The following is a 118511-nucleotide window of genomic DNA, read 5'->3' as shown; positions in this document are numbered from 1 at the left end:
GACCCCCCCCCCCGCCCCCCCCCCCCCCCCCCCCCCCCCCCGCCCCCCCCCCCCCCCCCCCCCCCCCCCCCCCCCCCAGTTGCCGTTATATAAATCATATCTCAAAACTCTACAAAAATCCATCCATGATGGGAGAGGACTATTATGCAGCACTCATAAATGGCAGCAGCCTTTTCAGATATGGTTAATACCTAAGCATAGCATTCTACATAAAAATTAGTATGATTTCTTAAAGGAGGATTACCTTTAAACCGCATGGTAGGTAACACTCGAGTATTCACTAATAGTTTAAATATACCCCTAACTTCTTAACCATCTTGCATCCGAACTGTTTACTTCTTACAGCTTAGTTAGTGCCCCCCTACGTTTACACAACTCTTTGTCTATCATTTAGGGGGTTAAGGAGAACGTAAAACATAGAGCTACATGGTATCTTTTACACGTGTACTTAAAGTAACTAGGTTTGCAATGATGAAAACCCTTGGTATTTAGCATGCTAAATATCTATTAAGCAAAGAGCAAATGTTTTCTTCTCAAGCCTTACTCACTCTAGATCACCGACATGATCTTCTGGGAATTAGCGACACGCCTTTAGCTAAATTTGAGCTCATAATAAAACTAGAGTCTTTAGAGAAGTAAATACTAAACGAATTGGACCATAACTACTCGACCAATGCCTTCCAAAACTCTCAACACATCTATTACGACCAGCCGCACACTATCTATCCTATGCAGTTAGTTGCAGAAAACCATTCCGTGCTAAGACACGCGGTCGACTTCAATATCACCCTGTGCCTGTACAGTTTAACATGCCATATGATTGTGGCATCATGCTACTGTAAGTATGCATACCTCTACGCACCTACGCTGGGGAGATTGGTTACTCCTCACCTTGACAACCCCCCGCTTCTTGGCCGCTAGCAAGGTCGACGATATCGTTAGCCTTTGCCGCTTTTACTATTCGAATGGTGAAAATGGGACTATGTGCTCTAGATCGGTGGATTGGATAAGAGTAACTAATATATATATATATAACTCGACTAGTTACCTATCGGCAAGTTGCAATATTCACAAAAGGGATAGCTGCGAGGCTGCGAGGATGCGAGGATGCGAGCAAGGAGTGGGAAGACAACTCTACTAATGCACAAGAAACCACAGAGCTTTGCAGGACTATATTTCTGTTATGGCCAGAAGCTATTTGTCCCAGAAGTTTTAGTAGCGCGGGGATCTAACGGATATAATGGACAGTAGGATGGAGACTGTGCAATATAAATGCGAAGGCACTGTAGATTAAGTTGTTAACTACGCGTACAAGCAGTTTCTATTTTATCAGTCATAATAGAGGCTAGTCTTAAAATTTCAGGGCACAATGCCTATTTCTAGCCAACACCACCTTTATTAACAACCCTACCTCTGGGGGTAGTGCTGCATCTAGAACGAATGCTTCCTCGTAGATCACCGGTGAGCTAGGATCGATACCAAGGCTGCACATTTGCACACTTACACATTTGGCTAATATCTAATAGCTCACATGATATCTTTACAAGGACACGAAAGAAAAAAAAATCCATCTGATTTCAGCCTTTCATGGACCCCGATCATACATTTCTAAGGCGCCTTGATTACAGACGTCGGACGGCTGGGAGAAGACGGGCTGACCGAGAGGCGGTTGCATTCCGAGTCTTCCGGCCATCTAGATACTATTAGACCCATCCGCGACCGGATGTCGTATAGAACATAAACGGCCGTTATGCGATATCTTAACGTGAAGTGGGCTGACCATGTCTGTTCCGATGGCGGACGAATCACGGTACGCTCGGCTATTCGACCTTAGGTCTTATTGGAAGTATGCATGGTGGCGCCTCGATTGTCACACTACCTGATAGGTAGACTTCCCATGTCTCAAATAAGGGCAGAACAATAGTATGGCTTAGATATTCTACCCCTTACTCCAATTCGAGCAAGCAGCTATATATTAGGTAACTTAGGTAAATATGCTGGATTGGAGATTAGATCGCCATTGAGAGGTTTTGTTGTCTTGTAAGAGCTCAGAGCCTGGGGTACTTTATCCTGTTGTGTTCAGCAAGGCCACGAGAGACCGATCACTAGTTTGACCATCGGCTGACATGCAGATAGACTAGACGAGGATACTCGCATTTTGCATATTCGCACATGAACGTATGCTGTACGCGACATATGTACTTGCTGCTACCCCAGACCGATCTGCAACGAAATTTCGTGTATCTAAGAAGGGGGCACGGGGTTTCCCAAGGAAGCGATAAGAGATCCCTACATAGTACATACATACATGATTAGAACATGCGGAGATAGGCTCGTGCGGAGGACGTCGTTGACGTTAATTGAGCTCTTTGGGGGTAAGACAAGGCCTGACTGAATCAAGGTCTGGGTGCCTCTAATTCTTGACCTTGTTCCCGGTCCTGCGGATTCACCGCTGCTTTACTAGCCGTGTACGTACATCGAAAGACCAAACCTGTCGCTTCACTTGTAATCGAACCATGGTCAATGATGCTTTGATCTAATCTGCATTATATGAAGGCATATCGTATGATGGGGAATGTCTTATTAGAATTGAGTCGTGCAAGACGAGTAATGAATCGAGTTCATTCTGTAGCCCTGCTTGGCCGCATCCCCCGGATGGTCACCTGGTCGCGATCCTCTGCGGAGCATTTTCTCCTAGATATGTTGGTATTGGTACCTATGCGACTGGTATTGGAAGCTCGACGAATCATAATAATGAATGCAATGAATTCCATCTTGTAAAGAAGCCGGAGCCGAAAGCAGGAGCGTATCCGGAGACGGTCATACCACCGAGGGTTCGCCAAAAGGATCTCGGTGTGTCTACTACATATTCTAAGGATCGAATGAGATGAAAGAATTGGCCTAGGATAAGAGTTTACGAAATATATACTATAGTGTGCGAGGCCTCACTGGCTCATCAGCATCGCTTGGTATTTTGCAGGCAGGCATTCTTCTCAGCAGGTTGATTGCATCTGACGACTTAAGCACGTCGGACACAACACTGTGCGAGCGACGACGAAGCCATGTTATTTCTGTCGTGACGCCGTCACACAAGATCAGATCTCCTTCTCCAGCTGCGATCAAACGTCATGATTATCAAGTATTACACCGGGTTGATGGGCACGGGGTACATATCGATATTTTATAAGTTCAATTAGCCAATGCAAGTTCAATCCGGACGGACGCACGGTCATGTCGGATTTGGAGGCCGGAGCTTCGCATATCTTCTCGGAACCAAGGAGTTGGGAAACGCGACAGAGCCTGTCCATCTCGTTCCATCTCGTTCCGACCTACCGGTGCCTCTATTCCAGATGTCTCCGTTTCCGGACCACCTATTATTAGATTCCGCGGTGTTGCTAAGGTGTCGAGCAGGCATGGTCCCGGTATGCTTCGGGCAACTACGTAGCTTCACGATGTACGTGAGATTAAATTCCGATCAAGCTAGCCCTTATTCCCCGCGAGACTGGGTTCGTTTCCCTAGTATTATTGCTTATTAGTATCCAACGCTTAAATAAGCTCACCTATTTGGGATGGAACGGATCTTAGCCCGTATTAATATGAGACAAAACCTTAGGCACCTCGATCTTGTTACTTAGATTATCGATCCCTAGCAAAAAGCCCGATGCCGTGTACGACCAAACTAGACGTGCGACGGTTGGGACCCATTGTGATATTTTAAGGAGATACGTACCGGGATAAGGGACGATCAATTTCGTCTTGTATGTTGAGGGTTACCTAGATTTTTAATAATGTGTTGTACATAGTATACATGCCGGAAAATGGAAGTAAGAAAATATATATTCAGCATCTTTCTTGCACACTACTGGGCTTTAGGATAATTAATTAGCTACGCCCTTTTGTGAATCATTAAGCACCCAACTACGTGGTATAGGGTCTTCGACTAATAGCCTTCGTCTACATAGCTAGCCCTTGGACCTGGAGACCAAGAGTATAGCATGCTTAGACATTGGCTCGTCTGATTGCTAGTGGATATTGGTGTCAATTTACGTAAGGAGTTGCAGGATACTATCTCTCGCCAAACTGGCCAAGGCTATTAGGCCAAAAAGGGCCTGTTGCTATAGCTTTCTAGCAAAATATACTATGTAGGATTGAAGGAAGTTGGGAATAGCCTCAGTAAAAAAGCCTGAGCAAGGGTGAGCAACATTTTTTCAGGCTACCTCAATGTAGTCTTCTGACCGAAGGTAGATTAGGTACAATACATTAACCTAGGTTAGGTATGTACTACATAGGTAGACAGTGCTAAAAGTGAGACCCGCCGATCGACATGGGCATATGAGGTATGTAGGCTCGCTTGTCTCATTGGAGCATGGGACCCCGTCACTGCCTATGTAGCTTGGAAACTAAAAGATTACAACTTTGGTTGAGAGACCCGTGCTTTGTCGGCACTCCTTCGAATAATCTTGGCCCCTTACCTATGTACCTATGTAGTGTAGAATGGCCCAACTTTTGGCATCTAGAAGGTCGAGTTTGCTAACTTGCAAAATGGCATTGGATATATGCTATCCCTTCTGAAATGCCGATTGTAGTCTAATGGAATTAGAATACGTACGATGCTATCTATCAACGTAGCCACAAGGTAGTAGAACCTACGACAGGACCGGGCTAGATTTCACAAACAAGTATCTTGTCTGACCTCACACAGCATATGTATTATGCATCTAACTAGTTAGCATGTATCATATAGTTCTCGGGTTGTAGTAAATTGATCAAGCTGATGAGATGTTATTCCCAATCAATAACTCAATACTCACGCTACAGTAGTTCGTAATCTAACTATCAGCTCTAGTTAGTTAAATGAAATTCGATGATTGGTAACGTCTATCGTAGCATGCGATGACGTGTTACCACATATAGTACAATCACATCATGGATGCACAACATATAGCATCGTCTTGATGAATATACTATAGGTACTAATAGATGGGTGTATCAAAAGACCCACCGGATGCATGTTTCCCATGGAATCGGCAAGCGTATCAATCAGAGCTCAAGCCCGCCCTAACCCTCAGTATAATCTTTCGGGCCTACTTGTGCGCGCAGACGACACACCCATCATGCCCATGGGGAAAACACAGCATGAAATCGAGATATTCCCGTTCCCCCAGATCTTTCTCTCCCCCCAGATAACCCACACAAAGACAACAAAGCGACCCACGATGCTGAACTTAAGAGGTAGCTTGGGAAGTCATCCTAGTTGTTAGCTGTGGGACTGGGTGGGTTTGCTCTCTACATACCCCTCTACCAATATTCCTAGTAAGCGCTAGGTATTATACCATGTAGGATTTGAAGGCGTCGATGTTGCGGTGTATCTCCTGCCGTGGCGGCGTCTTACTCGCACGAAAACGTATACCCTCGTCGTCTACGGATCCGTAGCTTGGGCTGATATACATTTACTTGGGACTTCTAATAGTCACATGGCCTCCGTCGTAGGTATTGTTGCATGGGCTGTCAGCCTTACACAGCCAGAAGCGGATAATGTTTATGGAGCAGTGAGGAGAAAATCATTACTCCCTTTAGTTGGGCGAGAGAGGCTCTATTCGATAGGTCTCCGTTTTGTTTCGGCCCGCTTTGTAACTGCGGGCCAATATCAACTTTGAGTCTGGCGCCGTAGCACTTCAACCTGCCGGCCTGCCGCAGAAAGCGCCACGAATGCCGCGAATCCTCACGATCGTTTCTTGTCAGGGCCCGAATGCTACCTGGTCCGGTTTCCCCTGGACGGTGTGACAGCGAGCTGCCCATCTAAGATTACCGACCTATCTACATCAAGATGCAGCTATCACCGACTTCTCCTCTTAACCCCATCTGGAAATTTGTCCTAAGAGCTTCTGTCTTGGGCCTTTTTGAGTTTGAGGCTTTTATTTATAACTAACTTCATATATACTCCCGCAAGCCCCTCTCACCAAACTAGATTCGTGTTATATTAGCCACACCCCCCTGAGCTCCAATGATTTATCAGTCTTTGGTACTCGCGGCGCCGAGAGGAATCACGTTGGTCCGCTCCATTCACTCATCCGACCCATTAGTCTCCGCTATTGCTGCCACCTTACCCTTACCCTGTCCATTCGTAGTATAAGACGCGGTATTTGGTATTGTTGGCCGTGGTATGTCGTCATCGCTCAGGCTCTTGCTGGCCTGGGGCTAGATTGCAGCACGCTAGAGCAGTAAGAAGAAATCTCGCAGTTATCCCCACGATGAATACCGCCGTTCTGGTGAGGATGTTGCGACATAATGAGGGGGATATGTGCGGACTAACTATAGGTCGACGGGTACCTTTGCTTCTTCCATATTATCCTTCCACTACCGACATGCGGTTCTCGCCAAGATCCGAACGCGATTGGATACCTGTCATATTGGCCGCTGATCATTGCGAGCTTGAAGGAAAAGCGAGGAGCACATGAGAGCCTATAGGTTTGGGGCCTACTATGCGGTGATAAGTAGAAGGTCTATTTAAGTTATCGGATCTAGTCGTGCTATTTTACGAGCTACCTACCACTAGAATATAGGATGGGCGCACAGCATGATGAAGGTTCATGGCTCCCCGGCGGTGTTGGTAGTCGGATCGAGCTCCTCCGCGGGCTTTTGGAACGATCACGGCACGAGACGACGATGATCGAGATGCCATTTCTCTAATCAAATTATATGGTATGAATTGGGTACGTGGAAAGAATGGAAAATAGCGAGTGATCCAATAAAACCGAATCAAAAGTTCTGATTGGCTAGTGACCGAAATCTAAGGATCGCCGCGGGGATTGGTGCTCGTTCATGAAGATGGAAATAGTCTTGTATCTTGTATATGATCAACGTTGAGCCTCTCTCCACTTAGGTTTTATTTTGACAGCACGCTGGAGAAAAGATAGGTTGGGAATCAACAACCTGCTTTATAAGAGTAGCAAATAAAAACATATACGGTACGGGTATGGATCTTTACATAGAAGCCCAACCAACTTAAATGACAGCATCGTCGAATGATTCGATGTAATGTAAAGGAGAAATCATCCGATGATCCATAAAAGCCCCGTGTATCTACAATTTATCTCGTCGCGCAGTATAAACAAGCCTCATCGAATAGAGCGTTAGGTATTAAACGTCTGACATGTCATGAGTTAATTGGTATAAAAAGTCCAAAATTTCGACAACGACGACAACAAAGGCTGTGAGAATTTTTCGTCGCCTTTCAGAATAAACAAAAGCCCATGCCTCGTTTTGCTAGCTGAGGTGCCAAGAGTAGCGAATACTACGTACTGTAGTACTGTGGTGATCGACAATGCTGCAGGCCCTTAGCCGAGAGGACATGAAGGATGGAACATAACGCGGTCTTTACTATAAGCACGGTATTACTTACACTGTCTCATTTATCAAATCAAGTTCGGGTATTATTATTCTTAGGATGTTCTCATAGTATTTCCTGTTGCTTACATATCTATCAAATTGAGAGACAATTCATCAGCCTTGCCATCGCTCTTCTGCGATGCTTCTCACCAGTCAAAAAGTTTTACTAGCTAATACGTATTGCAACTATGTTGCCTCGATAATCTTCGAGTGGCGAAATCTTGTGAAATCTCCAAATTCTACGTAATCGTTACGCTGCGAAGCAGGCAGCGGAGAACGCAAACGTACACACCACTCTGGAGTGAATAGAAATACGTCTGCAGTAACAGCATAAAAGACTCACCTCGATCCGTATCAGGCGAGAGAACAGGATCTGTCAGTGGGGTAGTTCACACCTCTTCTGATATGCTAATTGGCATATCTCACGAATAGAGCTCTGTGGTGTGTAGTGTAGTAGCTGGCTAAGGTATGAAGATAGAACGACGCAAGATAGGGTTGCTTCTAATGCATATTGCGGTCTAATACGGTAAGCAGACACGCCGATCGTGGCGCTAAGGAAATGAGACCGCCGGACGAATTATTGCGCGACTGCATAGTCAGTATAGTACGGTTTGAGCATGAAGGACTCTGATCAAATCCCTTCAAGGGTTCCTCAGGCCCTACAAGGGGAAAACGGGACTAACAGGATATAGGAACGTATGCCGTTGTGGGAATGTAAATAATATAAAATGTGTATCAGAAAAAAAGTAGGATTGTCTCATTGAGGGTGATTTGCATGGCGAAGAACCGTAAAGGAGGGCCGTTGTCGGAGCCCTTATCTCATATTGATCTCTTGCCTTATCTAGAAGGCTGCTCCCTTAAATTCATGTATTGGTACAAGACTAGGCGCATCCTTTCGACGACAATCGAGAATGCCTTAAAGGCTCGGTGCGTCTCATACGATGGTAAATATAATACGAAGGTGCCCAGCCGCAAACAAGTAAGGAGAGAAAGTGTATGGAAAGGGAAAAAAAAGGTTGTCTGGAATAGTCGGCACGCGAAAGAGCGTTTCCAAGCCTTTAAAGGATGTCGAATCGCGAGGTCTAGACTAAAACTGTGGCTGGGCCATGTAGATCAGATTGTGATCTGGGACGATGATCGTGTAACCCGGCATGTCAGAAGCCTAGGCCAGGCCTAGCTCGGCCATATCGGGAGTACCACCAAGTCAACGCCTCAGGAACGTTGGCTTACAGGGATGGGAGACGGGGGGGGGGGGAAGATATCATAAATAAATAATTTTCATCTTCGTTTTCGATATCGCCATAAATTTGCGAAGTAACGTAGGTGACTTCTCGCTCATGCCAATAAATAGTCTAATTCTCCATCCCCATTATAATCTAACCTAGGTACTCCATTAAGTATCCCGACCTTTTCTTTCAACGTAGTGTATGGAGGAGTATGGACTCTTTCGAATATGGGGATGGAGAGAAAAAGTTTTTCACTCTAAGAGCTTTACTATGTAGAATCGCTTATGAATGGTTAGAACCCCACCACTAGGGATCTCTCTCCCCGAGTTCTACCTAAGCGTAGCGCTTGTTCAGCTCCTTTGAGTACCCCGGCAGCCAAGTTCATCGGGAACAAGGTCTAGGTGTGAAGCTTTGACCAAAATGTGGTCTGTCTATGAGAACAGGGATAGGAAACGTACATACATCAGCTATATACATATCGTAGTTCGGTAGAGCTAGGATTAGATTGCTAGTTAGCGAATCAAAAGACGTTACGCTAACATTGGATCCGTCTCGACATGCTTTGTACATAGTGTATTTCTCTTACCGACATTGAAGGACAAGATAACGAAGCGCCCAGGAGGATAGCCATCTTGGTAAAACAGATGCGACTGTATGCAGAGCAACGCCAGCGCCGCGTAACCGCTAACACGCGAGAGACGTAATAGCGAAATTGCAAAGTCGCCTTCTAGAGTTTAGTCTTTCAAGAGTACTAACCTAGGCTACTGCGCCGCACGTCAAAGGGTTAAGCGAGAGAGGCTCTGCTGTGTAAGGGGTACCTAGATCATTCCCACTGCTTAATACTAAATAAAAACCCTTGAAATTAGGATACCTATAGCTCTTATCTTTTCGGAGGCAGGGCACAATATGAGGAAACGGGATCCGAGCCCGCCGACGGCCCCTTTTTAAGATGTCTTGAGATGCAGATGGCGACAACCGGATATGTATGAGTAACATGATGAACAGGATGGCGGGTCTCGCTATTGGTGATGAAATGTTGCCAATGTATGAGGCGAAGCCTTATACCTGCAGGTCTCCCGCCGAGCCAGCCGTGCTACTACTCAATAGAGCCATATGCTTAGTATATATATACATATATACCTATATATAGGTAGGTAGGTAGGTATTTATCGTTATCATTTTATCTTATTATCTTATTTCGACAATTGATTTCTTCTCTTTCTCTGTTCCTTTTTCCCGTAGTGACCTAACTTTAGGTACCTGTTATGTAACCCATGGGCCGTATTTCGAGCAACACGACCGAACGCAGGGACTTTCAGCAAACATGTACCATACAGTACTGTTGGCTTTAACGAATTGATGGATAGTCAGCCTGGTGTAGTGTGATGCTATCAGGAATCGGGAATCGTCGAGAGCTGAACTCGTTAGTAGGTTTCGTGGTTGACAACGGGTTTCTTTGACTCTGACACTCTGACAGTTACCCCGGCTGAAGGTCTTATATTCGTTACTTACATTAGGTAGGTAATAAATACCCGATAGATAGGCGGGTAGTCTAATGTGATAGTAGTTCAAGCGTGAACCGACATTAGCAACCCGTTGTCATGTACGTCTAGTGTAACATACCATATACTATGCTACTGTGTAGGTAGGTATACAATATATAGGTAGGTACTTAATATATATGAAATATTTTCTGAATACGCTTCGTTACCTAATGCTTCCTGCTTCACGTGAGACACAATCTAGACAAGCCATCCGTGATGACACTGCATCAATGAAACGCAACTTGCGAAGATCGACAGCTAAGATAAGGTCTGTGAATCGGTGGCCGACTTCCAAGCGGGGCAGCAGTTTAGGAGCATGTAAAGATCACAGCACTACGCGTTCCTAGACTGTCTCCCTCCTTATCTCAGGGCTCAGCGATCTCGTTGGGACGGTTCGAGCCTGTAAGATAAACTATAACAGGAAAAAAGGCCGTGATAAGTGATGGGTGTGGGCGGGATAGCGACAGGGATGAGGACGTCGATGGGTAGTAAAATGACAAGCTTGATACATATCACAATACCTAGTAGTAAGTTTCCCGCGTCTACTCAAGGGGGGCATGTAGCATGTATGTAAGCGTTGAGGTCCTGAAGCTCTCATTAACCGGGTATTTCACTGCTCCATGGTCGTCTCCTCAATTGCCGCTTGCTTACTTTAGTAGTAGACCTTACCATGGGAATTTATCCTTTTGACGGCGGACAGCGGGCAGCGGGCAGCGGATGCAAAATCTAACGACATTAATTTCCTCGACACACAGACGACAAATCTCCGTGAAACAGCTTAGCCTCCGTCCAATGATATCGTCGCGGCACCGGGGTGTTTCTTCGTAAACGACGTATGTACATACGGCACAGTACCTAGTTGAGTACCTAGTTGAGCAAGTGGTTGAGGTTGAGAGGTTTGATTCCCAACTCGTGGCCGCCACACCACGTACTTTATTGTCTTATTCCCGGTAAGTATAGGTAGAGAAAGAGAGTAAAGTACTATGGTATGATGGGTAAGTAAAACCCCGGTCACAAGTCGCGCGTTAAAAAGTGGCTTATGTTATTGCTTTTTTATTTATTAGTTATAATTTAAGGTATACTTATAGTATATATACAGTAACAGACTAGTACTAATTTAGTATGGTAGCTTATCTAACCTTTTTTTTGGCGGTACCTGACAGTGTCGTTTTACTTTTGCCTGATACTATAGTAGAGAAAAGCAGAGAAAAGCATGAGACGACAACCCCGTTCTCTTCGATAATCTTCTTATTGATCAATTAAAGCAATTGATAATGAGGAAACACATAAATCGGCCGAGTATATTTATTGGCTTTGATCATTGCCATTTAATAAATAAGTTGCATGATCCTGCTGCAAGTCCCGACGCCATCTACGCCATCTACGCCTCTGCGCCTCTGCGCCTCTGTTCCAATGCGCTGATATTGGATACAGTTACCTACGCATTGCATCTGCGAAAACGGTTGGATTGGCCATTGACCATTGAATTTGCCCAATGCCCGAAACGCAGGAAAGTTGGTCAAGGATATATTTTTCTTACCTTCGTTTCTCAACTACGTCATTGTGAGACCTTACGCAATCTTCTAAATACAATACCTTTGGCCTCTTCTGGACCAGCTTTCTCTGGGCTGGCGCGAGAGATATCCCTGCTAGTTCCTACCTGGCCTTGGCGTGCAGGAGGCTCCACATACACACTTCACCTATCATCCTTGAAGTGTATGTAGACCCATACCATGCCCGGAAATATACGTATCTACTTCCATGTCATTAGTACCTAGGTAGTGGATGTCCCGCGGCTTAGACCGTGTAACCATACTGTACTACCTAATTTTTTTTTTTTTTTTTCTCTTTCTCTTTACCTAGGTACCTACGAATGATAAATTCTAGGTCGGATAGATAAGTATGTAGCGCTTCTTATCCGTCTTCTTTACTTCTCCCTCACACTCCCTTTCGAGTATGTACGTACATATGTAAGGTATGTATGCTTCCATTTCATGCAGATGGGCCCATCGTCGTTTGATACTATTTTCTAGATACGGGGCCCCATGCGTGGATGTGCGAATCCTAAATGCATTTCAACGACTATGTGACTATGTGTATGTGGGACTATATATATTGATGGCTCTGGTGCAGTAGTGCTGCTATGCCAATATGCTGGTATGTAATATGAATTTTTTTTCTTACTACCTAGGTAACAAGCTCGCAGAAGGACTCGTATCCGATCCAAGTAAGCTGCCGGCCCCCCGACGGCGAGGGCTAAAACCTTGGAAATACCCAGTTTACTAACCCCGTTAGTTATGTGACAAAACGTATTACATAGTATCATCAGTCAGTGTCAGTGTCAGTGTCAGTGTCAGCATAAGCCGCAAGGCCCTCTTTAAGATCCTCTTTATGATAGACGCCCTGCAGAACTTCCCAAAGCATACCATCATCGGGTTCTCAATTAATATTTTTTCCCTCTTCTTTTTTCTTCTTTCCCCCAGAAATCGTGTATTACGTGGGAGTGATGGAATTCTAGAAACACCCGTACAGCCGAGTCGAGGCGTTTCTCTGGTCGACGTGTGTTCATTGTATGGGGATCATGTGTTGAAACTGATGCAATTCTACCTAAGTACGATAACGACCCACGATTTTCTTTTTCCTTACTGCGGCTTATGGCTAGGACCAGCACAGTACGTGTACGACAAATCACTCTGTGGGCCAGAATAAATGTATTTTTAATGGTGTTATCAGTCCATTGGGTCCTTCTTCTTCGACTTTTTACTACCATTGGCTCAATACTGGGAACCCCTCCCCCCTGGGCCCCCCATGTTGTTCGTGGCCCATGCTCCTGCCATCGAAAAACATCAACTATCGCCCCATTATACTTTGTGGGCATAGCGGTGCATATGGATTGGATTGCATAGTAGGCGACAAAAGCTTGCTGGGGTTGTCTCAAGAGTAAAGTCCGGCTAACCCAGTGGATACCAGGATACTAAAGAGAAGGAGAAAAAAGAAAATAACAGCCACCGTGCCCGCCAAGTTAGCGCTGCTACTGTATGTATTGTTGCTGTTACCTATCGCTGCTCGTAGTTACCCCCCGTCGCCCCAACAGCAGCAGGTTAGTGGATTACTTTGTGGCCACCGGGGATGGGGAATCGAATACTATATGTAGTACATACCTTGTTTTAGTACATATGTCAACCTGAGCTAACATTTACCAACCCACAACTTCTCTCTCCGTTCGCCGCCGAGTTTTTGTTTCTTCTCTCACCACCTCCCTTCCTACTTCCTACAGTTCAAAGGCAGGCCTAGGATTGTAGATAGCTTCATCCACAATTCCTAAATCCTTCTCTATTGCCTTTCGATTATCGAACAAGAGAAGCTGAACAAGAAAAGAGCCTTTGCCCTAGCACTCCCGTGGATTTTGTGGAATCGGATTAGGACCACTGGACCACTGAACATCGAAGAAACCCGTCACAACCTTTCTGAGTCGATTCCGTCATATTTGCAACTCACAGTTGCAGTCTCGACCAGTTGAACCATCACACACATCCAGGAACCCGCCACAGAGTAAGAAAGTTGACAAGAGACATCACGGTACGTATTTGCTGGTCTGGATTTGGAGAGGGACAAAACCGATTAAACGTAACAAAGAACGATCCTCCAAGATTTACCCTTTCCATCCGATACCCACGCACGCACTAGACCACACCGATCACCAACAAAACGTCGTACGCAGCCTTTGTGACTGTCAATTCCTCTACGGCCTCGATCTTTTTGATTTTTCTGCTTCAAGGGATTTTTTTTTCTTTCCGCCGTCCAGGTCTCTATTTTATAACGACCATCCCACCTCGCCCGCTGAGACCGTTGTACAGCAGCTCAGTGTCCCTCTAGCGTCGGTTATCCTTAGTCGATAGGTTCTTGTTGAGTACGCCGGAGAAGAGTTTAGCATTGCTGCTGGAATATTGCCTTTGCATATTCTCTCTTCGCTTCAACGACTTAGCTTCTGTGGATTTTTCCATGGGCGTTTTGTAAGCAGTTCACTTTGCTTGCTTTGGTTCGTGTAAGTCACATTTCCATATATACCACCCAAAACATCCCCCCATTCCAATATATATAAGCATCTCAGCTTCATCATCAACCTCCCGGGACCACGTGCGGAGGTATGTTAATGTCTAGGGTCGGAGGGAAGATGGGTTAGGTATGTGAGATATCATTCCTAGGCGCTGTCACCTCTGACAACGCCATAAGCTTAAAGATGTCTCTCATTCCTTTCGGATCTCACTTCAATTATTATTTTCTTATGTGATGAATCTTGTTAAAAACACCCGATGCTACCCCAGATTATTTTTATTATCCGTGATATCTCTTTCTTTAGAAGACGCTTGCGAGTAAGAGTCAGATGTCACGATCCCAAATAGCACTTTTGATCATGGAAACTTGTACCGAATCTAAAAAAATGCTAACAGAACCTTCCTCCTTTCCAGGTTTTTGCGAGTGTCTAACCGGTCCTCCAAACTCAAAGGTCGCTGGACCTAATTCGTGGCTTGAGGTTTGGACGAGGAGACTATTCCCCTGTCTACCTCATTTGAGATTTCCCATTCCTAAATCCAACAGTACCGACCCTGCGGATTCCCACTCCTCTACACTCTTAATATTACCTTTCCAGCGACAGTGCGAATATTCGGGAATGCCTTACACGCCCCCATCCCACCGCTCTCCTGCCTCCTCAATCCCCCCTTCTCCTGACGTTAGTCGAAGATCATCCCTCACCCTGCAAAGTCCCGCATCACCGAGACCTACCTTACCCCGGTCTGCCTCTTATCTCACTAGGCACCGGAGGGCATCTTCGGTTGGCAGTGCAACTCCGATTGCATCATCCTCAGCCATAAATGGCCCCACTCCGGACACCAGCCCTCCGGGGACTTCGGATAACCTGAAGGGCATGGTAGCCTCCCGCGGGATTCCGGTCAGGCAGTCTCCGCCCCCGGTCGCTGATGTGCAGGCTATGCCCCCGGGGGCTATCATCTCGCCCCCAGAATCGGCCAGTGAGGATGAAGGAGCTACTGAATTGCAAAATCGGGGACGGGAGATTGAAAATATGAAGGAACTGAAGGAGGCCATCAGCTCGATATCGCAGCACCGCTCGACGTCGCCGATTAGATCTTCGCCTGGTGATCTTCTTTTGTCGCCGTCACAGGTTAAGGAACTAACCGGGGAATCGCGCCAGGCACTTCTCACAGCTACTCTGCCTGCCCTTAATACTGGACTTAGCACTGGAGCCCGTAAGATCTCTCACTCGAGATCGAACACGGATTCCCACATCTATATGTCCAAGTCAACAGAGGAGTCTATAAGTACGTCTGAGGAAGGCTCTGAGCAAGATGAACCGTTTAAGAAGCCGCAGATGGTACGAAAGAAGTCGGGAGAGTTAGTCCGACCGGCGTTACGGCCGCACAGAAGGCCGTCTAGCATGCCTGGAACGCCAACGTTTTCGAAAGCTGTTCACTTCGACTCGCATCTTGAACACGTACGCCACTTCTTGCAAGTTGACCGGCCACTCGCTGTTAGTGCCGGCACTTCTCCGGCGGATAACTACGAGAGCGACACCGAATACCCGTTCGGAGTCAGCGAGAAAAAGAGCCCGCGACCAGCATCGTTTGAGTGGGAGCTTGTCGTGCACAATTTTCCCGTAGAGACTCCGATACGCAAGACACTCCCTGTCCGGTTGGAAAGAGTATGGATGTCACCCGACCAGAAGTCTCTGATAGGATCGATTGCTGTAGCCAACCTGGCTTTTCATAAGTCGGTAGTATGCAGATTTACGTTTGACTACTGGAAAACGACTTCCGAAGTGGCCGCTGAGTTCCACCACGAGATTCGACCACGCGAAACTGAACCTGGTCACGATCGATTTCAGTTCAGTCTTAAATTGTCCGATTTCGCTAATCTCGAAGCTAAGACGTTGTTCTTCTGTATTAGATACATCGTCAACGGTATCGAATATTGGGATAGCAATGATGGCGTCAACTTCCAAGTTGATTTCCGTAAGAAGACGATTGCTGCAAATGGCAAGAAGGGCGGCCAGTCCGTATCTTCTCGCCCTGCCAACGGTCTACCACGTAGCACTCGCCGAGCTAATCCCTCGACAGCGGCTCGCCCGAGGTCTATGCCTGCTGGTGCGTTAGATGATTTCGGGCATGACGACGATGATGATGAGAAATTTCTTAATTTCGATAAACCCCTCCATGAAGTTCTTGGGGAGTCTGGGCCTGCCGGTCTGCGTCTTAAGGGTTCGAAATCCACGAGTAGTCTGCCTAGCGACAACTTGTCGACTCGGCTATCAGCTCCGAGTGGACAGGCTTTTGCCAATCGGTACGACTTCGGGGCTTCGCTCACTGCCGCCAAACAGGCGCACCGCGAATCTAGCCAACGGAATGATGGCTTGTACATGAAGCCCAATAAAAGAGCTTCGTTCAACGCCGTCCCCGCTGCCCAGACACCCAAGGCATCTCAGCCCAACCGAGCCCCGCCCGCGTCCTCATCTGCCCCATCGGGACCAAAGGTTTCCAACAACGGTTCTTCCTCGGCCAGCATAGCGTCGGCTTCGTACGAAGAGATCCTCAACAAATACTGCTTTGTACGTACACCTGGTAATATCCTGGCCTCGCATCGAAACGAGAACCACGCCCGAAGACATAAAGTTTCGTAACGTTTACACTAACCTTTCTGTTTCATGTAGTTCAACGGCTCAAAGCAATCCAGTCCTCAGATGAGAGATGGAACCTCGCGCAGTAGCCGGTATGACGGGATAGATGATTTATTAATTAATGGGTCTAACAGCACCGACTCGAGTTCGAATGGCAGCCCAAACATTGCTGATCAGTCGTCGTATCATCACCACAGCGCGATACATCATTCTCTACGACAGAGTCTTAACCCGTACTTCGGTACTGGATACATGTCTGCAGCTATTGGTGCTTCTCCGGCAGAATCTCCGCTGTCGCAACAGAGTCTTAGCACGACTAGTTCCAGTACACCTACGGGTAAGGCGACGTCCCCAGGTTCGATGACTGGCTTCCTCCCCCTTGCTGGTACGTCACCATTCAAGTTTCCCGCCGACCCAACTCCATTCCTCGCCCAGAGTGCCCAGAGCACCCAGACTTCCCAAGATCGTTTTCGATTTTTGTCAGACGCTCATACTGCGACAGCAATTAGAGGTTAAATGATTGCATCTGTATGGGACCGAGCATGGTCCCGTCGAAGGCAACCCCATCATGAGTCTTGGGAAGACTGCAAGTCTTCGCAGATATTTTCTCCTCGAATATCGATTTAGACGATCTTCGATGTTTCTGCTGGAACTAGAGATTGCAATTTCCCAGCGGCACTCGGATTCATATTGATAATAAGCAACGATCGTCTTGTCTTTTATATTCTTATATTACGACTTAACATTTTCTCGGTATATACGATGCATTTTCTTTTTAAGGGACGGCGTTTCAGGTCTAGCATCAAGGCGTTTGTGTGTATATGTGGCTTTTTATGATACCACCAAGTATACGGGGCGGTTGCAAAAAATGGCCACGTGCCTTTGGAAGCTGGCCGACGTTCACGACTGATGATTTTCGTCGTGGAACGTACGGCTATGATAGGAAAGAAGATTGGGACCTAATGCATAATTCTTCTATACCGCCATCTGACACTCGCACCGGTGTCATTCCCCCCTCAGCGGTAATGCGGAGAGAACCGATAAGGCCAAGAAGGTAAAGGAGAGGTGAAGTGGGCTTCTGAGAATGAAGCGGTGTCATCACGGCACATTAGGTCACGAATGAATTGACGTTTGCGACAGGGTAGGGGGGCTGTGGCTAGGGTTGGAATAAGGTATATTGCTATAAAACAGCAATTAAATACGTTAGATTTCGCGTTGTGAACCGTTGGTTTCCTAAGCGACGTCGTGTCGAGTGCGTCGTAGCTGTGGCGTATTAGTGTTCAGCTGTGCTCGAGCTAGGATATTCATCCTGTGGCGCGCATAGCTGTCGACGTCTTTAGCTATTGGATCGTACCGACTTGTACTATCTTAATAGGAAAAATGGGTTGGAGATGATGTTAGTTTGGGCTTTAGGGATGCTGGATTGGCTGTACAGATGAGTAAACGGATACACAAATAGGTTACGTGGGAGTACTCGGTTGGCTAGCCTGGCAGCCTAACAATTCGGGACAGATAAAAAATAGGATACCTCGGAATAGAATTTTGGCTACCTCGTTTCACTCTATTCCTTGTTTTATGTTGTATCGTGTAGTTCTAGATTGAGTCTATAATCCATCCTTCGTCGAAATCTAATATATTGTAAGATGCATTAGGTGGTGTTCCAAAGTTAGCTGGCGAATGCCTTTTTCTTATGTTACATCTTAGGCTTATGTTAGGTTGTCTGGGTCTGATGGAAAGATGAGTTTGGCCGTGTGAGAGAAAAGCTGTATGGCTTGATTATTCTCATCGAGATCAGTCCATATTAACTTCACCAGCATCCAAACTACCGAAGGTTGAGAGACCCCCATAGCAACGAAGGGAGAAAAATACGGCCGGCGGAATAATTTCTCAATAAGCTATAGATATCTGTACGTACAAGGTTCATAGCTAGGTAGTAATTATAGACATATGCTAACCTACATATCTACTCGCTCGGTACATACCCCTTTGGCGGGTGCTGCCCATCCGGAGTCTCTAAGCTCGAAGAATAGTACATCGGCGCTGAGTTCCCCTCCCACGCTTCCTTGATACCAGGTAGCACGGTGCGGTTGTGCAAGTCGCTCGCATCGACCAAGTTCGGCGCCGGGTATTGCTTGTTGCCGCCCTCGTCATTTAGCGGCCCCGCGTACGAATAGTTGAAGTACATGTCTGAAAGCGGGATATCACCGTTCCAGGAGCGTACGGTATCTCCTGTCTTATCGGCGACAAATTTGAATACGTTGGCGCCGACGTCGAATCGCCCGAGTGTGTGCAGATCCCAGTTTGCTTCAGCAGTCGCGATCTCGCTGTAGTGGTTGTAGTATGAGTCATCTGTGGTGCCAACTAAATCAGCAGGCACGGCGTCACCGATTAGGATGGCTAGGATACGGTTCTGGATCGAGTAGGTCTCGTTCTCGTCGAAAGTGATTACTACTAAGGTATTTTGCATGAAGCGCTTATCGGAGAGGAGGGGCTCCAGGAAGGTCCGGGTCCAGGTCCCAGAGACGGCCACGTCGGTATCGTGGCCATCGCTTGTCATGTTGGGAGTAATGAACATCCATTGCGGGAGAGTCTCGTTCTCGAGGTCTTGGTAAAATGCTATGAGGTCCATTAGTAAGTATATCCTCAAGAATCAGCATAAGGTAATCGTCGTGATCTCTAGGTAGGCTTTGAAGTAGTTGCAGGAAACCCCCCTAGAATAATAAAATACGTACTGGTCAGGTTCTTGATGACGGCCAGACGGTCGATCAGGCGAGCATTCGCATTGTAGCTGACGGCCGGGTTGTGCTTCCGAACGTAGTCGTTTTTGCCATTTTCCTGGTTGATATACGCGATGCCTTCGAAGCCGCTATACGGCATGTCTTCCTGGTACTCACCCCATGAGATACCTTTGTCCTCAAGGAGGTCGATAATGGTGGAAACATTCTTATCGACTTGCGTGAAGTCATCGTGCTGCATCCCGAAATAGTCACCGCCGATAGCAGCGATGTAGTTCGGCTGCGAGGGGTGCGTCACCGCGTGGTAGTTGGACAGTGTTATGCCTCGCTTGGCTAGCCACGCTAGGTTTGCTATTGATCGTTAAATTATCCTTTCTCGGATTTTATTCTTTCTTTGTGGCTGAGTGACTTACGATCGCCTAATGCCATGTCGTAGTCCGTATTCTCCAGCCATATGATGGCCAGTCGGTCAAAGGCCTTTCCCTTAACATTGCTAGTAGGGCTGAGGGTTTTCGCTGTAGCTCTAGCTTTCTCAACATCCCTGGTAGCTGTTGCAGTGTACGTATTTTCTACTTGAGCGGCGACGTTAGCCGCGAACATCGCAGCCGAGAGAATGAGAGGGTGCATGATGTCGAACTCACGCTGATCACGACACAGTGAGCATAGAGATCAAGCAAGCGGTCGAAAATTGCCAAACCCTTTCACCACGACACGGCGAGGTCGTTACCTTCGAATAAGAGATTAGAAGTGTCGTAGACACCGCCGCCGCGATGGGAAGTTTTGAACCAGTAGTGCGCCAGGTATTGCTTACACATGGGCGCGGGCCGTTATAACCATTGGCGGATACCAGCGTTTATGAGTGGAGAGACCAAGTTCCTTTCACCGGGGTAAGGTTACATTCGTCTTTTCTACTTTGGAAGGTGACCTGTAAGGTTACCTACAGAAAGCCTGAAATCCTCAGCTAGAAATAATAATCTACTGCATATACGCGGAGAAGCTATATTTGTAAGCCTCGGTTTACTTTTACCCAAGCGAGAAGTTCGAAGATTACGTTAACTAGATATCTTATATGTAGGTACATAGGTAGGTATGTATGAGTTCTGGTCTTCTGGGCACTTGATCACTAAAAATAGCCAGATCGGTAAGGGTCAGGCGACCATCATGATCAGTTGTCGATCTCTTCTAGAAGCCAGAAGTTCAGTGTCATTATGTATGTACCTATTCAATAAAGACAGGGATATGCTGAAGATCACTTCATATCGTGAGAGATTCCAGGACTATGTAAACCAAATGGCATAGACAAGCAGGCCGAGCACGTGGAGTCTTAAATGACCAAGCATTGGGTACGAACCCCCTGTCGTCTCCCCTTTCCCCCCCAAAACAAAGAAATACCTAGCTGACAATGCACTGGCACGTCACTAAACTGCCAATCCCCAGAGCTATACGTTTTGCTTACTCCCTTCTCAATGATTGGTCTCCCTTATCCTTACTTTCTGGACTGCAGCTAATTTCTAAACTTGGTAAATAGGTGTATGTAGCTCATATTGCAGAGGGCTTGAAAGTCAAGTAGACACGACTAATAGACACGACTAAGATCAAGTATTGTTCCAGCTAGTATCACTCCTCAAGTTACGCCTTCTATAGTTTAAATCAACATGCAACTTACCGATATTGAAGCATTCTTCGTCGGTTTAAGTCGCCAACGCCAACAGAGTCAAAAGACCCTACAGGCTTATTCCACCTTGGCCACAAATCCAAAAAAAAAAGAAAATTTATAAAAATATCATCGATATTCCGATAAGTGCTGAAACCATACGTGACGATTCTAGCCTTGAAATCCTCCAAACGGATTACCAGCGGAATTTATCTCTAGGTCGCCTTCCCGAGTTCCTCTCCCACTTTACTTTGGGGCTTGCAGATGGCCTCGCAGTTCTATTCCATTCGCGCTGACAACAGGATTATCGTCCCTAGGGCACATTAAGACAGTCATCTGCGCCGGGATGGCCGAAATCTGTGTTAGGTGTATCAGCATGGGCATCAGTGGATATCTTGCGGCGAAGAGGGAAACAACTACGAAGAGCCGAGACCATGGCGAAGGGTTCGAATTGGCTGGATGAGAGAGCATCCTAGAATATCTTGCACCCTTAGACCTCCCGCCTCATCTTCTCCAATACGTAAAGGCTCATATTGGCTATAATCCTGCTGTGTCGCGGCGGCGGCTGTGCCACTTAAGCCCGACTGCTGATGGTTTGACAAGTAAGACCAAGGGATTCCCGCCTGCGGTGGTCGGACTGTCAGTATCCGTCGGATACATGCTCGGTGGTCTGCTACCGCTGTTCCTCTACTTCTTCGTCAGTCAAGTAGCTGATGGTCTGCGTTGGAGCTTCGCTGTCTGCGTTTTGGCCTTGTTCGTCTTCGGGTTTGCTAAGGACTATCTTCTCCACAACGAATCCGTTGTAAGTAGTTGGTGATATAGAGGTACGAAAAAAGGCCCTGTCGTGTGGGAAAGGGTGAATGAAGGCTGTTAGGAAGGGATGCGGATAGTCGTTATGGGAGGTATTACCGCCACTGCAGCTGTTCTATGCGTCAAACTCTTCGAGGGTGTTTCACTGTAAACCATAGCACCCTCCTCCAGCACATCTTGTATAGCTCCAGGATCCAGTTGCGTTGTTATGCCCTTCCCTAAGTCGTCTAGTAAACAGCCCGAATTATAGGTAGTCATTTATTTCATTGAGAGTGAAGTGTCCCAAAGGATCTTATGGACCGTCACTCCCTTTTATGGTGAGACTGTCATGAGAATAACTGAGCCTTCGGGATGGAAGCCCTATTCGAGGAGAAAGTTGAAAGTTGAAACTTGAGGGTTGAAGAACTATTGCGTGACGCCTGGAGGAAATCCGCCGCGACCCATTATTGGCGGAGGTCCTCCTCGACCCGGTAACCCTTGACCCATCACCGGCGGAGGCCCGCCGCAGCCTGGTGGGAAATTCATACCTCGATGAGGCGGCCGCGGCACTTGTCCGATTCCAACTCCGGGCCGTTGTGCCGGCCATTGTCCTGCGACAGGTGGTGGCATTCCCGGCATTGGCCTTTCGGGCGCCGACGCTTGTTGGTTCCATTGGTCTTCAACTATCTCGCTTGCTGCCGACCCGACACTTGCGTCGTTCTGAGATGAAGTGTTTGAAGCTCCTGAACTGCTAGAGCTGCCTTTGCTTGTATAACTCGATCCATATCGCCGACTTGAACGTTTTGAGTTACGACCGTTAGGGCCGCCTAAAGGGATAGTAATTAGTTCTATCTATATGTTCATACATTAAAGACAGGCCCAACTCACCCTGCCGACAACAAAACCAAAAAATTAGTATTAATACTAATAATACTACGACACCACTGAGGATAGGACCGACATTTTGATTGCTCGTTGAACTTAAATTTGGCGCAGGGACAACGGTAGCCGGAGATTCGGTCGGGTCAGAGCCTGTTCCCAAAGTCCACGTCGTAACAAACGTTGAACCAGGCCAAACGACCGTCTGTGTGCGGACTAACATGTCTTCAGCTTGCCGCGGATCTTTCTTAACTGTGCTCCCCTGGTTTGCCATGACGTTTGACGTGGCCTTTCGTCAGTGTTCGAAACCCAGGCGATGATGTACTGGACCATATCTACGGATATAGGTTTAGAAGTACCGTCTCGTTTGGTGTAACTGAGCGTCGCGTTTGTCGTGAGGTACGAGACCGGGTTTGGTGTTGGCTAGTGGATCGTGCGATGCCATATCGTCAATGTGTTTTGATTTCCCGATACGCAGACATGTCTCGGGAGGCATCACGTAGCCTACAATCGGTGACTACTTGTCTCTGGCGTATTCGTACCTGATTACTAGCTCTGATAGAGTTGCGATCTCCTCTATCCATACTATTGAGGAGTCCGGAATAGTCTATTTTCCCACATTTATCGAGGAACAAGCTGCAACGTCCTGACGACCTCTTAAAGCCCCGTAGGCTCATTTATGCGTCTTCCAGAGCTACAACATTGCGTCCTTTTGCCGATATATGAGTTAATACAAGTGAACTGTAATATTCTACGACGGCAATGAAGAAATATGCCGCGAGGCGCTGCAAAGAACCGCATGTTGGCCTCCCCGGCCGCATAAGCTTCGCTTGCCAGCATGAGTCTGTTTGATTACCTCCAAGTGATCTTTCATAGGGATTCTAGGTCGTTCCGGCTTCGCGCCACCTTTTTGGCCCGATGCGACTTGCCGGCCGTCTCGAGACATAAGAACTCAGCTAATTTACCTCCGCATGATCCTGCAGGTAGCCAGATCTCGGGGACGCGAGCGCACCATGTCCCAGACCGATATTCGTTTAAGTCTACGAATTCTATCGCGAAGTACAGCAGCCGGCAGTTCAGAGCAGTAATCTCGTGTTATGAAAGCCTCGGCGCTCGTGCCCTGCGGGTTAGCCAGGTTATTGGCGAATGAGGGAACTGGTACTAGTCTTTTGCACGGCCTCTCGTCCCCCTAACAGAGCATCTGTGTAACTACCTATTGACAAAAGTTTCTCTATGCGATACCTATAACCTAGAGGCTTGTGAACGTTGCATTGCAGTCGGATATTTAAGCACCTTTTAGCTACAGACCCGATATCTCGATCAAACCATTTCTTAGCACCAGTTAGATTGCTCGGGGGTATCTACGAGTGCTTGGCTTTTATGATAACTGATAATAGAAATATAAGGCTGCCTAAGGAGGTGATCGCGAGACAATGTAAGCTAGAGAATTCTGATTATCGCGTTCGGCTCTCAACTTTAGACACATATCCCCATTCAAATTTTGGAAAGTTATATTATATGTGACTTGTACTTGCTTTGATAACTCTGCTCACCCTTATCATATACTAGAGATAGCTTTTATGTTAGAACATATCGGTGTTATTGGCGTCGTAAGGATTAGGTCGTAATATGAGTCTTTAGAGCTAAGCCAACAATCTAACCACGACCTGTTGTGCCATAGTGACGCCACACTTACCAGAATCCATGAAAGAATATGAGAATAGGAGTATTTGCTATTAACCCGTATTGTCAACTGGAAAGGTTTCATGGAAGTTTCTACCGACAATCTTACGTGCATAAGAATGGGCAGGCAGAAACATTATCTGAAAATAGATGCTGGAGTGTCGTTTCTCCCGATCCAATAACAGGCTAGTTGTACGGAACCCTTGGGTTACATCCTAAACAATTGGGCCTAGCATATCCTACGTGTTGGTAGATGATGAGAAGCTGCTTGGTCATGACAACGGCCGCATATATATGAATACAAAGAACATAAGTGGTCTTAATATCTCTAGAAAGTCTTCGTATAGTTTACTAAGGTTCGAGTGATTTCCTATGTAGGTCAGTTTACGCTCTAGAGACGGTATCCGTAGTATAATCAACTGTATATAATTAGCGTAGAATGATAGCTTATATTGAATGAATATTGATACTATTAACGTGACGGTAAGAATCCTATAGACGATGATGTTACCTATGCATTAGACACCCTTAAGTTCGTCGATCTAAACAGTGAAGCCTGGCTTTGAACACACCACCCTGGGCCAAAAATAGACGAGACTAGATCAAAGTATCTACTAAGAACATACCTTGTTGCTTACATCGCCCACCATGTACTTACTATTTACTCGACAGCTACTCTACAGCCAATAATTATCTAGGAATTTCACGGCCGGATGCCTTCAGAGTTCAGGTCATACATCTCGCAACAATGACACTTCTCAGGAGTAAAGTAAGTGTTCATCGCTACGACGCACCGCCGCCCCCAGCAGGGACCACTGTGGCCATTTCGTTTGATGCGGATAACCTTGTCATGGATGTGGCCGAAATGTGTTTCGATGACAGGATGTCCACACGAATAAACGACGTCGAATTTATAGCAGTGCTGACCGTTTCCGGCAGGAATCGTGAGGATTATACCGTCTGCTTGAAATTTGGAAGCCATGATGATATTTTGTGATGATACTCTTGTAATGAATACAGGAAGACCGACTTGACAATACGAACTATCAGACTTACTGGAGAAGCTTCTGGCCTGCAGATAGAAGATTCGGACTCAGCTAGGCTCATGTTTACAGTCTAATACGTTAATCTGAGACCTTAGTGCCAGCTGATGATGGATCGAGATAAATGGCTGCGGCTGATTTTATACTAGGAGTTTCGATCCTATGTAGCTTTTAAATAAATACCTGTTTAAGCCGGGGTCCATAAAACAAGGCCTGAATCTTTTATACAAAGTTTAATGAATATACATAATGAGATTCTTAAAGTAGTAAACATCAGTTGTCTTTGTGATATTGAGACAATGTGGTTTGTTGGCGAGCCGGGGTACCTAGACAGGTGAACAAAGAGTGATCAGGCTGAACGAAGGCGGGAATGTTAGCGATGTTATTGAAAAAAAAAAAAAGAAAAAAAAAAAAGTACCTAGGTACCTAGGTATAGGTGTATGTCGGATGTCGGGGATCTTGTAGGAGGTACCTAGCCTGAAAAAAGGTACATCGCAATGTACCTTTGTACGGCATCCCTGTCCAATTTGAATGCCATGTGGATTTGCTGCTTAGTCGCGATTTAGAACCAATTAAATTATCGCATCTTCAAACTTTAATTCCACTCGATCCAGGCAGCAGCGTTTTGAACCTTGCCTATCGCCGGTAACTTCTCAAAGTTGTTTGGATGTTTGGCATTCGCGGACTCACAGCCCTCCGACTCCAAACTTCCATCCATCCAGCAGCCAAACGTAAATACATAAGCATACCTAGCTACTTGAAGCAAGATTCGTCTAACCCAGGTTGAACTGGTCCTCATACCTTGCCTATCAATGGATCCGCATACACATGCGCCTAGGCACCGAAATTACTTTTACGCTGCGCTTCTTCGCGGGGCTCAAGGCAGCTGAATTACTTCTTCGTCTCGTCTGTCATACGACGGGGGAGCTTCCTGATGTTGGATGATGCGAGGAGTCTCGCCTTTGTATGCCTAGCCGTTTCTCGTTTCCACACACGCGGATGCGTACATGGGTACTAAGGCTCACTCACTCACTCCTATTTGGGGGTTTTGATGACGCTTCTCGTTTGAATCACCAGTTCAAGTAGTAGTGAGGTTCTCTCTCAATTCAGTTCACGCTGCTCTATCGAATAGATACCTACCTACCTACATACCTACCTAGGTACATATCTATACATGCGTACCCAATTAATTTTCTTCTACTGCCCAAGGCTTCTATATACCCGTAATTAACTAGACCCGTCAATGTCGTGCTGAGGGGAGACGACAAAAATTCGAACCGCTCAGGCTGACGTTATATTATCTACTATCTATCGACGAAATATATATTTCTATATGTCTACATCGTCGGTGCTACTCCGCGAAATAACTAACTTCAAACCCTGAGAGGTTCGAATTTGTTTACTATAGGTTGTTGTATTTACATCAATAATCAGTCACCATGGAGTCCTTTCTACCCCGCGGCGGCTTTCAGCTGCCTTTCCAACGTCGACTTAGTAGGCTCTATAATGACACCAAAAAGTCATCCGACTTCGTCAAGGAATCGGCCCCGAGTCCTGATGACCCCGATATAAAAGCTCTGCATCGCAAGCTGCGAATACAAAAGGACCGCCTGGTAAGCTGGGGCTTAGAATGGTCTGATCCGAACCAGACTGCAGAGATTGACGAATCACTATCTAAAGCGGGCTTGAGTGATCTCGTAGGTAGTATAATGGCTACTATCAAAGACATACTTGCGGAGGCCGAACCTCTGTGGCTTGCTTCGAGACAGGCTGTCGGAAGCGAGAAGAAATCGGAAAAGGGGATAGGCGACCGAAAGGTTCCTTTAGTAGTTTGGGATAAGGGGAGGTTTGAGGACCTTGTCAAGGATTTAACCGCATCTATCGATACACTCTGTGACCTTTCTCGGACGCGGTCTTCTGCGGCAGTATCGCGGGTTGCAGGTCAATTTAAACCTATCGCTTCGACCGAAGACCGAAGACCTTACAGTTCTACGAGGATTCAAACACCTCAACAAATTGATCTGCAAGCTCTCACAAACTTAAGATCGATGCAACCCGTGTCCGTCTCGGAGACGGAGACGGAGATGACACGAGATCGACCTCGAGAGATATTTTTTATGGGCAGGCAGGCCCACGGGGAACCGAGTCATCGACAGGGACCGCAGCCTTGGTCTCCCCTCCTCGTAGAATATGCACCATTCGATCCGATATACTCAGCGACCGGTATCATGCCCGACATGTCTCGGTTTGAGAAGCTAAGTGCCGGCCTCCAGACCGATTCTCAAAGGTCTCCTGGTTCCTGGATCGGTCTTCCTCTCCTTTTAGGATATCATGAGGATATGAGACAATCTAGACTAGCACTGATCTATCAGTTTCCACCTGGTTTCAATCCGGTGACTTTCGAAAACTTTACCCAGAATCCTCTCGATAACTTGTGTACGCTGAAGGAGCTTCTAAACCGACCAGATTTCGAACCGATGCTGGAGGCCAAGTTCCGTCTTGCCCATAATTTGGTCAATACGGTATTTGATATGCACGCGAGAGGTATTACTCACGGGAATCTTAGCGCGTCTGCCATATCTTTCTGCAATACTACCGGAAACGACCCTGATTTACCTATGGGCGAGGTGGATGTCAGGAGACCTCTCGTATCGTCTTTTGATATCTTTCCCGAGGAAGATGCACGTAATGCGCCCCCCTCTACCTTTTTATTACACCGTCATCCGCTCGATCCCCGAACAACCGCCCAATCACCCCTCTCTTCAAAGAGCGATACTAGGACGTTAGACCTATACTCGTTGGCCATGATGCTTGTATCTATCGGCCTCTGGACTCAACTCGAGAATCTCGTTCCGGATCAAGCGTCACCCAGCATATCAGAGTCCGTTCTGCGACAACTAGCGATACGTTGCGGTACACCGTATATGAAAGCTGTCCAGACATGTTGGAATGCGGTTGACCAAGAGCTTTCACATCCTGGCTCTACCGAAGAGATTTTAAGCCAAGTACAAATCAGAGCTAGCCGCTATCTAGAAGCTTGTTGCATATTAGACGGAATAAGTGGATTAGACGAGCGAATAAGCGAGGACTCTGATAGGTTTTCAGGAAGAGAAGGAATAGTGGCCGAGTCTCTGGCAGGACCGTCTTTTAGCTCTCAACCGACTCGCGGATCAAGTCCACAAGTACTATCAGAACTGGAGCGAACAGGAAGTGACATCAAACAAGCTCCCGAGCGTACGATGAGTCCTTCTCCTATAGTTAGAGTTATTATGCTAACATACCAGTAGACGAAAAGCCTCTTGAGAGTACATCAAACCATCCAAAGGACACGCGACTGAAACTTCGACTATATCCTCAAGTACCGCTATCAAGCGAAACGATTGAACAATGGCATAGCACCCTCATGCCTCAAATTAACCTAGCCTTACGGCACTTTTATCGCAAAAATCCAGAGTCTGTCGAGATTTCTTTGGAGTCTATTGGCGAGTCGCCCCAAAATACCAAGCCGACGGTATTAGTTATCTGCACTTCAGTGAGCAAGATCCGAGCTATATTAAAGAAGAAACTTGGCGTGTTTTTTGATGGGACGACAGAATTCGCGCTAAAAGTTTGCCGTGGATCTATGACACGTTCTAGGAAAGGACCCACGAGGAGTATGGCGAAGAGCCAGCATTCAATATCTCCTGATAGAAATGACGACGAAAGCGAAGGCGACGAAGATGACTCCGAAGTCGCTAATCCAGGATATCAAGAAAGACCGCAAAATGGTGCCAGCATTGGCGCGTGGGTAGGCGACAAGCACCTCCCCCCCGTCAGTTTCGGGGGCCTAATCATCGTCGATGATAAGCCATACGGGATGACAGTTCACCATATGTTAGATGGCCCGGACCCAACTGATCGGACCGACCCTAAGCGCGCCAACGCACCTCCTCGCAGCAATGCCACGGTATACCAATTAGAAGGCGGGTCATCCGTGGGAGATAGCAGCGACGAATTTGCAGGGGAGTTCTCGGATTCCGAATCAGAATTATCCCTCACCGACATTACTAGTGACGGCGAGGAAAGCGATGAGGAAGAAGAGTTCACCGAGCCTGGAGATATCCCAGGCGTAGAGCCCGGCTGCGGAGATGGTATGTAGGGTTCCTTCCCAAGTATGCGCCCCGGTCCCTTACGAGAATAACACGGCTATTTCTCTATTACTACGTAGTTGAAGTTCTTTAGGATTTTACCGGCCTACGACTAATCATGTTGTGTATAGGATATATAATCACTCAGCCTGCCTTTGACGACGTACCGGAAGGTTTCTATCCCTCAGAGGAGACGATGGATGAGGTATGTTGGTATACTTGATACACTGTAGCCTTGAGGCTACACATAACTTCGATTAAGACATGCATAAAACTGATTGATTGCTAGGACCATCTCGATACATATAGGCTTGGCGAGATGTACGCCTCCTCTGGGATACGCAGACGTAATGAGAACGGGCTTGTTCACGAGATTGATTGGGCTCTATTCGATTTTCAGGATGAGAGGCTACCCCCGGATAATCTCATCCCTCGTGCTGCATCCAGCAGTTTCCGCTCTACGACTTCAATAGGGAATATCCACCCAACAGAAGTGGTTCCAGCAAAGTCTCTGCCAGGGCTGGAGGTTCAATGCATTGCCCGCACGAGCGGATTACAAGTATGTGTTTGGTGTCGATTTTAATCATAGTTTTAAGTCTGGAAACAGTCTTAGCTAACGGTGTTTGTGTTTAAATAGATGGGTCAGATTTTACCGGCTTTGACTTCTGTTAAGATTTACGGTCGATCATCTCCTAGCCATACCTATCAGGTTAGCGGTAGATGCTCGACAGTTCGGGGATACCCACTCCCCGCTACGGAAGATCCGCCTAAAGTATATCCTCGGACTAGTCTACCGCTAGGTATTCCCGGTGACTCGGGCGCTTGGGTAGTCGATCGGCCACATGGTCGCCTCTGTGGACACGTCCTTGCGTGGAGTGGGCGCAAAAAGGTTGCTTATATATGTCCTATGGAAGTGCTCCTCCTCGACATCGCAGAAACCTTGGAAGCGCGTGATATACGGCTCCCAGGCGGCAAAGCCATAATCAACTTTACCGGGCATGGATCAGCTGAAGTTTCCGATTTAGACGACTGTAGCGAGCGAGGTAGCATTGCCGAGGAAGAGGAAGAAGAAGAGCATGTCCCCCCACTACACGATATCCGCAAATCAGGGACTAGCTCCCAAATAGGAAGTGCCGGCGAGCTAAAAGCATCAAAAAGGCTCTCTGCTGTCAAGCGTGAATAACTCTACGGTCACCATGGCGGAGGCAGCAGCGCCCTAGACGCTGGTATGGATAAGATGCATATATGAGTGCACGGACGGATACGCGGAGTACCTAAAGAAATAAATGAATTAGGACTGGACGATACTAGACGATATGATGAGATACCCTCGGATATTGATTAGATGCACGAATGCACTCGATTTCAGTAATATTAGCCTTGAATTGTTTCGATATTTTGCCAAACAGTAAGGGTGCTGAGTTTATGACGCCTTCATCTATGGACATCGGTAATACGGGATAGGTGACAGATACAATATCACCAACTACTCGGAAAATATTTGTGAAACTCCTTGAACTTGAGTGATGTTCAATGATCACTAAATTAATTATGGCAATGAACCCAGAGAGAGATTATTCCCTCTTAACTTTTAATTAATAGCAAATAATATTAAGGCAATAATGCAATTCGCAATTTATTCAGGGGTATCTACTTATAACGTAGGGAAGTAAAAACACCCACTTCTAGCCATACGTTAGAGCCGCCCCAGATATCTTGCGCTGCGGCTAAGGATATCATGAGAGTAGGTAATCTTGCTCTGCGTAATCAATGCACCGAGAAGAATAAGAGCGTGCCTACCCCCCAATCATTTCCATGGGCATTAAACCGTTAACATTACGCCTAGAACAACCATCAGGCCGATTGTGAGCATGCCACAAAAGCCCTGAAACGCCCCTCCCTTACTTGAGACGGCAAAGTTGGGAGTGTGCTGCTCAGATGACGACGGAGTAGACTCGTTGAGCTTGGCAGTTAGCTGATCATCAGAAATCCAACTGGTCGTGACGCTTGATCCGTTGGTGCAGTCGCTAGGCGTAGTAGCTGTTCCCTCGATGAAGTGGACAGCGGAGCACTGAATTTGTTAAATTAGCAAGAGTGATAAACGAAGGATCTAGCATTGATATGGGGCGCAATCGATACTACTTACCTGGTATAGAAATCCGTCTACAGCATGAGATACAATACCGATAAAACCCTTCTTGCCAACAAATTCGTGAGGAATGGTGACTCGGGGATTGCAAAATTTGCCTTGGCCGCTCTGCTGAAAGATGGGCCAGACTTCGGTCCAGTTGCCTTGTGCGGTGGGGTCAATGTTGATGCGATACAACCAGGTACTCTCGGGATGGGTGAGCGTAGTGGCGATGACATCGCCATCCACGTGGAAATCCGTGGTAGAGACTTTGGTGATATCAGGTGAGTAGCCACCACAGGGATGGTCACCCTCGGCTTCGTCGTCGAACTGACCGATGGTAGGAGGGTGTTCTACGGTGAAGTGGCCATTGGTAATGCCCGTAAAGAGCAACATCGCCGTCGCGATGAGTGCCATGAGATACATGGTGCCGGCTAGAGTTTGCTGTAGTCCGTTGGTTTACTAATAGAAGTATTAGGATCAGATACGTTTTCGAGAACAGAATCTACTAGAGTTTGCTGAATCAAGGGTTCAAGTCGAGGTTGAAAGAAGGGAATGCGGGAGGAATGTGTAAATAATGTGTGAGAGGTAAGAGAAATGAGATGCCAGGGGAATACCTTTTGATGTAACCTGCAATAGGTAAGACGAACTATTGACTGACTACCTTGGGTAGGTAGGTAGGTAGTAAGTGAATCACGTTGAAGAGAGAACAAGAAACAAGACGAGTTGTGATACTGGTGGTAGGTAGAAATTGGAGATGGGAGATGGAAGATGGGACAAAGCTTGGAATCACCAACTCGGCCGAGAAACGGTAAAGATAGAGACTGAAGGGCCGTCAATTTATCACTGGTTACAAACATGTATATTGCTACTTCCTCCTCTTTCCACGTACCTGGATACACTAGAGATGCGAGCCTAGGCCTTCCCGGATAGAGTTGGGAAGGACCTTTTGAATTTATGGAGTACCTACACAGGGAAGCGTCAGTTTGAGGTGCATGTGTAACATTGGGCTTGTGTACATAGAAACTTAAGTCAAGTACGGCCGCTGCTTCAGAACTTGTTTCTTCCTACTAGCTGAAAATACGTCTGATGATTCTTTTTTTTTTTTTTAATACAATAGAATATGTCAACCCTGAGAGCAAGATCGTCCCATAGTATAAATACCTACCTAGGTAGGCAGGTATCTAACCTACCCGTCTTGTCTACCTACCTAGGTACCTATGTACCTATCTTTGTGTAACACGTACACATACTGTTGTCGTGAACACAAGTACATTATGTACTCAAATACGATTGCATGACACAATTGATGATAGCATTAGGTACCTAGTTTTCCAAATAACGTCAAACAGTAAATCCCCCTTCACAACTTGAAATAAGCAAGGAGAAGTCTTTTCCAGATCATATTGTTTTATTCTTGCTGTTCCTGTTGATGTGGGGGATCCATGCAAAACACATCTTGGTTCTCAGGGTCTTCTTACAAGGATACAGGGGAATAGAGCCACCAATTACAGGGAGGTTTAATTCAACCCGGTCCATCTAAGCCCTGCCCCACCTCATTCTGAGTGGTTGATAGTCTTAGTCATTTCCGTTTGAGGCTATTTGAGCATATTGTGGCGACATTCTAGCGCTTTAGCGTGCTTTACAGGCATAAAGAGGGAGCAATTAGGGCAGCTTAGGGCAGTTTATCTCCCTCCTTTCCTACTAGCGCCTCCAGCCCCAAACGTCCTTGATCTAGATTTCGATACCCGCGCTGCTCCATTATCCATTATAATAATTATCATGCAACCTTGGATGTTATCAAGCGCAGTTTGACAGGGCGTCTCATAGATGTATGGCAGAGGCGGAAGGAAGTGACATTTCAAACTTCTTTGGTACTACCTGGGCAGACCGCTCTTTATTAGGTGTCACTAGAGGTCACTAACCTAGGATACTAGACCATAGCAAACAAAGATCTGTGTTGTGATTCCTTATTAAACCATGTGAGCTATATCGTAGATATGCGGGTGTAGATAGGTACCTATCCTAACCTGCGTATTCTTATCAAACAAGCGCGCCGCGCCGAGGAAAAGTTGAGATGTGAAAGTACCTACTTAAAGTACCTTAGCCTACCTAAAGTATAAGGTTCCGTATAACTAATGCTACTTCCTTCTTGACAAGCTCACCCACCTACCTGGTTTACCTACCTCCTAGTTCGCCTTCTTGATTCAATAGTTAATGGCTGATTATGTTATCTAATTTGATCCAGACCATTCACTGTTTTTGTTTTTGTCTTATCCACCCTCACTCGTCCCAAACTCCCATCTTCTACTTACTACCTTACCTACCCGAGGCCAAGGCACACCTCGACAGCAGACTCGACACAATCGAAAATTTGGAATTATCGTCTTACCTCTTACATTTCGCGTAATAATCCCCTGAGGACTTTTCCAAAGGGCATTGCGTGAATCTTAACACAATACGGAATCTGCAATGTCCAACTGTCTCGTGCGAAGGCTACCGATAGCCCAGGCTTTGTCTACAACTACCTCCTAAGTCTACTGCGCATTGCGCATACTATTAAAACTTTCTTTGATTCGTGCCTGCGATATACTTGTTCGACAAAGACTAAGAGGAATCACCCAAGATGGTAATGGGGAACATGGATATGATGGATATGATGGATATGGACATGGGTAGCGCGTCTTTGGGTGGTGATATCACAACCATCAACAAGGCCTATGCAAGAAGCTACTGGTATTTTGTCGCAGCTGTGGTCTTCCTATTTCTCATAATCCGTACCATTAATTTTGTCCTATATAGGTCAAGGTGAGCTACTTCCTTTAAATTGCATGCAATATCGGTGATATATTACTCTGTTGGACTAAGCCTCAAGTATAGACTACGCAGGTCCAGATCACACTCAGTGCGGTTTCCTACGAGGCCTACGAGCTTCTGCTCGCAGTTATGGGCGACCCTAACTGCCGTCTGTAGAGAGATAAGCTACCCACAGCTTTACGTTCCGATCCGAAACTTGTCATGGCTAACACCGCCACCTATGGGCCACATCCTCCTCCTCCTACTCTATTGGGCCGCTGTTATTTATATCATGTTTAAAGATGCGGTGATACTAGACGTCAATTTCATGGAGAGGCTAGGGTATCGCAATGCTTGGGTAACAGTTACGCAGCTGCCTTTCCTCTATATATTAGCCTCTAGAACCAACGTCATCGCCCTGATCACCGGGACCAGCTACGAGAAGTTAAATTGGCTCCACCGATGGGCAGCCCGGACCATGTTGATTACCACAACCGTACATGGATTCTGCTTCTTCGCCGGCTGGGTCGATAGCGACATTGTCGGCGTTGAACTTGGGATGATGAACATGGTCAAGTACGGTTTTGGCGCTTGGGGAATTCTACTGTGGATGAACATCACATCCTTTAAGCCGTTGCGATCCATAGCATACGAGGTTTTCGTCATCCAACACATCTTGGCGGCTGTTATACTCTTATGGCTTGTCTACGTTCACGTTCCTGTAAGTGCCAGGTATAATGTGTGGTTCGCAGTCGCCGCCCTCTGTTTCGATCGAGTGTTCCGTCTCGGTCTCTTGTTCTGGCAGAACACTAAGTTGCGCCCGGACCGCTCATGCTGTCAAGGCGGGCAGTTGGTTGGCCACAAGACGCAACTTTCCCTGGTTGGAGAGTCTATAACAGTACTCACTATAAAGGATGTTCACTTCAAGTGGAGGGCAGGGCAGCATCTCTATTTGTGGCTACCTAGAATAGCACCGTTTGAAGCGCACCCGTACACGATTGCTTCTGCTCACCAGACTCCAGAGACGTGTATCTGTAACAGCATTCAACTAGTAATACGGTCTCATTCAGGCTTTTCCAAACGGCTCAGGCAGTTTGCGGGGAAACAGGAAGCAATGGGAAAGAAGCAGGTTCTCACAGCCTTAATCATAGGCCCGTACGGAAATCCACCTCGATGGGATATTTTCGAAACGCTAGTCCTGATTTCCGCATCGACTGGGGCGTCATATACGCTTCCTATCCTGGAGAGCGTGCTTCACTCCAAGAAAAGGTCATGCACCAAGCGTGTGGACTTTCTTTTGACGGCTAAGCAGGGGGAGGAAGTTAGCTTCTACCACGAACGTCTGCATGAGGCTATGGAAAAGGCAAAGTCGGTAGGTATCGAATTAGTCGTTCATATCGCTGTGACTGGGGATGGGCAACTTGGAACACTAGGCGCTGTAGCTTTTTCAACTTCTTCAACCTCTTCAACGCACGAGAAGAAAACATTCGAAGATGCAAAGGTATCGGTGAATGTTGAAGGGATTGTCCAGCCGTTAATGGGTAGGTCGCGTATGGACCTCCCAGAGACAAGCTCCGACTCACATATTCACCATTTGGGGTCAAGACCGGACGTAGCCAAGTTCATCAGGACGGCTGTTGAAGCTACCGGGGGAGAAACGGGCATTGTAGTATGTGGTGGGCAATCCTTAGTGACTACAGTGAGAACCAACGTGGCGAAGCTGAGCGACGAACGCGCGGCACATAAAGGCACAGGCGCCCAGGGAATCTATTTGCATGTAGAAGAATACTGCTTTTGATCGGAGTGAGGACAAGAATTGCAGAATGACCCGACTACGAAAGCCACAGCTCATTATACCCACTCGTGCCCTTCAAAATAGCACTTCACCGTTGTTGTACTCCTAGTTATTGCTTGAACTACATAACACACATACACAAGTCTTAATTTTACTACAGTGCTAGTTCATGGCCGAGTCCGAGTAAACTCATAGCATGCTAACAACTTGCCTATAAAGGCGATCACATAGAGGAAACGCAGCATGGTCACTTCAAGTACATATATTCTCAACGTATGTCAGCCAAAGATCACCAGATGCGTTCTACGTCATGGTACAATATTGAGCATGACCTGTTTGGCATAGGTGCGACGCGGTATCAATACAATCCTAGGTTTAGATGGTCTGTGCCTCCATGACCTGGATAATTGTTGGTCCGTATTTCATCCAAGTTAATGATTTGCACTCTGCCTTTATCTTCTTCCCCTTGCTAAACCCGAATGCTCTGATATTTTTATTTTATTGTCGATGTACAATGCGTATCGCATTCGCTTGCGGTCGTTACGGATACGAGCGGAGGTTGTACTGCCGCGCAAATACTGAATGCAATATAACTTCGGTACTACTGGGTATACATACCTAAACTAGGAACTAAACAAGACAGCCGACATCAAAGAACCTGTCTGATTACTTATTTCGATTTGAAGATGAAATGTGAGACACGATAAATTAAAAAGGGGGAGAATGTAGGTGACTTTCAAGCACGTGGGATCAGGTAGGCCTGATCTTCTTAAGATGAAAGCCCAATCTTAAGTTGCCAATGGCATTCAATATTCAATATTTGTTGCCAAGGTGGTGGTCATTAAACAGCGCTTCAAGAATTATTTCAACTAACTAGGTACAGAAAAGATGTTGACAAGAGTAGTTCTGAATATAGGTACCTACCTCCTAACACATATCTGTGAAGTATGTCTGTGCACAGCTTCGCATTCAATTCGCGAAGTAGAGGAGAGTGCTGGTGAGGTACAATCCTAGCAGGTGTCGTTTAAGGACATAACTTCTCGGTATAAGAGGTTAACGAACTATGGCTTAAGTTTGGTCTAAATATTGCTATTGGTATATTAGGAGGATAGTCTGAATTTAGAGGAAGCCTTGCTTGATGCGAGGAAACTTGTGCATGAGATATTGCGAGATGGTCATACCTAGCTAAGACTACAGCTACCTACCTTAGGTACCTAGGTAAGGATGTCTTGTCCGGTAGTACGAAGGGGTCAATTACTAACAACTTTTCAATAAAAGAGAGTATCCTGGTATAGTCGATGCTAAGCCGCATGCCTTAAGTTGCACAACATAAGCTTCGGGACATGGACGGGGATATGGACGCATCACTACTTTACTCTCACTCTTTTAAGGTGATGAGTACCTCTAGTACCGCCCCATGGTTATTTGATAATGCTCGGACCCGAACGTGCGCCGATAGTCTGCCCAAGGAACAGACGGTCGCCCAACCGGCTTCCAGACTCAAACTCTCCTGCATTGCGATGAGATTGACTAACACTCGGACGGAGGCATGATGCTTTTATCCGTTAGTATTGATTGAGATCGGTCTCTCATCACCTCTTAAGCCGACTTCAGGTAAGTCTCGGCGAATCCTACTCCTAGAAGGTTAATAACACCTGAAAGCTAAAGAAAAGAGGTGGACGTACAGAAATGTCTCTAGCTACCTACATATAGCCCCTTCGTATTAGACGGCTACAAGCCTCAGCATACATGTAGCGTCCCTTAGCGAAGCGATATTATTAATCTGAAGGTCAGGACGAATCCAACCTACCTATATACCGTCACGAGGTTCCAACCTATGATTGGCATCCTGCCCGAATACATGATATAAAAACTATACGGGGTTCACAAAGGCTTGCACGTGCTAGCTAGTATTAGCTATGTGCTGGGAAGTCTAGGGGCTTGCAAGGGGTCACGCATAATAAACATTAAATTCGTCATGTTTGAGCTGATTTATGACCTATCCAGCCGAAAGATCTCCAGCTAACTGATTATAGCCAGCATTCCCTGTTAACCATTATCCAAAGGTCTGGTATGTGTGGGAGGTCCCTTGCTTCCAGCCTCATGAGCTATGCACATGCTAATGAAGAATTCCACCAACCTATATGCCTGTTTCCGTGGCGTATCTAAGCTATGGGGGACTTCCGAATTTCCCCGGGACTACTGAGCCTCATTCGCCGATTACCCCAGATGCACAGGCTAGTGGCTCTCGAATAGCATCAACGTCGTTCATTATTCACTTTCTGCGCTTTGGCTTATAGTTCTAATTGTTGCTCCATAGTGTGCGCAGCCGAAGATATGAAAGATGAAGGAACTTGACAAGTATATAGCCCTATCGGCATCAAATACCTGTTACGTTAACGGTAGTCTTTGACCTCGAATAGCCTAATGTCATATATGTTCTGAGCATATCGAGGGGGTAGTCTACGTGGTCCTATCGATATCACGACTCGTGAAACACACTTCGGCATTGCGTGTCCGTATTATGTGTCTAGATGATCGTCAATGGATGTAAGCCAACTTAAGACTCGCCTCTAGCTCGTCTCATTAGCCAAGGTGTATTCTAGCATTGGGGAGTTGTGTACTAGCAAGTAATGAGACTACACACGTGCTAATTTTTAATAAGACCATATTATTCGAGATCAAGTCGGTGGTGTTACAACTTTTACTGCCTATAATCACCAGTTGAACGATCCATGACGTTCATTTCATTTTCTGTCCTCTCCGCGAAGACTAAATTGATAACTAACCAATTCTTAGATCCCACTAGGACTCCAATTGGGGCTCCCTTTGATGCAACCCTCTTATGAGGCTACCGTAACCTTATACGCGCCGACTTAAGGTGCTGTAACCCTCCACTACGAATAAGTTTTTTCGAGCTCTCGTCTTAAAAGCGCAGGTCTGGCCCCGGGCTGTGGGAATCCGCGTGATATAAGTGAGCTATTCCTGTACGAGTCTCGAAATACTAGCTTGGTTGGACCTGGGATGGTCAAATCTTATCTCACATGAATATGCAATGTCTAGCATTCTCTCGTAGCTAATCCGAAGCTACAGTATTATAGTATACTCCATTTATGGATTCTTCAGCTTGATTTGCTAACAAGCTTCGGGTTCTGCGTCGTGAGACAAGCTAAATCAAGACATTCCAAGCCACACTCGCGGAATGAACTACAGCGCGTCGGCGGGGTCTTTTATTGATTAAACTACACATGAGCTGAGGGCCATGGGGTCCACTTTAGAAGGGATAAGCTCTCCCTGGAGATATCATGTTAACGAAGGTGTGTTGACTAGCCGTACGGGCGTCAGAGTTAGTTATCATATAAGACCACGAGGAGGAAACGTGTTGCTAGCATGGTTTAACACCTAGCTGAAGTCCTTGGGCTTCACCTTCTCATACTATCGCCTCAACTCCCAGGGATCTTCACGACGTCAACGATGGCTATGGTTTCTTGTCTTATAGTTTCGATTTTACTGCTATGCCTAGTACATGCGGTGAAAAAGGTAAACAACAGACGTAGGGTCCCGCCTAATAGTCGGCCACTGCCCGGACCGAAGTGTTAGTCTTCATCTCCCCCTATTTCAACGATGTGCCTTCTTCTAACTTGATATAGCCCTGCCTCTGGTCGGCCGCGTACACGATATTCCGGTGAATTCGTCGTGGCTGAAGTTCTACGAATGGAGTAAGGAGTATGGTCCAATATATCAGACTAAAATGTTTGGTACGGTCCACGTCTGGATTTCATCGGAACAAATCGCGGTCGATCTGCTCTCGCGGCGGGCACGCAACTACTCAGACCGGCCACAGATTCCTAACCTTCCTGATAATCGAACAAGCGGACACTATCTTGCGCTGTCTGGGCATAACGGTAGGTAGGCACAGAATGATAAAAGGCCGTTCCTCACTGACGTGCGATATAGCTACTTGGAAACGCCAGCGGAAGCTCTGCCAGCAGTTGATGAGCGTGACGGCTAATGCTTCGCTATATGCTTACCCAACAAAAGAACGGGATCGCTTCTTATATCTCCTATCACGAAATCCGTCACAATATCGGGAATACGTCGAGCAATTCACATCACGCACGGTAGCGCGGCTCTCCTGGGGTAGCCCCCATCCCGCCCAACTTTTGCGAGTGACGACTTCCGGTCTCCTCGAAACCATCTCCCCTACAGGCGCCCTACCTAACGCTGTACCCTGGCTTATGCACATACCTAGATTCATAAGTCCGTGGAAGCAGAAAGAAAATGCCCGACATCGACTCGAAGCTGGACTTCTGAAGGGTAGTGTTCAGTACGTACACGACCGTATTAGTGAGGGGACCGCCGAACCAAGTTTCGTTCATACATTCATAAACAAACCTAGCGGCCTGAACGATAAGAGTAAATGGGGTGACGAGGCTGAAGCCACGTATGTTGTCGGGCAAATGGCCATCGCCGGAGCCTTAACGATTGGAAGTCCGATCCAGAGCTTCATACTTGCCATGCTGCATTATCCCGACTGGCAGAGAAGACTCCAAGATGAAATCGATACCGTATGCGAAGGAAGGTGCCCCGAATGGAAAGATCGTGAAAAGTTACCGATGCTTCGTGCGGCCGTGAAGGAGACGGTTCGGTGGCGCCCCCCGGTTCCGACAGGTAGGTCGCCCACCTCGATTAAACGTGCTGTTCACTGACGCTTAGAAGGAATTCCACATGCGATAGAAAACGACGATGTGTATGACGGTTACTTTATTCCTGCCGGTGCTACTATTCATGCCCTAGAGTGGTGAGCCTAAGCTAGCCATATTCTAAAATATCATCTTTTAACTCGTAATTAGGGCTATTACCCGCGACGAGTCCGTATATCCCGACGCGGATACGTTCAATCCTTCTAGGTGGCTAGAACCAAAGTACCCTACCTATAAGGAGCCGCTTTCCGTGTACCCAAACCTCAACGGATTCAGTCAGTTCGGCTTCGGCCAGCGCACGTGCCAAGGCGTTCCAATCGTAGAGCAAGATCTATTCTTGACGATGGGCGGGATGGTGTGGGCTTTCAATCTCCGGAAAAAATACCGGGAAGACGGTAGCGAAATACCCGTGCACTGGAATGACTACACGCCGTTGCTCATAGCCAAGCCAGCGCCATTCGAATTTGACGCAGCGGTGCGAAGCAAGATAAAGGAGCTAACTCTGAGGCAGATGTGGGAGACAGGTAAAGGCGAAGACGACGAAGAGGAAGAGCAGAATGAGTTACTCGTACAGACACAGAAAGAAGATACCGTAGATATAGAGGCTACGGAGGCAGCGCACGAAGATGATACCGCAAGTGATCGCGGTAGCGAGACAAGTGTTTCGGGATCACTCGCAAGATCGGCTTCATCTATCAGTATGGGATCTGATAGCGAGTCCGGGGATGGGGGTAGCCCTACATTAGCGTCTAGGTTTCATTTATCTAAACGCCGGGCGATGATGGCAACGGCGGTAGGAGAGCAAGCCGTACAGCAATCGAAATGATACGGACGCTAAACAAGGTATAGGATGGCATGGCATGGTGCGGCATATGTTAGTTTAAGGGAGAAGGACATAGGTTAGCTATCGGTATGTGAATCAACATTTGTTTTGATGTCGAGGCTGTTGAATAGTTGATTTGACTAACCATGTTATGGAAGTCCATCATCTTAACCTTTTAGTACCCGACGATTCCCGTCAGATGGTTTCGATCAGGTGTGAGTTTCGAGAAGTTTCTTCTCTAAGATAGACCTCTAGTGTCTCTTCGGTCGTTCATCTAACTGACTATATCTGAAAACTTCCATGCTATGGAATCATTTTCTACCTTTACTCCTAGCCTAGGTAGTTACCTGTAATCTATAAGCGTGACATCTATGGGATCGGAATAATTCATACAAGTTTTAATTAACTGTCGGGAGTTTTGAAATTCAATAGACTGAACTGCAAGCGAGACACAGTAACACCCATAGGAATCAAATATAAAGTTTCTTAGCAGCTCTCAGCAGTATTAAGGGAGGCTCGTTAACCGGAGGATCGGGAACCAACGATAGCCTAGCTAGCTATTCTCGACGACCTGCCAAGGAATAATAGGGGCTGAAAAATAAGGGGTAGAGTCAAGAAAACTCGCCGAGCAAGTCGGAAATATCTGCGAATAATGAATGGGATGTACGAATCAAGCCTATAAAATTAAGATGAAAATGTTCGGAAGTATAAGTAATCGTAGCACCACAATTTCTACAACATCAAACACAGCGGTTAATTCGGAGCATGAGAATGCCAAGTCTCTCAACTGAATGCTAGCTAATAGACACACTCACGCGCCAAGCTATCAAGTCCTTCCTCATATGGCATCACTTGAGTATCTAAATTTTTAAGTATGGTTGAGATCATACTGCCATACCATTATTTGTTTGCGTATGTATCAGTAGAATGCCTACTATGTATGTGAACACTTTCGTGGGAGGTATCTCAGGTTCGTACATAGGTATAACCCGGGAAATAAGTCACGTAACATTGATTCCCGAGAATTAGCTAGATCCAATAATAATTAAACAATTCGTAACGAGTCGTTTATAAACCTAGAGGACATAATAGGTAATTTGATGATGAGCGGAAGTAGTCGTTGATAATACGCTAGATTTGCATAGCATCAACCGGGGTCCGGGAATCGGTATCATTAGATAAGATGGAACTGTATAGGGGACGATGCCACGGATTGGATCAAGGTCGAGAAAAGGGGGGTTGTAAAGTACTAAACAATAAAGACGCAGATTGAGGCCTTAGAGAGGTACAATGGTTATATATATTAGGTATTAAATACCTACCTAACCTAACCTATACTATAGCTAAACTGGAAAAGGAAATACTTAAAATGTACCTGATATTCAAGTATTTAATATTCAAGTATTTAAGGCCGGCATGGAATATCCATGTCATGACCCGCAGTTACTGCGATGGATCCATTGTGCGACCCGAGATACGGGGTGGACTAGAGTAGAACGCAGCTGCCAGGCCGAAATGAGCAGCTGCGTAGCCTGCTTCAAATATTAATAACAGCTGTTTGCTTTAGGCACTCTTCAGATGTTCCTCTGCTATGCAACCTTCACTATTTTCACCACCACATAATGTACAGCTCAGAGCTTACAGCCTACCTACCTAACATACAACCCATGGTGGTAGATTAGCGCAAATGACTTGTCATTTCCACAATTTCTAGTATTCCACTAATTTCTCACTAGCTGATGCATCGTTGCGTCCAAATATGTACTCTCCTATCAAGCCGAGATGCTGTTTGATATTTTGACGAGTAACAAACCACTTGGACCCGGCGCTTGAGTTCGGCGATAGAGAATTATTATTGTGATACCTATGCACGCACACTTAGGTACATATTCGTAATGCGTAATGTAGGTATAGAGGCTTTTATTTCCGAACATCCGACCACTTCGATACCTTGCGTGTGATAATTAATCGTATTAGGCACGCTAGCAGGTTCGAAGCGTCGAGGCTGGCAAGGTACAGAGCGCAATAGTACACAGTAGCGGACTGGTAAATGACGAGAGACCCATTTGCTAGGAACAGCCCTACTCGTTGCTGGTGGCCACTTGTGGGGATTCGTCCGCCGCCGGCAGCCAATCGAGTATGGTTATGAGCATGGTTATGAGCATGGTTATGAGCATGGTTGTTTTTCAGCAGAGATATATTAACAGAAGATACCAAAAAAAAAAAATCAATGCACCAGACGATAAGTGACAACCCTGGATCTATGTGTAGGTATGGAGCTGAACTCGAATAGCTGAGCTTCGGCTGGTACAAAGACCCATCGCAACGAGCGGGATGCTAGTGAATTTGCTATCCCTGTCTGCCGTCCAAAATATTTCCTGATTTATTACACTATAGGTGTATGTAGGTATTCATAAACAGAATCCCTATGTACCTATCTGTCAGGTTTACCTTAGGTCCCTGATTTGTGTGTCTGCATACCCAGCATGGGGTTGGACATAGCGAAACGCCATCGCGAATTCTGAACCCCTCACCTCGATCGAAGGACGTTAGCGAGTTCTGCCAATCTATTCGTCCAATTTTTTCTTATTCACCAATCTCGTTCAAGGTAGAAGAATGGATTGAAAAAAAAAAAATAAAACCTTTCCGACTATCACGACAGATACCTCTCAGCAACACCCCACCCCCTGTATAGTTTCGTTACCTATTGTTGTACATATCTAATGGCTGCTGCTTGTTAATTACTTTACATATTCCCCAATTCCTCTTTCAACATCACTGTTAGGTACCGGAATCTTCGTCTCGAACCTTCTTTGCGAGTATACGTCCCGGTTCTAACGACTTAGATTTCAAGACCGTCTTTAAAGTGTCTTGGGAACTGCCAGCAACCCCTTTACGCTAAGCCTTATTCTTATTTCATTTCATGGACCGAATGTGAAAAAGCCAGACGACCCGCCAATACCGAACTAAACTCGTGCTCGCTCGGCATCTATCATATTTGATTATAGTTTCTTAAACAGAATAATCTGATACCTTCAGTCCAGCCTGTCTGCTTAGGAGGGGTGTCGGTAGAAAAAAAGAATAGAGAGGAAGCACCCGTCACCGTATAGTATCTCAGGTCGTGGCAGCAGTGGCCACTTAAATCCAATTGCTCATCGGCCGCCATCGACTTTTCGATATCATTTACAACCCCCCGTTCACCTACCTTACTACAGCCTGGCATTTTTATTTTCGAAAAAAGAGAAACAAAAAAAAGAGTCGCCGATTCTCTAGTACCTTCCCGTCGGTCCGTAGTCAAATAAGAACCCGCTTCCAATGGAGTCTTACACGCACGCGCCCAGCGTTGCGCCTTCGATCTCAAATCCATCTCCCACCGCGTTATTAAATGGTCATGGTCATGGCTCGGAAATACTCAATCAGCCACCCCACTCAACATCGGTACCCTCTGACTCGGGCGCTGTCGATTCACGGGCGTCACCCCCGAATACTGTGCAGGCCGCTTGTCTTGCATGCGTGAGTCTAGAAAATGATGGTTTTTACAATGAAGCTATTATGCTAACTGATACATCTTTTTGCGAATCTAGAGAGGAAAGCATCTAAAGTGCGATGGGAAGTATCCATGCTCGCGCTGTCAAACATCAGAATCCGAATGTGTCTACGTGGCTTCTCGTCGCGGTTATAAAGGACCAAGAAAGAATGCAGTCTCAAACCCAAATAAGCGTCATGCAACTGACTCTCCGCCGTCCGCCGCCGGCGATAGTTGTCCGATGCTGCTGGGTGCGACGGTTTCAACCGCTGCGCCTCCGAGCTTAGCGACCTTTAATCCGGCTATGGTAATCCCCGAGTCACCCGCAACGCCATTTGCACCCCCTGGCATGAACGGCCTTCAATTGTACAGAAACCCTTACCTTAATGGTACCAATGGTTCTCTGGTAGAGGCAAACTCGCGACCGCAGACGGTTCCGGAGCGCTGTATCGATGCATTCTACTACTTTTTCTACCCTGGTCACCCTGCTGTTCTATCGAAGGACTACCTGCTCAAGATGTCGAAAGAGAGGGATCTTAATCACTTGCTCGCAGCGATGAGATGGGTTGGGTCTTTATATATTGACGCCGGTCCTTCTCGTGCTACGTTTTTCGAAGAGGCTATGCGTTTGGTTTACGCCCCGAACGTTGTCAAGGATGGCTACCTGGTTCAAGCCATGGTCATCATCCTCATAGGACTAGACGGCAACTGCCAACAGGAAAAGGCACGCGAAATTCTATCCGACGTTGAGCGGATCGCCATAGAAATAGGCCTCTATACGAGGGCTTACGCCACGATGCACGGAGGCGGTGTCCCAAGGCTAGAAGAGAGTTGGCGACGGACGTGGTGGGACTTATTCGTTGTAGACGGAATGGTTGCCGGAGTGCACCGTCACACAAATTTCCTCCTCTTTGATATCGTGGCTGATGTTGGCCTTCCATGCGAAGAACATGAATACACGACAGGAGTACGTTCATATTCTGATGAGCATCGACACCTAAGAATCCATTAGCTAACAAGCAAATCCTGATAGAATATCCCACGCCCGATGTATTTAGAGGACTTCGACGATCAGATTTTCTCTGGAGAAGAACGAGAGTTCTCCTCGTTCGCCTACCGTGTTGCTTCCATAAGGAACCTCGGGCGCATGATGCGGCTGAGCGGTTATCCAAGCGACGAGAATGTAAACAAGATCGAAACGTTGCTTTCTAACTGGAGGATGCACTTACCGCAGTCGAAGCAGCACAGTCTGAACAAGAACTGCCAGCCAGACGAGATGATGTTCCAAGCACATATGATTAATCATGCGTAAGTGATACCATACAACCTCGCGGAACTGTCTATACTAACAAGTTGGCCTGTGCAGTTGCTCGATAATGTTGCACCAGCCGCTTTCACAGCTAGATTCATCGCCGGCGCGTGAAGTAACAGCTTGCGCTCCACATCGGGCGGTCGAGAGTGGTGACCATTTCAATATCCACACTAGGCATATCATCATGGCCTCATGCGAGATCAGCAAGATGGTTACGTATAACGTGCCCATCACTAGCCATACGCACTTTTTCACGTGTGTGCTGACCCTTTCCTCAATCGTCCATCTTAGCAAATGGGCCCTCGAGTACTTCATCCAAGACGAAGATGAACTTCGACAACGAATCCGACTAAATATCGGAGCTCTAAATAAGCTCAGCGGGGTTTGGAAGGCAGCCAGTACAGCGTCAAGCCAAGTCAAGGGCGTCGCACAGGAGATCTACCGCACTAAGAGGGCGCAGCAGAATAACCCTTCGTTCTGGGTCGGGTTTACGCAGGAAGAAATTATCAGTAGCATGGCGGCCGACGAGGGCATCATGTCCGAGATCAACACTATGCTCACAAGCGCGCCGAGTGCGCCTTGAAATAATGAGGATTGACTGCTCTATTCGGCATTGTGATAAAGTCAAGACAGTCGAGTACCATCCGTTTCACTAAGGATTCGGTCGTGAATGTGTGTCTATCTGCGCCATTGTAGGTCCAGACTGGGTATATATAAGAAGATCTGGGGTTTTTAATGGTAAGCTGCGTGGTGAGGGTTAAGAAAAATTGTTAATTCTGCAGACTTCAGCAGTAACCTATAGGCTGAGAAGGAGGCGCGGCAAATGGGCAAGATAGGAAAATAAAGGCCAAAAAAAAAAAAAAAAGGCTCGACGAATGAGGTATGATGGTTTGATGATAACCAGGACATAGATGTACTTACAAAATGTCTTTCTTTCTCGCCGTATACGCCCATTCGCCTTTGGCGCGTTAAAATATTTCGCAGAAGATTGGACACAGATGGGTAATGCTTATATTATATCTATTTGAGCTATGGTGTAATTGCCTAACCTAGGTACTCGTTGGTAGAATGATAATGATAGATGGTGCTTCCACAGCGGCGGGCCTTTTGCTCGTATTTTAGCGCCTAACATAGATGATATAGTAAAAGCTTAGCCGTAGTAGCGTCGAGAGAAGCATGTATATTCGCCCAATAGACCTGCATCTTGCTTACAGGGCGGGGCGGAGCAGGTCGCCGTTCATCAGACACGTTTTCTTCACCTGTAGAATCGAAAAGTCGGCATGGTTAGAAGGACTAGCAACTAACCTACATGAGATCGACACAGCGATGCTAGGCAGAATTAGCGAACTGGCACACGCCAGCCATGCGCTAGATTCGATCATAAGGCCATAATAATCAAGTAGAAGTTGGGTATGACTAGCATAGCAGGACCCGATAGGATGGTTGAGGGCGTTTTGGGGGACGCCTAGTGGCGCTGGTCTGACTGATGGACTTGCGACCCGAGAGTGTAGTCTTAATGGATCACATCAATAGGCCTGCTAAGGGATTTTCTCTTATGAATGTCTATTATTGCTTCACGCGTCCGAGTAACATACCTACTTACATTCCCAACATGTGGCAATTATTAATTGTTTTTCTTTTTATATCTTAGTACGCACCTAGGTTGGTATGTCAATGTCAAGGGGTATTCTTAACATATTTCTTTCTAAATATCTCAACTAGAAAGTGACTTACATAGGTACCTAGGTAGATATGTAGGTAGCTACATGTATGTCAATATTCTATGCGGCTTCCCCTTTTCAAAGAACTCCTCCCCAAGTCTACTTAGGTATTAGCACAGATCCCCATCCCATCCCCACTGGTTCACCGGACCTAATATCATGGCCGATGGATCCCCGGGTGGGAACATTGACGACAAATGTGGCGGGGTTTTTGAAAGGTTGCCGGCGGGAATCCTCTTTTTTTTTTTTTTTTTTTTTTAAAAAAAAAAAAACAATGCCCGTTCCAATTGCATTCTTTCTTCGATACCCACAACCTCATATCGGCCACCTAACAGGTACTTTAATAGATGCCGTAGAGGCCGAGCCTTACCAATTACCCAGAAGGTTAAAGCTTACGAGGAAAGTCGCCGAATATGGATGTATATGCACTATAGCTCGCCGACCTCTCACGTAACATGATATTTCATGGTCTAAACCAAGTTTCACGAACTCACTTAGTAGCTACTCGGCATGTTGGTTAGATCGCTGAGCTCACCGACATTTCGTTTCAAGCCTATATGTATTTATCGCCTCTTCAGCCATGTCTTACTGTATTGTCTATGCCTCATCTGCGCAGGGGGATCTTCTTAGCCACCTACCGCTTTTCAACTATTAAGCGACAGAACACCTAAATTTCATTGTTTCGAAGCCCGAGTTTATATTTGAGAGGATACCGACGGCTTGGACGCTTCAAACGTCGCCGATAATATAACTCCGGTTATCCTCGAGCTAACCGAGCCCTGAACCACAGGCTACCACGATGCGGAATGATCCCATGGTCCTATGAACGCATCGCCGATAATTTCTCAAGTCGCCGTCTAGCCATGGAGCAAATAACCTTGTTTTGCCCGCTAACTAAAGTAGAATTCATTTGAATTGTCTCACTAAAGGTATGAAGACACATGTAGTTGTAAAGTTTCCAGCTTCACTAACAGGTACCTCTTTCGTATGTAACGCCTAGGATCGTAGATAGTACACGGGTATCAAAGGTATCATGAAGGCTTTAAGCGCTCATCTCTAAACACCCATAGTCCCACCTACTACCATCTAATCCCTAGTCCAGCACCTATTGGTGGGTAATAACAATACAGGAATCCCGACTCTAGACGCCTCGCTTAAATTCAGAAAAGCCCAACCGGCCTCAGTTGCACCGTTATCCCCTTTTCTCTCTACAACATCCATATAAATGCTGGGACTCTACTCTAAAAACACGGTATACTTTCTCTTAAGACCCAGCAAGGTCCATATCTTGTAACTGCGCAAAATACCAATTAGGACTCGAGTTAGGCTTACCGAGCTTACTTTTTAACCAGCACTCAGTCGAGCCCTCATAATTACCCCAGCCTACACCGACGCATCCCGGATGGTCACCGCAGGCGTCGATACACTGAGACATGCTGGCTTTATACATGTGCGTCAAGTCTTCCGCGCCACCGTCTGAGTTATAATCGCGTCCGCACTGCACGTTGAACGGCTTAGAACTGCCCCGCGATACATACACCGTGTTATTATTCTGCGGGCAGATCACAGGGCCCGGTATCAAGGTTCCCGTGAAGCTTGGCGTCGGCGATACCTTGGTGGATGATGGCGTCGACGTTGGCGTAGTGGACGTCGGCGATACTGACGAGAATGAAGATGACGATGACGAGACGGCACTGCTGGAAATATGTGTTAGTTATTTGGCATCTATTGGACGACGCATTGATGTGTCAAATATCTGGCTCCTCGAATCACCATCGGTCATGGCTCGTCCGGCTGACGTGAGCAGAGTATGCGTCTTACAGCCTCTCTCGTGATGATCTTACGTCCCACAGCATGCGATCACTCAGGTATTTCATGACCGAGTGAAAATAGCACCGAAAGAAACTGAAACACACCTTGAATTTTCGGCAGATACAGCGACGGGACTACTTTTTCTCGTCCCCAAACCGACACCAAGACCAGCTGCGATGGCAACGACTAGCAAAAATAACCCGATGGCTAAAACAATGAAGAACGTGTTCCGCCTAATGCCGCATATTCTCCGATCCTCCTTCCGGGGTCGTGATGGCATCGTTGGAGAATAACCCCTTAGTGTTCGGTAGTCAACCGTATTTTCGGGTGAACCCGCCCATTCGCCAGAGAATGTCTTAGCCACCGGCAGAGGTGACCTCATAGGTTGTTGATTAGAGACCCACGTCTGAGTACGTGCGGTGCCATCTTGGTGATATACCGTCGCTGATACTGTTTGAGGAGAACTCGCCGGTGATGAAGTTTGCGATTGAGAATGCATCATGTTATATTGCTGCTGATGCGGTTGAGTATAAGCTTGCTGGCCGTACCCGTACCCGTACCCATTGCTATGATTATGCGTGTTGTATGCACCGTAGGCCCCTTGCTGCTGTGATTCCTGTTGCGGACCTAATTGGTATGACATTGCTCGGCGTAGAATTATTAGTATATTGAGTTTTCATGATAGAGTAGCCGAGAGAAAATACCCAAAGACATAAACACGGGAAGCAAGAGTGTAGAAGTAGACGAGTGGTGACAAGCTTACATATTATTCCTTCTCGAAGAAGAATACCTGCATAAGCTAACATAGCATCGTTTCTTACGTACAGAACTGGCATGCATGCCACTCCACTATCGAGGCTGCTGTCCATGGGTGGGGGGGGGGGGGGGGGGGGCTGTTCGTTATATTAGGTGGTGAACTATTCTACTTTGGACCCCCAATGCTACCCTAGCTTTGCTGACCGCATGTGTGTATGACTTACGGGGTTTTAAGATAATGGGAGGTCGCCCACTAGGGCTAATGAGTGAACAGCTTCCCTATAGACACTTGAATACCTTGACTATTTCGAATTGAATAAATTCCTACTCTATAACATATTATATTATTTCGTCCCCAAGTCGGCCCCAGAAGTGTTACACGGATTAATGGTTCGCTACTCAGGTCCAAAATGGAGATATTGAAGAGTTTAAGGTATCTATAGTTTCGCATTACCGTCAAAGCAACACTGTGTACTATTGCAGACGCACCTAGGTATCCAAGCCCCTGTTACATGGAAATGGAAATGTATGTATGGTCGGTGGTACGGTGGTGCAGCTCGTGAAGTTACAGTACCTGTAGTGAACTTTTTTTCTCGTGGCGTCATCACAGAATATGGGGAATAATGATTCCATAAGTAAGATAGGGCAGAGCTATATCTGCATGGGGAGCTTCAGGAAGGCTTAGCTGAACCAATCAACCCTCTTCTCTATCGCCAGTTCATAATCGTTCACGGACGAATCTTTCACAGCCAACGCGCCAAGAACAAATCGAATATTTAAGTTCCTAGGAACCGCCTTACCCGTACTACTACAGCTGAACATCGCGGGGCTAGTCGGTGAGTCTGCTTATATGTAATGACTGATAAACTACGAGGGTCCCTGGACAACAGGGCCTTTCCACCAATCAGACACCTTAGTTCGTCACGACAAATCCGAGTTTACAATAATTCAGACGATGACTACCTGTGGGCAATTGATATGATTACACGTTCACAATACCCTGAGGCTTACTTGTGAGATGATATAGGAAATTATCGAGCTAAGTTTCGCAGTTATAGACATAGTTAATCAATATGGAATAATCCATAATAGCTAACTCACCCCTATCCCCCCCAGATGAGTACTGATAACGGACCATCGGTATACGATTATATAAAACCTTGGCGGGATATCAAGGCTTCAAAAGCGAACCGGTTATTTTGCCTTACATTAGCCATAGGATCGAGAAATTCTATAGACTTGTTTGAGACTTGCGTGGTAAAGACACGAACAAAGATTTTGTAAGTATATCAGAACCACGCATCTCGAATAAAAGCCTCGTCACAAAGCAGACGGTGCGAATCCAAGTTTCCAATACGCTTCCTTGCAAGGGACTGTATCGCTTCTTTAGAAGATTCTACCTTGCACGAGTTACCAAGTATTTTTAGTTGGAAGATATCGACTAAAGCCTCTTAGCTAGCCCCTATCAAAACCTTCAGTGCATCTGAGATCATTCGAGCATTCTAGTACCTCTCATTAGGTATATATATAGATGAGATACCGGCATCGTTTCAAAATGGAGCAGATCGCATTCGTTAAGCCGCGAATGTACTTGATTACGTTTTCACCTAAAAAGGGCTACCTTATAGTTAGATGCTTGGGCAGTCTTGGGCAAAGTATATCGAAATAGTTGATCTCACGTCGTGCGAGAAGCCTGGTCTATTTGGATGATCTGGCTTAAGAGTACTGGAAGCCAAAGCTTTCGTAGAAGATCTTCTTAAGTGAGTTAACCATATTGAAGTTGTTTAAGGAGATATCGGAGTGTATAAAGACATGGAGAAATCTATTCAATAGGGCCCCCTCTCAGTAAGAGGTGTGATTCATGTAGCTATGGGCCTAGGTGAAGCTTTGTGGACTATTATCGGCTATAGTATGATCGTGGAGGTTAGCTAGGTGCTTACCCGAGAACTCGGGTATCAAAGCCCTGCTTAAACAAAATAATTGGACTCCTCCTATTCCTGAAGATGAACTGTTGTAAATTTTAGGCCTCACTATCACCTACGAGTCACTATCTTAAGGTAGCACACTACGATAGCCTTGTTAACACTCATGTTTTAGGTAGGGTTAGATTCAGGAGCTTTGAGCAGCACGAGAGCGAGTTCGAAGGCGATAGCTACATCCTTGGAGATTATCGAGCATATTTACCTGCCGCCGCCTTTTGAAGAAGCACGCATAACTCCAACAGTGCAGCTGCCATCGCTAGCTACAGTCTATCACCCAAGGTCGCCAAGACTCTCGTCTTAGGGAGATCCGCCGTTTCTATCCCCGGTGCAGTGCAAAGTATCATGACGGGCAGAACTTTGAATTATATCCCGCTATAGGTCGATTGGCTGTGGCTTGAGAAGAAATTAGGCGAACTTGGAGTTGATTCTAGATTGGCAGCTAAGCTAAAAGACGTCCATATTTTACGCGCTGCTCTACGTCTAACTATATGGTATTCGGATATTAGAATAATTCTTCGTAGTCCTCATAAGTAGTAATATATCGTAGGCGCTGAATTCGAAGATATATTAAATAATACGACAAAGTGATAGATATGTGGTAGGACTTAGCGGGGAGTCAAGCTCGTCAATACCAGGCTCATTTTAGGCGACGGTGGATTAGAAGAATGCTTGAGCGTTTGGATGTGTTGTAAAGCCACGACTCAAATGCGCGCAACTTGTATAAATTCGGTTGCAGATGAGCTATCATCGTAGTGGTCTTGCGGCGATCTGTGCCATTGAACAGCACTCATCCATGTTCCGTAAGAATTATAAATAAATAGACCAACGTTGTCAAGCGCTTGGTAAAGTCTCACGAGGACGGAGGAAGATATGGTGTGGGGGGTGATTCCGAAGAATGGACGCCTAATTTCCAATGCTGAGTTTGGTGGTTCTGTCTATACATGAAGCCCATAATTCTACAGATTGATGTAATAAAGGCCATTCGCCGCGGCTATGTCTTAAATACGGCTATAACGGTGCCCAACTATACGACCATCTAATACCATTACGTTTTCGGGTGATAATACAGGTCTAAATAGTATTACTTTTGGCGTTTTAACGTGTTCATTGCCATTTCTATGAGGCCATCTTTCGCCTCGCTATCCGGGAAGTCTTTAAGGGCTGCGATAGCTTGTTGTGAATAATCCTCTGCGAGTGCCCTCGTCTGCTCGATCCCATCGCTTTGGTAGACTAGCTCCCGTGCCTGTATACGAAGTTAGTATATCAGACTGCAATATAATGGTCGGTAGTGTGGTTACCCTTTGCACGTCGCCCTCTTGTCCAAACTTCCTCCCAACCAATACACTTAATTCGGGTGTCGTCTTCCACGCAAATAACAAAGGCGCAGTCGCAAGGCCTAACTCTAAATCGGCTCCGGCAGGCTTTCCCAAATCGCTCCCTGATTTGGTATAATCCAACATATCATCTACTAATTGGAATGCGAGACCTAAATTCTTTCCGTAGGAGTAGGCAGACTCAACAGTAGCCGTATCTGCTCGACCGAGAAGTGCTGCTGCGCGGCACGATTTGGAAATTAAGCTAGCCGTCTTAAGGTATGTCTTTTGTAAGTAGTAAGTAAATATTTCCTCGGACCATTTGGGGTTTCGCTCGTCGCGCGCAGTGTTTTTCAACTGCATGAATTCGCCTTCAACTAGGTTTGCGATCACCGTCGCTAAGAGTTCCACAACTTCGGCATTGCGCAGTCGGGCCAAAGCAACAGAGGCCCTTCCCAGAAGAAAATCGCCAGCCAAAACAGCCATCTTATTTCCGAATTCGAAGTTGGCGGAAGGAGATCCCCGACGAGAGACAGAATGGTCTATAACATCGTCGTGAAGGAGTGATGCGGTATGAATGAGTTCTGTAATCTCGGCCAGCCGGCGCTGGGAGGGAAGGACATCGCTATCTGAGCCGGGTTGCGACGAGAAGTCGGCGTGGGGTGAAGAGGGGTTGGCATCGGCAAGGACACTGAGGGGAGATATTGAAGAGTCTATCGTGATAGGTAGTGTCTGTGGCGACGAAGACTCTGGAGCTTTAGGACATAATGAAGTAGCTCTTGACATAAGTAAAACTATTAAAGGCCGCACGTGTTTTCCTTCGGATTGTGTGTAATATTTTGCGACTCGATCTAAAGAAGGATGGCCTGAACCCAAAAGCTGCCGTATATTCCCTGTTAAATGTTTCATTTCCTTGGCGACAACCCGTAGCGGGTCTATGGGTAATTCGGACTTGGTAGCTCGAGTAACAGCTTTAGAGACCAAATTTGAGGCGACGGAAACTGCAGCTGCCCATGCTGAGGATCTTCTGGGACTATTGTGGTATAGAGATCTGGATATACGCATCCTAACATCTAAAGATATCGCTCTCCGGCAATCCGAGCATGGCGAAAAAACTGAAGATGGTCCGGCGGCTGTGCGTGCTTTAGAGAGGACTGAAGCTCCTGTTCGGAGCTGCATAATGTTCGATTTCCTGGCCTTGGGGTTAGTCCAAGGGCCCAATTGGTCTATGGGAGTTGTATTTTAGGCGGTCGTAGCATTGGTGATATAGTAATATAGTGTATGGGAGCTAGAGGTTACACCCAACATGTTAGGTTTACTTTTTTTCTTCTTTTTTTTCTTCCCAAGTCAATTGATGCTGACTACAAGATCAAAAATTCACTTAAACCGGGTGTGGCTGTTAGTAATATTCATGTGTGGCTGGAGCTATGTATATTGCTGATGTCAGCTAGATTCGTGCCGGGGCAGGTGCAATTCAATCATGTCTGTTTGGTCTAAAGATTTAGTTCGTCGCATTCTATTCTATCACAAGCTTCTTTCTGCAATAACATGTTCAATAACACGTTCAACACCATTTCATAACATGGTACTCCTCACCATGACTCCCTCCATAGTGGAGGTAGTCAATCAATTGTTTAGAGCCGGATTTGACGATATTTCAACGAGCAACGACGAACCTTCATTAAAAGATGCTTCAGTTGGAAAACCAATAAGCCACGGACAGATAGTCGACATATGGAAACGTCTCAAGGATGAGAATAATAATACTACAGGACTGGAACAATTACTTCGAGGTGCGATGGTCTATGTACCTCCCCCGCCACCGAAGCCAGAGCCGGTCCGTCCCTTATACCTTATCACTAATATATATTTACTAACCCTGATGCCCATAGACTGAAGAGTATAAAGCATTGATGGCCCGATTACGTCACGAGGAAGAAGAAAGATCATACGAACGCATGTTAAAGAAAGCTCCGCCACGAGAATCATTTGCTCCAAGGTTTCCCTCAGGTCCCATAGCGCATTCGTTCGCTGAAGTCAATCGACCTTTTAGGGCTTCGGACATAGGCGAAGACATCGAGCATGGTGATATACAAAAGCAGATAACCCTGGTCATCAACTTCCTAGTTAGCATATTCGGCTGCGGTGCTGCGCTCTGGTTAGCTGCCAGGTGGTGGAGTGTTCCAGCACGACTATTTCTAAGTCTAGGCGGTAGTATCATCGTTGCTATCGCTGAAGTTGCTGTCTATTCTGCTTACACGTGGAGGATGGCAGAAGGGGAGAAACAGCAAAAGAAGGTGAAAGAAGTGAAGAAGATCGTTCAGACATGGGTTGTTGGAGAAGACGACAATGTTAAGGAGGGTTCTATCGAATCACTTAGACCAGAAAATATAGAATCCGAGACGAACCTCCGTCGAAGGACAAAAGGGCCAACATAAGTTTAGCAAAACATGCTTGCTACCTTTTACCCAAATTATAAATACATTGGTCCAGTATCATTTTGTCTTGCGCAGTTGTGAGGATGAAATTGTCTTTTCAAAATGGGTGAAGTCACCTGCTGACAGTCGAGTAGGGATAGGGATCTTAGGATACAATATGTAGGTACCTAACCTAGGTAGGTTAGGTATGTACTTCATATACGAAGTACCCCACATTCGCGTTTTTAAGACGCGTCCATCTATGGAATTCAATTTACGCGTCTCCCTCGATATCTTAATATTTATCCTCCACTTTGGATTTTTTTTTAAAGCATCATCATCATCCGGCATTGAATCGGCTCTACCACCCACTCATTTTTAACATTCATTCATGTGCCTCTCATTTTACCACCTTTATATTTGGATTTGAAAGGGTAATCTTTACATGCTAACAGTCATGGACTCGCTAACCTCGGAGGTACAAACCGAGTCGAGGTACGCATATCTATATCCAATTGAGTATCTGGTGTGCTAATGTTAGTATCACAGAGCCGCGAGGAAACCCCAACGCACGTTAGTATATTATAAACATCTATATGCGATCTAGGCGCTAATTTTCATAGTCGAGTTCTTCGAACATATGGAAAACGCATTTCAACGAATGAACCGCTACAACCTACCCCGAAACGGCGATGCATTGAGAATATCAACACAGCTACAATATCGAACAATGAGGAAATAGAGTCGCCCTGTAATACTAACATTCCCTCTTCGCCTGTTTTACCTACTATACGGCCTATGAGAAAAGGCACGATCATGAGCTACTTCAAGGTGGTTTCGTCATCATCATCCAGTTGCGCGCTGAATTCATCGAACCCGTCTTCTGAGCCAGTTGATCCCATAAATACACCTCCATCATCCCCTCCTATACGTACTCTACCGCGGAAGAATCGGCGAAAACTCACTACTCGTATAACGTCTCGAGCTGCATCGGAAGAATCAAACACAGAAGGGACGACAAAAAAGGATGGAGAAGAGGAAAGAAATGATGGTGTCGATATTGGGTCTATGTTGTCCACCGACTCACCACACACTCTATCCGAGGTTTCCTCGGCAACACTCAACCTACCGGCCACAGAACAAAATATTCAGCCAGACACCAAGAAACGCGAATGGAGCATAAAGAAGGTTTCCAAACCCGCCACAGTACAGACGACGTTAAGTCTTTCAATCGAGGATAAAGGATTCATTGAATGCAACGAATGCAATATGCTATACAACCCTCTACACAAGCAAGATGCGAAATGCCATGCCAGGCGTCATGCAGCAATGCTGAAGGCGAAGTCGAGTATCTATGACAATAACGAAATCCTGGATTGAACAACATCATTTCATGATGAGGAATCACACCGCCATTCAAACTATGCATCGTAATAATCAATATGCAGCTTTGGACTATGCAACCTCATACATAAGCTAGCTGACGAATGCACTTAACTACCTACTTGGAATCTAAGAGTTATACCCACGATAGGAGGGATACGCGTTAATGAGTAGAGCAGATGTCGTACTATATACTATGTATGCGGTATCCAAGTATTCCGGTTCGCCCTCTGCTCGACTCAGAGAGGTTCACAACTTCTTAGGCCACATGATGTGCCTTAGTCGATGTCACAGCGGACGGAGCGTTCTTCCTATCGGAATACCCAGCGCTATTGTTACAAGCAAAGTTTGAGCAACCTTCATGCACCCGCACGACCATCCGTAGCAGAAAGGTTGGGAAAAAGTGAAAGTACCTCAAAAGGGCGTTTGCGCGGTTTGACATTCATGGGAAGATAACGGTCTCCGAAGTCGCTCAGAAGTTCGGGTCACAGAATCGGCAGTGTATGGGAGATAAGTCACGCATGTAGGTATTACGACCTTCTCGTTACGCGGCGTTTACACCCGTGTAGATCCAAAGGGATATTGCTCCTTCGGAATTGTTTTCCGGGCATTAGTCAAGCCAAGGGCCTGAGTGAATGCAATATGGAAGGTCATAGTTACCAGTATGAGTACCTAGGTCCCCTTGATTCCCCCCTGGCATCATGCCGGTAAAGCTTGGCATGAATTGTGTCAGCACTTGGGCAATATTTTGTCGGCATTCCTCTTTTTCCCAGCCGCCGATCCAGCGAATGTCATTTATTATAAATGAAAACAGTTGGTTCCTTGGAAAACCAACACCATTCTCTCCCCACATTTGAAAGCTCATGCCAAACCTCCGGATATTGTGATTATGGGGCTTTTGGTTGGGACGGGTGGAAAGCAGGCAAATTCGCCTCACGCCTTTTCCCCTCCTAGCTCATCAATTGCTTCAAGACTTCAGATGGTGAACATACGCAAACCCCTTCTCCCCCCCCCAAAATCGTTCTAGTTACCTAGATGATCAATAGCCCCCACCAAGATTCATTACCGGCTGAACCTTGACCTTGTGTCAATTTCTACCCGACTACCACATTGTCTATCAGTCAGTCGTAGAAATCGTTAGTATCATTCTTCCATATGATCTTCGTCCTCGTGACACTAGATTACTACAGTTATTAATTAAAGTAGTAGGTAAGCTATTAGGTTAGCAGCTAAGGTATTCGTGTCCGTATGCCAAAGGTGTACGGAAACCGTGGAGATAGTTTTTATGCTACAGGCGATACTTTCTTCATTACGTCGTAAACTCGTGCGCTTTTTAGCTCAACCTCAGCGGCCTGAAGTTTAGTAGGAGATGACAGAAAGTCGATATCATCGTGGTCGATGCGAATGGACCACGGCAATTCGTGCGGCAACTCCTGGGCGTCAAACAAGCGGGTTGTCGGGACGAGATACTGAGTATACTATTGTTTGGGATTAGGTATAACTACCTGGGTAGACAGGATTGAATTGGGGGAAACATGTTGCGCCCACGTGCTACCTGCGTACCCGCATCAGGAACGCGAAACATGAACATGTGGTGTTCCTGTACAAGGTATGCTATGTAGTTCTACCTGTTTGAATTCATCCGAAGTCGATTCCATAAATCTACCTTGCGGCTAACATGGATTTCATATACACATTGCGTGTCTCTATCACCACCTAATATGCACAATGCATTGGAGCGGTGTTAATAGGTAAGCAATTGTCAGTATAAGTGACCAAGATATTTAATAAAATAAATCAGTATAAGGCACCTTTCTTGCTCAACATATATCAAGCTGTTGATTTGTAATAGTAAACCAATATAGGTACATATAGTTCAGGCGGTTATGAGCACGAGTAGATTAGGTACGGTACGTTTTATTTGTAAGGCTGTTGAATCGCGGGGGTTCGCTGTTAGGGGGTTTACGGGCCGGCCATGTGGTGTGGAATATGTAGTTCCGATAAGACTCGAGTCCCATATAACGTGCTGGCCGCGAGTGTAACACATACATGAAAACATGAAAACAAGAGTGTTAGTTACCTTGGGTAGGTAAATCTTCTCGTCAAGAAATACCAAGCAACTCTGCCGTTCACGTACGACACAAGCACCTATTTTAACCAATGTGAATGTACCGTACCAATCAATCTGCCGGCTACCTATTACTCATTAACCTCGCTAGTTCGGACGAACCCATGAGCCCATGAACTTGAGGGCTTTTATAGGTATATTGCGTATAACCCGGATTGTGGACACTACTCCATAACAATCAATCAATCAATCAATCAATCAACAATCAATCAAGCCAGAACATACTTCCTCGTGCCCCTCTCGTTGAACAAATAGTTAATTACCTAAAAGGGTAAATTCAGATTGAAAGTAGCCAATCACGTTGAGTGAGCACTAAACTATCCACTCAGCGTCTGATAACGGTAGTTGCGTGTCCACTACATCCCGTGTAACTGGGATCTGATATGCACCCAACATCATCTACCTAGGTATTGTACATAGGTGCATGTCTTTCGCATTGGGTGGAATCGACAAGTATATGTAAACATTGGTGATGTCAGTCTATCGGCGCTAAAGCAGGTACAATACGCCATATACCTCACACCAGTAACCTCAAGCTTGAATACTCTTTTCAACTGTGGGACGACTTTTACAAATAGCAATCATTATTATATGATGGTTACGAACTTTAACCCTTTGGGCTCTTCATCTAAAAGAATTCATTTTTTTCCCACTGAGAATATAATATAAGTTCCTAAGATATACTCTATCGAGATATTACTTATAGCTACATTCCATTCGACCATACATTAAACCATTTCATATAGTTACGCATCGGCCGTTTATTACCCTACAGACCTAAATCACCTCCTTGTTTATGCCGAATAATATCTGCTTCCCGTTATTGGAAGATCCCCGCCTACCCCGAAGCATATTCCCAGATGTGCTATAGATGTTGTTATATACTTTATTTCTACATAGCGAAAGGTGAGTAATATGGTGTATCCGTGAAGGTCATATATATGTCATGCCGCCCTTCGTTATGCAGGTACAATTCGACTACTTGTATCCCTAGGGTAGACTGATCTAACGTATCTTCCATATCTAAGGATAGGACGCTAGAATAATCATGCGTACCCTTCGGAACTTGGCTATTGGAGCCTCTTGGGCTCTTACATCCATCTTACCTAATGTCCTAGCTCAACGCCCCTTTACCAATTTCACTATCTATCCAAATGCCGCCGCCGCAGCAGATGCCCCAAAATATTACCCCTTAAGACCACCAGCTATCCCCTTGGCTGTCAGGTCTCCTTACACTAGCGCTTGGTCTTCTACCGCTGGGCAAGGAGCGCTAAGTAATCAAAATCCCATATTCTGGTTTGGCCAGGGTTTAGGATGGGAAGGAATTGTAGTTGTCGACGGCAACTCGTTCGAGTACATGGGCACTTCCATTAATGATTTTCCGGAGCTACCATACTTCAATACAACGATACCTCTTGAAGTCAGGTTCGACTCTCAATACTCGAACTTTACTTTCTTAGCTGGCCCGGTAATTATTACCGCCAGCTTCTTCTCACCGGTTACGCCAAAGGATATCTGCCGAAGTTCTATCCCTCTTAGTTACCTAACTACCACGGTCCAGTCAAATGACGGCCGTCCACATCATGTAAAATTCTACTCCGATGTGAACGCTCAGTGGATTGGACTGGGGAACGAATTCGACATTATAAAAGAGTTCCACACTGGCCCTCTAAACGGGAACGGAACAGGAAATTCAACAGATGTCCCAACCAGCTGGATTCTACGACCAAAGTTTCCCGCACTTTTCGCCGAGGCCTCACAGGTCCCGCGATGGGGAAATTTCTCTTTCACTACAAGCCCTGCTAGAGCTGCAAACTTCTCGTACCAAAGCGGATCAGCTACGAGCGTCCGGTTTGGTTTTGTTAATAATCAAGCTCTCAACGACAATGCTGGCTCGGCAGCTCGCGGCTTTGGGAACCAGGAGCCTGTCTACGCCTTTGCTCATGACATGGGTGATGTGATAGAGACTTCTGTTCGCTATACCATCGGCTCAATTCAGAATCCAATCGTCAGATATCTTCACAAGGGTGGATTGTCAAATTTAGCGCCGTGGTGGGAGAAATGTTACGGAGAAATGCACGATATGATACGTTTCCATTGGAATGACTTTGATACTGTCGCAGCGTTAGCTAACGAGTTTGAAATACAGCTTCGAGCTGATGTCAATGCTTTCTACCAAGGGAACGAGCCTCCGGTTTATAGCAACGGCACGGCTGTCGTTTTCACTAACAATTCATCTTATACGGCGCAAGATGTCCTAAACGGAACTGATCAATATGGACAGCAGTATGAATTTGATCCTAATTCAGCGTATGGATTCCTTGAACCAACTAATGCTACTGGTATTGCGGTTCCTTTCGTCTCGGAGGCCGAGTCATACTACGCGATTGTAGCGTTATCAGCCAGACAGGTTATGGGAGCTTACGTTTTTGCTGTCCCCCCATCGGTGCCCAACAGCTCCAGTGCAGATGATAACGTAGAGCCGCTCATGTTCCAAAAGGAAATATCCAGCAATGGTAATATCAATACTGTCGACGTTCTTTATCCGGCGTCACCATTTTTCCTTTACGCAAACCCAACTCTACTCAAATACATCTTCCAGCCTTTATGCGAATTGCAGGAAGGCGACTTCTACCCCAATACCTACTCGACACATGACATCGGCGCTCATTTCCCTTTAGCAACTGGTCACGTTGAAGGCACTGACGAGTACATGCCGGTGGAAAATAGCGGAAATTTCATCTTAATGGCCTACGCATACTATAAATTTACTGGCGATTCGAATTGGTTAATAACTCACTACGAGTTATTGTCTCAGTTTGCCCAATATCTGATTGAGTTCTCGCTCGTCCCTGAGGCGCAACTCAGCACAGACGATTTCGCCGGCGAACTCGCGAATCAGACAAACCTCGCCATTAAAGGTATCGTTGGCCTACAAGCTATGTCTTCCATTTCTAGAGTTGTCGGAAACCCAACCGATGCTGCCAAATTTTCTGACAAGGCGACGTCGTACTACGACCAATGGGAAAATCTCGCGATTGATCCATCTGGGAAGCACACGCTTCTAGCCTACCAGTGGAGATCTAGTTGGGGCCTACTTTATAATATATACTTTGATAAACTCCTAAACATGGGGCTTGTCAACCCAAACGTCTACGAAATGCAATCTGCTTGGTATGCGAGTGTGTCGCAGACCTTCGGTGTACCCCTGGATAACCGACACCACTATACCAAATCAGACTGGGAAATCTGGACGGCGGCTACCTGTTCTCCTACCACGAGAAGACTTTTTGTCAACGCCATTGCCTACTGGCTAAACGAGACGACCACCAACCTCCCTTTCTCCGATTTATACGAAGTAGTAGGGACGGGCGAATACCCGTTGCAGATAGATCATTTCAGTGCCCGCCCTGTTGTCGGCGGTCACTTTGCCTTGCTGACTCTTGGGAAGACCGGACAGCTTGCTAATGCTGCGGGCGGAGATACGACAGGAAGCTTGTTTACGAAGAACGGCACCGAAGCATTGCCTACTCCTGAAGCACCAAAGACTCCTGCTTGGTATGCGGGGAAACCGTATAAGCAACGGGCTGTCAGGAAGTCACCGCCTCGACCAGATGAGTTGCGTTAAGGAATAGTACTTTCACTCGTGATAGTTCACCCTTTGCTCGATTGAAATTACTTAACGCATGGCTGGCGGCGCCGCTATGTCGTGACGGGCGCGTAGGATCAACTTTTGATTTTCTTTTTCATTCTTTTTTCCTGGTATCGGTTATCTGCTCGCAAATGGTTATTGCATTTACACGCATGTAAGAGATATTTAAATGGCGTTGATAGACTCGAAATATTTCAAAGTAAATATTGTCACATTCTTACGTCGTAGGCTCATGAAATACAGAAAATCAATAAAACTTTTATTACACTTTCTATGTCTATAGTCACATCTCGTTGGGTTGAATCGGTTCTTTAACCTCGTTATGCTCCCAGTCGCTTGCACGTCGTACTTGAAATATCGATTCTTCCTTGGGTATTATTATATGGTTATTTATTATAATTTTAAAAACTAATATTTTGTATATCGCGTAGAGATCAAATCATAAATCTTCAAGTGCCCATATTTCTCGTTCAAGTGAAGTTCAACCTGTAGCCGAAGAGATGTTCAATGGATGTCGAATATTCAATTCCATCGCCGCATTGAGTCGTCGTGAGTCCCGAGTAAAGACCGAATAATACTACCTAAGTCATGCTTTCGAACCCGATATCCTCAATTCATATATCTAACATACTCCTGATCTGCTGAGGCGGTCCAGTCGTGGACACGCCACTAGCCGTACTTGAACTTCTTTCATTTGTCCCCGGACCGTGGGGTTGCTCGTTGGCAACCTCTAAGCCCCTGCCCCTACCCCCGGGGGTATTAGTATCTGCACCCGGGAATAAGAGACCAGCGGCCACTTCTACTGTACGTTCAGACCTCCGCTGGTCTGATTTTCCCCCATAAGGTGTATATGGCGGCGGTGGAGGAGCCGAGCCAAGGGCTCCACCACCACGGGCGCTATTGGCGTGTCGAATCTCGTTCATTTCTATACCACTATTTCGAGTTGTGGCATCAGATTCCATTTCCGCAGCCCTTCGCTCCGCTAGTCTTTCAACTTCCCTCGCAGTGGGTCGTCCACCACCAACCTCACGGACGTTTCGCATAATCCTGTCTCGCATGCTGCCAGCTGACACGTCGCCGTTGACTCGACGCCACCAAGCAGGCTTTCGAATGAGACCTAGCTCCTGGTCTAGGGTGTGTCCTCGCTCGCGTCGTTGGCGGAGGAGCTCACGATCTTCGTTTGGTCGCATAAAGCCTGCAATAATATGTATGACTAGGATGAGAAAAGTTGGTGCATAGCCTCCAAGATACATTGCTAATAGGTTGGTTTTGGCATTTAGAGGCGACAGGCCGAAGTCCCAGGCACACAAGCCTTGGTAAGCAACGACGGCTAGCGCAAGGGGTATCATTAGTGTAAAGCGGAATGGCATATATCCCAAAAAGCCAATAATACGGTTGAAAAAACCGCGGTTTCGGGGCTCATAATGTCGAATAGAGTGCCATAAAGAGACCATAATCGTCAACCAAGCAACAAATAAGCAGAATGTTCCTGCCTTGAAGCGCCCATCGGTGGCAGCTGGTATTGCATTCTCTATAGCCTGTTCAGGGGATCGCTGGAGTTCGATTGCACCCCAGTTCCGCGGAACAATGAGGAAGAAATTCTTGTCGGCTAATTAACACATAGTTCTTTGGATATAGACCATTACCGAAGACTTACCAGCCATAACCATAGATAAAAGAAGATGGGCAGCCACAATTCAAACATGCCTCTTTTATCGTTTGGTTGAAGGACGAAGGGGTTTGGATCAATGAATTGACGTTCCATCCAACTACCCCAATGTCGAATACCCTCCCAGACTACTGCCATGATACCGATCTGCATAAGGTACCAGAAGAAGACATTTAGAACAATGGGAAGCTCCACAACATGGTAACGGTCGACATCGATCCCGGTGAAAAGACCAACGAGAGCGGCTGCGCAAACAAATATCGACCAGTACCATTGCCACCTCCTCCCAATCGGGTAGAATCTCTTCTCGGCGGGTAGATGCAATTCGCCATGCTTTTTCAGATTGACCAGTATAAAAATCAGACATAAGGCGAAAGCCACAGCAAACCCGATACCAGCGCGCGCTCGGTCTCCAATAGGATCTGTCGCCAAGTAACACCAAGTACTATTGATAAAAGTGCCATTGGTTAGGATACCTTTCGGGGTGTAAGGCGGATTCATAAGCATGCACCAGGATCCGTTCGAGAGCGTGCCATTGATCGGGTAGTAGGTATAATTCCAGTAATTTAGCGTGGAGGCATTGAAGTGGATGTTGTGGAAGACGGTGTCGGTCGTGTTGTCGCCCTTTGGGAAGCCATCGCGGGTGCTGAGGAGAAACATGGTAACGTCCGGAATAGGCCGCGCGGGAGGGGGAGGGATCGTCGTCTTTTGTTATTATTCTTCGGTTAAGGCGGGACAGATAGGAGCTTCGTACGGAGTCGTAACGAAGTTAAGAAATTGAGACCATCACGGAATAACGAGACGCGCGACGACAAGGGAAAAAAGAAAGAAAGAAAAAAGGAAAAGGAAGAAGCAAAGCGCGAGGCTTATGGAAGTGGAGGGTTCCGGTAGCTAGGTAGTCAAATCCGGAGCTTCGGATCAGATCGCAATGAGCGTTATAAAAAAAAAAGTCGCTCAGCGACCAGGTGATCCCCATAATTTTGTCGATCGGCATGCAGCCCGATAACTCAAATGGGTAGAATGAGCTACGATAAGAGGCCGTTAGGGCGTTGTAGACGTCATCCCGAGATGCCGAGTGAAAAGCTGTGTACATACAAAGCGGTATGTACGGGACCTACCTAGCTTATCGATAGGTATTATATAAGTCAAATTATATAATAGCCTGGAGGTCTCTTGGCTTCAACTTATCCATGCACTCACTCATGTTAGTGACATTAGTTGAATCGTCCGTTCTAATCAGTTACAATTAATCTGACATGTATTATTAAATTCTCCCGCAGACGATCCAACCCTAGTATTATTTAAACAGCATTCCCAAAAGCGGTTTTAAGCAGGTATATACAAGCAACGGATAAAGTGAACCATGGCTATGGACAACATTCTAGATCTAAGGATACCACCCCCAAAACTCTTGGCTTTTGCTGTTGGTTCATCGGCACCTCACCGTAAATTACCTAGACATGCATGTGGGACTATCCCATTTGACCCTTATTGAGGCTGTGGACACGATTCTATCTTGTCTCTATTATTCCAGAGTTTTCATCGATTGTCTCACGGGTTTACTGTACCTCTTCTACTCGACTTGTTAGAATACTATGCGATAAACAATGCGGTCGGGCGACGTATTTCTATCGACATGCCTGGCTATTAGATATGTCCTCGGTCAGAATTGTCCCGGTTATTCGAGTTATTCTCAGTCGCGAAACCCTCCTCTCTCGTCCGGTGCCTACAAGCTTGCGTATCAGCGACCCGTCCCTGAATGTCGCACTTTTAGCTCGAGCCTGATCGAGGATGCTATTAACAAGACCAAGAGTGTCATTTTCGATGCGGATCTATCACGTCTTTTCGAAAATACCTTCCCGAACACGCTCGACACCGCTGTCAAATGGCGAGGAGTTGCTGCTAACAACTCGGAGGAAGAGTTGGCTTTCATAATTACCGGCGACATCGATGCGATGTGGATTCGCGACTCGGCGAACCAGATAGCACCGTACAAAACCGTTCTGAAGAAAAAGACGGATGACATCGCCTCTGTATTTCGCGGTACTATTAATTTGCAGGCTAGATATCTCATCATATCACCTTATTGCAATGCTTTCCAGCCTCCACCCGAGTCCGATATCTCCCCGGCGCAAAATGGGGGTATCTATTCTGTCACGCCGTCGTACGATCGCAATATTGTTTTCACTTGCAACTTTGAGCTTGATGATTTTGGAGGATTTCTGCAGCTCTCGCATGATTATTATAATGCGACGGGTGACTTGGATTTCTTCGGCAAGTTCCAATGGATTCAAGCAGTGCAATCTATTCTTGCTACATCGGAAGAAATGAAGCAGCCTACATATGGACCTGATGGGAAATGGATTCCCCCTGTATACACATTCCAGTCGCAGACCATGACCGGTTCTGGTACTCTAGGAAACAATGGTATCGGAAGCCCCGTCAATGAGACAGGCTTAGTACGCTCGCCATTCCGCCCGAGTGACGACTCCGCTATATTCGATTTCCAAATCCCGGCAAATATGATGTTGTCGAGATATTTGGAATCTACATCTGATATCATGGAACGACTACCAAATGCGCCAAAAGGGTTGGCGCAAAAGATGCGGGACATGGCTACCGAAATTAGGGAGGCCATCAATCAATGGGGTATTGTGACAGCGCCTAACGGCAAGAAGATCTTTGCATACGAGGTTGACGGTTTTGGAGGTCAGAATTTGATGGATGATGCCAATGTCCCATCGCTTCTCTCGGCTCCATTTCTAGGATACTTGGACAAGAACGACACTATTTATCAAAACACGCGAGCTTTCGTTCTCAGCAGAAGTAATCCGTGGTGGTGTGAAGGACCTCATCTTAAAGCTATCGGCAGCCCACATATCAGACCGGGGGCTGCATGGCCCATGTCGTCCATTAGTAAGTAATATTAAGCTCTACGTCTTGGTTAAACCTTCTTAAAATGACTTGCTGACTGTCCTCTCCAGTACGAGCAATGACTTCGGATGATGATGCGGAAATCATATCAGCAGTTAAGGAAGTGTTGAGCACTACCGATGGATATGGTTTGATCCACGAGAGCGTCGATAGCTTTGATACGAGCAATTGGACGCGTCAGTGGTAAGCACTAGATTTGAACCGAGGGTCTCTTAGTAAATCAACTGACTTTTGATATAGGTTTACTTGGGCAAATGGACTTTTTGGCCAATTAATTATGGATCTAGCAGAGAGGAAACCACATATATTGAAAGAGAACTTCCAGCCCTTGTTCATAAATAAGAAATAGCACCTCATACGTAATCTGGTCTTATCTTACAATATTATTATCCATCCAAATCCTACAAGACTGGATAACGCCAATATTGAGGTCGTGGTTTACCTGGTTCTTTTGCGGGTGATATTTACCTTAACATAGATACCTACCTACAAAAGGTAACTAACAATTCATAAGGTATTGATTAGATATCGCCATCTCTTTTCTCTAAATCCATCTGATATATAAACCGCCACCGCCACTAATTCAATCATGAACCTCCCAAAGTATGAACCTAATGGATGATCGGACGTCCGTGATACCTGGGGAATAAATATTTTAAGATTCTGTCTGGTGTAGCTAAACCGCAATGAGGAAATTGTCGCTCAATGACAGGTCAGGTACAGAACCTAACTCTAAACAGGCCTCGAAGGTCTAGCGGCTCTATCGTATCAACACCTTCTTTCCACTTCTTCTAGCAAATCCTATAGGCCGCGATCGATATAGGTTTTCTTTATTTGATAAAATATTTGCCACTATAAGATTTTGCGCATTAATTAATTATAATTGGGAATTGGTGTTGATAAGTATATTTGTGTATTATTAATGCGTGTGTGTACCTACCTATGTAGGTACACTCAGGGTGCTGGGCTGTTTACAATTTCGGTCTCCCGCCCCTATTCCCAAACCCAACCAATTGTCCATACTAATTGTCCAATCCCATTGTCCAAGCCAATTAACCCAACCAATCAACCAAATTTCATGTGATTGACTGTTCCCAAGTATTATCTGTCCTCCTCTAGAAAATAGTCGACAGGGTGTATATCTGATAGCAGAGAAAGAGTTGTATCCAATGCATAAAAGACGTTGTCAAAAAGTCGTGTAAGTCGCATAATCCTGAATAATTGTCGAGGTGTCATTTCGCTGTGTCCGTCCTCCAAACCTCGCCCACACATAAAAAACAAATATACAAACTGGCCTAATCCTCCCCAAGTAGCCTTTGTTCCGGCTTTCCATTATAGGCTGAAGCCTATGTAGACCTTTTCCGAGGCACACAACGTCTGTGAGCGATGAATCCCTTGCGCAGTTGATCTTTGGTTAGTAGATCAATATAGCTGAGCCTGATTGCAAAATCCCATAGGTTTTCCATCAGACGTTTGTTTTTAAGTTGCACCCGAAATTCTTCTATGATGACGGAGCCATATTAGTACAAGTGCAAATAAGCGGGAAATAATGAAATGGTGAGAAATTCAAGAGGTAGGAGAATATATTGTAAGAGGAAACATTTAGATCAATTACTTACCGTATGTTTGGTTCATCGAAATGTATATAAACTCGCTGTCGATATAGCGTAGGCTCACTAATTTCTTCACGAGTTCGACCAGCTTATATGACTCCACAGCATGGCGGCCCGCGTGAATGGCAATGAACCAATTGAGCGCGTCAAAGTAGTTGAGCCAGTTTTCTCGGAACACTATATATAGATCTATTAGTTCAAACCTTCTATCAGACAACACAAGATCTGTATGATAAATAACGTGTTTTCTTTAATCCTCAGAGGAGGAGGGGGGGTTGTAAAATTACTTACCGACTCGATCGAATTCAGGAGTGGCCCCTACAAAGCTTAATAACTCTGACCTCAAATAAGGTGGCATATCCTTCGTTGTCAGGTCTTGTACTTTGATATCGCGCATGTAGACGCTGAGTATGAAGTAGAAGGAAGGATAGTGCCTGGCGAATATCGGCATGTTTAGCAAGTTTTCTTGCGATATTTCAACACCCTCCGGCAGCTCATTGATCCAAGGCGGTATTTTTCCTAGCACCTTTCCTATCATATGGAGTGGGAGGGAACAGTACTTTTTAGGGGGAGGTGTATCGAATTCAAACCCTGTCTTAATATTGAATTGCATCCATGGTTGATCTAGATTAGTTGGAGACAATGATCCAGAGTTTACCGATGAATCTGTCTGCGACTGTAGCTGTTGCTGTGGAGGTGTGTGTGAGTAGCTTTGTTGTGACTGCTGAGGAGATGATTGCTGAAAAGTATTGTCCGGTGTCTGAGATTGATGTTGAAGTAGTGTTTGAGGGAGTCCCAGTGGTTGCATCTGGGAATTCTGAGGCGAAGGCCGAGCATTGATCGGAATATTTAATTCCCCAGAACCCAGGATTGACCGGCAATAAGTCACCTGGGATTGAGGCTGAGAGAATCCTTGTATTTGCGCCTGGAACTGCTGAAAAGGCTGAGTATGGAACTGAATAGAGAATTGCCCAGAATCCGTGGCTGGCCCAACAGTCATCTGAAATTGACGTTGAGATTGTGCCTGATGGAATCCTTGTGATTGCCTCTGGGGACTACGATGTGAAGACTGAGTTTGGGGCTGAGTGTATAATCCCCCGGAACCTATGGTTGGTCCGAAGGAGTTCATCTGACATTGAGGTTGAGGTTGTTCTTGTGATTGCGTCTGGGTGTTCTGGGTGTTCTGGGGTAAAGGTTTAGTATGAGGCTGGATATGGAGTAGCATAGGATCTACGGTTGGCTCCCAAGAATCCATCAAAGATCGATCTTGGGGTAATATCTCAGAGAGACCTTGTACTGGAGATTGAATCTGTGATTGCCCGGAGCATGGTCCCTCGGAGTGCTTCAGTCCCTGTGGCATAAAGCGGGCATTGACATTTGATACTTCCCCCAGAGGCGTCATGTCAGGCATCGTGCTAGGCAGTGCCTGATTTGGCTTCGGTACCGACATATCCATGTTGTTTACGGGCACTGGGAAGTGTAGCCCGTGTACTATTTGAACTTGTGGATATTGTAGTTGTTGTCGACGTGAATTTCGTCCTACTGGTAAAGACATTGTGGTAGTGATGAATGTATCCTTATAGATTAGCAGAAATAGTGTTGTTGTGTGAAAGTGAAGATGTAAATTATTTGCAATGGGAAATTTTAAGAGAGGAGAGGCAACATGTCTTTATATACTAATATTACAACTGCCTAGCAACCAAGCTTGAAGTCCAAGCACTAACGTAAAATTGTTGACTGGTATTGTGAATAGTCGACTCCAAGCCCGAGCGGAACTGTGAGAGGCGCTTATTGTTGAATGCTAGTAACTGTTTACGTTGCCCCCCCAAAGCGGCCTCGTCAGCCCTTTCGCTATGTTAAGTATCAAAGTAAATAAAGCGGCGAGGATAGTTCACAATAATCTAAAATACAGTATCATGCATTATAACATGGACCTTTTAGGTTGTTAATTTTCATTCCTGATTCATCTTCGTATAGGAAATAGTTATAGACTTCCTCTAGATAATAGATGCTGCTGCTATGTAAGCGAGTACAAGATAATATTATCATCATATCTCTATTTCCATCCGGTGAACATGTGATCAATAGAAAGGACACGGCTTGAAGGAACATTTACGTAGAAACACGATTAGTCATTTTGGGGTGCATGGGATCTAAGTGTATAACAATGTTGATTAGGGAACTTGAAGCCATCTCCGCTACCTATGGTTTAGAAATTTCTTGATATAGTAGCTCAGCTGATTATATTGGGGCTAGCTCTGTGACAGTAACGGTATGACCACTTCGCTATGGGACTTAAGCGCCCGGTAATTCGGCCAATCCTGCCAAGTCCCGCTTTGGCATGTTGACAGCATGTTGACAGGTAGCTAATTCTGATTATACTCTATCTTATCCGCATTAAAGCCTATTTATTCAACGCCACTAACAACAACTATTCACGTGCAATTGTCCAAGATGTATTCTCGCGACGACACTGTTAACGCCATCCTACGATTCTATCAGCAAGTTATCCGCCACCCGTATTTAAACGATAGTACACTAGTTCTACCCCCTCCAGGCGGTTGGCGTTCTGTTAACATCCAAGGAAAAAATAACACTGTCCTTGATCTACTTCATCATCTCCCATATCTCCGTCCAGGGAAGCCATACGAACGACTTCTTATTTACTGGGAAACGGTTCCTATATGTTATACGGACGAATACGTCTATCCTGAACTCTACCCCCTCCCAGCTCAATGTGTCTACCTTGCCTGTAGCGTCGACCGAGAGGGCACGTCCTTAATTCTCGACACTGACAAAGGTACCATAACTGAATTTTGTCACACCGGGACCTACATTACAATGCCTGAAGAAGAATATGAAGCGCTACCTGAAGAAGAGAAATGGAAAGCCCATCGCACGTCACCTATCAGACGCTTTTTAGACGTTTGGACGCAACGATACGAAAAACTAGTATGGATGCTAATACCAAACCCAATTGGTCAGCCAACCACGGGGAGGTTCTATAGCCGCGCTGATACAAGCGCCGAGCTAGATGTACTGACCCTCGAAGAGCAATCGAAGCCGTGGCATCTTAAAGATGACGTTGACCACCCGGATTTTGAGTACGAGCTTGACAGGGCCCAGTACGAATGGTACAAAAGTATAAGAAAACACGTAGCAGTATGTTTATTTATAGGCTCAACTCAATCGTTCTCAGGTTTAATGCTAACTTAATATTCGTAGGATGTGTATGATACGTATCTTCGCCACGGATGGCCTGATCACTTTGACAAAGATCGGTGTCGTAGCGAATTGCTACAATTAGAGGAGTTGCATGACGCGGAAGAAAAACAAAAACTGGACAAAATGAATCCAGATGCAGCAGATCTTTCTGATTGAGAGATCATAGCTTAGGGATTCCAACCTCGTATTGCAACGACGTGTAAGTCCTTTATATATTTTAATATAAATCTTTAGGGCATCTCATTATAGAAGCCATCCCAACCTCACTATATAATTTTCTAAACGTCATCGTAAGAAATCAAGCCACAATAACCGTATTGTTAAGCTTCTGCCTTGACATAAAGTCAATGACAGGCTAATAATTAAGTAGCCCGAGTTCCTTACAATTTCCTGTATGCAGCTATGACTGTTTATTTGTACTATGAAACGGTTTGCTTATTTATAGGTTTATCTACGGTACGCTCCTTTTCGTCATGGAAGCAACTTTTTACGGACCAGCAGAGACTTTGGGTATTTTATGCTACTTGCCTCATCTAATATTACTACGTTATTCTTCATTTACTTTATCACTATAAGTCACTGCTTCCACGTAAAGTGAATGTTTACTGAAATAGTTACGTTCATAGGGGGTTTAGAGGTAACTAGTTTAACTATGTTATTTTCTCAAGCATGCCTTCTCAATATAGTTACGTAATCGTAGAGACAAGGAAAAACGTCATATCTTTAATACTTAGGTAGAATTGAAATATTCGGAACCAGCCTAAATGTATTAAGTTTATTTGACAAACTATAGCGGGAATGTCAAGATGAGACAAAGTTCATAGAAGCCACCACGTTAGAAGGTTCTACAAGAAAAAACAAGGAATATTAGAGATTACAAATTCTGTAGCGTTATTAATCAAATTTGGTTAATCGTGTTTTCAGCTCTAACTTCTACTCATTCACGTCTCCCTTCGTTGGCTAATAGACTTCAACGGCGTGAGGCTAAAACCCCGCAGAGATGCCGGCCGCAACCACAAGTGTAGTATTTAGAAACAGGATATGGGCCAGTATATTGGCGGCATAGCCTATTACCACGACCAATGTGTTCATGTAATATTAGACTGTCACATGTACATGAAAAAGAAAATCAAGTCGCACTCCTCCGCGTTGTCCGGACTCCTTTTCGCGGCCCATTTATATGATATAGGACTCGGCCGACGAATCCGATAGTCGCAGTGTGGATTGAGAAAAAAAAAAAAAGAAAAGAAGAAGAAAGAAGAAAGAAAAATTGTATAAAGAAGAGGATGGTTAGTATTTACGATAGGGTTAATTGCATTGGTTGTTACTTGGGATGCGGAACCTAGCACTTGCATGCCGACCACGCTACGGTGTACCACGCCACACATACATAGGTATATCGCGAAATGGGGTGATAGATACGTTAGTATTATAATGTTATTGGATTAGATCGCATAGAAACGATCTGTGAAACAAGGAGGCGTTGACAGCCCTCTCAAGTCTCCGGCTTGAGGGTGGGATAGCAATATTGAATACTGATAACTACTCGTAGATGCTTATTTAGATGGTGTCGCGCAAGCGGCGGGGGGTCCGCATGGTTCGTTGGAGTGGTATGAGTGGTATGAGTGGTATGAGCAGCATGAATAATGTTAATAGTAGGACATCGTCATATGCGAGCAATGTCGAACGCGGCTGCGGTTGGGCGAGGAACAATCTTGAACTCGCGCAGAATTGCTACATACGTCAGAATCAGGCACGCGTCGGGCGCCGTCCGGATCTCTGGATGAGGTTGCAATACTGTAATACTGCAATGCTGCAATGCTGCGCTTGTTGGACGTGCAGCATAAAAAGGGGGACGAGGTACAATCATGATGGCTATTCTGGGTCATCCGTAAGTGGCGGTCAACGAGAAGATAGTAGGCAAAATATGTATTATCTATGGTCTCGCCTCCGATGGCTACTAGTTTGCCTCGACTTCATTAGTTAGGTGGTTATACCAAGTAAGACTTTAACTTTTTAGTGGTCTTTGAAGAGGACATGAAGAGGACATGAATCGGGAGAGGTGGAGTGGAGCAAATAATGATTTTAAATCTGCCTACATTGCACATATTGATGTACCTGATATATGTACCTGATATATGTACCTGATATATGCACCTGATATATGCACCTGGCTAACATCACTCATTGCGCACAACAGAAAGGTGTCAATCTACGATAGGAACGATAGGAACGATAGTTGAATGGAGATAAGGGGAATTCTTAAACGTGGACGAGATAAGTTGCCGGTGGTAACCGGTGCGGGTAAAGTGGATGAAAGCCGACCTACAAGGGAACCATCTTTGAATTTAGGTAGCTACTACCTTAGGTACCTAGGTAGGTAGCTACTGTGCCTACGGATGTATCGTGCCTTGCATCCTGCAGGACAATTTTATTTTAGAGGCAGCTCGTACAGGACCGTCGTATTATAATCGCCTTTTTTAAAAAGTAGACTTTAAGATACAGCTGTAAGACATGTAACTAACGAACTCTGTCTGATAGTAATATCATCATTGATGTATTTACATATGTAATTAGGTAGGTATTATAGGTACGGCTTACACGAGGTACTTACGAAATAGATGATTGGTACCTTAGTAGCTTAGGTACTTTATATACATATGTTGCCCCCTTGTGGCTATAATGAGCGATCCGAACTGCTGGGGCGTTACACACATAGAAGTAATAAGTATATTCCTAATAGGTTAAATGATTAACGAACTAATTTAGATGCACCTAGCTCGACTTCCCCTCAAAGGATAATCCAATCACATGCTAATCAAAGAAGAGGGAATCCCATCAGGATGTGAACTCGTCCGGTAACGGGTATATTATTTTCTGCACCTTCGCTCGTTTCGTCAGGTACTTAGTGTTGTCGCCTCTAACGCCATTGAGATATTAGTGCGCCAGTGCGCCAGTGAATAAGGTCCTTTGTAGGCTGCGTTTCATCTCAGCCCTGTACCTTGGCAGGGTCCTGGGATCGATGCTTTCGTTCGTCAGGTACAGGTAGATGTATACCCTAGGTACTTGGGTACTTGAGTAGTTTTTACAGTATTGTACCTGGGGATGTGGGCTGACAGCTTACGCACACGCACACGGTGTCCGGCGATAACGGGCCTGGACTTACACAGACGTGGTAGTCATCTGATATACAGCCCTGCTTCTGAGTTAATTATGCTCCTGCAAATGCCCCAACCGGGTAATCGAACCAGGCAGAATGAGGGAAGTAATTAGCAACATCAGAGATAATTAAAACCAGCTAATATACCCTGTAGCCCGTAGTTTGTACATACCTACCTTGGGTATTGTACATAGGTACACAGGTAGTGAGTCGAGATCAACAGTATGACGCCACCTGCATCCATCACCGACTAGCCCGGCTCCCTGTAGGGCATATCGATAAACGATTGTCGATAGCGTCAGATCATAGCGGGGGAGGGGTGAAGATTGAAAGTGAGGGGGTCTGGCCTGTTCTAGCTAAGGACCCGGTGATTTACACAGGATAGGATATGTGAAAATCATCGGATGTTTTACTCCCCTTGGGCACTGATTGATTGCTTTTCGTATTTTGTACCGCGGTTTAACAGCTGGACTTTGCATAAGCGTTAAAGAGGTGGTATAGTTACACTAATAAACTCATCTACTGTAGAAAGTTTGGCGATATCACGTCTATTATGTATGTAGGAGTCAGATACCAAACTTAATGGAGCTTTCGTCCGTACCGACAGTCCAGCTTCGGTGAATATGAACAGCCGCTATCCGTGGAGCTGGATCGTAGTTTAGGAGTCTTACATTTGGTCTTACATTTGGGTGTCACAATAGTAGGGCAGGGCGGAACTTGTGTGCTATGACTAATGCAGATAATAATGCTGCATACGTGGTAGCCGGGCGGTGGATCATCAGGTACAAGAACCACGATAATGGATATAGGAGACATCGTATACATGTTACACAAACATGCCTACCTAAGGTACACATACTATATGTCCTTTGTATTTTGTAGGGCAGGGAAGGGCAGGGGAGTAAAGGGTTTAATAACATGTTCGCGTATCTTGGGACGGAAGAAGCTACGGGCTTGAGGGTTGGGCCAAGTTATAACCTGTGCATGAGGTGAGCCTGTACGGCTGTATCATGTACATACTTAGGTATATATGTAGGCAAGGGACGAAGGGAAGAAGGGGGAAAAAAAGGCTCCAGGCGAAGCGAGAAGCGAGAAGCGAGTGGAGAAAGACTGACGGTGGTGTACAGGTAGGTATTTGCTGTACAAAGTACTGAGATTTACACAGTAGCAAGGAGTAGCAAGGAGTAGCAAGGAGTAGCAAGGAGTAGCAAGGAGTAGCAAGGAGTGGCAGTCAGCTGGACGCTTATCCCCCCGAGAATTCCATACCGTCAATCCGGTTGCGATAAAATGGTAGGAATGCGGCAAAGCCAGTAAGATCTCCGTGGACCCGAGGGAATCTTTACTCGATATCCCGATGACACGATACCCCTTGGCAGGATGTGGTCCTTTTTTTAGGTGCCTACATAAGCACATCACAGGGCAGTCAGGTAGACTTAAGAACATTGACCGAGTCAACGCGCCTGCGTCCATCATAATGGACATTTCCCGGCAATAAAAACTGGAGGGGAGTTGTTGAATATAGATACTGGATAGGCAGGCGTTGCGTCAGAGAACCAAGATAACGCAGATCATAACCTAGCAAGGTTTAGCTCACAGCAGCTTTCTCCTCAGGGTTGCAGAGACCCGGTTGTTAAACAAAGACATCGTTTGAAAGAAAGCTCATAATATCAAAATGCATCTTCCCTTTATTGTATGGGTTGAGCTTATGAATGGCTCGTCCGCCTTACCGATAAATTTTTGAGAAGCGCACTTATGGGGCATATGATGTGAAAGATCCAGAAATAAAGGGGGGGACGCGAGGACAGACGGAACTTTCTCTTCCTACGTAGACTCGAGCGAATACTTACGGTACTCGCGTGGTTTCAAACAAGCTGACTTTCTTGCTAAGATCGTAGGAAGAAAAAAAATGGACCAGGTTTGGAAGTTTTGGCTAGGTTAGTCTTGTAAGAGTCCAAGAGGACTTGTCTGACCGATTTATGTAAAAGTTGCCCTAAGCCAGTGCCAAACCGTTATGGAGTTGGGACCGAACAGGAACCGGTTGTCTTCAGATGTGCTTGGTGATGTCTAGGAAAAAGGGTCGACAGGATTCAACCTATAAGTAAGCGGTCAGACCAGTTGTGCAACAGATGACCACGCCCGCCACGACGGTGACGAATATTCGGGACAGCCAGGGGCAGATATTTTCTTTATTTTCCTATGACAATGGCAACTGCGATGAAGATACCCGCCGATGAGATGCATGCGCCTAGTGGTTATAGTAGTTTATAGTCGAACTCGAGACCTTCTGTGTCTTGTAAAAGCTGAAGCGCCAGAGCCAGGAGTTTTATACTAATGCGACTAACAGAACTAGTATTTCAGAAGTCCAGATGAAGATCCATGATGTATGATGCCTGCGACGGCGGCTACTTGTGGGGTCGGAAAATGGGGATCGATGTGCGATGAACGATGAACAACAGATGGAAGGTTAGGTTAGGTAGTTTAAGTGAGGAACATCCATAAACTTGATCCCATGATTCCTTTCTCCCATCGTACCCGAATCCGGGGGCAGTTTCCCTGGAACACAAGAGTACGCTAAAGTTTAGACCAATCAAGTCAAAAGGTTGTTTTTACATATAGAATGGATGCACCCCTGTCACCTATCTAGCATAGGTACATACATTACCTAGGTAGGTACCTATGTATTGTACATACCTACATACGATATGTTAGGTGCACTAGTGTAATCGTTACAGGTGCCTTGTCTATCTTGTCCCTGTCCTGGCTTCCCTAGCGCTAGAGAACGGGTACTGCATAGGTACCTCGCAGGGTTCATTACGCAGGCGCGACAGGGAGACGTACAGAAAGACATGGTATAGCTTGCCCCTGTAGCGGCCCCAGCCCCTCGCACCAACAGTAGAATATGTAATAAATAAAAACGGGATAGGTTCACAGGTAAAACCCCTCCTTCCTCCTTCTGCTTGCCCCTCCTTTGCCCTCTTTTGCTTAATAGATCCATCCCACCAGAAACAAAAACCCACTCCGGAGAGAGCAAAAAGGAAAACCGTCTTTTTTTTGTGATGTGATATGATATCTATGCGGCTGGAATCCTCCACGACCGAGTCCGCAACTCTCCGATAAGCCAAATCTAACTATTGTAACTGTTTTGTAGATTTTCCTCTTCACTTTCCTCTTCTTCTTCCTCTTCTATTCCTTTTCACTTACCAATAAGATCAATATTCCGTCTTCTGTCTTCAGTCTCTCGCGTGTTATTGCGAGAGAAATGTATGACCGCGAGACCGATCCCGCTATACAACCTAGGTAGCTAGATGAAGGGCTTCTGTCGTTCGATGACCTCACTAGCGTATCGTTGTTGTCGACTCGATGGCCATTTCCACACTGCTAACGAATAAAACATTGCGATAATAGCGATAATAACCACATCAGATATCCACTCTACTGTATGTTCGTCCCTCTCTAATCCACTTTACCAGGCACACACACACACGCATACGCTTCGTATAGCTCTTCATTCGTGCATATTTTCATACTGCCAAGCCTCCTCAAGTGTCAACTTGTCCCTGTCAAAATGAGTAAGGCCTTAGGCGGTCTTTTACAATAATATCCTAGGTAGTGTACGCATAGCGCTCCCCCGTATTATAACATGGCAACATGGCTACATACTTGGGTACACATATGTCCATCCATCCATCCATACATATCCATCCATACATACATACCTATCTACATCCATACATTACATCTTGATACATACTAAAAGAAAAAAGAAAAAGAAAAAAGAAAACATATACACACATGTGTGTCTTTCCCGACTTTGACTAGGGAACCCCATCTATCTGGGCCGCAACCCATCACAAGTAAATCACTGACAAGCCGACCATCCCAACCCTCCCTCCTCTTGTCTACCTACCTATCTCATCATCTTGCTTCATCACCCCTCCAACATTTATTTCGCTGCGGATCCCCTCTCTCTTCGCCTCATCCCTTGCCACTTGCCAACTGCCAACTGCCAACCCTATTTTTCTTCTCTTCTCTTGCGCAATATCAATATCAATATCAATATCTATCGATATCATCTAACAAGTCAGAGTCCCGGTGGTCTTTAATCCCAAAAATCATTGGAACAAGTTCTTCGGTTAGTTCTCAAATCAGAGACCCGCACGAATTTATTCGGCTTTCGTCCACATTCAGCTTGATCGACCCCAACTCTTACTTCTGGACCCAGTCTCCTCGGTGGTTGGCTAGTCCCTGGCCTAGGCTCTTCCTGGTTCTTTGTTCTAACTCGCCATTCGGGATGAATGCGCGCTCGATAGAAGCACGGTAACTGGTTAGAAAAAATAATAATAATAACCCACTCGAAAACCATATCTTCTTTGTTGATGCTATTCTAATTGCATCCAACGTAAAGATAACCTTCAAATTCCCCCTTACCCGTGGTCGCAACATTCCAAGGACAAACATCCGTCATTCTTGAGCTTATTCCGTTCTAAGCCCACCTGTCTCAGTTTCAGCCGTTGCCCGCTCGACCTGACTCGAACTCCCTCCCCACCGAGAATTCCCGGCATCTTAGTACACATCACTGGGAACACAACCATTTTCAGAATATCATTACCCGTTAATCCACGAGGAACAGAGTTTGCGAATGAATTATATCAAACTTTCATCATTATCTCCCTTTTCCTCTCCCCTTTCTTCTGCTACTTTGGCCGCCGCATTACTCCCCTGCCATTTTGATCTACCGCTATTCGTCCCCCCCCGTTTCTACTACGTGTCTTAAAAGGCTCGCCTTGGATATCTAGACCCTGAGAAGTTGGGGTTCTAGAAGCAATATAAAATTACCGGCTTGCCTACTAGGGTCGACAGCTACTTTACATCTACCGGATACTGGGAAGTGTGCTATGGCGGCTACTTTCCGGCCTGTCAACACACCCATGGCGATAGAAGTGAAGAAAGATGACGGGGCGGCGCGGTCGCCCACAACACCGACCCCGACGAAAACCAGCTTCGGCCAACGACCATTGCCTACGTCGCCATTTCCACAGGCAGTCCAGATTCCAGAAAGTATCGATGAAAGGCAGACTCCGAAACAAACACCCAAGCGAGAGAATTCTCAGCATTCGAGAAAGTCGCGAGGAGGCTCCGAAGATGTCGATATGGATGAAATAGATGGAGAAAATCATGGAGACGACGGCGCTGGATCGGATGACGAAAGCGTGAATGCGGATGGAACAAAGTCAAATAAGAAGAAGAAATCACAACGATTTTACTGCACCGAGTATCCACCTTGTAATCTAAGCTTTACAAGAAGCGAGCACTTGGCTAGACATATTCGGTACGATACTACGACTTTTTTTTTTTTTTTAATATTGATCGTGGCTAACAATTTTAGGAAACATACTGGAGAGCGTCCATTTCAGTGTCATTGTTCGAGACGATTTTCACGGCTCGATAACCTGCGGCAGCATGCACAGACTGTACATGTCAACGAAGATATACCGATAGATTCTCTTGCCGCCACAGGTACAAGGTTTCAAAGACAAATTCGGACCGATCGAGTGCGACAACCTGGAAGAGCTCGGGCTTCGACAGCAGGGAGCATGGGTTCCCCGCCTCGAGGCCATGCCAAATCCCTTTCTACGTCGAGTATCAGTTCTGTTGGTTCAAATTTCAGCGGTCGCGATGATGTGCGCCGACGGCCACCTCCTTTAGTCATGGCGGATCCGCGGTCCCGGCTCTCTATTGAAACTTATCATAATACAGAAAGCGCATATTCCTACAGACCACCATCTCCGAGCGATTTCAGTACACCAACCTCGGCAACCTTTTCGACCGGCCAGAATAGTCCCCGATGGGGATCCGCCATCGCATCACCAAATTCATCCCATCCTCGACCTCAAAACATGTACGCCGGCCATAGAACACCAGGCCGTCGCCTAAGTGTGCCGTCTGGCGGCATACCCTTTCAATCTCCTCATGGAGCTCCCTTGGGTCGCCCTCTTTTCGGCCCGGGCGCCATGAACACTTCAAATCCCGGTGCTTTCTCTCCAACTGGGAGCCTGCTGGGATCTCCCACGTCCTCCATATTTTCTTCGAGACGCGAATCTACATCACAGACGGAGGATTGGCGTCGCCGCACATGGCATCCCGACTCAACTAATTTCAGCACCGTTAACAGCAGTAGCCGCTTAAGCAACGTCGTAACTCCATCACAATTTCATAACCCTGTCCATGTCCCTGTTGCGCCACAGCAGAGCACGACACTTCGGCTACCCGGGATCGAGTCGTTCGGTCCCATCCCTCATCGCCCAGTATCTCCTATTAGGCGGAACCCCTCTCCTATGATTGTTGACTCCGAAGTTGCTCATCCACCAGCTATGCTTCCCCTAACCCATTCCGGAGATCCCGAAGAAAGGCGCAGTACAGTCCACTGGGATATGGGTTTACATCGAGGTCTAACTCGCTTAGATATCACGTCTAACCTACCATCCTCGGACGCAGCCGGCACTTGGACCCGTGAAGCGAACCAAGCTGTTGAGGTTGAAGTGGACCGAATGAGAGTAAATCCCCCGACAGTGCGGTTTAACGAACCTGTAGTCATTGAAAGTAGACCGCCAGGTGCTGCGAGCCTTGCTAGGGCGTATCACCAACACACTATGTCAGCGCCTTCGATCGCTACTTCGAGGGAGTCCAAACGGCGTGGTTGGTATAACGGACCCGTAACAGTTCATGCCGATGCCCCTCCAGAGAAGATAGCACGGGTAGATCGGATGGTTCACCCAAACATAAACGAATTCGCAGGCTTCCCAGCGAGAGAAAATACTACAAATTCCCAACCTAGGCAAGAAAATTCTGGTGAACGGGATAATATGCTTCGGTTGCAGGCCCTTGTAGCGGTTGCGACAAGCGAAGGAAATGCGACGACCGCATATTAGACAATGTACTGTCTACGCCTATAAGCTTGAGGCTATAACCATACCAGATAAACTACGTCGCTCTACCACCACCACCACATACAGTACACACATATCGAACCTTTCGCCTGCAGATCGCGGCGGATTAACGAGACTCATGATTTCTCTTGGTATTTTGTTTTCTTAGAATCAAGCATTTGCATGATACACGATCGCTACTTGACTTACGAATATACCTTCCTGCACGGCTTGCAGTTGCATTTATCATTATCATTGGACGGGGTTATATTATGGCGGTACGGACTGGCGTTGCAGGTGGAGAACTTGTTTGCGACGGAGAGATAGTGAGGGCCGGCCATGTTCATTCGTTGCGTGGCAAAAAAAACACCTCCTGTCCTCCTCATCATGTGTGATTCTTCAAGGATCCTTTCGTTTCATTTTGCCTTGGATAGGTCGGCCGCCATGGACTTACATAAGATAGGGGCTCCAGCGATGATTTTCTAGCTGATGATTGATGACACGAACCTGATACCCATTCATTTCAAGATGAGGGGAATCGCAAGACGGGGGAATTAATAATAGTCTTTCGCATATCCTCTTTTGCGTGGTTGCAAGTATAAAGTTTCTTTGGAGCTTTATTAGCCTGCCGCTTCGCTGATTAGACAAGAGCAGAGACTTTCTTTTTTTTTCTTTTTTCTTTTTTGAAAGGGCCGGGGCAGTCTGGATACTTGCGTCCTGATGGATTGATACCCCAAATTTCTCTTGGATCCTGTCGGATTTATCATCTCCTTCGCTATTATTCTAGTATATGATTTTAAATATACTTGTTAAGACGACTACTCAAAGTTCAGGACCAGTAGCTCAGATAGATAATCACAGCTCTCGTTCGGTATTTGGTTTGTCCATGACGCTATGTTTATAGTAGAGATGTTATTAGTTAAAATATGTTATCCAGTAAAAACATTATTGTTTTATTGTCTCGTCCTTAGAGATGACGGATACGATTCCAGTGAGGCTTCCCGCCAATAACAAAGAACGACAGAACAGCGGTAGCAGCTGATATAAAAGCAAATACAATATTCATATTGCCATATCCGATCCCGTCACGAAGAGCTCCTGCCACGACAGGACCGATAGTAAGCCCTGTGCAGAAGAATAATGAATTGAAGCCGTACAGCTGAGCGTATGGGCCGTTAGCACCAAAGAACCCCGGATTGGCCTGATTGAATTTCCCAACAACGTCGCTGGCCTCAACCACACCAAGCGAACCTATTATGGCCAGGCCCACGCCATTCAGGGATAACATGGCGCAGTATAGGATAACGTTACTTGTTCCAGATAATAGGTTGTCCGATGGGAGTCGGAGCAGAATGAAGGGGGGAACTAAGTATCCGAATCCAACGACGGCAGCTAACTTGGTGCCATATCGGTCTACTGCCCACCCAGCTACGGGCCCTAGTATGAGATAGGGAACATCTAGAGCAATAAACAGAAGTCCTGCCTGTAGCGAGGTGAATTCGAAGAGGCTCTGCGCTTCTGTCGGGATCGTGGCATCAAAAACGGCTAGGAGAGAAGCTTGGACGAATGCTAGGACCATCCCTACAAGGAGTCTAGGGCTCCGGAAGCAGACTAGTATTGGAAATGCTCGGACGATTCGGTCAGGTTCGTGGCGAATCTTGTATATCTCGTTGTCTTTGAGGTTTTTGTTATGCAATAAGGCGTCGTGTTCGGTAGCATCTTCACGATTATTAGCGTCTTCGACGTCTTCACCTTGGGCTGTTCCATAGTCTTGATACGAATCTTGCTCCCCATTCTGAGAATGCGGTATTTGACCGACATTATACTTAGCAGCTGTCTTCTTCTCCACTACTAAGAGTCGCATGAGGAAATCAAGTCCCAAAACACCCGCGGTCACCCCGAAAACACCCGAATATCCGGTCTTCTCATATAGCACACCCCCGATGACCGGCGCCATTAGTTCACCCACGGAGATGAAGGAGAAGATGGAACCGACGACTTTCCCTAAATCCTGCGGGCCGACGGTGTCCAAGATCATGGCAAAGCCGATGGTCCAAACGACTGCCGCGCTGATCCCTTGTAGGATCCTAGCGACGAAGAGCACGGGTATACTCTGTCCCAGAGCTAGCATAATGGTGGCTGCTAGCAAAGCGGCTAGGCCACTTAGAAACGGGGCCTGCCGCGAACTCGTCCGATCCGCGATCCACCCGGCCGGGACGGAGGAGACGACAGAAGCGCCTGCATAGGCGGCCAAAAGATTGGAGACGTAAGACTGTATCTCATCTTCAGGTATGGATAACCTATTGCGTAACATGAAGGGTAAGACGGGAACCACCAATCCGTACAAGAATAAATCAGTGAAAAGCCCAACGGCGACAGTGGCAATGATGAATAGCGTATTAGAACGCCAGTGGAGAGCCCCGGGTGCGCTTTTATCAGACGCCATCTCGAATATGTATGTGTTATATGATATGTGTTAAAGTGGTAAAGTGGTAAAGTGGTAAATGGTTTATGAGATGTAGTTGGGAAGTGAACATCGAAGCTTTATTATTGGATGACTTCAATGATCTTGTAGATATTTGTGTTCCTGCAGATCGATGACCTCACACCCGAGAACTCGACAGCCACAATTATCTTGCCTGCAATCAGGGGGGAATCATAATTTGAGCTTCCGAGCCTGGTACATATATGCCAGAACTGTATAAGTCGTTCTACAATATAATTCGATTCTTCTTTCTCCTTAGTTATCCCTCATCACTAATAATATTTATTTATCACTTATAACATTATCACTTATAAGGAAGCATACAACTCATCTAGTTCGCCTCCCCAACACATCCAATCACTTAATCCATCTTCATCCACGGGGGTAGAGTATCGTACTGCTCCCACTCGACAGGAATTTTCATAACAGCCGAGCGCGTGAAAATATGCATCTTCCCGTTCCAATCCAAGCCTTCTATGCAGCCGCCCTTAATACTAACAGACGAGCGAGGCGTCCCGTCTGCGCTTATGATGCGGTGAATCATGCGCGAGCCGCACTCGGAACAGAAATAGCAATCTAAGGAGCGCCCGTTATTGGTAGGTCGCCTGAAGACTTTTAGACGAGACTCTAGCTCGGGCGAGAGAGGGAATAGTCCCTCGGCTGGGAAGATGGCGGATGTACCGAAAGCTGATCCGCTCTGTCGTTGGCATTCTGTACAGTGGCAGTAGTACATGGTGATCGGCTTCGCTGTCGGCGTTGGGAACGAGACGTAGCCGCATTGGCACTGTGCTGTGAGCGGCTTAGCATCTGATGAGGCCATCGCGGATTCCTTTCTATTAGGGATGTAGAGTATTGGTCAAGACCAAGGTCTTGAATGTCGAGGACTTGAATGGTATATATATATTTAAGTGGGCTATGATTAATATATTGGTAAAGATGTAAAAGATGTAAATATAAAGAAGACAAGAGCTGGAAGAAACATCACTAACTTAGCTACTAAGTGAATATGTAAATAAACGGGTTATTATCTACCCGTGTTGTGCAATTATCCCAATAGGGGTAGATGGGTTGGAGTATCAAGGCCATATATAAATTGCAGGTCAGTATATGTCATAGATACTATGGTAGGGAGTTATACTTGGCTCTAATACGGGTTATGAATATTCTGTAGTAATATAATGCGTAGGTAAGTTTCTCTTCAGTAACCTATCTACCTTCCTGGTCGGAGTCAGACCTTAAAGACCGCAAAGCAGTACAATTTAAATCATACTTTGTCAAAGAGATTGACGCTTCGGACGTTGTTCTAATCGACCATGCTAGTTTAAAAGTCTGTAGTATATGTCTGTAGGATGTAGTACATATATTTAGAATATCACATTGCGAAGCGGTAATAGAAAATAAGGGGTGATAAATTTAGGGGAATGCAAAAGGGGCAAAAATGCTAAAAAAGAATTAGCAAAAAAAGCTCGGAACTGGAATTGAATCCAGGACCTACGAAAAACTACTTTGTAAGCATCGTACTGTCAAGTCACGGGCATACCGGTCCAGCATATGACACCACGGTGCAGTTTTCTCTAGCCTCCAGTCACCCAGGGTTACTTCCTTTTTGCGGGGTCGGCTAAAAGATGCTTTGCAATTATGTCTTATAACCTTCCTGTCGCAGGTGTGCTAGGCAACCGTGTTAACCACCTGTATTTACAGTAGAGTCATCGCTAAGATACTGCAAGTAGCAACCAGGTGTAGTTACCAGCTGGCAAACCCGGTAGCCCACCTTCACTTCGCCACGCAACTTCAACTACGGACTACAAGAACCACGAGGTTGCAAGCACATATGATGAAGTATAGGTAGGTACCTAACCTTTCTTATATCCCGACTTTCATCAATATATAGCTTCCCTTCAGGTTCTTATATGTATGGCTTCTAGGTAAATCAGTTGGGTCTAAACACTTCTCATACAAGATTCCTTAGGTACCTAATAATTCTCCTAGGATATCTTCCTCCTTATTATTCCCCCTTGCTGTATGCCTTTAACATTCCTGCCTCACTTCAGGTAGAATATTTCTTGAACTTGAGCGTTATACTGATGGGACATATGGCAAATTTCAATCATTACCGTACATGTTCTATCAAGTGTTTGGGAATAGATCTATGTGAGTTCGAAAAAAGATTCTGTTTTCCGTAGAAGGATATCGGGCTGGTCTTTAGCTCGGAGAAAGTAGGCTACATAAATCAGAATTATATATCTTTTAGAGCGTATGTGTAAGAGTGCATAGGTACCTATATACTAAAGATTATTTGATGCTACATTGTCTCCGTATCCGTGCCCCGCAGGGTGCCCCTTTTACCTCTGACCAGATCGAAATACGGAGCTAGGGGCTGGGGGGGACTAAAGAAGTATGTAGATTAATCCCGCTTCACGCCAATTACACCTACCCGACGCAGCCCAAATACACACACCAGACACACGAGCAATATCCAAGCAAACATGGCCCAGAAAACAACGCGATATCCGACTATGAGGGCACCAGGGGAAGCCTTGTCTGCGTATTGCGAACTATTGGTCACGGAGGCGCTGATTACCGAGGTCAGGGTCAGTCCGATGGCGGTGCTGAGCTGTGCGCAGGTATTGAACACGGCGCTACTTAGAGCCTGCATGTGTTTGGGAAAGACGTCGGAGACTACGAGCAGACCGACGGTGAAGAGAAGATCGCAGCTCAGAGGAGCAAGGATCTGTGTGTATATAGTTAGTGGGATGGTTGTGTTGTAAATAAAAGGTTACGCCTGCAGAAAATTCCATTAGAGGTAGTGAAGTTTCTTACCTGTGCGAAGAACGCGTCGTACCAATACGGCCACTCAGGTCGGACGAGTGTCATTAAGAGTGGTGCTACGGTGCTTAATCCTGAAGAGATAAATACTGCCCACATGACCGGCACACGATTCACGAAGATGCTAATAGAAAGGTTGGTCAAGGCGCCAGCGATGAGAGAGGGAAGAATTCGTAGCGATGCCCCAAGCGCTGAGTTGCCCTGGACTTCTTGAAAGCTAGGACAAGTCAGTAATTACTTGATAGTCCATCCATCCGATAAAGGCTGGAATTGAGGAGGCACTAATAACTAGAAGGGCGATGTTAGACGCCTGGCGGATGTTGTTTATATCGGCTGACAGTGTTCTAAAAATGGGCAGTTATTACACAAAGGCATCATTCAGAGGTCGAGAACTCTTACGCAAAAGCATATGATAATGTTGCTAGACCTAGGGAGAATCCGATCGGCGCGGCAAATCCTGGACACGCAAAGCCCATGTTACGCGGCCGTCCATCCTCGATGCTCGTCAAGACAATAGAGATAGACGAGGGGAGTGAATTAGAGTCGCATATAATAAGTAATGACATTTATGACATTATAAGATACCTTTTTCTAACAATTAATTACACTTCACGATAACACTATTGGTGTATAAAGATTAAGGAACTTGATTTTCCTTTTGGTTTCGTAACTTCAATGTTCGTAATTTACGAAGACTGTTAAAGGTTAGGTAGTTAGGTAGTCTAAGTCTAAGTCTAATAAGCAGGCTAAACACGAACCGATTTCCGGAATGATTAAATGAAAATTATGAATATCCTTTAGGTTAGTTATATCTATCTATTAAGTAAAGTATATCATATATCAAACAGAAAACAATTTATATTTCCTCATGCAACCTTAAGCTTTAGAGCCTCCCGATGGCGTAAGCCACGCATGCAGATGTAGTGCAACATCGACGCGTGGGCCAACTTAGATCTCATCAAATCACAGCTTCGGGTTGCTATTAATTCCGGTAAGGGGTTAAATGCAGGTGACAAGTACCTTTGCATTTCTATACGGGGAACCTATCATAGCTTCTAATAGTAGCAACTAAAAACATCTTAGCCTAGGCAATTTACCAGTCAACCTCACACTTAAACTGGTACTTTCTACCTCTTGCTGCTCATACTGTTGCTAGTCATATTGTGACCCTTAAATACTAAGTTATAAGGCAACTCCCCTTAGAATCATTGCTCATAACATAGATATTAATATTACAAGAAATCCGGTGTCTAACTCGTTCATAAGCTATCCATTTATCCGTTCCCAATTCGGCAAAAACTGAAGTCCGCTTGTTGTTCCTGAACTAGCCAAGGATATAGTCTCGCGGCTAAAGGCCTTCGTGATGCTTGGTGCAATATAAAACCCCCTATCCCCACAAAGACAATTTGACCCCTCAACGCCGAGCCGGGGTATTGGAAGCCTGATCTGTAATACCTGCATATATGTCCACGTTCTGCTAAATGGTGGATACCACACAATAGGTCTGGAAGTAAGTATTGAAACGGAATTGTCGTACTACTACTATATGCGTTACAACGGACGATATTACCAGGTTCCGGACGATCTAGCCGTCGCCGCCTGAACTAGGAATATATATATATATATATGTATGTCGATATACTTTCCAACAATGTCGAAGCTGTGAATTCCGTTTATCTTGTCTTTTGTACTGAATAGTTGCCCATTGCCGCCCATTCAAAATGCTGTTCGAGTCTATGATCACCGCGTTCGCGTTCGCTCTCTGCGCTTCTGCTAGAGCTGTCCCGAACCCCATCGAAGTTTTCAAGCGTGCGCATACGCCCGGCGTCGTCATTAACAAGTGCTCCAAGCCTGGTGTCCTTGCATTGGCCTATGACGATGGTCCGTATCAATACACCTCGTCGCTAGTAGATACTCTGGATAAGGCAGGCGTAAAAGGAACCTTCTTCTTCACTGGCACTTTGTACGGTATGTAAACCGTGCACTGTTATATACGTTGGGTACATAGGCTAATCGAACTAGGTTGCATTTACAACCAGAAGGCCGCTGTTAAGAAGGCCTATGACTCTGGACACCAAGTTGCGTCTCACACGTGGTATGACTACCTCTTACAGGTTTCTTTTTAGGTTATGAAAGATTTGGGATATCTGCTAAGACTTCGTATAGGACCCACCCCCATATGGGAAGCATGAGCGCTGCCCAAATCAAGAGCGAGATGGAGAAGGTTGAGCAAGCATTTGTCAACATCTTCGGCAGAAAACCGCAGTACATGCGTCCTCCATACCTCGAGACCGGAGGTCAATTCTTGAGCGTCATGAAGGAGATGAACTACAATGTCATTACTGACGATGTAGATGCTGGTGACTGGAATAACCAATCTCCGCAGCAGAGCCAGCAGAAGTTCCAACAAGCCGGTGCTGGCGGTAACGGACACATCCCACTCATGCACGAGACGTACCAGGGCACAGTCACTACTCTGACGAACTGGCTGATCGACTGGGCCAAGACTAACAACCTGAAGATCGTCACAGTTGGTATGTATTACTCGCATAATCCTTAGAGAGTTAATAACTAATATCATTGCAGCCGAATGCCTCGATGATGCCAACGGTGCTTACAAGGAGGGAACATTCCCAAGCAACGGACAATCGTCTTGCTAAAAGGTACTCTGGGGTGTCTATGATCGGCGAGGAACATGCAATCCGGCTATTTACAAGTGACTAGCCTGGTTTGAATGTCTTGATAGTCTCATAATATTCATAGTATGATCGATTGCAGCTGGCGGACTATAGCCTATAGCAGGAGCCTTGAAAAAAGTGCACATATTGATACATATATTGATAGTTAAATTTTGACCAACAATCTATCGACTTGATATGTTGGATAGGTAGGTAGCTAAGGTAGTCAAACATGTCAGTATCCTATTTTAACACTCTTTCCTAGGTATTGATGTAGATTATCTTGATGTATGCCAGCGCCGGCGTGTTTATTAGCGAGTTTACTACCTAGGTACCTTATTAGTGCGTTTAAAGGACTCTATTTAAAGGACTCTATTTAAAGAACTCTACATAACTTGAAGCCCCTAAATGGCGTTTAAGCTTAAGACGTGGGGGGAATATCGATAAGGTATGGACGTGGGTATGTATAGGTATGTACATATGTACATGTGCAAACCATCCCGTAAGCAGGAAAAGGCATCGACGATCAGTGGATCCGCGTAGAATTTCCGCCCTTCCCCATGTTTTATCTCTTTTTTTTTACGTCTTTGCGTTCGCACGCGCATCCATCCATTTGACCAACTAACTGCACCGCATCTCACGAAGATTCGCCGGACATCCGCCGACAACTTGCCGCCGTTAGTCCTTTTCAACGGTCTGTCTAGGATCCTAATGGTTTTTATTAGATGGCATCATACCCAGAACCTTCCGAGCCTGCTGAACCAGGTACGGTTCCTCAACCAACCACGCCGTCGCATCACCACCAACAACTTCAAGACTACGATGGCCTTCCGTCACCTATACCTGCCACCACCGTCGCCCATCATGGACTTCAAGTCTTGCAAGCTGCATCTGCAGCCTCTGCCGCTCCTGATCCCGCCGACTTAGCCCAGCAGTATGCGCAGTCCGCTACCTTGCAGATGGATGGTGCATCATTCTCACCCCCTCTCGTGACGTCGACTGCGACGCCCATGTCTGCGACGCCTATGCCTATGACTCCTATGCCCGTGACGCCTACAACCCAGAAGGTAACTCGACTTCGACGAGCTTGTGATATGTGTAGTCAACGGAAAGTGAAAGTATGTAATTCACAACCCCCCCTTTTTCTTACCTGTCTTCCTTGCGTATTTACTTCGACCAACAGTCTAACAACAGTTCGAATTTAGTGCGACGAAAGTGGCCCGCCTTGCAAACCATGCTCCGACCTTCAGGTTGAGTGTACCTTCAATAGAGCGATGAAACGACGTGGTCCGCCTAATAAGCATGCCGAAGCGGCGAGGGCTGCGAAACGATCCCGAAGTGACGATGTCTCACCAGCTCCTCATCATGCCGCCGAGACATTGGTTTCTATCGCAACTCACAATCCCCCCGTCGGCCTAGACGCTGAGATTATTGCGCCGTGGCCCATCTTAGAACTTCTCGTTGACGACTTCTTCACTTATATACATCCTCTAATGCCCTTCCCACATCAGCCGTCCTTTCGTGCCGCCTTTACTAGTCGTATGGATAGATCTAGCGGCGAATTCTTGGCATTGCTAGCCAGCATGGTAGGTGTGTTGGTAGCATCTTTTCCTAGAAGTGCCAGATCGCACCTCAAGGCCCAACACAGTACTGGGCTCTTCCCCTCGGCCATTGCCATGATTGATCACTGCCGAACCATCGCGTTGGAAGCCCGAGGTTCTCGCTTTATGATGAAGGATGAGATGAGCTCGGACGACGCCGCTACTAGCTATTTCTTAGGTATTGCTTGCGCGCATACACTCCAATGGAGAATGTGCAAGCGCTTCCTAACCGAGACCATGACATTCTGCAGAGAGCTTGGTACCCGTCGGCAAAGAGCTATATCCGCTGTTGAAGCACTTATGCCCAGTCTTACCACAACGCTTAACGCTTCGCCTAATAAGCCCATCGACCACATCAAGGATCAAATTGGCAAGCGCATCTTCTGGGTTATGGTCGCTGGCGTCAGGTAGGATATCTTTCTATCACAGTGCTATACCATTGGCCTAACTAATTACAACGCAGATCAATGACCCAATTGGGAGTATCAATCAATGAAATACCATTACCTCCCCCTACTTCTCAGGAGCCTTATCCTGAGCAGCCCGTAGAAGTCGACGATGAATATATATTCTCGGAACAGATACTACCCCAGCCAGAGGATACTATCTCCCTAATCACAGGATTCAATCGTAACATCCGTGTGTACATGACCATGAATGAACTTGTCGGAGTCGACATGTGCTATGGAATCAACTTCTTCGATTGGACTGCGCAGAAGAATATCCTTAGCAATGGGCTCGCCAGCGCGAAGCAGTCTGCCGAGGACCTTCCGCCTGAGCTCCAGGTAAAAGCAGATAACCTTCAGCATCTTCAAAATCACACTTTGGGGTTTGACGACTGGGACTTGGAATATTATCCACCTGCCATCCCCACTACACAGCCGGCAAATGACTTGCGGCGCGTGCTTGCAGAGCAACCCATGCGCCGGCGTCATCTTCAGTTTGAAATTCAGAAGGCAAATATACAGATGTCACAGCTAGCCACTCGCTCGTACTTTGTAGAACGATACCTTAACCTCCGAAATGCGCGCCGGGCGGATCCCAATTTTGCGGAAAGGACAAAAACAGAGGATAAAGACGACCGAGACGACATGATGGAGAACGAGCGGGAACTCATCGTTCAGAATCTCGTCACTGTACTAACGTCCATCAGCCAGCGTAACATGGAGCCGAATGGATGCTCGCTTATCAACAAGATTCGACAGGTAGCCAGCACGCTACTAGATATCAACGCCGAAGGCAAGGGGCTCGCTGTGGCTAAGGCACAGGAATACCTCAACGGTTTCTTAGATATACTTATGAAGTTAGAGAAGATAGGAGCTTCCCCTCGTGCCGAGACAATGACAGCCCAGGATGAGGAAGAGGAATTGCGGAATTGGTCTAGTCTGAAGGAATATCAACATCGCTTCATGTCGAGTGGTGGATTCCTTGGGGACAGTTACTGATGCGTGGATGTGTCTACCCTACCGTAATTCGCTTCTGCTTTTTCTCTTAGACGGCCGTGTATATAGCTATTAATATCGGCCGAACTCACTACTAAGGACTGGTTGCCTAATCTAGTAGTATACCGTAATGATTTACAGGTTAATAAAGGAAGTCAATAAGTCAAATTAAACATTTTATAATCTCTAGTACTTGCGGATATCTTCATTCCCGGTCACATCTTACCCGAGTCTTACCGTTGTCGCGAGTTGCTTAAACTGTGCAAAAATACTGGTTTCGTATTCTCGTCGTCATAGATAGAAAATAGCGGTGAAATATCAAACGAAAATACCGAGGCTAATTCTTCTTATACGTCACTATCTGATGTATTTCGTTCCACGAAGGTAGGTAGGTATTAGTTGTAGTGCCCGTAGTTAGGTACCTACTTATCTATTTCGTCATACTGTCGAGACCGGGCTTTAGCATTCTTAAGCCTACTTCTCACATGTTGGCATGTAGTATAAGTATTAGACAATACGTCTCTTTCTTAGCAGCAACACGGTATAGCTGAGAGTAATTTATTTTCATCCAAGACAAAGCCGCCAATATGCCTTATCCCGATGAGTTTGAAGGTTTTATGATTACAGAGCTGGGTAAATATAAAGACTTTAAAAGACAATCTGTAGGTCGTCTCATATATGGGCAATTTCTCAAGCTGTGACTCTAATTTGATCCCTTAGTTTAAACCCAAGGTCTTCGGCGACAATGATATTGATATCAAGATTGAATGCTGCGGTGTATGCGGCTCAGATGTGCACACAGTCACCGGCGGATGGGGTGATGCCCCGACTCCGCTATGCGTCGGCCACGAGGTCGTAGGCAAGGCGGTTAAAGTCGGGTCTAAGGTCAAAGACGTTAAGGTTGGCGATCGTGTCGGTGTTGGCGCCCAGATCTGGTCGTGCTTGAAATGTATGCAGTGCAAGAACGACAATGAGAACTACTGCCCGAGTCAAGTTGGTGAGTGAAACGTGACCTACATAAGAGAAGTAAACACGATATTTACATGAAGATAGATACGTACGGCGCCCCTTACCCGAAAGAAGCTGATCCAAACGAGACGATCAGCCAGGGAGGTTATTCGTCGCATATCCGCGCGCACGAGTATTTCGTCTTCCCGATTCCGGACGCCATTCCATCGCACTTTGCCGCGCCAATGCTTTGCGCCGGGTTAACAGTATGGTCTCCCCTAGTACGAGCAGGCACGGGCCCTGGCAAAAAGGTTGCGATAGTCGGGCTCGGAGGACTAGGCCACTTTGCGGTGATGTGGGCTAGTGCTCTAGGCGCCGAAGTGACCGTGATATCACACTCGCCGCACAAGAAAGACGACGCGCTGAAGCTCGGCGCGAAGCACTTCGTCTGCAGCGGGGATAAGGACTGGGAGAAGCCGCTGGCGTTCACGTTCGACTTCGTGCTCAACACGGCCGATATGACTAACAAGTTCGACCTCAACGCGTACCAGTCCATCCTCAAGGTCGGCTGTCAGTTCCACCAGGTCGGGCTACCCGACGAGCCGCTGCAGAACGTGACGCCCAAGATCTTCATGGCGAACGGCTCGAGCATGGGGGCTAGCCACATCGGGTCCCGCCCCGAATGCCTTGAGATGCTCAAGCTGGCGGCGGAGAAGAAGCTCTTCCCCATTGTTGAGACGATACCAGTGTCGGAGAAGGGCTGTGCGGAGGCGATCGAGAGGGTTAAGAAGAATGATGTGCGCTACCGGTTTACGCTGGTAGACTACGATAAGGCTTTTGGTAGCTAAGCGCTTCCATTAAGTCATGGGTAGTAGATATGTTGAGTTGAGTTGAGGCATCTAGGTATATGGTCTAATGGGTTGATATAGGTGGTATACAGTATATGTGTATAAGATAGACTTGGCTAGTTAACTGTATATGATAGTGATTAAAATATTCATGTCGCTATTTGAGTACACCTTGTTTATCACGAAACGGAGACTAAAAGCCACCCAGTATTAATGGTGACGATGTTTAGAATTTCTAGAATATTTTTGTGGTAGTTCTCGAGGCATTATCTTATAACTAAAAGTGCCTGGCTCACGACTCCTATTATACTATTATAGCAACCGTGAGATTATGCCTAGTGACCTGGGAAAGCTCTTATTTAAGTAGTTATGTATTTTTGACTACATATCTACATCGACATTGCATTGTTTGATGTTGTGATCTTCATAAGAGGTAACTATTAAAGAGTTCCTTATGTAGGTAATAAAGAAAATTGATAATTTTGTGATACTCATGTCCAGGTTGAACCTATAATGTGGCGGGAATATAAAAGTCGTCTAAGCCGTATTAAAACACGATGGTTAAACACATATTAAATGTGGCTCAGTCCTGATTTTAGGCACCGATTTTAAAGTATCTGTGGCGGTGCGAATGTTTCAAAAGCTGTTGTGGCAAGGATAAGCACTAAAATTGGATTTAGACCTGCAGTGCCGCGTGCGTAACAAAATCGCAACAAAATCTATGCACCAACAATTCAATGCGCTTCTCTCTTTCAATCAATGAACCGATTGAAATGCTTAGACCTTACCAAAAGGTAGATGTGATTTAGGTAGAGAGGCTCACACAATTATTGTGATTTACTTAACTTAACTTTACTAATCTTCGAATTTGTACTTTGTATATTCTTTATCAATTTTATTTTTATTTTTTTACCACGACAAAGTCCCTTAAGTACCGACCACAAGGAAGAAACTTTATATCGGTCAAAGGTGGAAGATCGAACCGAGTTCACCTGGTTGCTTACCCGGACCCTAGTGACCCTAGCAAGTCTAGTTACCGCTCCGTTTAATCGTTTAATCGTTTAATCAATTTGTCGAGGGATAATTTCGGGAAACCATACCCCCCCCCTAGCACCCCGTGGCTTGGGGGCGCTCGCCATTGATTAACGCCAGATCCACCTTTAAGTCAGCCTCCTGCTACTACTGTACACCAGGGATCGTGAGGAAAGGAGACAAGGAAAAAAAAATAATAGGTTTGCGAGAACATCCCGTTCGTAAACATTGGTGCTTACCCATTGCCACGTCAAGCACCAACAACCAACAACAACCCTGTAACGGCCGAGATCAATACTTTCTAGCACGGGACTCGGTATATCTTAAGATCGTTTATCTTACGCGACAATTTCAACTACACCTATAACCACTATAACCACGACGACGACGAAACCTATTTCATAACATCGAAAGAGAGCAAGGTCCTACAATAATATGTCATCGGGATTGACGAGACGTCGCGGAGCTGGCGGTGGTACCGCCACCGATGATAGTAATGGAATCAATCGGTCCAACTCTTCCTCAAATGTGCGCGACAGCGCCCCTGAAACGAGTTACGAGAATAGCGAGAACGGTCACAAAATTGCATTCGACCCGCGTGATATTAGCGAAAGCGCCGAGCGCAGTAAACAACCCAAACTGACATTGATGGAGGAGATTATATTGTTGGGACTTAAGGATAAGCAGGTATGATGAATCCCGGTTAATAAATATCTCTCTCAAGCAAGTCTGGGACGTGGTATGGTGACGTGCCATGGTGCTAACGGCGATTAAATAGGGCTACCTCTCGTTTTGGAATGATAATATCAGCTATGCATTACGTGGTTGTATCGTCCTCGAACTGGCCTTTCGTGGCCGCATCAGCATGCAAAAGGATCCCTCTAGGCGGCGATTCCCCCTCGCGGACCGGGCAATCGAAGTCATCGATGACACGCTAACTGGCGAGGTACTACTAGACGAAGCTCTAAAGATGATGAAGCAGAGCGAGAAGATGAGCGTAAGCTCATGGATCGACTTGATGAGCGGTATGCTATGCCTCCGCGCAACCTGTCCTATATTGTCGGCTTGCTGACCGCGACTATTTACGAACAGGCGAAACCTGGAACCTCATGAAGATTGGTTATCAACTAAAGCAAGTCCGCGAGCGACTATGCAAGGGCCTCGTCGATAAAGGCATCCTACGTACCGAGAAGCGCAATTTCTTGCTCTTCGACATGGCAACTCATCCCGTGGCCGACGGCGGCGCGAAAGACGAGATCCGACGGCGCGTTAGAAACGTTCTGACCCAGCGAACTGTCGTTTTGCCTGCATCCCAATTCCTACCCGAGAACCTCGAGTTCCGTTATATCCGAACCATCTCCATGGTTTGCGCCGCATACGCTGCTAACGTCTTGGAGAATGCCTTAAGCACGCTGGGCCATGAAGCTCGGGAGAGGGCTTTCACGCAGACCGACGAGTTACTTGCTGAGTACTCACAGTGGCCATTTGGAAGGAAGACTAGCTCTACCGGCATTGGAGCCAACCTACCGCAGGTCATATCCGAGGTAAGCTCATTTCCCTCGTTGGGAATACACTCGAGAGAACAGTAGTATATTGACTATGATTTCTAGGAAATCAATAACGCTAAAGACAAGGAGCTCCAGCTTGAGGTTGTTGCCGCCTGTTTGAGCGTCTTTACCCGCCTCGATTCGCTTCTATAGACTTTGGGTTCGCCCACATTAATCCTTCTACTTATACGAAACACGATACGACCAGCATCCAACCTCATCGGCCTCACTCCCTGCCCTCTTGATACAAACCAATCTCCAACCCGGCATTGTTTCGACAGTGTTGACACGGTCGAGGGCGCTCTTCTGGATTAGGAAAGGGGTGAGATTTAGGAACGTTTGCCACAGTGACTATGGAACTGGACTGCGAATGACACGGAGAGAGATGGGGAGCACACTCGGATGTGCTACTCCTCGCTAGGATTCAGATAGGAATCCCATGAGGGAAGAAAACGGGGGGAGGGGGGAGAGGAGAGCCAGACAATTACGGTACAGGCAAGGAATGGGTCATGTCATTTTTTCTCGACGGTGTTATGTTGTAATAGTCTAAAAATCATGGATTTCTTCTTTGCCCTCGGCGTTGGTCCCTTACGCTTGCTTGTAAGTCGTTTTTGCGGGATGTCGTGATTATCCATATATATATATACCGTCTTTTTTTTATCACGTAGCTAGGGCCAGTATATTACGACCTCTGAGTATATATCTGCTTCATTACATCATTGCATATCATATTAACTGACTTTTCACACATACGCTCCCCGCGTACTGATCGGTTTTTTTTGGTTTTATATCTATTTGCCCTTCCGCAATCGCTCCTTCCACCCGCCCTTCTCATATAGCCATATCGCTTCTATAGCAAACACCCTTGCGCTACGGTGCCCTCTACCCTCCTCGGTTCCCGCCTCCTCATATAAACTGCGCATAACGGCGCCATCTTCCACATCCGCCCATATGCCTTGAGCGACGGCGGCGTCTACCCCACCAAACTCGCCGCGCCCGAGCCGGTACAGAATGCGACCGAGAGTCTGGTACGCAACGCACCGCTGGCCGGGAACGGCGCTGCGGCATAGGCGCGCCAGCTCCCGCACCGTGTACCCCGCGGCCTCTGGCGCCTCGCCGTGGTGGTGCAGGCCTTTGGTCACGGGGACGGCGCGCGCGATCCGCGGCGGGAGTAACGAACCCCGGAAGTCGAAGCGCAGCACGGAGACGGGGAGGGAATCCTGCTGTGGATGGTACGGGCTGTCGTAATCGGCGGGCGAGTTGGGTGTTGGCACGGGCGCCATCCAGGCTAACTTCGAGGGGTCCGCGGGTAGACTCGGGAAGTACTTGTCGTGAAGCTTTTGGAGGAAGTCGGGGTCGTGCGGGTCGAGGTCTCCGGGTTGAGGGGGCTGCGGCCAGTGAGGCTTGGTTGGTGTTTGTTCGGGGTCGGTGGTGTTGCGTTGTTCTGTGGGTTCTGTTGAGGGGGGATTCTGTGCGGTGTTGTTGTCGGAAGGGGGTTGTGAGGTGGGTGTCGGAGTCATCTCCGGAATCATTTTTTCTTCTTCTTCCTCCTCATCTGCTACTGAGGCCCATCGGACGCGTTTGGAGCTATTTGTAGTGGCTGATTCTGCCCCGCTCTGTTCTGAAGGTTTCTTGTTGGGCTTATTACTATTTGATTGAGCGGATGTATCTTCTATTACTATCTCGGGAGAATCTTGCGTCGGCTTTGCGTCCGAGGAGGCATCTTGCGAGGTAGACTTGGGAGGATCGAAAGGCGAGGGCCCAGTAGATTCGTCTAAGTTGGCGCGTTTGAGTAGCATTTCAAGTATAGAGGGATCTAGACCGTTGAAAAGCTCCTGCCTGGCCGCCTCTATCTCTTCTGGTGACATCGATGCCAACCTGTCATTATTTTCGCGATCTATGCTTTGTTGCTCGTTCAGCTTGAAATCTTCGCTTGATCGCGTTGTCTGTTGCGCATCTTGACTCGGCGGGCAAAGAGGTTCTTTCGATCCTGTCGTGAAAACTTTTGGTTTCTCCCCTTTTGGTTTATCTCCTTCTGGTTTTGCAGCCTGTCGCTTTTGCTTGAAGGCTGAAATCCGAGTTCGCTTCTTGTGTTCGGGGAACCCGGTCGTAGTTGATTTAACCTGAGGGAAGCTTGGAGCTGTCGGTACAGTCACCTCCTTCTCCTGAATATCCGTAATGAGGAAGTCCATGGCTGCTGGAAGTGCCCCTTGACGGCTTGGTGAGGAAAATAACGGAAATTTAGTCAAAAGGATATTTGTTTGCGACAAGTCTATAACTAGAGGCTTGGAATCATATTTTTAATTGATCTGTTGACGTAACAGCCACTCCGCCCCTCTAAGTTTAGTTCCTGTCCTTGTGGCTGGTACATCTACTAGCTGCATGGATAGTGCAGCGCTAGCGCCGTGATGTCCGACTTGGAAATTCCAGAAGGAGGAAGCGCCTACTACCGCTTAGCGGGCCAATGAGACGTCATCGGCCCGCGTTTCATTGCAACTGGTCCGGAAATTGGGCTGAAACTTAAAAAAGGTGCATACTCATCGGTTATAAATTGAAGGTTTACTTTTAATGGGCATGTATAAGTACCTGAGTTGTCATATGTGAGTTTGGTTATTGTTGAAAACCTTGCTTGTTTGTTTGTTTGTCATATCTTATTAGGAAAGTCATAGTTACATATTTCAACATAGTACGGCTATTAAAATGACCAGCCTATAAGAGTAGTACTTGTACGATTAATGATAGCAGCGTCTAGTTGAACTTAGTAATTATGTGAGTCATGAATAGCGATGCACATTATAAAGATAAGAAGAGCTATATGCCCATTGAAGAAATCAAAACCTACGCGTTTGCTTTATACGTGCATAAATAATACAGCGCAACCCCCATCTAGGTAGGTACATAATAAAGTTGTATGTGATGATTATTGTACAGGGGGTAGAAAAAGAAAAAACTGTATATACTTGCCAAGCTTTGTTCAATTCTTTCTTTAAGTATATTATAGAAACTACTAGCCCCGTTTAATAATTTCATAAGCATAAATGACATTATAAAAAAATCTCATATAACAATATGCAAGTTCTCTACAAAATATGTACAAGTACAGTCTAATAATAGGCGTAATGCACGTTTTTGCTAATCCCTGCTCAGCATGCCTATGTATCTTAGTAATCAGGATTTTGCATGGTCTATGTATGACCTAATAGGACCTAATAGGCCCTTGTCATTGTCGCGGCTATCTTGCGTTAAGCGTTGTAGTGGGTCCTGCAAGACGTTAAGAACTGAAACATAGGTACGTACCCCGCGGTATCTCTTCAATCCGCAGTTCGGCGGAGAGGACTGGAGGCTCAAGCTGCATGAAATTGAGCAGTTCCCCACCCGCCCTGCCTTTTTTAAGTTTGCCGACTGCTCGGCTCATCCAACCCGGGTCCTACCCATTCAAGGAAAGTACACTTCTGCAGCTGTACCTGACCACCTATCCTTTGAGCTACTTGCTTCAGGTGAGACTTCCCATGCTAATGATAACAGGTGATACTTCCTTGACTACCTAACCTATGCCATCTATTGTATAGGAGGTATACATTTAACGACGGAGTATTTGATAATATCGACCGATGAAACCCCACACTTACCTTAACGAACAATTCCCGCCGGGTACAGTATTCAGCCCAGTGCCTATGATTGTACCTCGAACGCCCAGCCCAGCCACGCCTGGAACCTTTAGCTTGTCCATATCTAACGTAAGTATTTCAAATGGCTATGCGATCCGATCCTTCACTACCTCTTTAATCCGGTTGCCCTTTCTAGCTAAGGTTCCAGTGTACCGAAAACCTCCCCCTAGTGGGTTGCTTCTTATTTTATGTGTTTACATACTTACCTATTAAGAAATACATCCTTAATACATCCTTAAAGGGCCGAACCTATGGCCACCTCATCAATGTGAACTGTCATACGCCCCTCCTTAGTTTTCCTTTTTTGCTCTTTTCTCGTTGATTCTCTCTAACACACTATACTACACTACATAACCTAACTTAGGAGGTAATTAGTACATGTTACAATTATCAAGGCCCCATCGTCATCTTTAAGCTTAGGCCAAGTCACCCACCCCCCGTCGGATGACAATTCGCGATCTGATGCCTATGCGCCTAATGTGTTCTTCCCTCCCCCCCCAAATTGTTACGGTTCCCCTTGAATTCCCAGCTGTTCCAATGACACCCCCAGGCTTACCTAGTTCCGATCTTCTAATTCGATTTTTTAATAATAAAATTTCCCACGCAACTTTCATTTCTAGCTAGTTAGCCAGGCCCCGATTTTTCTCGCCTTGTTGGAGAATACATAATTCCCAATTCCAAAAAAAAAAATAGTAGCCATCCCCATCCCTCCCGCAATCTTCCAAAAACTCGCAATTCTCCCCCCTTCTCCCCTACTTTTTTTTCACAACAAAGATGATGTCCAAAAGATAATTTCATCTACATCCATCACTTTATCGCGACTTTTCATTCTCTTATTTACGTCATCTTGTGCATCTAAATTTGGTGCACCCTACCCGATAAGTTTCAGGGTCTACTGTCTACATAATTACGACTTTTTTCAAGGTCAAAGTTCGGTTCACCGAGCTGCTTGCGCAACCTCTGCGCGATCTTCGTGAAGTTATTCAGACCCGGACTCTAGCTCCTACGGCGCACCGACCACACGATTTTGAGGTCACGTTACCTGATAGTATGTACTCTGGTACAACAACACTCCACTAAGACCTTACCACTTACCGTTTTTGAACCAATAGTCAATCTGGTGCAGTTGTTTTCGCGTACCTGCTTTGCAACCTTAGCTATAGCTGGACCCACGTGCGTCTATTCGCCTATTCGTCTATTCAATAGCGGCCATCAACGCTATACCTCACAGCATTATTGCGAACCTGTAAAGACGTTATCATTGGCCAATGCTCATTTAACATCGAAAAGGAAGTTTATACAATTGGGAATTTATTTCACAACTGCAGCTTTAACCATTCACAACTACACCTTATCAGATCAATACGGTTCATTTGTTCTGAAAGCCTTTATTTGGTCGGATTTATTTATTCACTAGAAACAAATCTGTCGGTGCACCATCCTTGGCTCTAATTCATCAAGTAGAGTTTTATCAATATTTGGTGTCTTAGATCGGGAATTTGTCTATAGATCGCCAGGATGGCTGGGGGTTCTGCCAACGCCCCGGCTCGATTTAGTTCTTCGCCGGAACTGTCTGACCCCCCTTCTATGTTATCAGGACCTGGATCAACAAACGGGGAAAACAGAGCAAAAAATGGAGAACTGGATGAAATTGTGGTAGATCCTACTACTATTCGATATGATGGATCTGGCCAGCCCATGTTAACCAAAGATGGATTGCCTAGGAGAAAACCTGGCCCAAAACCCGGGACAAGGATCAACAAGCGCAACAGTGCCAATCCCGAAGAAGGGGAGAAGGTTAAACGAGTGCGAAAGCAAAAGGACCCTAACGCACCGACTGTTTCGAGAAGACGTAAGGGAGTATCTCTCGAGGGCGAGGCGAGCGAACCAAGATCTCGTGCTGCTAGTGTCAGTGGTGGTGCAAATACTGGAAGCACGGTATCACGACAGACCAAGATCACCGAGATGGCTACGACCCAGTCTCGGTTGGAACCTCTTCCTCAAAGGGAAGTGAAACGTGATAGCATGCCCGGATCCATGTCCAGCATTCTGAATAACGACCCCGAACCCCTACAATTCCCTCGTCAATCACATCAATCACAGCAATCACAGCAATCACCACAACAGCAGCATCAACAACTAGCACGGCCCAGCGCTCCGTCACGGACGAGCGGTACTAACTACGATCCAATTCGCTCGTCGAATTATGACCCTATAAGAGAGACTATGGTCACACATACCTATTCCAACCCGATGAGCGGATCGCCTCGTGGACCTACCACCACAAATGCTATCAATCGCGCAAGTGCATCGCCTTCGATCGCCAGTCTTGTCGACCCGCCTGTACCGAATATTATTTCGCCTGTTCCATCTCATACTTCTTTTGTTCAGAGCACACAATCCCAGCCACCTTCTCAGTCTCAACAGCGTATTCATAAGGAATCCAGCTCGATGCCGGAGTCCCCTAGCCCTTTTCGCAAAGATTTCATACCTCCACCTGCACCAAAGCCGCCCACAACTGAAGCCAAGGAGGGTAAAGAGACCAGAGAGGCTAAGAAGCCTCCGTCAACCCTTGCACATGCAATTACCTCCAAAATTGAGATTCGTCCGACGTCTATCACTACGATTGGCGCGGCCGGTACGAAGAAGACATCACCCAAAAACCACAGCACTACATCGTCGTCACCTCGCATCAGTGCCATCAAGGATACGCTCGCTCCCCCTCTTCCAAGCGGGCCTGAGCGTTCCATCCTGGACTTTGGTAAAGCAGAACCCGGATCTGAGTTTAATGCTCCATCAATTATTCTCAATGTCCCTCTCAACGGGGAAACAAATAAATACATCAACTTCATGCGAATGGCCGAGGATCAGTATGGTTGGGAAGCTCTTCATCCGCGCCAGGCCGAACTCAAAGCACGTAAGGCCCGCATTGCTGCCGCATCTGCCGCATTAGCCCAGAATGATTCCAGTCGCGAGGGGGATGAGATGTCAGTTGACGAATCAGAGAACGAGGACTCGAATATCGAAATGGGTGGTACGAGCGGACCCGACAAGGCTGCCGACGACAAGCCCGCAAAGAAGAAGAGGCATTTCAAAGAGGATGAATACGATAAGGATGACGACTTTGTCGATGATTCGGAAATGCTCTGGGAAGAGCAAGCAGCGGCTAGTAGGGATGGCTTCTTCGTCTACTCCGGTCCTTTGATACCGGAGGTTGAGAAGCCTGAATCTGGACGGTACGTACATGTCCTATCTCTAGTGGCTCGAGTATACTGATTTGATGCAGTGGTGAGGGTCAACCCAAGCGAGGACGTGGATCACGAGGTGGTCGTGGCGGGACTCGTGCAGCAACTACAGGCACAGGACGAGGTCGCGGAGGAGGCCCCGGGTCCCGAGGAGGCGCAGTGAGAAAGCCACGAATGACGAAGGCTGACAAAGCTCAGATGGACCGTGAAAAGGCAGAACGTGAGGCAGCCTTTTTGAAATCGACGAGCGGTGGATCATATAATGTTCTGCACCCCGGCAGTCCCCAATTCGCAGGCTTGTAGGCTGGACCTAAGAGGTCTATCCCAGGAGAAATCCGGTATTGAGTAATAGGGGCAATGTAATATGTACACACGCGGCATTGATATGATCGCCAAACAGCGGGCGTGGTCTTTGAAGGATTCACGCGCAGGGGCGATGCTAAAGCTACGGTTTGTTTTGATACCACGATGTTCTTGACGCGTGTCAGGGGTTTGGGATTCCGGCGTACGCTTAGTGACTTCGGGTGACTAGATTTGCTTCGGCTCTAGAAGTGTATACATCGTTTTAATTACATGAATCAACACTATTGTGATCTAAATATTGGATTGTGAGATTTGCTTTTCGTGCTTATCATCTCGAAATGATGGGAGTGTTTTGGTATAAGAGGGCATCCAAATTCTAACTGACCTTGTTCTTTAGGCCCATGTTGATTGGTCCGACCCGAATCGACCCCCCTGCCATCTTATTAGTGGATTAGATCCGCCCAGGATGGAAGCCCGAAGCACGCACAGGGTGGACTCCGGCCTCGAGCGGCGTGCAATATGTCTCCTGGCTTATAGAGAGCTAGGCAGCATAAGAGGTGTTTCGCTTGTAAGCCCTAGTTATACGTTATCGGCAGTATACGGCTTTTGCCAAGGCCTGCTCGTATTTATAAGACGGAGACGCTCGCCCATCTCTTCCCTCTGCCCCTTTTCTCCTTTTCTTTCCTTCTTGCCCTATTTTTCTTCAATACCTACCTAGCCTCCTAGCAAATACTTCTACTCAGCTCCTACTAGGGATTATTACTTATTAAAATGGCTTCCTCTCATCCCCTTTCTGCGACGTCCTTGTTTTCGCTAAAGGGTTGGGTCGCTGTCGGTTGGTTTTCACCCCCTTTTTCTGGCTTCCCCTCTTTTACTGATTTTTCCACGTAGTGACGGGCGGGGGAACAGGTACCGGACTGAGTATGTTCCTAACCTAATTTCAATTTAATATCCCCTATTCCTTCGTTTAGCTTTCTAATCACTGAACGCGTACCTTTCTAGTGATCACTCAGACACTGGCTGCCAATGGAGCCAAAGTCTACATCACCGGGCGCCGCGTAGACGTTCTAGAGACGAGCGCCCGCATCCATGGTTCACCAGAGAGGCTGGGCCCTCTTGGGGGTAGCATCGTTCCTATTGCCATGGACATTACGTCCAAGGATAGCGTTAGGGGCGTCGTCGCCGAGATCACGCAAAAGGAGGGTTTTGTTAACGTGTAATACCATCGCAACTTCACCGGTCATTACCTTCCTAACTATTTTCTCAACAGTCTCGTCAACAATGCAGGAACTTGGGCGGGACGGCCCACCGCGAAAGCGGAAGACGGACCTGAGGCTTTTAGCGAAGCAATGCTGGCCGAAAGTAATGAAGACAACTGGCAGAAATGTACAAGACAGTTTCCTCCTAAGACAGTCCCCTCCCAGTCAGCATCTGGAACGTTAATCTGATTGACCATTTGATAGCATTTGATGTCAATTGTACCTCGCAGTACTTCGTCACGGCCGCGTTCCTCCCGCTCCTTGCTAAAGCTGAATCCGGTCCGACTGGGAGAATTGGGAGCGTAATCAATAATAGCTCAGTGGGCGGAATTCTTCGAATGTCAGTACAAACAACTCGAGGTACATCGTCGGATGTAAAACAGGGGCTTAAGCTTATACTCACAATCATGATACTTCCCACAGGTCGCAGAATTGCCAGTTCTCATACAACGTAAGACGCCTCTCTTATATCTAGATCATTTCTTAACTAATAAGTGGCAGGCCACCAAAGCTGCGTTTTTACACCTAACGCGCCAGATGGCGTTTGAGTTCAGCCACGAGAAGATCAATGTTCGTGTGAATAGTCTTGCGCTCGGTAAGTCTCCATCTTTCCAATCCCTTTTCAATTCACGACTGAGTTAAGTTGTGCTAATATGATAAGGGTACTTCCCATCGGAGATGACGACGGGCGAGTCTAATGACGAGAACGAGAGCACAGCTTCGAATGAGCGTTTTGCGCTCTTCATGAAAAACATGGGCGCTGAGAGGGTCAAGCGCATGGGGACGCCGCAGGAGCTTGCGAGTGTAAGTTGACATATTCTCTTCTGTTATTTGTCTGAACATTCCCTTTTCGCCTTAGGATTGCATACAGAACACGAGTAATGAGTTGAGATCACTAACTGATGATTCGTTGGTTTTCAGGTTATCCTGATGCTCGCTACGAACGATTTTGTTTGGGGCACCGTCTCGATTGTTGATGGTGGCATGGCCCTGACTGTTCCCGGAAATATGTAAATGTAAGACGGCTTAGAGTTACACGTTACTCGTGTTCAGAGCATTCTGCAATTATTGCTTGGGTAGTTTTTAGATAATTGGCTGCTCAAATACATAAGCTTTCATTACGATATTTCTTATTCCTGAATTAGTTCATTAAAATTCGTCTTATTCCGATTATTACGAATCTATCTTATATAAGAAAAGCTGGTGCCTCGTTCGGTAAGGAGAACCAGTTAACGTTCTGATACAGGATTTGCGTAGCAAAACAACCCCGTATAGCTACTATAGCTACTATAGATAATTCTTAGGGGTGAACCCCCTTTTCGGTGATTCATTGCTACCGACTAAGGTACTCTCTCAAAGGCTGTTCACTGCTTTCGCGTGATCGTAGACAAGAGTCTGCGCTTCTTCGTCGTCTAGGTAAATGGTGAACCCGTCGTTATGGTTACGACCGTAGGAATATCCCGAGAAGCCGTATTGCCAGTACATGTCGGCCATGCCCGCCTCCAACATGATCTTCTGCCAACCCCCCTCGACCTCCAATCTTGTTGCGTTTACGGCAGGAATTCCATTCTGCTCGCGTACCTCAGGCGTCATCCAGCCGTACTCTTCGTGGACGACCGGTTTATCAGCCTTCTTACCCGCGGCTGCGTGATCACGGATCCATTGGTCGGCCCAGGCGACGGTCTTAGTCCACCAGTCCGGGTAAGTGTGGAATACGCCGAAGTCTATATTGGGTAGAGCCAAGTTGGCATCGAAGTCACCGCCGTCAGAACCATTATAGGCCCAGTCGTCTGATTCCCGGTTAAAGCCACCCTCTCCACCCCACGTTACTAAGTGGTCCGGGTCTAAACTCTTGACGAATGTGCTCATCTCATCGATCCATGAGGTCAGCGTGTCTGCTGTGCAGTTGCCACTGACGGGCAGGTTGCGCACGGCGTCGGCACCACAGCGCGGTTCGTTAGCCAGCTCCCAAGCTAAGATAGTTGCGGAGTCTTTATAACGCGTAACAAACTCCTTGATGTATCGTTTGTATGCATCTTTAATTTGAGGTAGCCGGTAGAACTAAAGCGCCGTTAGCATTATGTACATGTATGAGTAAAATAGTCACAGCGGTCCGAAGAGTACGTGTTTAACTTACATCATCATGGTACTTCCCGCCAAGGTTTATAGTAAAGACGTCCATACCACCATAGTCGGCCCAATTATTAGTGAAGGTGACGATAAGTTTGATGCCGACCTTGGTGGCGGCATCGACTACCTTGTCAAATTCGGTGATATTAACGGTAGAAGTGCCATTAGCCCACCATTGGAAAACAGCATTGGTCGCACCCGCTCCCTCGCCACCATACTGCGGCAGACCTTGAGGATCATAAGTGACATTCTTGTCATTAAAGCCCCAAGTGCGGAATACTTTCAGGCCGGCATCCTTGGCAGCAGAAAGCCCAAGTTCGACATCAGTCGTGTTCTAACGCTATGATTAGAGAATGTCTCTCTGGAAAAGAAGGTGGGATACGCACGCTATCAAAGGGAAAATAGTACGCGTTGCTCCCAGCAAAGTTGAAGTCTTTCCCGTCAAGTTGGAACTTGTCTCCTTTAACGGTGACGAAACCCTCGAGAACAGCTCCACCCTTGGTTTTGCTTAAGGGGCCTGCGTGGACCCCTCCGCTTGCGAGCAGACCGAGCGACAGAAGACTTGACAAAGTGAAGACCATATTGACGATCGAACCGCTCAGTGTAGAAACCACACGTAACCATTGTGAGCGACCCGATGTTGTCCAGCATAAGGTACCTACTTATGTATTTCGTCAAGGGCCCCTTTCCCCAATTCGGGCATTTCCGTTTGGGGGAAACGGAGGCATTTAAACCGCGTTACTAGGATCCCGCTGATTGAGCCTCTTGGTAACATTGATAACTTGCGCCGAACCACTCAGAGACCGTTGCTCTGTGTTTTTTTACGGGGACTACGGCATTTAGAGGTTGACATGGCGGTTTAAACAGCGGTTCGAATATTTGTTTAGAGATCTGGTCTTGGTGTTGGAGACTCGGAAATCAGGCCCATTTGTGGAGAAGTGAGAACATCACGGGATTATATACCCCGAAGCTTTGAACTTACGATTTCATTATATCGTGACCTTAACATTAATTCATTAGAGGTAGGAACATAATTACTGACACGTGCTCTTCCACTGGTCTAAAAGGTAGCCATGCAAATATATATCATGTTAAAGAAAAGGTGCTAAGGTTTCTTTACCAAATACTTGAAATGTCTTGATATATCATGTGCCTAATACATTGCTATTTTTTATACTTATCAAAGCGAGGAACTATTATATATAAAACTGCATAATACACCAGACAGACATTGGTTAAGTACCTAACCTGGGTACCTTGTATAGATGTTATATGCACTCTGTGTTTGTCTGTCCCTTTATCGATAAAGGGGGTAGACCAAGCGGGGCCGATCTTTCATCTCCACCAACCTCCGGGCTGTCCGGGCTTCTATCTTCTATCTTTGCCGTGTTAGTAGGGGCGTGTGTCTCCTTGAAATAAAAAAGAACGGAATCTTTCTTGGTAGAGATATCCTTAATGAAGATTCCATGCTAGGAGATTGCTCTAAGTATCACTTAAAAGCTATCAAATAACTATGATATAAATAGGACTTAGCTGTAGTACCTAGGTAGGTACGTATACAGATATTATGTAGGTACATAGGTACAAGTACATCCATGTATTCCGTAGTGCAGTGCAAATTCCTTATCGATAATGATGCCACCCCCACTAGGTTACCTAAGGTAAGTCTCTTACCTAGAAGTGCCAAGATTTCGTAGTTGATAAAGTAAGCGATAAACTCCGCACTAAGAAAAAATTCCCACCAGCAAAAACCAATTCTTGTTCCATCCAATCAAGGCTTGGCCTCACCTGCTTTTTTGCTGTAGCCCAAGGCGCCAGGCGTTTCTAATACTGGTACGACTGCTGCGGGTAACCAACTTTTTTTTTTTTTTTTTTTTAACCTTAAACCTTTTCTTCCATCTACTAATCTCCATCATCCAATTTTAACGAAGTCAATCACTTCAACCTACGTTCGTTTTTCGATTCGATAAATACCACCGGTAGTAGGAAGCACCAAGGATCATTCTACTTGATATCCTAGTTTAATAGGCATTATGGAGGACTCTTCGTTGAAGGTTGGTTAATCCAACAACCTGATCTGTATCGCCGACAGGATATCGCGTGCTCTTGAAGAATGATAACCGACACCTCAATACATAGGAGCGTCTCCTCAATTCACAAAAGTCCTTCGATGGACTCTTGTCCTTAATACCTGCCAGGATGTATTATGGAGAAGACACGACCGTAAGTCGCACCCCCTAACGACGCACTTAACTCATTCTCATTACTGATGATTGCGCAGGACCAATGGAAACGGAAGAAGCAGACCAAAGCTGAGGCGGCCGCTGCCCGACGTAATAAGCTCGACCCCGACAGTGCGCTAAACCGAAGTGTCAAAGAAGTTATGGACGAGCAGGCATTGAAAAAGCGGAAGCGCAATCAGATGCAAGATGGGGATGATGAAGACTGGTCTGATGTTGAAGGAGTTGAGACTGAGAAGCCTGGTGAAGGCTTAAAGAGGAAGGCGGCACAAGATGCCAAGAAACAGAAGAAGTTGAACAAGGAGCAACAACCCGAGCTAAGCGAAAAAGAACGGCGACTGCAAGAGAAGAGAGCTGCGCGAAAGGAACGGAAGGCAGAACGACAACAGCTACGGGAAGAGGAGGCGGCCTTCCAGAAACAAACTATCAAGGGTGTCAACAAGATCAAGTTAGGGTCTAGAGAAACGAAGACCAGCTCAGCGCCAAATGGTGATATCAAATCCGCCGACGCTAGCACCGAGACTGACGATGAGCAGCAAGAGGCGGAAGAAGAAGCTGATGCTTCAGACGTCAAGCCCATTGATGTTTCTGGTCTCGCTGACGCTACCCAAGAACAAAACTCGGTCTCTGCCCCCTCGCCCCCTCTATCGGAACCTCAATCCCCCGTCTTCGACACCAACGGTACGCCCGCCGACTCAACCGGCCAAGCTCCAAGTACAACAACGTCTGTATCATCCTCCGCCCCTGCTGAAAAGCCAAAGCATATCAAGATTCCCCCTGATACCACCGCTCTTCGTGCTCGTCTTGCGGCAAGGATACAAGCACTCCGCGATGCGCGAAAAGCCGATGTTGATGGAAAGCCCATACGTACGCGTCAGGAGCTGATCGAAGCGCGACGCCAAAAACAAGCAGAACGAAAAGCACACAAGAAAGAGTTACGGCAAAAGGCTAAAGTAGAAGAAGACCTTAAGCGTGAAGAGGCTTTAGCATCTGCCCGTAACTCTCCGGGCAGCATTCTCAGCCCGGCCATCGATCTCGAGAACAATAACTTCTCCTTTGGCCGAATTGGATTTGGTGATGGCTCTCAATTATCTCATGACCTCTCACATGTTCTCAGTAGCGGCAAGAAGAAGGGCCCATCGGATCCCAAGACAGCCCTTGAAAAGCTAGAGAACCAAAAGAAGCGGCTGCAAGAGATGAACGAGGATAAGCGAAAGGACGTTGAAGACAAGGAGCTTTGGCTTACTGCGAGGAGACGTGCAGAAGGCGAGAAGATCAAGGACGACGAAAAGCTGCTCAAGAAAGCTGTCAAACGTAAGGAGACGACAAAAAAGAAGAGCGAAAAGGAATGGTCAGCCAGGAAAGATGGTGTCGCCAAGGCAATGAAGGATCGACAAAAGAAGCGAGAGGAAAACATCAGGAAACGACGTGAGGAGAAGCTCGCGGGCAAGAGTGGCAAGAAGAAGGGAGCTAAAAAGGCCAAGAGCAGAGCAGGGTTTGAGGGTTCGTTTATAGGTGGAGGGAAGAAGAAATAAGTTACTACGTGATCGGTCTATGCCTAAATGGGGCTTACCGTCCCATCCCTTTACTTAAGGTCTTTGGCATCATGTATATAGTGACCAGCAGTTGGCGTGTCTGGGTTATCTAAACATTTTAACACCCTGTAGCCTCGATGTCTCTCTTGTAAAAACTACCGAGGACTGCAACCTTGTCTCACTTAACTTGAGGATGTAAGTGAGAATTTAGATTTGTTGATATGAAGAAGCATGAACTTAGTTAGGATTGGACAGTTGATTTAACTAGGACCCCTTTGTTCTGGGTGTCTTAGTGGTGGTCATTGACAAATCCGGACGTTGACCTTAAGTTCTAATACTTTCTAATATTGTATTTTTAACTAGCCTTGCAGAGACACCTACTAACAACTTCTTCAAATTCAAAAGTCAAGCGCGTTTTCCTAAGTAACAAACTGTAGTTATTTAGAGAAGCAACCACCGGGATGTTCAGAGAAATGTATATAAAGCGGTTTACCCACGGGGGTTCGGCGTAAGTGGTGTCTAATTGAATTTTCTTGATTATTTCATGTAGACATTCAAGATGGGGGTAAATATACACCAACTTCCAAAACGGTATCAAGTCGTAGGAAATAGTTATGACGCCATATTATTGTTGCTTTGAATAAGCTGTTTCTCTTTAATATTGCTGAAGACAGTATATGCTTTCTCAAGGATGGTTGTTTTATACTTAGGTAGCTTAGGTACCTAAGCCAGTTCTTTATCTAGGAACATAATAGGAGCATGAGTCAGGTACGTAGTGCTTCCGGAGACATCAACTTAAACTGATAGCTTGAAATACCCACCACCATTGACAAATTTGCGGTCTTGATCGTAATACTACTAGTCACATCCGTGAAACTCACTCTTCAGGCAATACTGGTATTGCTATACTTCCAACACGTTAAATCTCTTATATCATTGGTATACTGCTGAGATCATCAGGATGGAATATCAAAATTGATAACAGTGATAACTGTTGGAAAATGGTCCAATCATTATTCTTTTTATATATAGAAGCGGATAATGAGAGAACTTTGAATGTTTATTGTATTGAGAATGTTTGAGTACATATTCTGTCGGACCCTCGCATTCAAGGTTCGGTGCGTTTAAGTACCTGTCGGCATCTTGGTGGTGCGCAAATTGCATGTATTCTAGCTATTTTGACATGTGCGGAATTGATGGCAGGTTCGAGTCATGCATAGTCTTTGTTGAACTCGGTCAACCGCCGAGTTGATCCTGATATGCGTGACCATTGGCTAGTAACAGTGGATATACCTTTCATTGTCCTTTATTCTGCCTCACCGGGAGGCTTCCGCTAAGTTCTAATGATCTTTACTAGGCTCGCAATTTAACACCTATTAAGTATTTACCGGTCTCAAATCCGTGGGGAATTCTATAAGGTCTTTGTTGAATCGATCTAAAGAGCACCACAGTGATAATATAGCGCTATTGTTGGATCACCGGGGGCAAGTCTGGAGCTTCATAGCCATGAAGTTGAATTTGGTTACCTTATGTTTACCTCTACCCTCTTAATTTGAAGCATACCTTCTGATTTTAGCTTACATCGTTCAAGTTCCAAATACACGATCTCCAAGTTGAACGTTATGGAAAGTAAAAGTTTACCTCCTATACGTGGGATGGGACTAGCTATATACATTGTAACGATTGCAATGGCCCTGATCTCAACTATCGTTGTGTTTTTTAGAATATACGTCCAATGCTCTGAAATATCGTTCGGGTGGGATGATGGCCTGATGTTGGCCGCACTGGTTAGTATTTTTATATTTCAAAGATCTGGCATATTACTTGATCTTATTAACAAGCTAGTTATAGGTGGTATATATTGCTAATATTGGACTTGCTTGTAGAAGCGCGCAGTACAACGTCAGCACCCCCGATGTGAATCTTCCCATATCCATGCACGTCGAGGGTAGCAAATACATGACCCTTTGGTCACTGTTATACAGCTTATGCCTTTTCATCATCAAGGCTTCTATCTGCTTGACTATATTTCGGCTGAGAAAGCCCACGAGATACATCCGCTTCGCGATCTATATTCTCCTCCTGGCGAGCTTTGGATCATTTCTCGATGGAGTCATAGGTCTCTTAACTCAATGTAACCCCGTTGAAGCTATTTGGGACAAGAGACTCCTGGTAGATGGCAGGGCAACATGCAAAGATAAAGATAACATGTTGGTCATCATATATACTACTGCGATTATAACGGTCGCGACTGATGTGGCATGCACTGTTTTGCCGGCAGTCATGATGTGGAACACGCAACTCAAGTTGAAAAAGCTACTAATTAGCTTGCTTCTATTGTTCGGATTGCTTGCTTCCGTCTGCACTGTAATCCGCGTGTCTGATATTAAACAGTTTACGGGCGACGGTATCCATTGTGAGTTGCCTGACAACCCCTACTCACACCTTGCTTGCTGTGCGGTTCTAATGTATCGTAATGTATAGTCTGGACCTTGAGAACTGTGCTGTGGTCGAACATTGAAACCGCCATTGGTATCATCGCAGGGTCAATGCCAGTGTTGCAGAAGATTTTTCTGAGCCAGCCTAAGACACGAGAGCCTATCACATCATCCAAAGCTCCCGGCTCAGCGCCCTCCCATAGCGCACCTATAAAGTCGCAAAGTAACCGAGAAGACTTCAGTAATCCGTTCGATACCGGCTGCAACATCACAACGGTGAGCGCGAGTCGTCGTTCTCGTGATTGGGACCGCATGAAGGGGAGGTTTAACTTGCCCTTTATTCGTGCCGAGTATACTTATGAAGTTACGCGATCAGGTTTCTCTGCTGAGACGGCGGAAATGAAAGTGTAACACACCATAGTAAAGAGTCGGACAGGGTCGGGATAGTTTATATTGACGAGTAATGAACAAATATATATGAGAAGTTGCCTTTCCAGATTATCTTAACAGGAGAGCCGCAAACTAAGATTCAGTCCCAGAGGACATAGAATCGTGCTGAAATGACTGGCCATGTGGGCTGCCTGTGCTCTGAAGTTCAACTCATTATGTTTGATGTGATTAAACAACGTTACGAATTTTTATTTTCCCTTATTTTGTACTAACATCCACGTTTCCTATCTTATGGTAATTCGAATACGTCGATGTATCGCTAGGATCGCCGAGCCATTCGTATTCGACAATCTTTACCTCGCTATCCTTCTGGCCTACTAGGCAATATATCCTTCGAGCGTGACTGGCAACAATTGTCCCGCGGTCTTTGCAATCTGATAAATCGCCAACTTCTTGATCCACCGTAGTCCAATTATCTCCTTTATAATATGTCAATTGAACTCCATCGTCGGTAGTGGGGTCCATGGTTAAAACCTGGAAGCCCAAAGGTTCGGGCCAGTTGGTACTCGTCTCGTTGAAGCCTGTTGAGAAGGCAGCAATCGCGGTTTTGGGTCCTATATCTCGTCCTAGATAGTGCCCTACGTACCGACCATCGCCATTTACGATCTGAGATAGTGCGCTGGTAATAGAGCGGTAGAAAATATTCATGCTCCTGTGGCCGTCCGTTGTCGCAGCGGCTGCGTGTGCCTGGACAAGGGACGCGTTCTCGGCGGGCGCCGAGATGTCAACCTGAATGGCATTCGTGTTACTAGCCCACCCGCTGGTGTCATTCTGGTAGCTAGCTTCTCTTATTCCATCAGACGTCTGCCAGTAGAGGTATGTGTATTGGTTGCACAAGTCGCACTGCTTCCCGTACGAGACGAGGGATGATCCGGAGGTAGAAATATAACTGTTTCCGGCTTTCGAATCTACCCAATTTGCAGTTGGGATGGTAGACTGTGTCGAGATACCCTTGTCGTTATTGTACGTTAGAGCCTTAATTGTAGCTAGACCACCGCTGTCAGGGAGTTGCCAGTATATGTGTATATCGCGTCTCTAGAGTAAGTATCAGCAATTTAGTTGGTTCAATAATTCCGGTATATTTGATTCCCCACCGTATTGTCGTATGCGAACACGTCAAGTGACAATGAGGTTCCATTCCTAACGCTATCCAAACCCAGATTATTCGTCTTGCCATCGACTACCGGTGATACCACCCAGCTTTTATGCGACGAGTTCCATGCCGACAAGTAAATGGCCTTATTGTTTAATTGGTAAGCTACAAGATAGTTGTCATTTCCGAACTCGTCCGTGAAATTGGTGGTCGCGAGGTTAGTGTTAGCGAATAGAGCGGTCTCGTCGTTCTGCGAAGTCGCCGGATCCTGACTACTGCTTGTGTCCGAACTGGAACTGGAACTGGAATTACTATCCCTTCTTGTTACAACACCAGCAACAACTCCTGCCACAATTGCTACAATAGCAATCACAACTCCGATAACAACGGCCCAGAAAATCTTTCGTCTCATTCCACATATCTTAGGTTCTGGCGCATCTAGCGCTTTCTCCGTCCCAGGTACGAAAACCGGTTCCGGAAGGGTACGATCTATATCTCCTTTAGGGGCATCGCCAGCAACACCAACGACTTCGGGATAATTTAAATGTTCGGTCGCATTCTGATTGACCTCGGGAAACTGTGCGGCGTAGGTCGTCTCGGCATATTGATTTCGAGTATGCGCTTCAGTGTCTACCTCTAACGTGCTATGCTCGTAGTTATCCCTCGGAGAACTCATGTTTTTTTTTGGATAGGCGGACAGACTGGTCTGTCGGTGCCGTACAAAATACATTGACCATGTGACGTTGAATCGCGACTGATCAACAGGAAAAGGAGAAGAGGAGGCAGGATCCATGATGAAACTAATGAATAGTATAAGTAAGTGGCTTGTCAGCCCTGCCGAGCACGGTCTCAACTTGACGCCTCTTCCGCGAATAGAAGGTTGCGGAGATGATGATCTGACTTCCAAATAAGGCAAAAATCCTCGCGTGGACAGGAATTCCGCATTAGTGACATATCAGCTTCTGGGCAGTGCTGAGACTAACTGGGGTGCTGGACACGCCAAGGGTGGTTCACTAGACCATAGTCGAACTAGCCAAACATTTTAATAGGCCGATACTAAGGAAGGATTTTCGGGCAAGGAGCATTAATAATGTGTAGGGAAGAAAAAAAAATAGGCACAATACACGTAATACATAATATAGTATGATATTATTTACTTTAAGAGAACCAAGCCCCCAAGAGCGCTTATTAGAGATCGACAGTACCGTA

The 118511-nt window shown here is 46.2% G+C and overlaps 34 protein-coding genes across 34 annotated transcripts; 20 read left to right on the top strand and 14 right to left on the bottom strand.

The window, feature by feature from the left end:
• Positions 1-14831: 14831 nt before the first annotated feature.
• F4813DRAFT_383309 (carbohydrate-binding module family 21 protein) lies at positions 14832-17506 on the top strand (the record flags this gene model as incomplete). Its single annotated transcript, XM_049245924.1, has 3 exons — positions 14832-16781; positions 16884-17286; positions 17451-17506. The coding sequence occupies 3 exons, from the start codon at positions 14832-14834 to the stop codon at positions 17504-17506; spliced, it is 2409 nt and encodes an 802-aa protein (XP_049095390.1).
• Positions 17507-18717: 1211 nt separating this feature from the next.
• On the bottom strand, positions 18718-20154 carry F4813DRAFT_374736 (phosphoesterase-domain-containing protein). Its single transcript, XM_049244959.1, has 3 exons — positions 19999-20154; positions 19583-19936; positions 18718-19466 (listed from the first exon to the last, which is right to left on the bottom strand). The coding sequence occupies exons 1-3, from the start codon at positions 20012-20014 to the stop codon at positions 18814-18816; spliced, it is 1023 nt and encodes a 340-aa protein (XP_049095389.1). The 5' UTR covers positions 20015-20154; the 3' UTR covers positions 18718-18813.
• Positions 20155-21615: 1461 nt separating this feature from the next.
• F4813DRAFT_393737 (uncharacterized protein) lies at positions 21616-22200 on the top strand (the record flags this gene model as incomplete). Its single annotated transcript, XM_049247465.1, has 3 exons — positions 21616-21683; positions 21843-22041; positions 22114-22200. The coding sequence occupies 3 exons, from the start codon at positions 21616-21618 to the stop codon at positions 22198-22200; spliced, it is 354 nt and encodes a 117-aa protein (XP_049095388.1).
• F4813DRAFT_256628 (uncharacterized protein) lies at positions 22083-23463 on the bottom strand. The gene is made up of 2 exons (XM_049240214.1): positions 22917-23463; positions 22083-22855 (listed from the first exon to the last, which is right to left on the bottom strand). Exons 1-2 carry the CDS (start codon positions 23179-23181, stop codon positions 22455-22457), a joined length of 666 nt encoding a protein of 221 aa, XP_049095387.1. The 5' UTR covers positions 23182-23463; the 3' UTR covers positions 22083-22454.
• A 1681-nt stretch (positions 23464-25144) lies between these two features.
• F4813DRAFT_374727 (uncharacterized protein) lies at positions 25145-25919 on the bottom strand. Its single transcript, XM_049244958.1, has one exon. It carries the CDS (start codon positions 25570-25572, stop codon positions 25294-25296), a length of 279 nt encoding a protein of 92 aa, XP_049095386.1. The 5' UTR covers positions 25573-25919; the 3' UTR covers positions 25145-25293.
• An 833-nt stretch (positions 25920-26752) lies between these two features.
• Positions 26753-31407, top strand: F4813DRAFT_256509 (uncharacterized protein). The gene is made up of 5 exons (XM_049240213.1): positions 26753-28867; positions 28921-29763; positions 29892-29965; positions 30050-30319; positions 30398-31407. Exons 1-5 carry the CDS (start codon positions 27073-27075, stop codon positions 30941-30943), a joined length of 3528 nt encoding a protein of 1175 aa, XP_049095385.1. The 5' UTR covers positions 26753-27072; the 3' UTR covers positions 30944-31407.
• Positions 31371-32715, bottom strand: F4813DRAFT_374724 (uncharacterized protein). Its single transcript, XM_049244957.1, has 2 exons — positions 31907-32715; positions 31371-31831 (listed from the first exon to the last, which is right to left on the bottom strand). The coding sequence occupies exons 1-2, from the start codon at positions 32312-32314 to the stop codon at positions 31583-31585; spliced, it is 657 nt and encodes a 218-aa protein (XP_049095384.1). The 5' UTR covers positions 32315-32715; the 3' UTR covers positions 31371-31582.
• Positions 32716-34035: 1320 nt separating this feature from the next.
• F4813DRAFT_374718 (ferric reductase like transmembrane component-domain-containing protein) lies at positions 34036-36649 on the top strand. The gene is made up of 2 exons (XM_049244956.1): positions 34036-34696; positions 34769-36649. The coding sequence occupies exons 1-2, from the start codon at positions 34515-34517 to the stop codon at positions 36480-36482; spliced, it is 1896 nt and encodes a 631-aa protein (XP_049095383.1). The 5' UTR covers positions 34036-34514; the 3' UTR covers positions 36483-36649.
• Positions 36650-39953: 3304 nt separating this feature from the next.
• On the top strand, positions 39954-42008 carry F4813DRAFT_393732 (cytochrome P450; the record flags this gene model as incomplete). The annotated part of the gene is made up of 5 exons (XM_049247464.1): positions 39954-40074; positions 40130-40384; positions 40437-41150; positions 41199-41280; positions 41333-42008. The coding sequence occupies 5 exons, from the start codon at positions 39954-39956 to the stop codon at positions 42006-42008; spliced, it is 1848 nt and encodes a 615-aa protein (XP_049095382.1).
• A 3312-nt stretch (positions 42009-45320) lies between these two features.
• F4813DRAFT_393731 (uncharacterized protein) lies at positions 45321-47426 on the top strand (the record flags this gene model as incomplete). Its single annotated transcript, XM_049247463.1, has 4 exons — positions 45321-45518; positions 45590-46498; positions 46565-46839; positions 46898-47426. 4 exons carry the CDS (start codon positions 45321-45323, stop codon positions 47424-47426), a joined length of 1911 nt encoding a protein of 636 aa, XP_049095381.1.
• Positions 47427-49425: 1999 nt separating this feature from the next.
• On the bottom strand, positions 49426-51248 carry F4813DRAFT_256153 (uncharacterized protein). Its single transcript, XM_049240212.1, has 3 exons — positions 51081-51248; positions 50481-51021; positions 49426-50261 (listed from the first exon to the last, which is right to left on the bottom strand). Exons 1-3 carry the CDS (start codon positions 51088-51090, stop codon positions 49829-49831), a joined length of 984 nt encoding a protein of 327 aa, XP_049095380.1. The 5' UTR covers positions 51091-51248; the 3' UTR covers positions 49426-49828.
• Positions 51249-54195: 2947 nt separating this feature from the next.
• Positions 54196-55606, bottom strand: F4813DRAFT_393729 (hexaprenyl pyrophosphate synthase; the record flags this gene model as incomplete). Its single annotated transcript, XM_049247462.1, has 2 exons — positions 54196-54357; positions 54413-55606. 2 exons carry the CDS (start codon positions 55604-55606, stop codon positions 54196-54198), a joined length of 1356 nt encoding a protein of 451 aa, XP_049095379.1.
• Positions 55607-56024: 418 nt separating this feature from the next.
• On the top strand, positions 56025-56865 carry F4813DRAFT_393728 (endoplasmic reticulum-based factor for assembly of V-ATPase-domain-containing protein; the record flags this gene model as incomplete). Its single annotated transcript, XM_049247461.1, has 2 exons — positions 56025-56264; positions 56320-56865. The coding sequence occupies 2 exons, from the start codon at positions 56025-56027 to the stop codon at positions 56863-56865; spliced, it is 786 nt and encodes a 261-aa protein (XP_049095378.1).
• A 436-nt stretch (positions 56866-57301) lies between these two features.
• F4813DRAFT_393727 (uncharacterized protein) lies at positions 57302-58224 on the top strand (the record flags this gene model as incomplete). Its single annotated transcript, XM_049247460.1, has 3 exons — positions 57302-57339; positions 57394-57417; positions 57468-58224. The coding sequence occupies 3 exons, from the start codon at positions 57302-57304 to the stop codon at positions 58222-58224; spliced, it is 819 nt and encodes a 272-aa protein (XP_049095377.1).
• Positions 58225-61403: 3179 nt separating this feature from the next.
• F4813DRAFT_399927 (DUF1793-domain-containing protein) lies at positions 61404-63983 on the top strand (the record flags this gene model as incomplete). Its single annotated transcript, XM_049248215.1, has 2 exons — positions 61404-62516; positions 62640-63983. 2 exons carry the CDS (start codon positions 61404-61406, stop codon positions 63981-63983), a joined length of 2457 nt encoding a protein of 818 aa, XP_049095376.1.
• A 288-nt stretch (positions 63984-64271) lies between these two features.
• F4813DRAFT_374602 (uncharacterized protein) lies at positions 64272-66741 on the bottom strand. The gene is made up of 2 exons (XM_049244955.1): positions 65665-66741; positions 64272-65608 (listed from the first exon to the last, which is right to left on the bottom strand). Exons 1-2 carry the CDS (start codon positions 66334-66336, stop codon positions 64622-64624), a joined length of 1659 nt encoding a protein of 552 aa, XP_049095375.1. The 5' UTR covers positions 66337-66741; the 3' UTR covers positions 64272-64621.
• A 128-nt stretch (positions 66742-66869) lies between these two features.
• On the top strand, positions 66870-69434 carry F4813DRAFT_374599 (glycoside hydrolase family 125 protein). The gene is made up of 3 exons (XM_049244954.1): positions 66870-68592; positions 68661-68793; positions 68851-69434. Exons 1-3 carry the CDS (start codon positions 67284-67286, stop codon positions 68957-68959), a joined length of 1551 nt encoding a protein of 516 aa, XP_049095374.1. The 5' UTR covers positions 66870-67283; the 3' UTR covers positions 68960-69434.
• A 787-nt stretch (positions 69435-70221) lies between these two features.
• F4813DRAFT_399924 (uncharacterized protein) lies at positions 70222-71805 on the bottom strand (the record flags this gene model as incomplete). The annotated part of the gene is made up of 2 exons (XM_049248214.1): positions 70515-71805; positions 70222-70400 (listed from the first exon to the last, which is right to left on the bottom strand). Exons 1-2 carry the CDS (start codon positions 71776-71778, stop codon positions 70222-70224), a joined length of 1443 nt encoding a protein of 480 aa, XP_049095373.1. The 5' UTR covers positions 71779-71805.
• Positions 71806-72604: 799 nt separating this feature from the next.
• Positions 72605-73763, top strand: F4813DRAFT_256030 (uncharacterized protein). Its single transcript, XM_049240211.1, has 2 exons — positions 72605-73385; positions 73449-73763. Exons 1-2 carry the CDS (start codon positions 72678-72680, stop codon positions 73602-73604), a joined length of 864 nt encoding a protein of 287 aa, XP_049095372.1. The 5' UTR covers positions 72605-72677; the 3' UTR covers positions 73605-73763.
• Positions 73764-81237: 7474 nt separating this feature from the next.
• On the top strand, positions 81238-84019 carry F4813DRAFT_255963 (uncharacterized protein). Its single transcript, XM_049240209.1, has 2 exons — positions 81238-81937; positions 81995-84019. Exons 1-2 carry the CDS (start codon positions 81504-81506, stop codon positions 83535-83537), a joined length of 1977 nt encoding a protein of 658 aa, XP_049095371.1. The 5' UTR covers positions 81238-81503; the 3' UTR covers positions 83538-84019.
• Positions 84020-86180, bottom strand: F4813DRAFT_255964 (MFS general substrate transporter). Its single transcript, XM_049240210.1, has one exon. The coding sequence runs from the start codon at positions 85978-85980 to the stop codon at positions 84502-84504; it is 1479 nt and encodes a 492-aa protein (XP_049095370.1). The 5' UTR covers positions 85981-86180; the 3' UTR covers positions 84020-84501.
• On the bottom strand, positions 86041-86947 carry F4813DRAFT_374585 (Mss4-like protein). Its single transcript, XM_049244953.1, has one exon. It carries the CDS (start codon positions 86837-86839, stop codon positions 86381-86383), a length of 459 nt encoding a protein of 152 aa, XP_049095369.1. The 5' UTR covers positions 86840-86947; the 3' UTR covers positions 86041-86380.
• Positions 86948-88423: 1476 nt separating this feature from the next.
• F4813DRAFT_393718 (uncharacterized protein) lies at positions 88424-89411 on the bottom strand (the record flags this gene model as incomplete). The annotated part of the gene is made up of 3 exons (XM_049247459.1): positions 88424-88750; positions 88840-89062; positions 89245-89411. 3 exons carry the CDS (start codon positions 89409-89411, stop codon positions 88424-88426), a joined length of 717 nt encoding a protein of 238 aa, XP_049095368.1.
• A 1069-nt stretch (positions 89412-90480) lies between these two features.
• On the top strand, positions 90481-91775 carry F4813DRAFT_374584 (carbohydrate esterase family 4 protein). The gene is made up of 4 exons (XM_049244952.1): positions 90481-90813; positions 90868-90940; positions 91012-91379; positions 91432-91775. The coding sequence occupies exons 1-4, from the start codon at positions 90567-90569 to the stop codon at positions 91503-91505; spliced, it is 762 nt and encodes a 253-aa protein (XP_049095367.1). The 5' UTR covers positions 90481-90566; the 3' UTR covers positions 91506-91775.
• Positions 91776-92106: 331 nt separating this feature from the next.
• F4813DRAFT_255948 (uncharacterized protein) lies at positions 92107-94839 on the top strand. Its single transcript, XM_049240208.1, has 3 exons — positions 92107-92641; positions 92729-93531; positions 93588-94839. The coding sequence occupies exons 1-3, from the start codon at positions 92249-92251 to the stop codon at positions 94567-94569; spliced, it is 2178 nt and encodes a 725-aa protein (XP_049095366.1). The 5' UTR covers positions 92107-92248; the 3' UTR covers positions 94570-94839.
• A 236-nt stretch (positions 94840-95075) lies between these two features.
• F4813DRAFT_255942 (GroES-like protein) lies at positions 95076-96502 on the top strand. The gene is made up of 3 exons (XM_049240207.1): positions 95076-95228; positions 95287-95563; positions 95620-96502. The coding sequence occupies exons 1-3, from the start codon at positions 95154-95156 to the stop codon at positions 96360-96362; spliced, it is 1095 nt and encodes a 364-aa protein (XP_049095365.1). The 5' UTR covers positions 95076-95153; the 3' UTR covers positions 96363-96502.
• A 998-nt stretch (positions 96503-97500) lies between these two features.
• F4813DRAFT_255916 (Golgi phosphoprotein 3) lies at positions 97501-99459 on the top strand. The gene is made up of 4 exons (XM_049240204.1): positions 97501-98081; positions 98173-98419; positions 98487-98938; positions 99005-99459. The coding sequence occupies exons 1-4, from the start codon at positions 97830-97832 to the stop codon at positions 99092-99094; spliced, it is 1041 nt and encodes a 346-aa protein (XP_049095364.1). The 5' UTR covers positions 97501-97829; the 3' UTR covers positions 99095-99459.
• F4813DRAFT_255919 (uncharacterized protein) lies at positions 99448-101241 on the bottom strand. The gene has a single exon (XM_049240205.1). The coding sequence runs from the start codon at positions 101131-101133 to the stop codon at positions 99733-99735; it is 1401 nt and encodes a 466-aa protein (XP_049095363.1). The 5' UTR covers positions 101134-101241; the 3' UTR covers positions 99448-99732.
• A 2886-nt stretch (positions 101242-104127) lies between these two features.
• On the top strand, positions 104128-106157 carry F4813DRAFT_383293 (HPC2-domain-containing protein; the record flags this gene model as incomplete). The annotated part of the gene is made up of 2 exons (XM_049245923.1): positions 104128-105845; positions 105896-106157. 2 exons carry the CDS (start codon positions 104128-104130, stop codon positions 106155-106157), a joined length of 1980 nt encoding a protein of 659 aa, XP_049095362.1.
• A 650-nt stretch (positions 106158-106807) lies between these two features.
• On the top strand, positions 106808-108512 carry F4813DRAFT_255885 (NAD(P)-binding protein). The gene is made up of 9 exons (XM_049240203.1): positions 106808-106992; positions 107049-107078; positions 107160-107373; positions 107428-107543; positions 107621-107756; positions 107840-107867; positions 107918-108011; positions 108078-108220; positions 108338-108512. Exons 1-9 carry the CDS (start codon positions 106929-106931, stop codon positions 108428-108430), a joined length of 918 nt encoding a protein of 305 aa, XP_049095361.1. The 5' UTR covers positions 106808-106928; the 3' UTR covers positions 108431-108512.
• A 48-nt stretch (positions 108513-108560) lies between these two features.
• F4813DRAFT_374573 (glycoside hydrolase family 5 protein) lies at positions 108561-110492 on the bottom strand. The gene is made up of 3 exons (XM_049244951.1): positions 109933-110492; positions 109554-109880; positions 108561-109477 (listed from the first exon to the last, which is right to left on the bottom strand). Exons 1-3 carry the CDS (start codon positions 110125-110127, stop codon positions 108770-108772), a joined length of 1230 nt encoding a protein of 409 aa, XP_049095360.1. The 5' UTR covers positions 110128-110492; the 3' UTR covers positions 108561-108769.
• Positions 110493-111058: 566 nt separating this feature from the next.
• F4813DRAFT_374570 (SURF6-domain-containing protein) lies at positions 111059-113618 on the top strand. The gene is made up of 3 exons (XM_049244950.1): positions 111059-111600; positions 111686-111769; positions 111828-113618. Exons 1-3 carry the CDS (start codon positions 111580-111582, stop codon positions 113319-113321), a joined length of 1599 nt encoding a protein of 532 aa, XP_049095359.1. The 5' UTR covers positions 111059-111579; the 3' UTR covers positions 113322-113618.
• Positions 113619-115009: 1391 nt separating this feature from the next.
• On the top strand, positions 115010-116170 carry F4813DRAFT_393708 (uncharacterized protein; the record flags this gene model as incomplete). Its single annotated transcript, XM_049247458.1, has 3 exons — positions 115010-115108; positions 115173-115737; positions 115806-116170. 3 exons carry the CDS (start codon positions 115010-115012, stop codon positions 116168-116170), a joined length of 1029 nt encoding a protein of 342 aa, XP_049095358.1.
• Positions 116171-116407: 237 nt separating this feature from the next.
• On the bottom strand, positions 116408-117978 carry F4813DRAFT_393707 (uncharacterized protein; the record flags this gene model as incomplete). Its single annotated transcript, XM_049247457.1, has 2 exons — positions 116408-117244; positions 117304-117978. The coding sequence occupies 2 exons, from the start codon at positions 117976-117978 to the stop codon at positions 116408-116410; spliced, it is 1512 nt and encodes a 503-aa protein (XP_049095357.1).
• Positions 117979-118511: the final 533 nt, after the last annotated feature.

The sequence above is a fragment of the Daldinia decipiens genome (genome assembly GCF_022478715.1).
Source record: "Daldinia decipiens strain CBS 113046 unplaced genomic scaffold F4813scaffold_48, whole genome shotgun sequence".
NCBI lineage: Eukaryota > Fungi > Ascomycota > Sordariomycetes > Xylariales > Hypoxylaceae > Daldinia > Daldinia decipiens.
The sequence above is the reverse complement of the archived record's forward strand: the minus strand, read 5'-3'. Positions and strand labels throughout refer to the sequence as shown.

Bases quoted from the DNA above. Each gene is read 5' to 3' on its own strand.
- F4813DRAFT_255919 (XM_049240205.1), bottom strand. From the start codon at position 101,133: ATGGACTTCCTCATTACGGATATTCAGGAGAAGGAGGTGACTGTACCG.
- F4813DRAFT_374602 (XM_049244955.1), bottom strand. From the start codon at position 66,336: ATGTTTCTCCTCAGCACCCGCGATGGCTTCCCAAAGGGCGACAACACG. The intron at 65,609-65,664 runs GTAAGTCTTCGG...TTAGCCGACAAG, and splicing joins TTTATCTATGGTTATGGCTG to AATTTCTTCCTCATTGTTCC.
- F4813DRAFT_256153 (XM_049240212.1), bottom strand. The intron at 50,262-50,480 runs GTGTGTTTCAGT...ACATATTTCCAG, and splicing joins GTATCTGCCGAAAATTCAAG to CAGTGCCGTCTCGTCATCGT.
- F4813DRAFT_374570 (XM_049244950.1), top strand. From the start codon at position 111,580: ATGGAGGACTCTTCGTTGAAG. The intron at 111,601-111,685 runs GTTGGTTAATCC...CTCAATACATAG, and splicing joins TGGAGGACTCTTCGTTGAAG to GAGCGTCTCCTCAATTCACA. The intron at 111,770-111,827 runs GTAAGTCGCACC...ATGATTGCGCAG, and splicing joins ATTATGGAGAAGACACGACC to GACCAATGGAAACGGAAGAA.
- F4813DRAFT_255963 (XM_049240209.1), top strand. From the start codon at position 81,504: ATGGCGGCTACTTTCCGGCCTGTCAACACACCCATGGCGATAGAAGTG. The intron at 81,938-81,994 runs GTACGATACTAC...TAACAATTTTAG, and splicing joins CACTTGGCTAGACATATTCG to GAAACATACTGGAGAGCGTC.
- F4813DRAFT_374599 (XM_049244954.1), top strand. From the start codon at position 67,284: ATGCGGTCGGGCGACGTATTTCTATCGACATGCCTGGCTATTAGATAT. The intron at 68,593-68,660 runs GTAAGTAATATT...TGTCCTCTCCAG, and splicing joins ATGGCCCATGTCGTCCATTA to TACGAGCAATGACTTCGGAT. The intron at 68,794-68,850 runs GTAAGCACTAGA...CTTTTGATATAG, and splicing joins AGCAATTGGACGCGTCAGTG to GTTTACTTGGGCAAATGGAC.
- F4813DRAFT_255885 (XM_049240203.1), top strand. From the start codon at position 106,929: ATGGCTTCCTCTCATCCCCTTTCTGCGACGTCCTTGTTTTCGCTAAAG. The intron at 107,374-107,427 runs GTAATACCATCG...TTTTCTCAACAG, and splicing joins AAGGAGGGTTTTGTTAACGT to TCTCGTCAACAATGCAGGAA. The intron at 108,221-108,337 runs GTAAGTTGACAT...GTTGGTTTTCAG, and splicing joins CGCCGCAGGAGCTTGCGAGT to GTTATCCTGATGCTCGCTAC.
- F4813DRAFT_374573 (XM_049244951.1), bottom strand. From the start codon at position 110,127: ATGGTCTTCACTTTGTCAAGTCTTCTGTCGCTCGGTCTGCTCGCAAGC. The intron at 109,881-109,932 runs GTGCGTATCCCA...TCATAGCGTTAG, and splicing joins ACTATTTTCCCTTTGATAGC to AACACGACTGATGTCGAACT. The intron at 109,478-109,553 runs GTAAGTTAAACA...ACGGCGCTTTAG, and splicing joins GCGGGAAGTACCATGATGAT to TTCTACCGGCTACCTCAAAT.
- F4813DRAFT_374727 (XM_049244958.1), bottom strand. From the start codon at position 25,572: ATGGCTTCCAAATTTCAAGCAGACGGTATAATCCTCACGATTCCTGCC.
- F4813DRAFT_255942 (XM_049240207.1), top strand. From the start codon at position 95,154: ATGCCTTATCCCGATGAGTTTGAAGGTTTTATGATTACAGAGCTGGGT. The intron at 95,229-95,286 runs GTAGGTCGTCTC...TTGATCCCTTAG, and splicing joins AAGACTTTAAAAGACAATCT to TTTAAACCCAAGGTCTTCGG. The intron at 95,564-95,619 runs GTGAGTGAAACG...ACATGAAGATAG, and splicing joins CTACTGCCCGAGTCAAGTTG to ATACGTACGGCGCCCCTTAC.
- F4813DRAFT_255916 (XM_049240204.1), top strand. From the start codon at position 97,830: ATGTCATCGGGATTGACGAGACGTCGCGGAGCTGGCGGTGGTACCGCC. The intron at 98,082-98,172 runs GTATGATGAATC...GCGATTAAATAG, and splicing joins TGGGACTTAAGGATAAGCAG to GGCTACCTCTCGTTTTGGAA. The intron at 98,939-99,004 runs GTAAGCTCATTT...TATGATTTCTAG, and splicing joins TACCGCAGGTCATATCCGAG to GAAATCAATAACGCTAAAGA.
- F4813DRAFT_374718 (XM_049244956.1), top strand. From the start codon at position 34,515: ATGGTAATGGGGAACATGGATATGATGGATATGATGGATATGGACATG. The intron at 34,697-34,768 runs GTGAGCTACTTC...CCTCAAGTATAG, and splicing joins TTTGTCCTATATAGGTCAAG to ACTACGCAGGTCCAGATCAC.
- F4813DRAFT_256628 (XM_049240214.1), bottom strand. From the start codon at position 23,181: ATGGCAAACCAGGGGAGCACAGTTAAGAAAGATCCGCGGCAAGCTGAA. The intron at 22,856-22,916 runs GTGAGTTGGGCC...CTATCCCTTTAG, and splicing joins TTGGTTTTGTTGTCGGCAGG to GCGGCCCTAACGGTCGTAAC.
- F4813DRAFT_374736 (XM_049244959.1), bottom strand. The intron at 19,467-19,582 runs GTACGTATTTTA...TGGACCTCATAG, and splicing joins CGTCATCAAGAACCTGACCA to CATTTTACCAAGACCTCGAG.
- F4813DRAFT_374585 (XM_049244953.1), bottom strand. From the start codon at position 86,839: ATGGCCTCATCAGATGCTAAGCCGCTCACAGCACAGTGCCAATGCGGC.
- F4813DRAFT_256509 (XM_049240213.1), top strand. From the start codon at position 27,073: ATGGAGTCCTTTCTACCCCGCGGCGGCTTTCAGCTGCCTTTCCAACGT. The intron at 28,868-28,920 runs GTACGATGAGTC...ACATACCAGTAG, and splicing joins CATCAAACAAGCTCCCGAGC to ACGAAAAGCCTCTTGAGAGT. The intron at 30,320-30,397 runs GTATGTGTTTGG...GTGTTTAAATAG, and splicing joins CCCGCACGAGCGGATTACAA to ATGGGTCAGATTTTACCGGC.
- F4813DRAFT_374724 (XM_049244957.1), bottom strand. From the start codon at position 32,314: ATGTATCTCATGGCACTCATCGCGACGGCGATGTTGCTCTTTACGGGC. The intron at 31,832-31,906 runs GTAAGTAGTATC...TAACAAATTCAG, and splicing joins TAGACGGATTTCTATACCAG to TGCTCCGCTGTCCACTTCAT.
- F4813DRAFT_256030 (XM_049240211.1), top strand. From the start codon at position 72,678: ATGTATTCTCGCGACGACACTGTTAACGCCATCCTACGATTCTATCAG. The intron at 73,386-73,448 runs GTATGTTTATTT...TAATATTCGTAG, and splicing joins GTATAAGAAAACACGTAGCA to GATGTGTATGATACGTATCT.
- F4813DRAFT_255948 (XM_049240208.1), top strand. From the start codon at position 92,249: ATGGCATCATACCCAGAACCTTCCGAGCCTGCTGAACCAGGTACGGTT. The intron at 92,642-92,728 runs GTATGTAATTCA...GTTCGAATTTAG, and splicing joins GTAGTCAACGGAAAGTGAAA to TGCGACGAAAGTGGCCCGCC. The intron at 93,532-93,587 runs GTAGGATATCTT...ATTACAACGCAG, and splicing joins GTTATGGTCGCTGGCGTCAG to ATCAATGACCCAATTGGGAG.
- F4813DRAFT_374584 (XM_049244952.1), top strand. From the start codon at position 90,567: ATGCTGTTCGAGTCTATGATCACCGCGTTCGCGTTCGCTCTCTGCGCT. The intron at 90,941-91,011 runs GTATGACTACCT...GACTTCGTATAG, and splicing joins CAAGTTGCGTCTCACACGTG to GACCCACCCCCATATGGGAA. The intron at 91,380-91,431 runs GTATGTATTACT...ATATCATTGCAG, and splicing joins CCTGAAGATCGTCACAGTTG to CCGAATGCCTCGATGATGCC.
- F4813DRAFT_255964 (XM_049240210.1), bottom strand. From the start codon at position 85,980: ATGGCGTCTGATAAAAGCGCACCCGGGGCTCTCCACTGGCGTTCTAAT.